This window comes from Dama dama, unplaced genomic scaffold (assembly GCF_033118175.1).
Source record: "Dama dama isolate Ldn47 unplaced genomic scaffold, ASM3311817v1 ptg000036l, whole genome shotgun sequence".
In the NCBI taxonomy this organism is placed as follows: Eukaryota; Metazoa; Chordata; class Mammalia; order Artiodactyla; family Cervidae; genus Dama; species Dama dama.
In genome coordinates, this window is record NW_026870878.1 from 97,225 (window position 1) to 240,657 (window position 143,433).

Sequence of the window (143,433 nt, forward strand, 5' to 3'; positions counted from 1 at the left end):
TAAAGAGCATGAAAAGGTGTGAAAAATACGAAGAGCATGATATGGTGTGAAAAAGATGAAGAGCATGAAACGGTGTGAAAATATGAGGAGCATGAAACGATGTGAAAATATGAGGAGCATAGAACGGAGTGAAAAATATGAAGAGCATGAAAAGGTGTGAAAAATATGAAGAGCATGAAACTGTGTGAAAAATATGAAAAGCATGAAACTGTGTGAAAAATATGAAAAGCATGAAAACGTGTGAAAAATATGAAGAGCATGAAAAGGTGTGAAAAATCTGAAGAGCATGAAACGGTGTGAAATATATGAAGAACATGAAAAGGTGTGAAATATATGAAGAGCATGAAAAGGTGTTAAAAAAATTACCAAGAGCATGAAAATGTCTGAAAAATACAAAGAGCATGAAAATGTGTGAAAAATACGAAGAGCATGAAAATGTGTGAAAATGTGAGGAGCATGAAAAGGTGTGAAAAATAGTAGGAGCATGAAAAGGTCTGAAAAATACGAGGAGCATGAAAAGGTGTGAAAAATACGAGGAGCATGAAAAGGTCTGAAAAATACGAGGAGCATGAAAAGGTGTGAAAAATACGAGTAGCATAAAAAGGTGTGAAAAATAGTAGGAGCATGAAAAGGTCTGAAAATATGGGGAGCATGAAAAGTTCTGAAAAATACGAGTAGCATGAAAAGGTGTGAAAAATACATAGAGCATGAAAAGGTGTGAAAAATACAAGGATCATGAAAAGCTCTGTAAAATACTAGAAGCATGAAAAGGTGTGAAAAATACGAGGAGCATATAAAGGTCTGAAAAATATGAGGAGCATGAAAAGGTCTAAAAAATGTGAGGAGCATGAAACGGTGTGAAAATACGAAGACGTTTAAAACGTGTCAAAAATATGAGGACCATGAAAAGATGTGAAAAATATGAGGAGCATGAAATGCTATGAAAAAAATGAGGAGCATGAAAATATGTAAAAAATATGAAGAGCATGAAAAGTTGTGAAATATGAGGAGCATGAAAAGGTGTGAAAAATACGAGGAGCATGAAAAGGTGTGAAAAATACGAGGAACATGAAAAGGTCTGAAAAATACGAGGACCATGAAAGGTATGAAAAATACGGGGAGCATGAATCGTTCTGTAAAATACGAGGACCATGAAAGGTATGAAAAATACGGGGAGCATGAAAAGGTCTGAAAAATACGAGGAGCATGAAAAGGTGTGAAAAATACGAGAAGCATGAATTGTTGTGAAAATCACGAGGACCAAGAAAGGTATGAAAAATACGGGGAGCATGAAAAGGTCTGAAAAATACGAGGAGCATGAAAAGGTCTGAAAAATACGAGGAGCATGAAAAGGTATCAAAAATATGAGGAGCATGAAAAGGTATCAAAAATACGAGGAGCATGAAAAGGTCTGGAAAATACGAGGAGCATGAAAATATCTGAAAAATATGAGGAGCATGAAACAGTATGGAAACATGAAGAGCATGAAACGGTGTGAAAAATATGAAGAGCATGAAAAGGTGTGAAAAATATGAGGAGGATGAAACGGTGTGAAAAAAACGAAGAGCATGAAAAGGTGTGAAATATACAAAGATCGTGAAAAGGTGTGAAAAATACGAAGAGCATGAAATGGTTTGAAAAATATGAAGAGCATGAAACGGGGTGAAAATATGAGGATCATAAAATGATCTGAAAATATGAGGAGCATAGAACAGAGTGAAAAATATGAAGAGCATGAAAACGTGTGAGAAATATGAAGAGCATGAAAAGGTGTGAAAAATATGAAGAGCATGAAACTGTGTGAAAAATATGAAGAGCATGAAACGGTGTGAAAAATATGAAAAGCATGAAAACGTGTGAAAAATATGAAGAGCATGAAAAGGTGTGAAAAATCTGAAGAGCATGAAACGGTGTGAAAAATATGAAGAGCATGAAACTGTGTGAAAAATACGAAGAGCAAGAAAAGGTTTGAAAAATTACCAAGAGCATGAAAATGTCTGAAAAATACAAAGAGCATGAAAATGTGTGAAAAATACAAAGAGCATGAAACGGTGTGAAAATATGAGGAGCATGAAAATGTCTGAAAAATACGAGGAGCATGAAAAGGTGTGAAAAATTACCAAGAGCATGAAAATGTCTGAAAAATACAAAGAGCATGAAAATGTGTGAAAAATACAAAGAGCATGAAACGGTGTGAAAATATGAGGAGCATGAAAAGGTCTGAAAATATGAGGAGCATAGAACGGAGTGAAAAATATGAAGAGCAAGAAAAGGTGTGAAAATTATGAAGAGCATGAAACTGTATGAAAAATATGAAAAGCATGAAAAAGTGTGAAAAATATGAAGAGCATGAAAAGGTGTGAAAATATGAAGAGCATGAAACTGTATGAAAAATATGAAAAGCATGAAAAAGTGTGAAAAATATGAAGAGCATGAAAAGGTGTGAAAACATGAAGAGCATGAAACTGTGTGAAAAATATGAAGAACATGAAACGGTGTGAAAAAAACGAAGAGCATGAAAAGGTGTGAAATATACAAAGATCATGAAAAGGTGTGAAAAATAAGAAGAGCATGAAATGGTGTGAAAAATATGAAGAGTATGAGGTAGTGTGAAAATATGAAGAGCATGAAGCAGTGTGAAAATATGACGAGCATAGAACGGAGTGAAAAATACGAAGAGCATGAAATGGTGTGAAAAATACGAAGAGCATAAAAAGTTGTGAAATATACGAGGAGCATGAAAAGGTCTGAAAAATACGAGGAGCATGAAAAGGTCTGAAAAATACAACGAGCATGAAAAGTTCTGAAAAGCACGAGGAGCATGAAAAGGTCTGAAAAATACGTGGAGCATGAAAAGGTGTGAACAAAATGAAGAGCACGTAAAGGTGTGAAAAATCAAAGAGCTTGAAAAGGTGTGAAAACACGAAGAGCATGAAACGGTGTGAAAAATATGAGAAGCATGAAAACGACTGAAAAATATGAAGAGCAATAAAAGATGTGAAAAACATGATGAGCATGAAAAGGTGTGAATAATATGAGAAGCATGATAAGGTGTGAAACATACGAAGTGCATGAAAAGTTGTAAAATATATAAAGAGCATGAAAAGGTGTGAAGAATACAAAGAGCATGATATGGTGTGAAAAAGATGAAGAGCATGAAACGGTGTGAAAATATGAGGAGCATGAAACGATGTGAAAATATGAGGAGCATAGAACGGAGTGAAAAATATGAAGAGCATGAAAAGGTGTGAAAAATATGAAGACCATGAAACTGTGTGAAAAATATGAAAAGCATGAAAAAGTGTGAAAAATATGAAGAGCATGAAAAGGTGTGAAAATATGAAGAGCATGAAACTGTATGAAAAATATGAAAAGCATGAAAAAGTGTGAAAAATATGAAGAGCATGAAAAGGTGTGAAAATATGAAGAGCATGAAACTGTATGAAAAATATGAAAAGCATGAAAAAGTGTGAAAAATATGAAGAGCATGAAAAGGTGTGAAAATATGAAGAGCATGAAACTGTGTGAAAAATATGAAGAACAGGAAACGGTGTGAAAAAAAAGAAGAGCATGAAAAGGTGTGAAATATACAAAGATCATGAAAAGGTGTGAAAAATACGAAGAGCATGAAATGGTTTGAAAAATATGAAGAGCATGAAACGGGGTGAAAATATGAGGATCATAAAATGGTCTGAAAATATGAGGAGCATAGAATGGAGTGAAAAATATGAAGAGCATGAAAAGGTGTGAAAATTATGAAGAGCATGAAACTGTGTGAAAAATATGAAAAGCATGAAAAAGTGTGAAAAATATGAAGAGCATGAAAAGGTGTGAATAATATGAAGAGCATGAAACTGTGTGAAAAATATGAGGAACATGAAAAGGTGTGAAATATACGAAGAGCATTTACAGGTGTGAAAAATTACGAAAAGCATGAAAAGGTGTGAAAAATTACCAAGGGCATGAAAATGTCTGAAAAATACAAAGAAAATGAAAATGTGTGAAAAATAGGAGGAGCATGAAACGGTGTAAAAATATGAAGAGCATGAAACGTGTGAAAAATATGAGGAGCATGAAACGGTGTAAAAATGAATACCATGAAAAGGTGTGAAAAATATGAAGAGCATGAAACGGTGTGAAAAATTTGAAGAGCATGAAAAGATGTGAAAAATATGAAGAGCATGAAATAGTGTGAAAAATATGAAGAGCATGAAAAGGTGTGAAAATATGAAGAGCATGAAACTGTGTGAAAAATATGAAGAACATGAAACGGTGTGAAAAAAACGAAGAGCATGAAAAGGTGTGAAATATACAAAGATCATGAAAAGGTGTGAAAAATACGAAGAGCATGAAATGGTTTGAAAAATATGAAGAGCATGAAAAGGGGTGAAAATATGAAAAGCATGAAAAATTGTGAAAAATATGAAGAGCATGAAACTGTGTCAAAAATATGAAAAGCATGAAACGGTGTGAAAAATATGAAAAGCATGAAACTGTGTGAAAAATATGAAGAGCATGAAATGGTGTGAAAAATATGAAAAGCATGAAAACGTGTGAAAAATATGAAGAGCATGAAAAGGTGTGAAAAATCTGAAGAGCATGAAACGGTGTGAAAAATATGAAGAGCATGAAAAGGTGTGAAAATTATGAAGAGCATGAAACTGTGTGAAAAATATGAAAAGCATGAAAAAGTGTGAAAAATATGAAGAGCATGAAACTGTGTAAAAAATATGAAGAGCATGAAAAGGTGTGCAAAATAGGAAGAGCATGAAACTGTGTGAAAAATATGAAAAGCATGAAACGGTGTGAAAAATATGAAAAGCATGAAAACGTGTGAAAAATATGAAGAGCATGAAAAGGTGTGAAAAATCTGAAGAGCATGAAACGGTGTGAAAAATATGAAGAGCATGAAAAGGTGTGAAAAATACGAAGAGCAAGAAAAGGTGTGAAATATATGAAGAGCATGAAAAGGTGTGAAAAATTACGAAAAGCATGAAAAGGTGTGAAAAATTACCAAGAGCATGAAAATGTCTGAAAAATACAAAGAGCATGAAAATGTGTGAAAAATACAAAGAGCATGAAACGGTGTGAAAATATGAGGAGCATGAAAAGGTCTGAAAATATGAGGAGCATAGAACGGAGTGAAAAATATGAAGAGCAAGAAAAGGTGTGAAAATTATGAAGAGCATGAAACTGTATGAAAAATATGAAAAGCATGAAAAAGTGTGAAAAATATGAAGAGCATGAAAAGGTGTGAAAATATGAAGAGCATGAAACTGTGTGAAAAATATGAAGAGCATGAAAAGGTGTGAAAAAAAAGAAGAGCATGAAAAGGTGTGAAATATACAAAGATCATGAAAAGGTGTGAAAAATACGAAGAGCATGAAATGGTTTGAAAAATATGAAGAGCATGAAACGGGGTGAAAATATGAGGATCATAAAATGGTCTGAAAATATGAGGAGCATAGAATGGAGTGAAAAATATGAAGAGCATGAAAAGGTGTGAAAATTATGAAGAGCATGAAACTGTGTGAAAAATATGAAAAGCATGAAAAAGTGTGAAAAATATGAAGAGCATGAAAAGGTGTGAATAATATGAAGAGCATGAAACTGTGTGAAAAATATGAGGAACATGAAAAGGTGTGAAATATACGAAGAGCATTTACAGGTGTGAAAAATTACGAAAAGCATGAAAAGGTGTGAAAAATTACCAAGGGCATGAAAATGTCTGAAAAATACAAAGAAAATGAAAATGTGTGAAAAATAGGAGGAGCATGAAACGGTGTAAAAATATGAAGAGCATGAAACGTGTGAAAAATATGAGGAGCATGAAACGGTGTAAAAATGAATACCATGAAAAGGTGTGAAAAATATGAAGAGCATGAAACGGTGTGAAAAATTTGAAGAGCATGAAAAGATGTGAAAAATATGAAGAGCATGAAAAAGTGTGAAAAATATGAAGAGCATGAAAAGGTGTGAAAATATGAAGAGCATGAAACTGTGTGAAAAATATGAAAAGCATGAAAAAGTGTGAAAAATATGAAGAGCATGAAACTGTGTAAAAAATATGAAGAGCATGAAACGGTGTGAAAAATATGAAAAGCATGAAAACGTGTGAAAAATTTGAAGAGCATGAAAAGATGTGAAAAATATGAAGAGCATGAAAAAGTGTGAAAAATATGAAAAGCATGAAACTGTGTGAAAAATATGAAGAGCATGAAACGGTGTGAAAAATATGAAAAGCATGAAAACGTGTGAAAAATATGAAGAGCATGAAAAGGTGTGAAAAATCTGAAGAGCATGAAACGGTGTGAAAAATATGAAGAGCATGAAAAGGTGTGAAAATTATGAAGAGCATGAAACTGTGTGAAAAATATGAAAAGCATGAAAAAGTGTGAAAAATATGAAGAGCATGAAACTGTGTAAAAAATATGAAGAGCATGAAAAGGTGTGCAAAATAGGAAGAGCATGAAACTGTGTGAAAAATATGAAAAGCATGAAACGGTGTGAAAAATATGAAAAGCATGAAAACGTGTGAAAAATATGAAGAGCATGAAAAGGTGTGAAAAATCTGAAGAGCATGAAACGGTGTGAAAAATATGAAGAGCATGAAAAGGTGTGAAAAATACGAAGAGCAAGAAAAGGTGTGAAATATATGAAGAGCATGAAAAGGTGTGAAAAATTACGAAAAGCATGAAAAGGTGTGAAAAATTACCAAGAGCATGAAAATGTCTGAAAAATACAAAGAGCATGAAAATGTGTGAAAAATACAAAGAGCATGAAATGGTGTGAAAATATGAGGAGCATGAAAAGGTCTGAAAATACGAGGAGCATAGAACGGAGTGAAAAATACGAAGAGCAAGAAAATGTGTGAAAATTATGAAGAGCATGAAACTGTATGAAAAATATGAAAAGCATGAAAAAGTGTGAAAAATATGAAGAGCATGAAAAGGTGTAAAATATACAAAGATCATGAAAAGGTGTGAAAAAAAGAAGAGCATGAAATGGTGTGAAAAATATGAAGAGTATGAGGCAGTGTGACAATATGAAGAGCATGAAGCGGTTTAAAAATATGAGGAGCATAGAACGGAGTGAAAAATACGAAGAGCATGAAATGGTGTGAAAAATATGAAAAGCATGAAAAGTTGTGAAATATACGAGGAGCATGAAAAGGTCTGAAAAATACGAGGAGCATGAAAAGGTCTATAAAATATGAGGAGCATGTAAAGGTCAGAAAAATACGAGGAGCATGAAAAGGTGTGAAACATACTAGGAGCATGAAAAGGTGTGAAATATATGATGAGCATGAAAAAGTGTAAAAAACATGAAGAGCATGAAAATGTGTGAAAGACATGAAGAGCATGAAAATGTATGAAAAATTCGAAGCATGAAAAGGTTTGAAAAACACGAAGAGCATGAAAAGATGGGAAAAATACGAGGAGCATGAAAAGATGTGAAAAATCCGAGGAGCACGAAAAGGTCTGAAATATAGGAGGACCATGAAAAGTTCTAAAAAATACGAGTAGCATGACACGGTGTGAAAAATACGAGAAGCATGAAAAGGTCTGAAAAATACGAGGAGCATGTAAAGGTCTGAAAAATACAACGAGCATGAAAAGTTCTGAAAAGCACGAGGAGCATGAAAAGGTCTGAAAAATACGTGGAGCATGAAAAGGTGTGAACAAAATGAAGAGCACGTAAAGGTGTGAAAAATCAAAGAGCTTGAAAAGGTGTGAAAACACGAAGAGCATGAAACGGTGTGAAAAATATGAGGAGCATGAAAAGGTCTGAAAAATATGAAGAGCAATAAAAGATGTGAAAAATATGATGAGCATGAAAAGGTGTGAATAATATGAGAAGCATGATAAGGTGTGAAACATACGAAGTGCATGAAAACTTGTAAAATATATAAAGAGCATGAAAAGGTGTGAAAAATACGAAGAGCATGATATGGTGTGAAAAAGATGAAGAGCATGAAACGGTGTGAAAATATGAGGAGCATGAAACGATGTGAAAATATGAGGAGCATAGAACGGAGTGAAAAATATGAAGAGCATGAAAAGGTGTGAAAAATATGAAGAGCATGAAACTGTGTGAAAAATATGAAAAGCATGAAACTGTGTGAAAAATATGAAAAGCATGAAAACGTGTGAAAAATATGAAGAGCATGAAAAGGTGTGAAAAATCTGAAGAGCATGAAACTGTGTGAAAAATATGAAGAGCATGAAAAGGTGTGAAAAATACGAAGAGCATGAAAAGGTGTGAAATATATGAAGAGCATGAAAAGGTGTGAAAAAATTACCAAGAGCATGAAAATGTCTGAAAAATACAAAGAGCATGAAAATGTGTGAAAATGTGAGGACCATGAAAAGGTGTGAAAAATAGTAGGAGCATGAAAATGTCTGAAAAATTCGAGGAGCATGAAAAGGTGTGAAAATTACGAGGAGCATGAAAAGGTCTGAAAAATACAAGGAGCATGAAAATGTCTGAAAAATACGAGGAGCATGAAAAGGTGTGAAAAATACGAGTAGCATAAAAAGGTGTGAAAAATAGTAGGTGCATGAAAAGGTCTGAAAATATGGGGAGCATGAAAAGTTCTGAAAAATACGAGTAGCATGAAAAGGTGTGAAAAATACAAAGAGCATGAAAAGGTGTGAAAAATACAAGGATCATGAAAAGCTCTGTAAAATACTAGAAGCATGAAAAGGTGTGAAAAATACGAGGAGCATATAAAGGTCTGAAAAATATGAGGAGCATGAAAAGGTCTAAAAAATGTGAGGAGCATGAAACGGTGTGAAAATATGAAGACGTTTAAAACGTGTCAAAAATATGAGGACCATGAAAAGATGTGAAAAATATGAGGAGCATGAAATGCTATGAAAAAAATGAGGAGCATGAAAATATGTAAAAAATATGAAGAGCATGAAAAGTTGTGAAATATGAGGAGCATGAAAAGGTGTGAAAAATACGAGGAGCATGAAAAGGTGTGAAAAATACGAGGAGCATGAAAAGGTCTGAAAAATACGAGGACCATGAAAGGTATGAAAAATACGGGGAGCATGAATCGTTCTGTAAAATACTTGGACCATGAAAGGTATGAAAAATACGGGGAGCATGAAAAGGTCTGAAAAATACGAGGAGCATGAAAAGGTGTGAAATATATGAGAAGCATGAATTGTTCTGAAAAACACGAGGACCAAGAAAGGTATGAAAAATACGGGGAGCATGAAAAGGTCTGAAAAATACGAGGAGCATGAAAAGGTCTGAAAAATACGAGGAGCATGAAAAGGTATCAAAAATATGAGGAGCATGAAAAGGTATCAAAAATACGAGGAGCATGAAAAGGTCTGGAAAATACGAGGAGCATGAAAATATCTGAAAAATATGAGGAGCATGAAACAGTATGGAAACATGAAGAGCATGAAACGGTGTGAAAAATATGAAGAGCATGAAAAGGTGTGAAAAATATGAGGAGGATGAAACGGTGTGAAAAAAACGAAGAGCATGAAAAGGTGTGAAATATACAAAGATCATGAAAAGGTGTGAAAAATACGAAGAGCATGAAATGGTTTGAAAAATATGAAGAGCATGAAACGGGGTGAAAATATGAGGATCATAAAATGGTCTGAAAATATGAGGAGCATAGAACGGAGTGAAAAATATGAAGAGCATGAAAAGGTGTGAAAATTATGAAGAGCATGAAACTGTGTGAAAAATATGAAAAGCATGAAAAAGTGTGAAAAATATGAAGAGCATGAAACTGTGTGAAAAATATGAAAAGCATGAAACTGTGTGAAAAATATGAAAAGCATGAAAACGTGTGAAAAATATGAAGAGCATGAAAAGGTGTGAAAAATATGAAGAGCATGAAACCGTGTGAAAAATATGAAGAGCATGAAACGGTGTGAAAAATATGAAAAGCATGAAAACGTGTGAAAAATATGAAGAGCATGAAAAGGTGTGAAAAATCTGAAGAGCATGAAACGGTGTGAAAAATATGAAAAGCATGAAAACGTGTGAAAAATATGAAGAGCATGAAAAGGTGTGAAAAATCTGAAGAGCATGAAAAGGTGTGAAAAATACGAAGAGCAAGAAAAGGTGTGAAAAATTACCAAGAGCATGAAAATGTCTGAAAAATACAAAGAGCATGAAAATGTGTGAAAAATACAAAGAGCATGAAATGGTGTGAAAATATGAGGAGCATGAAAAGGTCTGAAAATATGAGGAGCATAGAACGGAGTGAAAAATATGAAGAGCAAGAAAAGGTGTGAAAATTATGAAGAGCATGAAACTATGAAAAATATGAAAAGCATGAAAAAGTGTGAAAAATATGAAGAGCATGAAAAGGTGTGAAAATATGAAGAGCATGAAACTGTATGAAAAATATGAAAAGCATGAAAAAGTGTGAAAAATATGAAGAGCATGAAAAGGTGTAAAAATATGAAGAGCATGAAACTGTGTGAAATATATGAAGAACATGAAATGGTGTGAAAAAAACGAAGAGCATGAAAAGGTGTGAAATCTACAAAGATCATGAAAAGGTGTGAAAAATACGAAGAGCATGAAATGGTTTGAAAAATATGAAGAGCATGAAACGGGGTGAAAATATGAGGATCATAAAATGGTCTGAAAATATGAGGAGCATAGAACGGAGTGAAAAATATGAAGAGCATGAAAAGGTGTGAAAATTATGAAGAGCATGAAACTGTGTGAAAAATATGAAAAGCATGAAAAAGTGTGAAAAATATGAAGAGCATGAAAAGGTGTGAATAATATGAAGAGCATGAAACTGTGTGAAAAATATGAGGAACATGAAAAGGTGTGAAAATATGAAGAGCATGAAACTGTATGAAAAATATGAAAAGCATGAAAAAGTGTGAAAAATATGAAGAGCATGAAAAGGTGTAAAAATATGAAGAGCATGAAACTGTGTGAAAAATATGAAGAACATGAAATGGTGTGAAAAAAACGAAGAGCATGAAAAGGTGTGAAATCTACAAAGATCATGAAAAGGTGTGAAAAATACGAAGAGCATGAAATGGTTTGAAAAATATGAAGAGCATGAAACGGGGTGAAAATATGAGGATCATAAAATGGTCTGAAAATATGAGGAGCATAGAACGGAGTGAAAAATATGAAGAGCATGAAAAGGTGTGAAAATTATGAAGAGCATGAAACTGTGTGAAAAATATGAAAAGCATGAAAAAGTGTGAAAAATATGAAGAGCATGAAAAGGTGTGAATAATATGAAGAGCATGAAACTGTGTGAAAAATATGAGGAACATGAAAAGGTGTGAAATATACGAAGAGCATTTACAGGTGTGAAAAATTACGAAAAGCATGAAAAGGTGTGAAAAATTACCAAGAGCATGAAAATGTCTGAAAAATACAAAGAACATGAAAATGTGTGAAAAATAGGAGGAGCATGAAACGGTGTAAAAATATGAAGAGCATGAAACGTGTGAAAAATATGAGGAGCATGAAATGGTGTAAAAATGAAGACCATGAAAAGGTGTGAAAAATATGAAGAGCATGAAACGGTGTGAAAAATATGAAGAGCATGAAAAGATGTGAAAAATATGAAGAGCATGAAACGGTTTGAAAAGTATGAAGAGCTTGAAAAATTGTGAAAAATACGAAGAGCATGACTGGTGTGAAATATATGAAGACCATGAAAAGGTGTGGAAAATTATGAAAAGAATGAAAAGTTGTGAAAAATACAAAGAGCATGAAAAGGTTTGAAAAATACGAAGTGCATGAAAAGGTGTGAAAAATATGCAGAGCATGAAACGGTGTGAAAAATGCGAAAGCATGAAATGTTTTGAAAAATACGAAGAGCATGAAAAGGTCTGAAAAATACAAGGAGCATGAAAAGGTGTGAAAAATACAAGGAGCATGAAAAGGTGTGAAAAATACGAGGAGCATGACAACGTCTAAAAAATATGAGGAGCATGAAAGGTGTGAAAAATACGAGGAGCCAGAAAAGGTCTGAAAAATATGAGGAGCATGAAAAGTTCTGAAAAACACGAGGAGCATGAACAGTGTGAATAATATGAGGAGCATGATAAGGTGTGAAACATACGAAGTGCATGAAAAGGTGTGAAATATACAAAGAGCATGAAAAGGTGTGAAAAATATGAAGAGCATGAAATGGTGTGAAAAATATGAAGATATGAAACGGTGTGAAAATATGAGGAGCATGAAACGGTGTGAAAATATGAGGAGCATAGAACGGAGTGAAAAATACGAAGAGCATGAAATGGTGTGAAAAATATGAAGAGCATGAAAAGTTGTGAAATATACAGGAGCACGAAAAGGTCTGAAAAATACGAGGAGCATGTAAAGGTCTATAAAATATGAGGAGCATGTAAAGGTCAGAAAAATACGAGGAGCATGAAAAGGTGTGAAACATACTAGGAGCATGAAAAGGTGTGAAATATATGAGGAGCATGAAAAAGTGTAAAAAACACGAAGAGCATGAAAATGTGTGAAAGACATGAAGAGCATGAAAATGTATGAAAAATTCGAAGCATGAAAAGGTTTGAAAAACACGAAGAGCATGAAAAGATGGGAAAAATACGAGGAGCATGAAAAGGTCTGTAAAATACGAGAAGCATGAAAAGATGTGAAAAATCCGAGGAGCACGAAAAGGTCTGAAATATAGGAGGACCATGAAAAGTTCTAAAAAATACGAGTAGCTTGACACGGTGTGAAAAATACGAGAAACATGAAAAGTTCTGAAAAGCACGAGGATCATGAAAAGGTCTGAAAAATACAACGAGCATGAAAAGTTCTGAAAAGCACGAGGAGCATGAAAAGGTCTGAAAAATACGTGGAGCATGAAAAGGTGTGAACAAAATGAAGAGCACGTAAAGGTGTGAAAAATCAAAGAGCTTGAAAAGGTGTGAAAACACGAAGAGCATGAAACGGTGTGAAAAATATGAGGAGCATGAAAAGGTCTGAAAAATATGAAGAGCAATAAAAGATGTGAAAAATATGATGAGCATGAAAAGGTGTGAATAATATGAGAAGCATGATAAGGTGTGAAACATACGAAGTGCATGAAAACTTGTAAAATATATAAAGAGCATGAAAAGGTGTGAAAAATACGAAGAGCATGATATGGTGTGAAAAAGATGAAGAGCATGAAACGGTGTGAAAATATGAGGAGCATGAAACGATGTGAAAATATGAGGAGCATAGAACGGAGTGAAAAATATGAAGAGCAGAAAAGGTGCGAAACATATGAAGAGCATGAAACTGTGTGAAAAATATGAAAAGCATGAAACTGTGTGAAAAATATGAAAAGCATGAAAACGTGGGAAAAATATGAAGAGCATGAAAAGGTGTGAAAAATATGAAGAGCATGAAACGGTGTGAAAAATATGAAGAGCATGAAACGGTCTGTAAAATATGAAGAGCATGAAAACATGTGAAAAATACGCGGAGCATGAAAAGGTTTGAAAAATACGAGGAGCATGAAGAGGAGTGAAAAATACGAAGAGCATGAAAAGGTCTGAAAAATAGGAGGAGCATGAATAGGTCTGAAAATACGAAGAGCATGAAGAGAATGAAAAGTTCTGAAAAATATGAAGAGCATGAAAAGTTGTTTAAAATATGAAGAGCAAGAAAAGGTTTAAAAAATATGAAGAACATGAAAAGGTGTGAAAAATTTGAAAAGCATGACAAGGTGTGAAAAATATGAAGAGCATCAAACGTTGTGAAAAATAAGAAGAGCAAGAAAAGGTTTAAAAAATAAGAAGAGCATGAGAAGTTGTGTAAAATATGAAGAGCATGTAAACGTGGGAAAAATATGTGGATCATGAAAAGGTCTGAAAAATACGAGGAGCATGAAGAGGAGTGAAAAATACGAAGAGCATGAAAAGGTCTGAAAAATAGGAGGAGCATGAATAGGTCTGAAAATACGAAGAGCATGAAGAGAATGAAAAGTTCTGAAATATATGAAGAGCATGAAAAGTTGTGTAAAATATGAGGAGCAAGAAAAGGTTTAAAAAATACGAAGAGCGTGAAAAGGTGTGAAAAATTTGAAAAGCATGACAAGGTGTGAAAAATATGAAGAGCATCAAACGGTGTGAAAAATAAGAAGAGCAAGAAAAGGTTTAAAAAATAAGAAGAGCATGAGAAGTTGTGTAAAATATGAAGAGCATGTAAACGTGTGAAAAATATGTGGAGCATGAAAAGGTCTGAAAAATATGAAGAGCATGAAAAGCTGTGAAAAATCTGAGGAGCATGAAACGGTGTGACAATATGAAGCTCATGAAAAGATGTGAAAAATATGAGGAGCATGAAATGGTGTGAAAAATAAGAAGAGCATGAAAAGCTGTAAAAAATATGAAGAGCATGAAAAGGTGTGAAAAATATGAAGAGCATGAAAAGGTGTGAAAAATACAAAGAGCATGAAAAGGTGGGAAAAATACGAAGAGCATGAAACAGTGTGAAAAATGCAAAGAGCATGAAATGGTGTGAAAAATACGAAGAGCATGAAAAGTTCTGAAAAATAGGAGGAGCATGAAAAGGTCTGAAAAATATCAAGAGATTGAAAAGGTCTGAAAAATATGAAAGGCATGAAAAGTTGTGAAAAATTGAAGAGCATGAAAAGGTCTGAAAAATATCAAGAACATGAAAACTTCTGAAAAATATCAAGAGCATGAAAAGGTATGAAAAATATGAAGAGCATGAAAAGTTCTGAAAATACGAAGAGCATGAAGAGCATGAAAATTTCTGAAAAATATGAAGAGCTGAAAAGGTGTGAAAAATATAATGAGCATGAAAAGTTGTGAATAATATGAGGAGTATGAAAGTTGTGAACAATATGAGGAGGATGAGAAGTTGTGAAAAATACGAGGAGCGTGAAAAGTTCAGAAAAATACGAGGAGCATGCAAAGGTCTGAAAAATACGAGGAGCATGAAAAGGTCTGAAAAATACAAAGAGCATGAAAAGGTCTGAAAAATACAAAGAGCATGAAACGGAAAAATGAGAAGAGGATGAAAAGGTGTGAAAAATATGAAAAGGTGTGAAAAATTTCGAAGAGCCTGAAGAGGTGTGAAAAATACGAAGAGCATGAAAAGTTGTGAAAAATACGAAGTGCTTGAAAAGGTGTGAAACATACGAAGAGCCTGAAATGGTGTGAAAAATGTGCAGAGCATGAAAGGTTGTGAAAACTACGAAGAGCTTGAAAAGGTCTGAAAAATATCAAGAGCTTGAAAAGTTCTGAAGTATATGAACAGCATGAAAAGGTGTGAAAAATACCAGGAGCATGAAAAGCTGTGAAAAATACGAAGAGCAAGAAAAATTCTGAAAAATACGAAGAGCATGTAAAGGTCTGAAAACTATGAAGAGCATGAAAAGTTGTGAACAATATGACGTTCATGAAATGGTGTGAAAAATATGAAGAGCATGAAACGGTGTGTAAAATATGAAGAGCATGAAAAGGTTTGAAAAACACCAGGAGCATGAAAAGCTGTGATTTACGAGCAGAATGAAAAGTTCTGAAAAATAGGAGGAGCATGAAAAGGTGTGAAAAATGCGAGGAGCATGAAAAGGTCTGAAAAATACCAGGAGCATAAAAAGTTGTGAATAATATGAGGAGTATGAAAAGGTGTGAACAATATGAGGAGCATGGGAAGTTGTGAAAAACACAAGGAGCGTGAAAAGGTCTGAAAAATACGAGGAGCATGCAAAGGTCTGAAAAATACGAGGAGCTTGCAAAGGTCTGAAAAATACGAGAAGCATGAAAAGGTCTAAAATATACGAGGAGCATGAAAAGGTGTGAATAATACAAAAAGCACGAAAAGTTGTGAAAAATACGAAGAGCATGAAAAGGTGTGAAAAATTACGAAGTGCATGAAAAGTTGTGAAAAATTACGAGGAACATGAAAAGCTGTGAAAAATACAAAGAGCATGAAAAGGTGAAAACTACAAAGAGCATGAAAAGGTGTGATAAATATGAAGAGCATTAAACGGTGTGAAAAATACAAAGTGCATGAAACGCTGTGAAAAATAGGAAGAGCTTGAAAAGTTCTGAAAAATATGAAGAGCATGAAAAGGTGTGAAAAATCCCAGGAGCATGAAAAGCTGTGAACAATACGAAGAGCATGAAAAATTCTGAAACATACGAAGAGCATGTAAAGGTTTGAAAACTATGAAGAGCATGAAAAGTTGTGAACAATATGAGGTTCATGAAATGGTGTGAAAAATATGAAGAGCATGAAACGGTGTGTAAAATATGAAGAGCATGAAACGGTGTGAAAAATACCAGGAGCATGAAAAGCTGTGATTTACAAGGACAATGAAAAGTTCTGAAAAATAGGAGGAGCATGAAAAGGTCTGAAAAATACCAGAAGCATAAAAAGTTGTGAATAATATGAGGAGTATGAAAAGGTGTGAACAATATGAGGAGCATGAGAAGTTGTGAAAAACACGAGGAGCGTGAAAAGTTCTGAAAAATACGAGGAGCATGCCAAGGTCTGAAAAATACGAGGAGCTTGCAAAGGTCTGAAAAATACGAGTAGCATGAAAAGGTCTAAAATATACGAGGAGCATGAAAAGGTGTGAATAATACGAGGAGCATGAAAAGGTCTAAAATATACAAGGAGCATGAAAAGGTGTGAATAATAGGAAAAGCATGAAAAGGTGTGAAATATAGGAAGAGCATGAAAAGGTGTGAAAAATTACAAAGTGCATGAAAATTTGTGAAAAATTACGAAGACCATGAAAAGATGTGAAAAATAAAAAGAGCATGAAAAGGTGTGAAAAATACAAAGAGCATGAAAAGGTGTGAAAAATATGAAGAGCATTAAACGGTGTGAAAAATACGAAGTGCATGAAACGCTGTGAAAAATACGAAGCATCAGAATGTCTGAAAAATACGAAGAGCATGAAATAGTGTGAGAAATACGAAGAGCATGAAAAGTTCTGAAAAATACGAAGAACATGAAAAGATGGGACAAATACGATGAGGATGAAAAGATGTAAAAAATATGAAGAGCACAACAGGGTGTGAAAAATACGAAGAGCCTGAAAAGGGGTGAAAAATTTCAAAGAGCCTGAAAAGGTGTGAAAAATACGAAGAGCATGAAAATTTGTGAAAAATACGAAGTGCATGAAAAGGTGTGAAACATACGAAGAGCCTGAAACGGTGTGTAAAATATGAGGAGCATGAAAAGGTGTGAATAATATAAGGTTAATGAAATGGAGTGAAAAATATGAAGAGCATGAAACGGTGTGTAAAATATGAAGAGCATGAAAAGGTGTGAAAAATACGCAGAGCATGAGAAGTTGTGAAAAATAGGAGGAGCATGAATAGGTCTGAAAATACGAAGAGCATGAAGAGAATGAAAAGTTCTGAAAAATATGAAGAGCATGAAAAGTTGTGAAAAATATGAAGAGCATGAAAATGTGTGAATATTATGACGAGCATGAAAAGGTGTGAACAATATGAGGAGCATGAGAAGTTGTGAAAAATACGAGGAGAATGAAAAGGTCTGAAAAATACGAGGAACATGAAAAGGTCTGAAAAACACAAGGAGCATGAAAAGGTCTGAAAAATACGGGGAGCCTGAAAAGTTGTGAACAATATGAACAGCATGAAACGGTGTGAAAAATATGAAGAGCATGAAAAGGTGTGAAATATACAAAGAGCATGAAAAGGTGTGAAATATACGAAGAGCATGAAAAAGTGTCAAAAATACGAAGAGCATGAAACAGTGTGAAAAATATGAAGAGCATGAAATGGTGTGAAAAATATGAAGAGCATGAAAAGGTGTGAAAAATATGAAGAGCATGAAACGGTGTGAAAAATATGAAGAGCATGAAAAGGTGTGAAACATACGAAGTGCATGAAAAGGTGTGAAATATACGAAGAGCATTAAAATGTGTGAAAAATACAAAGAGCATGAAAAAGTGTGAAAAGTACAAACGCATCAAACGGTGTGAAAAATATGAAGAGCATGAAACGTTGTGAAAAATCACGAAAAGCATGAAAAGTTGTGAAAAATTCAGAGAGCATTAAAAGATGTGAAAAATTACCAAGAACATGAAAAAGTCTGAAAAATACAAAGAGCTTTCTGAAAAATATGAGGAGCATGAAACGTGTGAAAAATATGAGGAGCATGAAACTATCTGAAAATATGAAGAGCATTAAACGGTGTGAAAAATACGAGGAGCATGGAAAGGTCTGAAAAATACAAGGGTCGTGAAAAGGTGTGAAAAATACGAGGAGCATGGAAATGTGTGAAAAATACGAGGAGCATGAAAAGGTCTGAAAAATACGAGGAGCCTGAAAAGGTCTCAAAACTATTAAGAGCATGAAAAGGTCTGAAAAATACGAAGAGCATGAAAATGTGTGAAAAATATGAGGAGCATGAAAAGTGTTGAAAAATACGAGGAGCATGAAAATGTGTGAAAAATACAGGGAGCATGCAAAGGCCTGAAAAATACGAAGAGCGTGAAAAGGTGTGAAAAATATGAGGAGGATGAAAAGGTCTGGAAAATACGAGGAGCATGCCAAGGTCTGAAAATTATGAGGAGCATGAAAAGGTCTGAAAAATACGAGGACCATGAAAAGGTCTGAAAAATATGAGGAGCATGAAACAGTGTGAGAATATGAAGAGCATGAAACGGTATGAAAAGTATGAAGAGCAGGAAAAGGTGTGAAAAATATGAAGAGCATGAAACGGTGTGAAAAATATGAGGAGCAAGAAAAGGTGTCAAAAATATGAGGAGCATGTAAAGGTGTGAAAAATATGAAGAGCATGAAAAGTTCTGAAAAATATGAGGAGCAAGAAATGGTGTCAAAAATATGAGGAGCATGTAAAGGTGTGAAAAATTTGAAGAGCATGAAACTATGATAAATATGAGGAGCATGTAATGGTGTGAACATATGAAGAGCATGAAACAGTGTGAAATATATGAAGAGCATGAAAAGAAGTGAAAAATATGAAGATTATGAAACAGTGTGAAAAATATGAATAGCATGAAAAGGTGTGAAAAATATGAAGTGCATGAAACGGTGTGAAAAATGTGAAGAGCATGAAAAGTTCTGAAAAATATGGAGATCACGAAAAGTTCTGATAAATACGAAAAGCATGAAACGGTGTGAAAAATAAGAAGGTCATGAAAACATCTGATAAATACGAAGAGCATGAAATGGTGTGAAAAATACAAAGAGCATGAAAAGATCTGAAAAATACGAAGAGAATGATAAAACCTGAAAAATACGAAGAGCATGAAAAGGTGTAAAAAATTTGAAAAGCATGACAAGGTGTGAAAAATATGAAGAGCATGAAACGGTGTGTAAAATATGAAGAGCAAGAAAAGGTTTAAAAAATATGAAGAGCATGAAAAGTTGTGTAAAATATGAGGAGCAAGAAAAGGTTTAAAAAATACAAAGAGCATGAAAAGGTGTGAAAAATTTGAGAAGCATGACAAGGTGTGAAAAATATGAAGAGCATGAAACGGTGTGAAAAATAAGAAGAGCAAGAAAAGGTTTAAAAAATAAGAAGAGCATGAGAAGTTGTGTAAAATATGAAGAGCATGTAAACGTGTGAAAAATATGTGGAGCATGAAAAGGTCTGAAAAATATGAAGAGCATGAAAAGGTGTGAAAAATCTGAGGAGTATGAAACGGTGTGACAACATGAAGCTCATGAAAAGATGTGAAATATATGAGGAGCATGAAATGGTGTGAAAAATAAGAAGAGCATGAAAAGCTGTAAAAAATATGAAGAGCATGAAAAGGTCTGAAAAATACGAAGAGCATGAAAAGGTCTGAAAAATATCAAGAGATTGAAAAGGTCTGAAAAATATGAAAGGAATGAAAAGTTGTGAAAAATTGAAGAGCATGAAAAGGTCTGAAAAATATCAAGAACATGAAAACTTCTGAAAAATATCAAGAGCATGGAAAGGTGTGAAAAATACGAAGAGCCTGAAAAGTTCTGAAAAATACGAAGAGCATGAAAAGGTCTGAAAAATACGAAGAGCATGAAGAGCATGAAAATTTCTGAAAAATATGAAGAGCTGAAAAGGTGTGAAAAATATAATGAGCATGAAAAGTTGTGAATAATATGAGGAGTATGAAAGTTGTGAACAATATGAGGAGCATGAGAAGTTGTGAAAAATACGAGGAGCGTGAAAAGTTCAGAAAAATATGAGGAACATGCAAAGGTCTGAAAAATATGAGGAGCATGAAAAGGTCTGAAAAATACAAAGAGCATGAAAAGGTCTGAAAAATACATTGAGCATGAAACGGTGTGAAAAATGAGAAGAGGATGAAAATGTGTGAAAAATATGAAAAGCATGAAAAAGTGTGAAAAATGTCGAAGAGCCTGAAGAGGTGTGAAAAATACGAAGAGCATGAAAAGTTGTGAAAAACACGAAGTGCATGAAAAGGTGTGAAACATACGAAGAGCCTGCAACGGTGTGAAAAATGTGCAGAGCATGAAAGGTTATGAAAACTACGAAGAGCTTGAAAAGGTCTGAAAAATATCAAGACCTTGAAAAGTTCTGAAGTATATGAAGAGCATGAAAAGGTGTGAAAAATACCAGGAGCATGAAAAGCTGTGAAAAATACGAAGAGCATGTAAAGGTCTGAAAACTATGAGGAGCATGAAAAGTTGTGAACAATATGAGGTTCATGAAATGGTGTGAAAAATATGAAGAGCATGAAACGGTGTGTAAAGTATGAAAAGCATGAAAAGGTGTGAAAAATACCAGGAGCATGAAAAGCTGTGATTTACGAGGAGAATGAAAAGTTCTGAAAAATAGGAGGAGCATGAGAAGGTGTGAAAAATGCGAGGAGCATGAAAAGGTCTGAAAAATACCAGGAGCATAAAAAGTTGTGAATAATATGAGGAGTATGAAAAGGTGTGAACAATATGAGGAGCATGGGAAGTTGTGAAAAACACAAGGAGCGTGAAAAGGTCTGAAAAATACGAGGAGCATGCAAAGGTCTGAAAAATACGAGGAGCTTGCAAAGGTCTGAAAAATACGAGTAGCATGAAAAGGTCTAAAATATACGAGGAGCATGAAAAGGTGTGAATAATACGAGGAGCATGAAAAGGTCTAAAATATACAAGGAGCATGAAAAGGTGTGAATAATACAAAAAGCACGAAAAGTTGTGAAAAATACGAAGAGCATGAAAAGGTGTGAAAAATTACGAAGTGCATGAAAAGTTGTGAAAAATTACGAGGAACATGAAAAGCTGTGAAAAATACAAAGAGCATGAAAAGGTGAAAACTACAAAGAGCATGAAAAGGTGTGATAAATATGAAGAGCATTAAACGGTGTGAAAAATACAAAGTGCATGAAACGCTGTGAAAAATAGGAAGAGCTTGAAAAGTTCTGAAAAATATGAAGAGCATGAAAAGGTGTGAAAAATCCCAGGAGCATGAAAAGCTGTGAACAATACGAAGAGCATGAAAAATTCTGAAACATACGAAGAGCATGTAAAGGTTTGAAAACTACGAAGACCATGAAAAGATGTGAAAAATACAAAGAGCATGAAAAGCTGTGAAAAATATGAAGAGCATGAAAAGGTGTGAAAAATATGAAGAGCATTAAACGGTGTGAAAAATACCAGGAGCATGAAAAGCTGTGAACAATACGAAGAGCATGAAAAATTCTGAAACATACGAAGAGCATGCAAAGGTTTGAAAACTATGAAGAGCATGAAAAGTTGTGAACAATATGAGGTTCATGAAATGGTGTGAAAAATATGAAGAGCATGAAACGGTGTGTAAATATGAAGAGCATGAAAAGGTGTGAAAAATACCAGGAGCATAAAAAGCTGTGATTTACGAGCAGAATGAAAAGTTCTGAAAAATAGGAGGAGCATGAAAAGGTCTGAAAAATACCAGGAGCATAAAAAGGTGTGGATAATATGAGGAGTATGAAAAGGTGTGAACAATGTGAGGAGCATGAGAAGCTGTGAAAAACATGAGGAGCGTGAAAAGTTCTGAAAAATACGAGGAGCATGCAAAGGTCTGAAAAATACGAGGAGCTTGCAAAGGTCTGAAAAATACGAGTAGCATGAAAAGGTGTGAAATATACGAAGAGCATGAAAAGGTGTGAAAAATTACGAAGTGCAGGAAAAGTTGTAAAAAATTACGAAGACCATGAAAAGATGTGAAAAATAAAAAGAGCAAGAAAAGGTGTGAAAAATACGAAGAGCATGAAAAGGTGTGAAAAATATGAACAGCATTAAACGGTGTGAAAAATACGAGGAGCATGAAAGGTCTGAAAAATACAAGGAGCATAAAAAGGTGTGAAAAATACGAGGAGTATGAAAAGGTGTCAAAAACACGAAGAGCATGAACAGGTGTGAAATATTACAAAGAGCATGAAAAGGTGTGAAAAATATGAGGAGCATAAAATGGTCTGAAAAATACGAAGAGCATGAAAAGGTCTGAAAAATATCAAGAACTTGAAAAGGTCTGAAATATACGAAGAGCATGAAAATGTGTGAACAGTATGAAGAGCATGAAAATTTCTGAAAAATACGAGTAGCATGAAGAGTTCTGAAAAATACAAAGAGCATGAATAGGTCTGAAATATCAGAGGAGCATGAAGAGGTCTGAAAAATACTAAGAGCATGAGGAGGTCTAAAAAATACGAGGAGCATGAAAAGATCTGAAAAATAAGAAGAGCATGAAAAGGTCAGAAAAATACGAGGAGCATGAAACAGTCTGAAAACTATGAAGAGCATGAAAAGGTCTGAAAAATTTTAAGAGCATGAAAAGATCTGAAAAATATGAAGTGATTGAAAAAGTGTGAAAAATATGAAGAGCATGAAATGCTGTGAAATATATGAAGAGCATGAAAAGGTGTGAAAATTATGAGGAGCATGAAACGGTGTGAACAATATGAGGAGCATGAAATGGTGTGAACAATACGAGGAGCAGGAAAAGTTGTGAACAATACGAAGAGCATGAAAAGGTCTGAAAAATATAAGGAGCATGAAAAGGTCTGAAAAATAAGAAGAGCATGATAAGGTGTGAAACATATGAAGAGCATGAAAAGGTCTGAAAAATATGAAGAGCGTGAAGAGCGACGTCAGGACTTGTGCCTAGATGCGAGCGACACCTCGGGACTCTCCTCGAGGCTTGGCAGGGCAATTGGGATGCCTCTCCAGCTGAAGGGGGAGACCAGGGGTCCCGTTCCACTTGCCACAGGAAACCTGGGACTACTATCCATATTAAAGAGGTGTCAGGCATTGTCTCCTTTTGAAGCACTGACGTCCGCGTACCTCTGGAGTTTTCAAAGGATGTGAGGCCTCCTGTCGCGATGAGGCGGGGAACTAGGTCTTTCTCTGTGGCCTCCAGAGGGGATTCAGACATCCCTTCGTCATGGGAGATGCAAGAAGAGCCTGCATTCAAATCACTGCAGGGATATCCGGCCTTACTTCGAGTCAGAGCATCTCGGTGTTCATTCCACTTGAGGCCACAAACTCAGGGTCCCTCTCACATACCTGTAGCTGAGAGAAGCTTCCTCTTGAGGTGCTTGTGGAAAGTTGGTATTCCTCTTGAGTCAAAGCCAGGGACTAAGCTCTCATCTCGAGTTGATTTGGGGTCCACGGAGCCCTTTCGAGTTGCCACAGTGACCTCAGGATTGCTCGAGACTTGAGATAGTGATCTTGGGTTTTCTCTGGAGTGCCATCAAGGAAATCAAGGCTCCTTTCATGTTTGATGTGGAATACGGAATTGCTCTGCACGCAGTGCAGGGGAATCGGGCCTCATCACGCGGCGAGGGGGAAGTATCATGGTTTTTCTCAAGTTGCGGCCGTAACCTGGGGTATATTCTCGAGTTACGACGGGGAGGGCCCTTAGAGACACGTGTTTGTTCAGCGACGTCAGGACTCCTCCCTAGGTGCGAGGGACACCTCGGGATTCTCCTTGAGTCTTGGCATGGCAATTGGGACGCGTCTCCACATGAGGCGGGAGATTCAGGGTCCCTTTCACGTGCCACAGGGATCGTGGGACTCCTATCCATTTTCAAGAGGAGTCAGGCATCGTCTCCTTTGGAAGCATTGATCTCCACGGACCTTTCGAGTTTTCAAAGGATGTGAGGCCTCCGGTCGCGATGAGGCGGAGAACTAGGTCATTCTCTTTGGCCTCCACAGGGGATTCAGACATCCCTTCCTCTTGGGAGATGCAAGACGAGCCTGCATTCAATTCACTGCAGGGATATCCGGGCTTACTTCGAGTCAGAGCATCTCGGTGTCCATTCCATTTGAGGCCACAAACTCAGGGGCCCTCTCACATACCTGTAGCTGAGAGAAGCCTCCTCTTGAGGTGCTTGTGGAAAGTTGGTATTCCTCTGGAGTCGAAGCCAGGGACTAAGCTCTCATCTCGAGTTGATTTGCGGTCCACGGAGCCCTTTCGTGTTGCTACAGTGACCTCAGGATCCCTCTAGACTTGAGACAGTGATCTTGGGTTTTCTCTGGAGTGCCATCAAGGAAATCAAGGCTCCATTCATTTTTGATGTGGAATACGGAATGGCTCTGCACGCAGGGCAGGGGAATCGTGCCTCTTCTCGTGGCGAGGGGTAAGTCTCATGGTTTTTCTCGAGTTGCAGCCGGAACCTGGGGTATATTCTCGAGTTACGACGGGGAGGGCCCTTCCAGACACGTGTTTGTTCAGCGACGTCAGGACTCCTGCCTAGGTGCGAGGGACACCTCGGGATTCTCCTCGAGTCTTGGCATGGCAATTGGGACGCGTCTCCACATGAGGCGGGAGATTCAGGGTCCCTTTCCACGTGCCACAGGGATCGTGGGACTCCTATCCATTTTCAAGAGGAGTCAGGCATCGTCTCCTTTGGAAGCATTGATCTCCGCGGACCTCTCGAGTTTTCAAAGGATGTGAGGCCTCTGGTCGCGATGAGGCGGAGAACTAGGTCTTTATCTGTGGTTTCCACAGGGGATTCAGACATCCCTTCGTCTTGGGAGATGCAAGACAAGCCTGCATTCAATTCAATGCAGTGATATCCGGCCTAACTTCGAGTCAGAGCATCTCGGTGTTCATTCCACTTGAGGCCACAAACTCAGGGTCCCTCTCACATACCTGTAGCTGAGAGAAGCCTCCTCTTGAGGTGCTTGTGGAAAGTTGGTATTCCTCTTGAGTCGAAGCCAGGGACTAAGCTCTCATCACGAGTTGATTTGGGGTCCACGGAGCCCTTTCATGTTGCTCCAGTGACCTCAGGATCCCTCTAGACTTGAGACAGTGATCTTGGGTTTTCTCTGGAGTGCCATCAAGGAAATCAAGGCTCCTTTCACGTTTGATGTGGAACACGGAATTGCTCCGCATGCAGTGCAAGGGAATCGGGCCTAATCCAGCGGCGAGGGGGAAGTCTCATGGTTTTTCTCGAGTTGCGGCCGGAACCTGGGGTATATTCTCGAGTTACGACGGGGAGGGCCCTTCCAGACACGTGTTTGTTCAGCGATGTCAGGACTCCTGCCTAGGTGCGAGGGACACCTCGGGATTCTCCTCCAGTCTTGGCATGGCAATTGGGACGCATCTCCACGTGAGGCGGGAGACCCAGGGTCCCTTTCCACGTGCCACAGGGATCCTGGGACTCCTATCCATTTTCAAGAGGAGTCAGGCATCGTCTCCTTTGGAAGCATTGATCTCCGCATACCTCTCGAATTTTCAAAGGATGTGAGGCCTCCGGTCGCGATGAGGCGGAGGACTAGGACTTTCTCTGTGGTCTCCACAGGGGATTCAGACATCCCTTCGTCTTGGGAGATGCAAGACGAGCCTGCATTCAATTCACTGCAGGGATATCCGGACTTACTTCAAGTCAGAGCATCTCGGTGTCCATTCCACTTGAGGCCACAAACTCAGGGTCCCTCTCACATACCTGTAGCTGAGAGAAGCCTCCTCTTGAGGTGCTTGTGGAAAGTTGGTATTCCTCTTGAGTCGAAGCCAGGGACTAAGCTCTCATCTCGAGTTGATTTGGGGTCCACGGAGCCCTTTCGTGTTGCTCCAGTGACCTCAGGATCCCTCTAGACTTGAGACAGTGATCTTGGGTTTTCTCTGGAGTGCCATCAAGGAAATCAAGGCTCCTGTCACGTTTGATGTGGAACACGGAATTGCTCTGCACGCAGTGCAGGGGAATCGGGCCTCATCTCGCGGCGAGGGGGAAGTCTCATGGTTTTTCTCGAGTTGCGGCCGGAACCTGGGGTATATTCTCGAGTTACGACGGGGAGGGCCCTTCCAGACACGTGTTTGTTCAGCGACGTCAGGACTCCTAACTAGGTGCGAGGGACACCTCGGGATTCTCCTTGAGTCTTGGCATGGCAATTTGGACGCGTCTCCACGTGTGGCGGGAGACCCATGGTCCCTTTCCACGTGCCACAGGGATCCTGGGACTCCTATCCATTTTCAAGAGGAGTCAGGCATCGTCTCCTTTGGAAGCATTGATCTCCGCGGACCTCTCGAGTTTTCAAAGGATGTGAGGCCTCCGGTCGCAATGAGTCGGAGAACTGGGTCTTTCTCTGTGGTCTCCACAGGGGATTAAGACATCCCTTCATCTTGGGAGATGCAAGATGAGCCTGCATTCAATTCACTGCAGGGATATCCGGCCTTACTTCGAGTCAGAGGGTCTCGGTGTCCATTCCACTTGAGGCAACAAACTCAGGGTCCCTCTCACGTACCTGTAGCTGAGAGAAGCCTCCTCTTGAGGTGCTTGTGGAAAGTTGGTATTCCTCTTGAGTCGAAGCCAGGGACTAAGCTCTCATCTCGAGTTGATTTGGGGTCCACAGAGCCCTTTCGTGTTGCTCCAGTGACCTCAGGATCCCTCTAGACTTGAGACAGTGATCTTGGGTTTTCTCTGGAGTGCCATCAAGGAAATCAAGGCTCCTTTCACGTTTGATGTGGAACACGGAATTGCTCTGCACGCAGTGCAGGGGAATCGGGCCTCAACCAGCGGCGAGGGGGAAGTCTCATGGTTTTTCTCGAGTTGCGGCCGGAACCTGGGGTATATTCTCGAGCTACGACGGGGAGGGCCCTTCCAGACACGTGTTTGTTCAGCGACGTCAGAAATCCTGCCTAGGTGCGAGGGACACCTCGGGATTCTCCTCGAGTCTTGGCATGGCAATTGGGATGCGTCTCCACGTGAGGCGGGAGACCCAGGGTCCCTTTCCACGGGCCACAGGGATCCTGGGACTCCTATCCATTTTCAAGAGGAGTCAGGCATCGTCTCCTTTGGAAGCATTGATCTCCGCAGACCTCTCGAGTTTTCAAAGAATGTGAGGCCTCCGGTCGCGATGAGGTGGAGGACTAGGACTTTCTCTGTGGTCTCCACAGCGGATTCAGACATCCCTTCGTCTTGGGAGATGCAAGACGAGCCTGCATTCAATTCACTGCAGGGATATCCGGCCTTACGTCGAGTCAGAGCATCTCGGTGTCCATTCCACTTGAGGCCACAAACTCAGGGTCCCTCTCACATACCTGTAGCTGAGAGAAGCCTCCTCTTGAGGTGCTTGTGGAAAGTTGGTATTCCTCTTGAGTCGAAGCCAGGGACTAAGCTCTCATCTCGAGTTGATTTGGGGTCCACGGAGCACTTTCGTGTTGCTCCAGTGACCTCAGGATCCCTCTAGACTTGAGACAGTGATCTTGGGTTTTCTCTGGAGTGCCATCAAGGAAATAAAGGCTCCTTTCACGTTTGATGTGGAACACGGAATTGCTCTGCACGCAGTGCAGGGGAATCGGGCCTAATCCAGCGGCGAGGGGGAAGTCTCATGGTTTTTCTCGAGTTGCGGCCGGAACCTGGGGTATATTCTCGAGTTACGACGGGGAGGGCCCTTCCAGACACGTGTTTGTTCAGCGACGTCAGGAATCCGGCCTAGGTGCGAGGGACACCTCGGGATTCTCCTCGAGTCTTGGCATGGCAATGGGGACGCAACTCCACGTGAGGCGGGAGACCTAGGGTCCCTTTCCACGTGCCACAGGGATCCTGGGACTCCTATCCATTTTCAAGCGGAGTCAGGCATCGTCTCCTTTGGAAGCATTGATCTCCGCGGACCTCTTCGAGTTTTCAAAGGATGTGAGGCCTCCGGTCGCGATGAGGTGGAGAACTAGGTCTTTCTCTGTGGTCTCCACAGGGGATTAAGACATCCCTTCGTCTTGGGAGATGCAAAACGAGCCTGCATTCAATTCACTGCAGGGATATCCGGCCTTACTTCGAGTCAGAGCATCTCGGTGTCCATTCCACTTGAAGCAACAAACTCAGGGGCCCTCTCACATACCTGTAGCTGAGAGAAGCCTCCTCTTGAGGTGCTTGGGGAAAGTTGGTATTCCTCTTGAGTCGAAGACAGGGACTAAGCTCTCATCTCGAGTTGATTTGGGGACCACGGAGCCCTTTTGTGTTGCTCCAGTGACCTCAGGATCCCTCTAGACTTGAGACAGTGATCTTGGTTTTCTCTGGAGTGCCATCAAGGAAATCAAGGCTCCTTTCACGTTTGATGTGGAACACGGAATTGCTCTGCACGCAGTGCAGGGGAATCGGGCCTAATCCAGCGGCGAGGGGGAAGTCTCATGGTTTTTCTCGAGTTGCGGTGGGAACCTGGGGTATATTCTCGAGTTACGACGGGAAGGGCCCTTCCAGACACGTGTTTGTTCAGCGACGTCAGGAATCCGGCCTAGATGCGAGGGACACCTCGGGATTCTCCTCGAGTCTTGGCATGGCAATGGGGTAGCGTCTCCACGTGAGGCGGGAGACCCAGGGTCCCTTTCCACGTGCCACAGGGATCCTGGGACTCCTATCCAATTTCAAGAGGAGTCAGGCATCGTCTCCTTTGGAAGCATTGATCTCTCCGGACCTCTCGAGTTTTCAAAGGATGTGAGGCCTCCCGTCGCGATGATGTGGAGAACTCGGTATTTCTCTGTGGTCTCCACAGGGGATTAAGACATCCCTTCGTCTTGGGAGATGCAAGACGAGCCTGCATTCAATTCACTGCAGGGATATCCGGCCTTACTTCGAGTCAGAGCATCCCGGTGTCAATTCCACTTGAGGCCACAAACTCAGGGGCCCTCTCACATACCTGTAGCTGAGAGAAGCCTCCTCTTGAGGTGCTTGTGGAAAGTTGGTATTCCTCTTGAGTCGAAGCCAGGGACTAAGCTCTCATCTCGAGTTGATTTGGGGTCCACGGAGCCCTTTTGTGTTGCTCCTGTGACTCAGGATCTCTCTAGACTTGAGACAGTGATCTTGGGTTTTCTCTGGAGTGCCATCAAGTAAATCAAGGCTCCTTTCACGTTTGATGTGGAACACGGAATTGCTCTGCACGCAGTGCAGGGGAATCGGGCCTCATCTCGCGGCGAGGGGGAAGTCTCATGGTTTTTCTCGAGTTGCGGCCGGAACCTGGGGTATATTCTCGAGTTACGACGGGGAGGGCCCTTCCAGACACGTGTTTGTTCAGCGAAGGCAGGGCTCCTGCCTAGGTGCGAGGGACACCACGGGATTCTCCTTGATTCTTGGCATGGCAATTTGGACGCATCTCCACGTGAGGCGGGAGACCCAGGGTCCCTTTCCACGTGCCACAGGGATCCTGGTACTCCTATCCATTTTCAAGAGGAGTCAGGCATCATCTCCTTTGGAAGCATTGATCTCCGCGGACCTCTTGAGTTTTCAAAGGATGTGAGGCCTCCGGTCGCAATGAGGCGGAGAACTCGGTCTTTCTCTGTGGTCTCCACAGGGGATTAAGACATCCCTTCGTCTTGGGAGATGCAAGACGAGCCTGCATTCAATTCACTGCAGGGATATCCGGCCTTACTTCGAGTCAGAGCATCTCGGTGTCCATTCCACTTGAAGCAACAAACTCAGGGGCCCTCTCACATACCTGGAGCTGAGAGAAGCCTCCTCTTGAGGTGCTTGGGGAAAGTTGGTATTCCTCTTGAGTCGAAGACAGGGACTAAGCTCTCATCTCGTGTTGATTTGGGGTCCACGGAGCCCTTTCGTGTTGCTCCAGTGACCTCAGGATCCCTCTAGACTTGAGACAGTGATCTTGGGTTTTCTCTGGAGTGCCATCAAGGAAATCAAGGCTCCTTTCACGTTTGATGTGGAACAGGGAATTGCTCTGCACGCAGTGCAGGGAATCGGGCCTAATCCAGCGGCGAGGGGGAAGTCTCATGGTTTTTCTCGAGTTGCGGCGGGAACCTGGGGTATATTCTCGAGTTACGACGGGAAGGGCACTTCCAGACACGTGTTTGTTCAGCGACGTCAGGAATCCGGCCTAGATGCGAGGGACACCTCGGGATTCTCCTCGAGTCTTGGCATGGCAATGGGGTAGCGTCTCCTCGTGAGGCGGGAGACCCAGGGTCCCTTTCCACGTGCCACAGGGATCCTGGGACTCCTATCCATTTTCAAGAGGAGTCAGGCATCGTCTCCTTTGGAAGCATTGATCTCTCCGGACCTCTCGAGTTTTCAAAGGATGTGAGGCCTCCGGTCGCGATGATGTGGAGAACTCGGTATTTCTCTGTGGTCTCCACAGGGGATTAAGACATCCCTTCGTCTTGGGAGATGCAAGACGAGCCTGCATTCAATTCACTGCAGGGATATCCGGCCTTACTTCGAGTCAGAGCATCTCGGTGTCCATTCCACTTGAGGCCACAAACTCAGGGGCCCTCTCACATACCTGTAGCTGAGAGAAGCCTCCTCTTGAGGTGCTTGTGGAAAGTTGGTATTCCTCTTGAGTCGAAGCCAGGGACTAAGCTCTCATCTCGAGTTGATTTGGGGTCCACGGAGCTCTTTTGTGTTGCTCCTGAGACCTCAGGATCTCTCTAGACTTGAGACAGTGATCTTGGGTTTTCTCTGGAGTGCCATCAAGGAAATCAAGGCTCCTTTCACGTTTGATGTGGAACACGGAATTGCTCTGCACGCAGTGCAGGGGAATCGGGCCTCATCCAGCGGCGAGGGGGAAGTCTCATGGTTTTTCTCGAGTTGCGGCCGGAACCTGGTGTATATTCTCGAGTTACGACGGGGAGGGCCCTTCCAGACACGTGTTTGTTCAGCGACGGCAGGGCTCCTGCCCAGGTGCGAGGGACACCACCGGATTCTCCTTGAGTCTTGGCATGGCAATTTGGACGCGTCTCCACGTGAGGCGGGAGACCCAGGGTCCCTTTCCACGTGCCACAGGGATCCTGGTACTCCTATCCATTTTCAAGAGGAGTCAGGCATCATCTCCTTTGGAAGCATTGATCTCCGCGGACCTCTCGAGTTTTCAAAGGATGTGAGGCCTCCGGTCGCGATGAGGCGGAGAACTCGGTTTTTCTCTGTGGTCTCCACAGGGGATTAAGACATCCCTTCGTCTTGGGAGATGCAAAACGAGCCTGCATTCAATTCACTGCAGGGATATCCGGCCTTACTTCGAGTCAGAGCATCTCGGTGTCCATTCCACTTGAAGCAACAAACTCAGGGGCCCTCTCACATACCTGTAGCTGAGAGAAGCCTCCTCTTGAGGTGCTTGGGGAAAGTTGGTATTCCTCTTGAGTCGAAGACAGGGACTAAGCTCTCATCTCGTGTTGATTTGGGGTCCACGGAGCACTTTCGTGTTGCTCCAGTGACCTCAGGATCCCTCTAGACTTGAGACAGTGATCTTGGGTTTTCTCTGGAGTGCCATCAAGGAAATCAAGGCTCCTTTCACGTTTGATGTGGAACAGGGAATTGCTCTGCACGCAGTGCAGGGGAATCGGGCCTAATCCAGCGGCGAGGGGGAAGTCTCATGGTTTTTCTCGAGTTGCGGCGGGAACCTGGGGTATATTCTCGAGTTACAACGGGAAGGGCCCTTCCAGACACGTGTTTGTTCAGCGACGTCAGGAATCCGGCCTAGATGCGAGGGACACCTCGGGATTCTCCTCGAGTCTTGGCATGGCAATGGGGTAGCGTCTCCACGTGAGGCGGGAGACCCAGGGTCCCTTTCCACGTGCCACAGGGATCCTGGGACTCCTATCCATTTTCAAGAGGAGTCAAGCATCGTCTCCTTTGGAAGCATTGATCTCTCCGGACCTCTCAAGTTTTCAAAGGATGTGAGGCCTCCGGTCGCGATGATGTGGAGAACTCGGTATTTCTCTGTGGTCTCCACAGGGGATTAAGACATCCCTTCGTATTGGGAGATGCAAGACGAGCCTGCATTCAATTCACTGCAGGGATATCCGGCCTTACTTCGAGTCAGAGCATCTCGGTGTCCATTCCACTTGAGGCCACAAACTCAGGGGCCCTCTCACATACCTGTAGCTGAGAGAAGCCTCCTCTTGAGGTACTTGTGGAAAGTTGGTATTCCTCTTAAGTTGAAGCCAGGGACTAAGCTCTCATCTCGAGTTGATTTGGGGTCCACGGAGCTCTTTTGTGTTGCTCCTGTGACCTCAGGATCTCTCTAGACTTGAGACAGTGATCTTGGGTTTTCTCTGGAGTGCCATCAAGGAAATCAAGGCTCCTTTCACGTTTGATGTGGAACACGGAATTGCTCTGCACGCAGTGCAGGGGAATCGGGCCTCATCTCGCGGCGAGGGGGAAGTCTCATGGTTTTTCTCGAGATGCGGCCGGAACCTGGGGTATATTCTCGAGTTACGACGGGGAGGGCCCTTCCAGACACGTGTTTGTTCAGCGACGGCAGGGCTCCTGCCTAGGTGCGAGGGACACCTCGGGATTCTCCTCGAGTCTTGGCATGGCAATTGGGACGCATCTCCACGTGAGGCGGGAGACCCAGGGAACCTTTCCACGTGCCACAGGGATCCTGGTACTCCTATCCATTTTCAAGAGGAGTCAGGCATCATCTCCTTTGGAAGCATTGATCTCCGCGGACCTCTCGATTTTTCAAAGGATGTGAGGCCTCCGGTCGCGATGAGGCGGAGAACTCGGTCTTTCTCTGTGGTCTCCACAGGGGATTAAGACATCCCTTCGTCTTGGGAGATGCAAGACGAGCCTGCATTCAATTCACTGCAGGGATATCCGGCCTTACTTCGAGTCAGAGCATCTCGGTGTCCATTCCACTTGAAGCAACAAACTCAGGGGCCCTCTCACATACCTGTAGCTGAGAGAAGCCTCCTCTTGAGGTGCTTGGGGAAAGTTGGTATTCCTCTTGAGTCGACGACAGGGACTAAGCTCTCATCTCGAGTTGATTTGGGGTCCACGGAGCCCTTTCGTGTTGCTCCAGTGACCTCAGGATCCCTCTAGACTTGAGACAGTGATCTTGGGTTTTCTCTGGAGTGCCATCAAGGAAATCAAGGGTCCTTTCACGTTTGATGTGGAACAGGGAATTGCTCTGCACGCAGTGCAGGGGAATCGGGCCTAATCCAGCGGCGAGGGGGAAGTCTCATGGTTTTTCTCGAGTTGCGGCGGGAACCTGGGGTATATTCTCGAGTTACGACGGGAAGGACCCTTCCAGACACGTGTTTGTTCAGCGATGTCAGGAATCCGGCCTATATGCGAGGGACACCTCGGGATTCTCCTCGAGTCTTGGCATGGCAATGGGGTAGCGTCTCCACGTGAGGCGGGAGACCCAGGGTCCCTTTCCACGTGCCACAGGGATCCTGGGACTCCTATCCATTTTCAAGAGGAGTCAGGCATCGTCTCCTTTGGAAGCATTGATCTCTCCGGACCTCTCGAGTTTTCAAAGGATGTGAGGCCTCCGGTCGCGATGAGGCGGAGAAATCGGTATTTCTCTGTGGTCTCCACAGGGGATTAAGACATCCCTTCGTCTTGGGAGATGCAAGACGAGCCTGCATTCAATTCACTGCAGGGATATCCGGCCTTACGTCGAGTCAGAGCATCTCGGTGTCCATTCCACTTGAGGCCACAAACTCAGGGTCCCTCTCACATACCTGTAGCTGAGAGAAGCCTCCTCTTGAGGTGCTTGTGGAAAGTTGGTATTCCTCTTGAGTCGAAGCCAGGGACTAAGCTCTCATCTCGAGTTGATTTGGGGTCCACGGAGCACTTTCGTGTTGCTCCAGTGACCTCAGGATCCCTCTAGACTTGAGACAGTGATCTTGGGTTTTCTCTGGAGTGCCATCAAGGAAATAAAGGCTCCTTTCACGTTTGATGTGGAACACGGAATTTCTCTGCACGCAGTGCAGGGGAATCGGGCCTAATCCAGCGGCGAGGGGGAAGTCTCATGGTTTTTCTCGAGTTGCGGCTGGAACCTGGGGTATATTCTCGAGTAACGACGGGGAGGGCCCTTCCAGACACGTGTTTGTTCAGCGACGTCAGGAATCCGGCCTAGATGCAAGGGACACCTCGGGATTCTCCTCGAGTCTTGGCATGGCAATGGGGACGCAACTCCACGTGAGGCGGGAGACCAAGGGTCCCTTTCCACGTGCCACAGGGATCCTGGGACTCCTATCCATTTTCAAGCGGAGTCAGGCATCGTCTCCTTTGGAAGCATTGATCTCCGCGGACCTCTCGAGTTTTCAAAGGATGTGAGGCCTCCGGTCGCGATGAGGTGGAGAACTCGGTCTTTCTCTGTGGTCTCCACAGGGGATTCAGACATCCCTTCGTCTTGGGAGATGCAAAACGAGCCTGCATTCAATTCACTGCAGGGATATCCGGCCTTACTTCGAGTCAGAGCATCTCGGTGTCCATTCCACTTGAAGCAACAAACTCAGGGGCCCTCTCACATACCTGTAGCTGAGAGAAGCCTCCTCTTGAGGTGCTTGGGGAAAGTTGGTATTCCTCTTGAGTCGAAGACAGGGACTAAGCTCTCATCTCGAGTTGATTTGGGGTCCACGGAGCCCTTTCGTGCTGCTCCAGTGACCTCAGGATCCCTCTAGACTTGAGACAGTGATCTTGGGTTTTCTCTGGAGTGCCATCAAGGAAATCAAGGCTCCTTTCACGTTTGATGTGGAACACGGAATTGCTCTGCACGCAGTGCAGGGGAATCGGGCCTAATCCAGCGGCGAGGGGGAAGTCTCATGGTTTTTCTCGAGTTGCGGCGGGAACCTGGGGTATATTCTCGAGTTACGACGGGAAGGGCCCTTCCAGACACGTGTTTGTTCAGCGACGTCAGGAATCCGGCCTAGATGCGAGGGACACCTCGGGATTCTCCTCGAGTCTTGGCATGGCAATGGAGTAGCGTCTCCACGTGAGGCGGGAGACCCAGGGTCCCTTTCCACGTGCCACAGGGATCCTGGGACTCCTATCCAATTTCAAGAGGAGTCAGGCATCGTCTCCTTTGGAAGCATTGATCTCTCCGGACCTCTCGAGTTTTCAAAGGATGTGAGGCCTCCCGTCGCGATGATGAGGAGAACTCGGTATTTCTCTGTGGTCTCCACAGGGGATTAAGATATCCCTTCGTCTTGGGAGATGCAAGACGAGCCTGCATTCAATTCACTGCAGGGATATCCGGCCTTACTTCGAGTCAGAGCATCTCGGTGTCAATTCCACTTGAGGCCACAAACTCAGGGTCCCTCTCACATACCTGTAGCTGAGAGAAGCCTCCTCTTGAGGTGCTTGTGGAAAGTTGGTATTCCTCTTGAGTCGAAGCCAGGGACTAAGCTCTCATCTCGAGTTGATTTGGGGTCCACGGAGCCCTTTTGTGTTGCTCCTGTGACTCAGGATCTCTCTAGACTTGAGACAGTGATCTTGGGTTTTCTCTGGAGTGCCATCAAGTAAATCAAGGCTCCTTTCACGTTTGATGTGGAACACGGAATTGCTCTGCACGCAGTGCAGGGGAATCGGGCCTCATCTCGCGGCGAGGGGGAAGTCTCATGGTTTTTCTCGAGTTGCGGCCGGAACCTGGGGTATATTCTCGAGTTACGACGGGGAGGGCCCTTCCAGACACGTGTTTGTTCAGCGACGGCAGGGCTCCTGCCCAGGTGCGAGGGACACCACGGGATTCTCCTTGAGTCTTGGCATGGCAATTTGGACGCGTCTCCACGTGAGGCGGGAGACCCAGTGTCCCTTTCCACGTGCCACAGGGATCCTGGTACTCCTATCCATTTTCAAGAGGAGTCAGGCATCATCTCCTTTGGAAGCATTGATCTCCGCGGACCTCTCGAGTTTTCAAAGGATGTGAGGCCTCCGGTCGCGATGAGGCGGAGAACTCGGTTTTTCTCTGTGGTCTCCACAGGGGATTAAGACATCCCTTCGTCTTGGGAGATGCAAAACGAGCCTGCATTCAATTCACTGCAGGGATATCCGGCCTTACTTCGAGTCAGAGCATCTCGGTGTCCATTCCACTTGAAGCAACAAACTCAGGGGCCCTCTCACATACCTGTAGCTGAGAGAAGCCTCCTCTTGAGGTGCTTGGGGAAAGTTGGTATTCCTCTTGAGTCGAAGACAGGGACTAAGCTCTCATCTCGTGTTGATTTGGGGTCCACGGAGCCCTTTCGTGTTGCTCCAGTGACCTCAGGATCCCTCTAGACTTGAGACAGTGATCTTGGGTTTTCTCTGGAGTGCCATCAAGGAAATCAAGGCTCCTTTCACGTTTGATGTGGAACAGGGAATTGCTCTGCACGCAGTGCAGGGGAATCGGGCCTAATCCAGCGGCGAGGGGGGAAGTCTCATGGTTTTTCTCGAGTTGTGGCGGGAACCTGGGGTATATTCTCGAGTTACGACGGGAAGGGCCCTTCCAGACACGTGTTTGTTCAGCGACGTCAGGAATCCGGCCTAGATGCGAGGGACACCTCGGGATTCTCCTCGAGTCTTGGCATGGCAATGGGGTAGCGTCTCCACGTGAGGCGGGAGACCCAGGGTCCCTTTCCACGTGCCACAGGGATCCTGGGACTCCTATCCATTTTCAAGAGGAGTCAGGCATCGTCTCCTTTGGAAGCATTGATCTCTCCGGACCTCTCGAGTTTTCAAAGGATGTGAGGCCTCCGGTCCTGATGATGTGGAGAACTCGGTATTTCTCTGTGGTCTCCACAGGGGATTAAGACATCCCTTCGTCTTGGGAGATGCAAGACGAGCCTGCATTCAATTCACTGCAGGGATATCCGGCCTGACTTCGAGTCAGAGCATCTCGTTGTCCATTCCACTTGAGGCCACAAACTCAGGGGCCCTCTCACATACCTGTAGCTGAGAGAAGCCTCCTCTTGAGGTGCTTGTGGAAAGTTGGTATTCCTCTTGAGTCGAAGCCAGGGACTAAGCTCTCATCTCGAGTTGATTTGGGGTCCACGGAGCTCTTTTGTGTTGCTCCTGTGACCTCAGGATCTCTCTAGACTTGAGACAGTGATCTTGGGTTTTCTCTGGAGTGCCATCAAGGAAATCAAGGCTCCTTTCACGTTTGATGTGGAACACGGAATTGCTCTGCACGCAGTGCAGGGGAATCGGGCCTCATCCAGCGGCGAGGGGGAAGTCTCATGGTTTTTCTCGAGTTGCGGCCGGAACCTGGTGTATATTCTCGAGTTACGACGGGGAGGGCCCTTCCAGACACGTGTTTGTTCAGCGACGGCAGGGCTCCTGCCCAGGTGCGAGGGACACCACGGGATTCTCCTTGAGTCTTGGCATGGCAATTTGGACGCGTCTCCACGTGAGGCGGGAGACCCAGGGTCCCTTTCCACGTGCCACAGGGATCCTGGTACTCCTATCCATTTTCAAGAGGAGTCAGGCATCATCTCCTTTGGAAGCATTGATCTCCGCGGACCTCTCGAGTTTTCAAAGGATGTGAGGCCTCCGGTCGCGATGAGGCGGAGAACTCGGTCTTTCTCTGTGGTCTCCACAGGGGATTCAGACATCCCTTCGTCTTGGGAGATGCAAAACGAGCCTGCATTCAATTCACTGCAGGGATATCCGGCCTTACTTCGAGTCAGAGCATCTCGGTGTCCATTCCACTTGAAGCAACAAACTCAGGGGCCCTCTCACATACCTGTAGCTGAGAGAAGCCTCCTCTTGAGGTGCTTGGGGAAAGTTGGTATTCCTCTTGAGTCGAAGACAGGGACTAAGCTCTCATCTCGAGTTGATTTGGGGTCCACGGAGCACTTTCGTGTTGCTCCAGTGACCTCAGGATCCCTCTAGACTTGAGACAGTGATCTTGGGTTTTCTCTGGAGTGCCATCAAGGAAATCAAGGCTCCTTTCACGTTTGATGTGGAACAGGGAATTTCTCTGCACGCAGTGCAGGGGAATCGGGCCTAATCCAGCGGCGAGGGGGAAGTCTCATGGTTTTTCTCGAGTTGCGGCCGGAACCTGGGGTATATTCTCGAGTTACGACGGGGAGGGCCCTTCCAGACACGTGTTTGTTCAGCGACGTCAGGAATCCGGCCTAGGTGCGAGGGACACCTCGGGATTCTCCTCGAGTCTTGGCATGGCAATGGGGACGCAACTCCACGTGAGGCGGGAGACCCAGGGTCCCTTTCCACGTGCCACAGGGATCCTGGGACTCCTATCCATTTTCAAGCGGAGTCAGGCATCGTCTCCTTTGGAAGCATTGATCTCCGCGGACCTCTCGAGTTTTCAAAGGATGTGAGGCCTCCGGTCGCGATGAGGTGGAGAACTAGGTCTTTCTCTGTGGTCTCCACAGGGGATTAAGACATCCCTTCGTCTTGGGAGATGCAAAACGAGCCTGCATTCAATTCACTGCAGGGATATCCGGCCTTACTTCGAGTCAGAGCATCTCGGTGTCCATTCCACTTGAAGCAACAAACTCAGGGGCCCTCTCACATACCTGTAGCTGAGAGAAGCCTCCACTTGAGGTGCTTGGGGAAAGTTGGTATTCCTCTTGAGTCGAAGACAGGGACTAAGCTCTCATCTCGAGTTGATTTGGGGACCACGGAGCCCTTTCGTGTTGCTCCAGTGACCTCAGGATCCCTCTAGACTTGAGACAGTGATCTTGGGTTTTCTCTGGAGTGCCATCAAGTAAATCAAGGCTCCTTTCACGTTTGATGTGGAACACGGAATTGCTCTGCACGCAGTGCAGGGGAATCGGGCCTCATCTCGCGGCGAGGGGGAAGTCTCATGGTTTTTCTCGAGTTGCGGCCGGAACCTGGGGTATATTCTCGAGTTACGACGGGGAGGGCCCTTCCAGACACGTGTTTGTTCAGCGACGGCAGGGCTCCTGCCCAGGTGCGAGGGACACCACGGGATTCTCCTTGAGTCTTGGCATGGCAATTTGGACGCGTCTCCACGTGAGGCGGGAGACCCAGTGTCCCTTTCCACGTGCCACAGGGATCCTGGTACTCCTATCCATTTTCAAGAGGAGTCAGGCATCATCTCCTTTGGAAGCATTGATCTCCGCGGACCTCTCGAGTTTTCAAAGGATGTGAGGCCTCCGGTCGCGATGAGGCGGAGAACTCGGTTTTTCTCTGTGGTCTCCACAGGGGATTAAGACATCCCTTCGTCTTGGGAGATGCAAAACGAGCCTGCATTCAATTCACTGCAGGGATATCCGGCCTTACTTCGAGTCAGAGCATCTCGGTGTCCATTCCACTTGAAGCAACAAACTCAGGGGCCCTCTCACATACCTGTAGCTGAGAGAAGCCTCCTCTTGAGGTGCTTGGGGAAAGTTGGTATTCCTCTTGAGTCGAAGACAGGGACTAAGCTCTCATCTCGTGTTGATTTGGGGTCCACGGAGCCCTTTCGTGTTGCTCCAGTGACCTCAGGATCCCTCTAGACTTGAGACAGTGATCTTGGGTTTTCTCTGGAGTGCCATCAAGGAAATCAAGGCTCCTTTCACGTTTGATGTGGAACAGGGAATTGCTCTGCACGCAGTGCAGGGGAATCGGGCCTAATCCAGCGGCGAGGGGGGAAGTCTCATGGTTTTTCTCGAGTTGTGGCGGGAACCTGGGGTATATTCTCGAGTTACGACGGGAAGGGCCCTTCCAGACACGTGTTTGTTCAGCGACGTCAGGAATCCGGCCTAGATGCGAGGGACACCTCGGGATTCTCCTCGAGTCTTGGCATGGCAATGGGGTAGCGTCTCCACGTGAGGCGGGAGACCCAGGGTCCCTTTCCACGTGCCACAGGGATCCTGGGACTCCTATCCATTTTCAAGAGGAGTCAGGCATCGTCTCCTTTGGAAGCATTGATCTCTCCGGACCTCTCGAGTTTTCAAAGGATGTGAGGCCTCCGGTCCTGATGATGTGGAGAACTCGGTATTTCTCTGTGGTCTCCACAGGGGATTAAGACATCCCTTCGTCTTGGGAGATGCAAGACGAGCCTGCATTCAATTCACTGCAGGGATATCCGGCCTGACTTCGAGTCAGAGCATCTCGTTGTCCATTCCACTTGAGGCCACAAACTCAGGGGCCCTCTCACATACCTGTAGCTGAGAGAAGCCTCCTCTTGAGGTGCTTGTGGAAAGTTGGTATTCCTCTTGAGTCGAAGCCAGGGACTAAGCTCTCATCTCGAGTTGATTTGGGGTCCACGGAGCTCTTTTGTGTTGCTCCTGTGACCTCAGGATCTCTCTAGACTTGAGACAGTGATCTTGGGTTTTCTCTGGAGTGCCATCAAGGAAATCAAGGCTCCTTTCACGTTTGATGTGGAACACGGAATTGCTCTGCACGCAGTGCAGGGGAATCGGGCCTCATCCAGCGGCGAGGGGGAAGTCTCATGGTTTTTCTCGAGTTGCGGCCGGAACCTGGTGTATATTCTCGAGTTACGACGGGGAGGGCCCTTCCAGACACGTGTTTGTTCAGCGACGGCAGGGCTCCTGCCCAGGTGCGAGGGACACCACGGGATTCTCCTTGAGTCTTGGCATGGCAATTTGGACGCGTCTCCACGTGAGGCGGGAGACCCAGGGTCCCTTTCCACGTGCCACAGGGATCCTGGTACTCCTATCCATTTTCAAGAGGAGTCAGGCATCATCTCCTTTGGAAGCATTGATCTCCGCGGACCTCTCGAGTTTTCAAAGGATGTGAGGCCTCCGGTCGCGATGAGGCGGAGAACTCGGTCTTTCTCTGTGGTCTCCACAGGGGATTCAGACATCCCTTCGTCTTGGGAGATGCAAAACGAGCCTGCATTCAATTCACTGCAGGGATATCCGGCCTTACTTCGAGTCAGAGCATCTCGGTGTCCATTCCACTTGAAGCAACAAACTCAGGGGCCCTCTCACATACCTGTAGCTGAGAGAAGCCTCCTCTTGAGGTGCTTGGGGAAAGTTGGTATTCCTCTTGAGTCGAAGACAGGGACTAAGCTCTCATCTCGAGTTGATTTGGGGTCCACGGAGCACTTTCGTGTTGCTCCAGTGACCTCAGGATCCCTCTAGACTTGAGACAGTGATCTTGGGTTTTCTCTGGAGTGCCATCAAGGAAATCAAGGCTCCTTTCACGTTTGATGTGGAACAGGGAATTTCTCTGCACGCAGTGCAGGGGAATCGGGCCTAATCCAGCGGCGAGGGGGAAGTCTCATGGTTTTTCTCGAGTTGCGGCCGGAACCTGGGGTATATTCTCGAGTTACGACGGGGAGGGCCCTTCCAGACACGTGTTTGTTCAGCGACGTCAGGAATCCGGCCTAGGTGCGAGGGACACCTCGGGATTCTCCTCGAGTCTTGGCATGGCAATGGGGACGCAACTCCACGTGAGGCGGGAGACCCAGGGTCCCTTTCCACGTGCCACAGGGATCCTGGGACTCCTATCCATTTTCAAGCGGAGTCAGGCATCGTCTCCTTTGGAAGCATTGATCTCCGCGGACCTCTCGAGTTTTCAAAGGATGTGAGGCCTCCGGTCGCGATGAGGTGGAGAACTAGGTCTTTCTCTGTGGTCTCCACAGGGGATTAAGACATCCCTTCGTCTTGGGAGATGCAAAACGAGCCTGCATTCAATTCACTGCAGGGATATCTGGCCTTACTTCGAGTCAGAGCATCTCGGTGTCCATTCCACTTGAAGCAACAAACTCAGGGGCCCTCTCACATACCTGTAGCTGAGAGAAGCCTCCTCTTGAGGTGCTTGGGGAAAGTTGGTATTCCTCTTGAGTCGAAGACAGGGACTAAGCTCTCATCTCGAGTTGATTTGGGGACCACGGAGCCCTTTCGTGTTGCTCCAGTGACCTCAGGATCCCTCTAGACTTGAGACAGTGATCTTGGGTTTTCTCTGGAGTGCCATCAAGGAAATCAAGGCTCCTTTCACGTTTGATGTGGAACACGGAATTGCTCTGCACGCAGTGCAGGGGAATCGGGCCTAATCCAGCGGCGAGGGGGAAGTCTCATGGTTTTTCTCGAGTTGCGGTGGGAACCTGGGGTATATTCTCGAGTTACGACGGGAAGGGCCCTTCCAGACACGTGTTTGTTCAGCGACGTCAGGAATCCGGCCTAGATGCGAGGGACACCTCGGGATTCTCCTCGAGTCTTGGCATGGCAATGGGGTAGCGTCTCCACGTGAGGCGGGAGACCCAGGGTCCCTTTCCACGTGCCACAGGGATCCTGGGACTCCTATCCATTTTCAAGAGGAGTCAGGCATCGTCTCCTTTGGAAGCATTGATCTCCGTGGACCTCTCGAGTTTTCAAAGATGTGAGGCCTTCGGTCGCGATGAGCCGGAGAATTAGGTCTTTCTCTGTGGTCTCCACAGGGGATTCAGACATCCCTTCGTCTTGGGAGATGCAAGACGAGCCTGCATTCAATTCACTGCAGGGATATCTGGCCTTACTTCGAGTCAGACCATCTCGGTGTCCATTCCACTTGAGGCCAGCAACTCAGGGTCCCTCTCACATACCTGTAGCTGAGAGAAGCCTCCTCTTGAGGTGCTTGGGGAAAGTTGGTATTCCTCTTGAGTCGAAGCCAGGGACTAAGCTCTCATCTCGAGTTGATTTGGGGTCCATGGAGCCCTTTCGTGTTGCTCCAGTGACCTCAGGATCCCTCTAGACTTGAGACAGTGAACTTGGGTTTTCTCTGGAGTGCCATCAAGGAAATCAAGGCTCCTTTCACGTTTGATGTGGAACACGGAATTGCTCTGCATGCAGTGCAGGGGAATCGGACCTCATGTCGCGGCGAGGGGGAAGTCTCATAGTTTTTCTCGAGTTGCGGCCGGAACCTGGGGTATATTCTCGAGTTACGATGGGGAGGGCCCTTCCAGACACGTGTTTGTTCAGCGACTCCAGGACTCCTGCCTAGGTGCGAGGGACACCTCGGAATTCTCCTCGAGTCTTGGCATGGCAATTGGGGGGCGTCTCCACATGAGGCGGGAGACCCAGGGTCCCTTTCCACGTGCCACAGGGATCCTGGGACTCCTATCCATTTTCAAGAGGCGTCAGGAATCGTCTCCTTTGGAAGCATTGATCTCCGGGGACCTCTCGAGTTTTCAAAGGATGTGAGGCTTCCGGTCGCGATGACGCGGAGGACTAGGTCTTTCTCTGTGGTCTCCACAGGGGATTCAGACATCCCTTCCTCTTAGGAGATGCAAGACAAGCCTGCATTCAATTCACTGCAAGGATATCCGGCCTTACCTAGAGTCAGACCATCTCGGTGTCCATTCCACTTGAGGCCACAAACTCAGTGTCCCTCTCACATACCTGTAGCTGAGAGAAGCCTCCTCTTGAGGTGCTTGTGGAAAGTTGGTATTCCTCTTGAGTCGAAGCCAAGGACTAAGCTCTCATCTCGAGTTGATTTGGGGTCCACGGAGCACTTTCGTGTTGCTCCAGTGACCTCAGGATCCCTCTAGACTTGAGACAGTGAACTTGGGTTTTCTCTGGAGTGCCATCAAGGAAATCAAGGCTCCTTTCACGTTTGATGTGGAACACGGAATGGCTCTGCATGCAGTGCAGGGGAATCGGGCCTCATGTCCCGGCGAGGGGGAAGTCTCATAGTTTTTCTCGAGTTGCGGTCGGAACCTGATGTATATTCTCGAGTTATGATGGGGAGGGCCCTTCCAGACACGTGTTTGTTCAGCGACGCCAGGACTCCTGCCTAGGTGGGAGGGACACCTCGGAATTCTCCTCGAGTCTTGGCTTGGCAATTGGGACGCGTCTCCACGTGAGGCGGGAGACTAGGGAACATTTCCACGTGCCACATTGATCCTGGGACTCCTATCCATTTTCAAGAGGAGTCAGGCATTGTCTCTTTGGAAGCATTGATCTCCGCGGACCTCTCGAGTTTTCAAAGGATGTGAGGCCTACGGTCGCGATGAGGCAGAGGACTAGGACTTTCTCTGTGGTCTCCACAGGGGATTCAGACATCCCTTCGTCTTGGGAGATGAAAGACGAGCCTGCATTCAATTCACTGAAGGGATATCCGGCCTTACTTCGAGTCAGAGCATCTCGGTGTCCATTCCACTTGAGGCCACAAACTCAGGGTCCCTCTCACATACATGTAGCTGAGAGAAGCCTCCTCTTGAAGTGCTTGTGGAAAGTTGGTATTCCTCTTGAGTCGAAGCCAGGGAGTAAGCTCTCATCACGAGTTGATTTGGAGTCCACCGAGACCTTTTATGTTGATCCAGTGACCTCAGGATCCCTCTAGACTTGAGACAGTGATCTTGGGTTTTCTCTGGAGTGCCATCAAGGAAATCAAGGCTCCGTTTACGTTTGATGTGGAACACGGAATTGCTCTGCACGCAGTGCAGGGGAATCAGGCCTCATCTCGCGGCTAGGGGGAAGTCTCATGGTTTTTCTCGAGTTGTGGCCGGAACCTGGGGTATATTCTCGAGTTACGACGGGGAGGGCCCTTCCAGACACGGGTTTGTTCAGCAACATCAGGACTCCTGCCTAGGTGTGAGGGACACCTCCGGATTCTCCTCGAGTCTTGGCATGGCAATTGGGACGCGTCTCCACATGAGGCGGGAGACCCAGTGTCAATTTCCACGTGCCACAGTGATCCTGGGACTCCTATCTATTTTCAAGATGAGTCAGGCATCGTCTCCTTTGGAAGCATTGATCTCCGCGGACCTCTCGAGTTTTCAAAGGATGTGAGGCCTCCGGTCGCGATGAGGCGGAGAACTAGGTGTTTCTCTGTGGTCTCTACAGGGGATTCAGACATCCCTTCGTCTTGGGAGATGCAAGACGAGCCTGCATTCAATTCACTGCAGGGATATCCGGCCTTACTTCCAGTCAGAGCATCTCGGTGTCCATTCCACTTGAGGCCACAAACTCAGGGTCCCTCTCACATACCTGTAGCTGAGAGAAGCCTCCTCTTGAGGGGCTTGTGGAAAGTTCGTATTCCTCTTGAGTCGAAGCCAGGGACTAATCTCTCATCATGAGTTGATTTGGGGTCCACGGAGCACTTTGGTGTTGCTCCAGTGACCTCAGGATCCCTCTAGACTTGAGACAGTGATCTTGGGTATTCTCTGGAGTGCCATCATGGAAATCAAGGCTCCTTTCACGTTTAATGTGGTACACGGAATTGCTCTGCACGCAGTGCAGGGGAATCGGGCCTCATCTCGCGTCGAGGGGGAAGTCTCATGGTTTTTCTCGAGTTGTGGCCGGAACCGGGGTATATTCTCGAGTTACAACGGGAAGGGCCCTTCCAGACACGTGTTTGTTCAGCGACGTCAGGACTCTTGCCTAGGTGTGAGGGACACCTCCGGATTCTCCTCGAGTCTTGGCATGGCAATTGGGACGCGTCTCCATGTGAGGCGGGAGACCCAGTGTCCCTTTCGATGTGCCACAGGGATCCTGGGACTCCTATCCATTTTCAAGAGGAGTCAGGCATCGTCTCCTATGGAAGCATTGATCTCCGCGGACCTCTCGAGTTTTCAAAGGATGTGAGGCCTCTGGTCGCGAGAAGGCGGAGAACTAGGTCTTTCTCTGTGGTCTCCACAGGGGATTCAGACATCCCTTCGTCTTGGGAGATGCAAGACGAGCCTGCATTCAATTCACTGCAGGGATATCCAGCCTTACTTCGAGTCAGAGCATCTCGGTGTCCATTTCAATTGAGGCCCATTTCAGGGTCCCTCTCACATAACTGTAGCTGAGAGAAGCCTCCTCTTGAGGTTCTTGTGGAAAGTTGGTATTCCTCTTGAGTCGAAGCCAGGGACTAAGCTCTCATCTCGAGTTGATTTGGGGTCCACGGAGCCCTTTCGTGTTGCTCCAGTGACCTCAGGATCCCTCTAGACTTGAGACAGTGATCTTGGGTTTTCTCTGGAGTGCCATCAAGGAAATCAAGGCTCCTTTCACGTTTGATGTGGAACAGGGAATTGCTCTGCACGCAGTGCAGGGGAATCGGGCCTAATCCAGCGGCGAGGGGGAAGTCTCATGGTTTTTCTCGAGTTGCGGCGGGAACCTGGTGTATATTCTCGAGTTACGACGGGAAGGGCCCTTCCAGACACGTGTTTGTTCAGCGACGTCAGGAATCCGGCCTAGATGCGAGGGACACCTCGGGATTCTCCTCGAGTCTTGGCATGGCAATGGGGTAGCGTCTCCACGTGAGGCGGGAGACCGAGAGTCCCTTTCCACGTGCCACAGGGATCCTGGGACTCCTATCCATTTTCAAGAGGAGTCAGGCATCGTCTCCTTTGGAAGCATTGATCTCTCCGGACCTCTCGAGTTTTCAAAGGATGTGAGGCCTCCGGTCGCGATGATGTGGAGAACTCGGTATTTCTCTGTGGTCTCCACAGGGGATTAAGACATCCCTTCGTCTTGGGAGATGCAAGACGAGCCTGCATTCAATTCACTGCAGGGATATCCGGCCTTACTTCGAGTCAGAGCATCTCGGTGTCCATTCCACTTGAGGCCACAAACTCAGGGGCCCTCTCACATACCTGTAGCTGAGAGAAGCCTCCTCTTGAGGTGCTTGTGGAAAGTTGGTATTCCTCTTGAGTCGAAGCCAGGGACTAAGCTCTCATCTCGAGTTGATTTGGGGTCCACGGTGCCTTTTCGTGTTGCTACATTGACCTCAGGATCCCTCTAGACTTGAGACAGTGATCTTGGGTTTTCTCTGGAGTGCCATCAAGGAAATCAAGGCTCCTTTCACGTTTGATGTGGAACAAGGAATTGCTCTGCACGCAGTGCAGGGGAATCGGGCCTCATCTGGCGGCGAGGGGGAAGTCTCATGGTTTTTCTCGAGTTGCGGCCGGAACCTGGGGTATATTCTCGAATTATGACGGGGAGGGTCCTTCCAGACACGTGTTTGTTCAGCGACGTCAGGACTCCTGCCTAGGTGCGAGGGACACCTCGGGATTCTCCTCGAGTCTTGGCATGGCAATTGGGACGCGTCTTCACGTGAAGCGGGAGACCCAGGGTCCCCGTCCATGTGGACAGGGATCCTGGGACTCCTATCCATTTTGAAGAGGAGTCAAGCATCGTCTCCTTTGGAAGTATTGATCTCCGCAGACCTCTCGAGTTTTCAAAGGATGTGAGGCCTCCGGTCGCGATGAGGCGGAGGACTAGGTCTTTCTCTGTGGCCTCCACAGGGGATTCAGACATCCCTTCGTCTTGGGAGATGCAAGACGAGCCTGCATTCAATTCACTACAGGGATATCCGGCCTTATTTCGAGTCAGAGCATCTCGGTGTCCATTACACTTGAGGCCACAAACTCAGGGTCCCTCTCACATACCTGTAGCTGAGAGAAGCCTCCTCTTGAGGTGCTTGTGGAAAGTTGGTATTCCTCTTGAGTCGAAGCCAAGGACTAAGCTCTCATCTCGAGTTGATTTGGGGTCCATGGAGGCCTTTCGTGTTGCTCCAGTGACATCAGGATCCCTCTAGACTTGAGACAGTGATCTTGGGTTTTCTCTGGAGTGCCATCAAGGAAATCAAGGCTCCTTTCACGTTTGATGTGGAACACGGAATTGCTCTGCACGCAGTGCAGGGGAATCGGGCCTCATCTTGCGGCGAGGGGGAAGTCCTATGGTTTTTCTCGAGTTGCGGACGGAACCTGGGGTATATTCTCGAGTTACGACGGGGAGGGCCGTTCCAGACACGTGTTTGTTCAGCGACGTCTGGACTCCTGCCTAGGTGCGAGGGACACCTCGGGATTCTCCTCGAGTCTTGGCATGGCAATTGGGACGCGTCTTCACGTGAAGCGGGAGACCCAGGGTCCCCGTTCATGTGGACAGGGATCCTGGGACTCCTATCCATTTTCAAGAGGAGTCAAGCATCGTCTCCTTTGGAAGCATTGATCTCCGCAGACCTCTCGAGTTTTCAAAGGATGTGAGGCCTCCGGTCGCGATGAGGCAAAGGACTAGGTCTTTCTCTGTGGCCTCCACAGGGGATTCAGACATCCCTTCGTCTTGGGCGATGCAAGACGAGCCTGCATTCAATTCACTACAGGGATATCCGGCCTTACTTCGAGTTAGAGCATCTCGGTGTCCATTCCACTTGAGGCCACAAATTCAGGGTCCCTCTCACATACCTGTAGCTGAGAGAAGCCTCCTCTTGAGGTGCTTGTGGAAAGTTGGTAGTCCTCTTGAGTCGAAGCCAGGGACTAAGCTCTCATCTCGAGTTGATTTGGGGTCCACGGAGCCCTTTCGTGTTGCACCAGTGACCTCAGGATCCCTCTAGACTTGAGACAGTGATCTTGGGTTTTCTCTGGAGTACCATCAAGGAAATCAAGGCTCTTTTCACGTTTGATGTGGAACACGGAATTGCTCCGCACGCAGTGCAGGGGAATCGGGCCTCATCTCGCGGCGAGGGGGAAGTCTCATGGTTTTTCTCGAGTTGCGGCCGGAACTTGGGGTATATTCTCGACTTACGACGGGGAGGGCCCTTCCAGACACGTGTTTGTTCAGCGACGTCAGGACTCCTACCTAGTTGCGAGGGACACCTCCTGATGCTCCTCGAGTCTTGGCATGGCAATGGGGACGCGTCTCCACGTGAGGTGGGAGACCCAGGGTCCCTTTCCACGTGCCACAGGGATCCTGGGACTCCTATCCATTTTCAAGAGGAGTCAGGCATCGTCTCCTTTGGAAGCATTGATCTCCGCGGACCTCTCGAGTTTTCAAAGGATGTGAGGCCTCCGGTCGCGATGAGGCGGAGAATTAGGTCTTTCTCTGTGGTGTCCACAGGGGATTAAGACATCCCTTCGTTTTGGGAGATGCAAGACGAGCCTGCATTCAATTCACTGCAGGGATATACGGCCTTACTTCGAGTCAGACCATTTCGGTGTCCATTCCACTTGAGGCCAGCAACTCAGGGTCCCTCTCACATACCTGTAGCTGAGAGATGCCTCCTCTTGAGGTGCTTGTGGAAAGTTGGTATTCCTCTTGAGTCGAAGCCAGGGACTAAGCTCTCATCTCGAGTTGATTTGGGGTCCACGGTGCCTTTTCGTGTTGCTACATTGACCTCAGGATCCCTCTAGACTTGAGACAGTGATCTTGGGTTTTCTCTGGAGTGCCATCAAGGAAATCAAGGCTCCTTTCACGTTTGATGTGGAACACGGAATTGCTCTGCACGCAGTGCAGGGGAATCGGGCCTCATCTGGCGGCGAGGGGGAAGTCTCATGGTTTTTCTCGAGTTGCGGCCGGAACCTGGGGTATATTCTCGAATTATGACGGGGAGGGTCCTTCCAGACACGTGTTTGCTCAGCGACGTCAGGACTCCTGCCTAGGTGCGAGGGACACCTCGGGATTCTCCTCGAGTCTTGGCATGGCAATTGGGACGCGTCTTCACGTGAAGCGGGAGACCCAGGGTCCCCGTCCATGTGGACAGGGATCCTGGGACTCCTATCCATTTTGAAGAGGAGTCAAGCATCGTCTCCTTTGGAAGTATTGATCTCCGCAGACCTCTCGAGTTTTCAAAGGATGTGAGGCCTCCGGTCGCGATGAGGCGGAGGACTAGGTGTTTCTCTGTGGCCTCCACAGGGGATTCAGACATCCCTTCGTCTTGGGAGATGCAAGACGAGCCTGCATTCAATTCACTACAGGGATATCCGGCCTTATTTCGAGTCAGAGCATCTCGGTGTCCATTACACTTGAGGCCACAAACTCAGGGTCCCTCTCACATACCTGTAGCTGAGAGAAGCCTCCTCTTGAGGTGCTTGTGGAAAGTTGGTATTCCTCTTGAGTCGAAGCCAAGGACTAAGCTCTCATCTCGAGTTGATTTGGGGGTCCATGGAGGCCTTTCGTGTTGCTCCAGTGACATCAGGATCCCTCTAGACTTGAGACAGTGATCTTGGGTTTTCTCTGGAGTGCCATCAAGGAAATCAAGGCTCCTTTCACGTTTGATGTGGAACACGGAATTGCTCTGCACGCAGTGCAGGGGAATCGGGCCTCATCTCGCGGCGAGGGGGAAGTCCTATGGTTTTTCTCGAGTTGCGGACGGAACCTGGGGTATATTCTCGAGTTACGACGGGGAGGGCCGTTCCAGACACGTGTTTGTTCAGCGACGTCTGGACTCCTGCCTAGGTGCGAGGGACACCTCGGGATTCTCCTCGAGTCTTGGCATGGCAATTGGGACGCGTCTCCACGTGAGGCGGGAGAACCAGTGTACTTTTCCACGTGCCACAGGGATCCTGGGACTCCTATCCATTTTCAAGAGGCGTCAGGAATCGTCTCCTTTGGAAGCATTGATCTCCGGGGACCTCTCGAGTTTTCAAAGGATGTGAGGCTTCCGGTCGCGATGACGCGGAGGACTAGGTCTTTCTCTGTGGTCTCCACAGGGGATTCAGACATCCCTTCGTCTTAGGAGATGCAAGACAAGCCTGCATTCAATTCACTGCAAGGATATCCGGCCTTACCTAGAGTCAGACCATCTCGGTGTCCATTCCACTTGAGGCCACAAACTCAGTGTCCCTCTCACATACCTGTAGCTGAGAGAAGCCTCCTCTTGAGGTGCTTGTGGAAAGTTGGTATTCCTCTTGAGTCGAAGCCAAGGACTAAGCTCTCATCTCGAGTTGATTTGGGGTCCACGGAGCCCTTTCGTGTTGCTCCAGTGACCTCAGGATCCCTCTAGACTTGAGACAGTGAACTTGGGTTTTCTCTGGAGTGCCATCAAGGAAATCAAGGCTCCTTTCACGTTTGATGTGGAACACGGAATGGCTCTGCATGCAGTGCAGGGGAATCGGGCCTCATGTCCCGGCGAGGGGGAAGTCTCATAGTTTTTCTCGAGTTGCGGTCGGAACCTGATGTATATTCTCGAGTTATGATGGGGAGGGCCCTTCCAGACACGTGTTTGTTCAGCGACGCCAGGACTCCTGCCTAGGTGGGAGGAACACCTCGGAATTCTCCTCGAGTCTTGGCTTGGCAATTGGGACGCGTCTCCACGTGAGGCGGGAGACTAGGGAACATTTCCACGTGCCACATTGATCCTGGGACTCCTATCCATTTTCAAGAGGAGTCAGGCATTGTCTCTTTGGAAGCATTGATCTCCGCGGACCTCTCGAGTTTTCAAAGGATGTGAGGCCTACGGTCGCGATGAGGCAGAGGACTAGGACTTTCTCTGTGGTCTCCACAGGGGATTCAGACATCCCTTCGTCTTGGGAGATGAAAGACGAGCCTGCATTCAATTCACTGAAGGGATATCCGGCCTTACTTCGAGTCAGAGCATCTCGGTGTCCATTCCACTTGAGGCCACAAACTCAGGGTCCCTCTCACATACATGTAGCTGAGAGAAGCCTCCTCTTGAAGTGCTTGTGGAAAGTTGGTATTCCTCTTGAGTCGAAGCCCGGGAGTAAGCTCTCATCACGAGTTGATTTGGAGTCCACCGAGACCTTTTATGTTGATCCAGTGACCTCAGGATCCCTCTAGACTTGAGACAGTGATCTTGGGTTTTCTCTGGAGTGCCATCAAGGAAATCAAGGCTCCGTTTACGTTTGATGTGGAACACGGAATTGCTCTGCACGCAGTGCAGGGGAATCGGGCCTCATCTCGCGGCTAGGGGGAAGTCTCATGGTTTTTCTCGAGTTGTGGCCGGAACCTGGGGTATATTCTCGAGTTACGACGGGGAGGGCCCTTCCAGACACGGGTTTGTTCAGCGACATCAGGACTCCTGCCTAGGTGTGAGGGACACCTCCGGATTCTCCTCGAGTCTTGGCATGGCAATTGGGACGCGTCTCCACATGAGGCGGGAGACCCAGTGTCAATTTCCACGTGCCACAGTGATCCTGGGACTCCTATCTATTTTCAAGAGGAGTCAGGCATCGTCTCCTTTGGAAGCATTGATCTCCGCGGACCTCTCGAGTTTTCAAAGGATGTGAGGCCTCCGGTCGCGATGAGGCGGAGAACTAGGTGTTTCTCTGTGGTCTCTACAGGGGATTCAGACATCCCTTCGTCTTGGGAGATGCAAGACGAGCCTGCATTCAATTCACTGCAGGGATATCCGGCCTTACTTCCAGTCAGAGCATCTCGGTGTCCATTCCACTTGAGGCCACAAACTCAGGGTCCCTCTCACATACCTGTAGCTGAGAGAAGCCTCCTCTTGAGGGGCTTGTGGAAAGTTCGTATTCCTCTTGAGTCGAAGCCAGGGACTAATCTCTCATCATGAGTTGATTTGGGGTCCACGGAGCACTTTGGTGTTGCTCCAGTGACCTCAGGATCCCTCTAGACTTGAGACAGTGATCTTGGGTATTCTCTGGAGTGCCATCATGGAAATCAAGGCTCCTTTCACGTTTAATGTGGTACACGGAATTGCTCTGCACGCAGTGCAGGGGAATCGGGCCTCATCTCGCGTCGAGGGGGAAGTCTCATGGTTTTTCTCGAGTTGTGGCCGGAACCGGGGTATATTCTCGAGTTACAACGGGAAGGGCCCTTCCAGACACGTGTTTGTTCAGCGACGTCAGGACTCTTGCCTAGGTGTGAGGGACACCTCCGGATTCTCCTCGAGTCTTGGCATGGCAATTGGGACGCGTCTCCATGTGAGGCGGGAGACCCAGTGTCCCTTTCGATGTGCCACAGGGATCCTGGGACTCCTATCCATTTTCAAGAGGAGTCAGGCATCGTCTCCTATGGAAGCATTGATCTCCGCGGACCTCTCGAGTTTTCAAAGGATGTGAGGCCTCTGGTCGCGAGAAGGCGGAGAACTAGGTCTTTCTCTGTGGTCTCCACAGGGGATTCAGACATCCCTTCGTCTTGGGAGATGCAAGACGAGCCTGCATTCAATTCACTGCAGGGATATCCAGCCTTACTTCGAGTCAGAGCATCTCGGTGTCCATTTCAATTGAGGCCCATTTCAGGGTCCCTCTCACATAACTGTAGCTGAGAGAAGCCTCCTCTTGAGGTTCTTGTGGAAAGTTGGTATTCCTCTTGAGTCGAAGCCAGGGACTAAGCTCTCATCTCGAGTTGATTTGGGGTCCACGGAGCCCTTTCGTGTTGCTCCAGTGACCTCAGGATCCCTCTAGACTTGAGACAGTGATCTTGGGTTTTCTCTGGAGTGCCATCAAGGAAATCAAGGCTCCTTTCACGTTTGATGTGGAACAGGGAATTGCTCTGCACGCAGTGCAGGGGAATCGGGCCTAATCCAGCGGCGAGGGGGAAGTCTCATGGTTTTTCTCGAGTTGCGGCGGGAACCTGGTGTATATTCTCGAGTTACGACGGGAAGGGCCCTTCCAGACACGTGTTTGTTCAGCGACGTCAGGAATCCGGCCTAGATGCGAGGGACACCTCGGGATTCTCCTCGAGTCTTGGCATGGCAATGGGGTAGCGTCTCCACGTGAGGCGGGAGACCGAGAGTCCCTTTCCACGTGCCACAGGGATCCTGGGACTCCTATCCATTTTCAAGAGGAGTCAGGCATCGTCTCCTTTGGAAGCATTGATCTCTCCGGACCTCTCGAGTTTTCAAAGGATGTGAGGCCTCCGGTCGCGATGATGTGGAGAACTCGGTATTTCTCTGTGGTCTCCACAGGGGATTAAGACATCCCTTCGTCTTGGGAGATGCAAGACGAGCCTGCATTCAATTCACTGCAGGGATATCCGGCCTTACTTCGAGTCAGAGCATCTCGGTGTCCATTCCACTTGAGGCCACAAACTCAGGGGCCCTCTCACATACCTGTAGCTGAGAGAAGCCTCCTCTTGAGGTGCTTGTGGAAAGTTGGTATTCCTCTTGAGTCGAAGCCAGGGACTAAGCTCTCATCTCGAGTTGATTTGGGGTCCACGGTGCCTTTTCGTGTTGCTACATTGACCTCAGGATCCCTCTAGACTTGAGACAGTGATCTTGGGTATTCTCTGGAGTGCCATCAAGGAAATCAAGGCTCCTTTCACGTTTGATGTGGAACAAGGAATTGCTCTGCACGCAGTGCAGGGGAATCGGGCCTCATCTGGCGGCGAGGGGGAAGTCTCATGGTTTTTCTCGAGTTGCGGCCGGAACCTGGGGTATATTCTCGAATTATGACGGGGAGGGTCCTTCCAGACACGTGTTTGTTCAGCGACGTCAGGACTCCTGCCTAGGTGCGAGGGACACCTCGGGATTCTCCTCGAGTCTTGGCATGGCAATTGGGACGCGTCTTCACGTGAAGCGGGAGACCCAGGGTCCCCGTCCATGTGGACAGGGATCCTGGGACTCCTATCCATTTTGAAGAGGAGTCAAGCATCGTCTCCTTTGGAAGTATTGATCTCCGCAGACCTCTCGAGTTTTCAAAGGATGTGAGGCCTCCGGTCGCGATGAGGCGGAGGACTAGGTCTTTCTCTGTGGCCTCCACAGGGGATTCAGACATCCCTTCGTCTTGGGAGATGCAAGACGAGCCTGCATTCAATTCACTACAGGGATATCCGGCCTTATTTCGAGTCAGAGCATCTCGGTGTCCATTACACTTGAGGCCACAAACTCAGGGTCCCTCTCACATACCTGTAGCTGAGAGAAGCCTCCTCTTGAGGTGCTTGTGGAAAGTTGGTATTCCTCTTGAGTCGAAGCCAAGGACTAAGCTCTCATCTCGAGTTGATTTGGGGTCCATGGAGGCCTTTCGTGTTGCTCCAGTGACATCAGGATCCCTCTAGACTTGAGACAGTGATCTTGGGTTTTCTCTGGAGTGCCATCAAGGAAATCAAGGCTCCTTTCACGTTTGATGTGGAACACGGAATTGCTCTGCACGCAGTGCAGGGGAATCGGGCCTCATCTTGCGGCGAGGGGGAAGTCCTATGGTTTTTCTCGAGTTGCGGACGGAACCTGGGGTATATTCTCGAGTTACGACGGGGAGGGCCGTTCCAGACACGTGTTTGTTCAGCGACGTCTGGACTCCTGCCTAGGTGCGAGGGACACCTCGGGATTCTCCTCGAGTCTTGGCATGGCAATTGGGACGCGTCTTCACGTGAAGCGGGAGACCCAGGGTCCCCGTTCATGTGGACAGGGATCCTGGGACTCCTATCCATTTTCAAGAGGAGTCAAGCATCGTCTCCTTTGGAAGCATTGATCTCCGCAGACCTCTCGAGTTTTCAAAGGATGTGAGGCCTCCGGTCGCGATGAGGCAAAGGACTAGGTCTTTCTCTGTGGCCTCCACAGGGGATTCAGACATCCCTTCGTCTTGGGCGATGCAAGACGAGCCTGCATTCAATTCACTACAGGGATATCCGGCCTTACTTCGAGTTAGAGCATCTCGGTGTCCATTCCACTTGAGGCCACAAATTCAGGGTCCCTCTCACATACCTGTAGCTGAGAGAAGCCTCCTCTTGAGGTGCTTGTGGAAAGTTGGTAGTCCTCTTGAGTCGAAGCCAGGGACTAAGCTCTCATCTCGAGTTGATTTGGGGTCCACGGAGCCCTTTCGTGTTGCACCAGTGACCTCAGGATCCCTCTAGACTTGAGACAGTGATCTTGGGTTTTCTCTGGAGTACCATCAAGGAAATCAAGGCTCTTTTCACGTTTGATGTGGAACACGGAATTGCTCCGCACGCAGTGCAGGGGAATCGGGCCTCATCTCGCGGCGAGGGGGAAGTCTCATGGTTTTTCTCGAGTTGCGGCCGGAACTTGGGGTATATTCTCGACTTACGACGGGGAGGGCCCTTCCAGACACGTGTTTGTTCAGCGACGTCAGGACTCCTACCTAGTTGCGAGGGACACCTCCTGATGCTCCTCGAGTCTTGGCATGGCAATGGGGACGCGTCTCCACGTGAGGTGGGAGACCCAGGGTCCCTTTCCACGTGCCACAGGGATCCTGGGACTCCTATCCATTTTCAAGAGGAGTCAGGCATCGTCTCCTTTGGAAGCATTGATCTCCGCGGACCTCTCGAGTTTTCAAAGGATGTGAGGCCTCCGGTCGCGATGAGGCGGAGAATTAGGTCTTTCTCTGTGGTGTCCACAGGGGATTAAGACATCCCTTCGTTTTGGGAGATGCAAGACGAGCCTGCATTCAATTCACTGCAGGGATATACGGCCTTACTTCGAGTCAGACCATTTCGGTGTCCATTCCACTTGAGGCCAGCAACTCAGGGTCCCTCTCACATACCTGTAGCTGAGAGATGCCTCCTCTTGAGGTGCTTGTGGAAAGTTGGTATTCCTCTTGAGTCGAAGCCAGGGACTAAGCTCTCATCTCGAGTTGATTTGGGGTCCACGGTGCCTTTTCGTGTTGCTACATTGACCTCAGGATCCCTCTAGACTTGAGACAGTGATCTTGGGTTTTCTCTGGAGTGCCATCAAGGAAATCAAGGCTCCTTTCACGTTTGATGTGGAACACGGAATTGCTCTGCACGCAGTGCAGGGGAATCGGGCCTCATCTGGCGGCGAGGGGGAAGTCTCATGGTTTTTCTCGAGTTGCGGCCGGAACCTGGGGTATATTCTCGAATTATGACGGGGAGGGTCCTTCCAGACACGTGTTTGCTCAGCGACGTCAGGACTCCTGCCTAGGTGCGAGGGACACCTCGGGATTCTCCTCGAGTCTTGGCATGGCAATTGGGACGCGTCTTCACGTGAAGCGGGAGACCCAGGGTCCCCGTCCATGTGGACAGGGATCCTGGGACTCCTATCCATTTTGAAGAGGAGTCAAGCATCGTCTCCTTTGGAAGTATTGATCTCCGCAGACCTCTCGAGTTTTCAAAGGATGTGAGGCCTCCGGTCGCGATGAGGCGGAGGACTAGGTGTTTCTCTGTGGCCTCCACAGGGGATTCAGACATCCCTTCGTCTTGGGAGATGCAAGACGAGCCTGCATTCAATTCACTACAGGGATATCCGGCCTTATTTCGAGTCAGAGCATCTCGGTGTCCATTACACTTGAGGCCACAAACTCAGGGTCCCTCTCACATACCTGTAGCTGAGAGAAGCCTCCTCTTGAGGTGCTTGTGGAAAGTTGGTATTCCTCTTGAGTCGAAGCCAAGGACTAAGCTCTCATCTCGAGTTGATTTGGGGGTCCATGGAGGCCTTTCGTGTTGCTCCAGTGACATCAGGATCCCTCTAGACTTGAGACAGTGATCTTGGGTTTTCTCTGGAGTGCCATCAAGGAAATCAAGGCTCCTTTCACGTTTGATGTGGAACACGGAATTGCTCTGCACGCAGTGCAGGGGAATCGGGCCTCATCTCGCGGCGAGGGGGAAGTCCTATGGTTTTTCTCGAGTTGCGGACGGAACCTGGGGTATATTCTCGAGTTACGACGGGGAGGGCCGTTCCAGACACGTGTTTGTTCAGCGACGTCTGGACTCCTGCCTAGGTGCGAGGGACACCTCGGGATTCTCCTCGAGTCTTGGCATGGCAATTGGGACGCGTCTCCACGTGAGGCGGGAGAACCAGTGTACTTTTCCACGTGCCACAGGGATCCTGGGACTCCTATCCATTTTCAAGAGGCGTCAGGAATCGTCTCCTTTGGAAGCATTGATCTCCGGGGACCTCTCGAGTTTTCAAAGGATGTGAGGCTTCCGGTCGCGATGACGCGGAGGACTAGGTCTTTCTCTGTGGTCTCCACAGGGGATTCAGACATCCCTTCGTCTTAGGAGATGCAAGACAAGCCTGCATTCAATTCACTGCAAGGATATCCGGCCTTACCTAGAGTCAGACCATCTCGGTGTCCATTCCACTTGAGGCCACAAACTCAGTGTCCCTCTCACATACCTGTAGCTGAGAGAAGCCTCCTCTTGAGGTGCTTGTGGAAAGTTGGTATTCCTCTTGAGTCGAAGCCAAGGACTAAGCTCTCATCTCGAGTTGATTTGGGGTCCACGGAGCCCTTTCGTGTTGCTCCAGTGACCTCAGGATCCCTCTAGACTTGAGACAGTGAACTTGGGTTTTCTCTGGAGTGCCATCAAGGAAATCAAGGCTCCTTTCACGTTTGATGTGGAACACGGAATGGCTCTGCATGCAGTGCAGGGGAATCGGGCCTCATGTCCCGGCGAGGGGGAAGTCTCATAGTTTTTCTCGAGTTGCGGTCGGAACCTGATGTATATTCTCGAGTTATGATGGGGAGGGCCCTTCCAGACACGTGTTTGTTCAGCGACGCCAGGACTCCTGCCTAGGTGGGAGGAACACCTCGGAATTCTCCTCGAGTCTTGGCTTGGCAATTGGGACGCGTCTCCACGTGAGGCGGGAGACTAGGGAACATTTCCACGTGCCACATTGATCCTGGGACTCCTATCCATTTTCAAGAGGAGTCAGGCATTGTCTCTTTGGAAGCATTGATCTCCGCGGACCTCTCGAGTTTTCAAAGGATGTGAGGCCTACGGTCGCGATGAGGCAGAGGACTAGGACTTTCTCTGTGGTCTCCACAGGGGATTCAGACATCCCTTCGTCTTGGGAGATGAAAGACGAGCCTGCATTCAATTCACTGAAGGGATATCCGGCCTTACTTCGAGTCAGAGCATCTCGGTGTCCATTCCACTTGAGGCCACAAACTCAGGGTCCCTCTCACATACATGTAGCTGAGAGAAGCCTCCTCTTGAAGTGCTTGTGGAAAGTTGGTATTCCTCTTGAGTCGAAGCCCGGGAGTAAGCTCTCATCACGAGTTGATTTGGAGTCCACCGAGACCTTTTATGTTGATCCAGTGACCTCAGGATCCCTCTAGACTTGAGACAGTGATCTTGGGTTTTCTCTGGAGTGCCATCAAGGAAATCAAGGCTCCGTTTACGTTTGATGTGGAACACGGAATTGCTCTGCACGCAGTGCAGGGGAATCGGGCCTCATCTCGCGGCTAGGGGGAAGTCTCATGGTTTTTCTCGAGTTGTGGCCGGAACCTGGGGTATATTCTCGAGTTACGACGGGGAGGGCCCTTCCAGACACGGGTTTGTTCAGCGACATCAGGACTCCTGCCTAGGTGTGAGGGACACCTCCGGATTCTCCTCGAGTCTTGGCATGGCAATTGGGACGCGTCTCCACATGAGGCGGGAGACCCAGTGTCAATTTCCACGTGCCACAGTGATCCTGGGACTCCTATCTATTTTCAAGAGGAGTCAGGCATCGTCTCCTTTGGAAGCATTGATCTCCGCGGACCTCTCGAGTTTTCAAAGGATGTGAGGCCTCCGGTCGCGATGAGGCGGAGAACTAGGTGTTTCTCTGTGGTCTCTACAGGGGATTCAGACATCCCTTCGTCTTGGGAGATGCAAGACGAGCCTGCATTCAATTCACTGCAGGGATATCCGGCCTTACTTCCAGTCAGAGCATCTCGGTGTCCATTCCACTTGAGGCCACAAACTCAGGGTCCCTCTCACATACCTGTAGCTGAGAGAAGCCTCCTCTTGAGGGGCTTGTGGAAAGTTCATATTCCTCTTGAGTCGAAGCCAGGGACTAATCTCTCATCATGAGTTGATTTGGGGTCCACGGAGCACTTTGGTGTTGCTCCAGTGACCTCAGGATCCCTCTAGACTTGAGACAGTGATCTTGGGTATTCTCTGGAGTGCCATCATGGAAATCAAGGCTCCTTTCACGTTTAATGTGGTACACGGAATTGCTCTGCACGCAGTGCAGGGGAATCGGGCCTCATCTCGCGTCGAGGGGGAAGTCTCATGGTTTTTCTCGAGTTGTGGCCGGAACCTGGGGTATATTCTCGAGTTACAACGGGAAGGGCCCTTCCAGACACGTGTTTGTTCAGCGACGTCAGGACTCCTGCCTAGGTGTGAGGGACACCTCCGGATTCTCCTCGAGTCTTGGCATGGCAATTGGGACGCGTCTCCACGTGAGGCGGGAGACCCAGTGTCCCTTTCGATGTGCCACAGGGATCCTGGGACTCCTATCCATTTTCAAGAGGAGTCAGGCATCGTGTCCTATGGAAGCATTGATCTCCGCGGACCTCTCGAGTTTTCAAAGGATGTGAGGCCTCTGGTCGCGAGAAGGCGGAGAACTAGGTCTTTCTCTGTGGTCTCCACAGGGGATTCAGACATCCCTTCGTCTTGGGAGATGCAAGACGAGCCTGCATTCAATTCACTGCAGGGATATCCAGCCTTACTTCGAGTCAGAGCATCTCGGTGTCCATTTCAATTGAGGCCCATTTCAGGGTCCCTCTCACATAACTGTAGCTGAGAGAAGCCTCCTCTTGAGGTTCTTGTGGAAAGTTGGTATTCCTCTTGAGTCGAAGCCAGGGACTAGGCTCTCATCTCGAGTTGATTTGGGGTCCACGGAGCCCTTTCGTGTTGCTCCAGTGACCTCAGGATCCCTCTAGACTAGAGACAGTGATCTTGGGTTTTCTCTGGAGTGCCATCAAGGAAATCAATGCTCCTTTCACTTTTGATGTGGAATACGGAATTGCTCTGCACGCAGGGCAGGGGAATCGGGCCTCATCTCGCGTCGAGGGGGAAGTCTCATGGTTTTTCTCGAGTTGTGGCCGGAACCTGGGGTATATTCTCGAGTTACGACGGGGAGGGCCCTTCCAGACACGTGTTTGTTCAGCGACGTCAAGACTCCTGCCTAGGTGTGAGGGACACCTCCGGATTCTCCTCGAGTCTTGGCTTGGCAATGGGGATGCGTCTCCACGTGAGGCGGGAGACCCAGGGTCCCTTTCCACGTGCCACAGGGATCCTGGGACTCCTATCCATTTTCAAGAGGAGTCAGGCATCGTCTCCTTTGGAAGCATTGATCTCCGCGGACCTCTCGAGTTTTCAAAGGATGTGAGGCCTCCGGTCGCGATGAAGCGGAGAACTCGGTCTTTCTCTGGGGTCTCCACAGGGGATTCAGACATCCCTTCTTCTTGGGAGATGCAAGACTAGCCTGCATTCAATTCACTGCAGGGATATCCGGCCTTACTTCGAGTCAGAGCATCTCGGTGTCCATTCCAATTGAGGCCACAAACTCAGGGTCCCTCTCACATACCTGTAGCTGAGAGAAGCCTCCTCTTGAGGTGCTTGTGGAAAGTTGGTATTCCTCTTGAGTCGAAGCCAGGGACTAAGCTCTCATCTCGAGTTGATTTGGGGTCCACGGAGCCCTTTCGTGTTGCTCCAGTGACCTCAGGATCCCTCTAGACTTGAGACAGTGATCTTGGGTTTTCTCTGGAGTGCCATCAAGGAAATCAAGGCTCCTTTCACGTTTGATGTGGAACACGGAATTGCTCTGCACGCAGTGCAGGGGAATCGGGCCTCATCCAGCGGCGAGGGGGAAGTTTCATGGTTTTTCTCGAGTTGCGGCGGGAACCTGGTGTATATTCTCGAGTTACGACGGGGAGGGCCCTTCCAGACACGTGTTTGTTCAGCGACGTCAGGAATCCTGCCTAGGTGCGAGGGACACCTCGGGATTCTCCTCGAGTCTTGGCATGGCAATGGGGACGCGACTCCACGTGAGGCGGGAGACCCAGGGTCCCTTTCCACGTGCCACAGGGATCCTGGTACTCCTATCCATTTTCAAGAGGAGTCAGACATCGTCTCCTTTGGAAGCATTGATCTCCGCGGACCTCTCGAGTTTTCAAAGGATGTGAGGCCTCCGATCGCGATGAGGCGGAGAACTCGGTCTTTCTCTGTAGTCTCCACAGGGGATTAAGACATCCCTTCGTCTTGGGAGATGCAAGACGAGCCTGCATTCAATTCACTGCAGGGATATCCGGCCTTACTTCGAGTCAGAGCCTCTCGGTGTCCATTCCACTTGAGGCCACAAATTCAGGGTCCCTCTCACATACCTGTAGCTGAGAGAAGCCTCCTCTTGAGGTGCTTGGGGAAAGTAGGTATTCCTCTTGAGTCGAAGCCAGGGACTAACCTCTCATCTCGAGTTGATTTGGGGTCCACGGAGCCCTTTCGTGTTGCTCCAGTGACCTCAGGATCCCTCTAGACTTGAGACAGTGATCTTGGGTTTTCTCTGGAGTGCCATCAAGGAAATCAAGGCTCCTTTCACGTTTGATGTGGAACAGGGAATTGCTCTGCACGCAGTGCAGGGGAATCGGGGCTCATCCAGCGGCGAGGGGGAAGTCTCATGGTTTTTCTCTAGTTGCGGCCGGAACCTGGGGTATATTCTCGAGTTACGACGGGGAGGGCCCTTCCAGACACGTGTTTGTTCAGCGACGGCAGGGCTCCTGCCTAGGTGCGAGGGACACCACGGGATTCTCCTTGAGTCTTGGCATGGCAATTTGGACTCGTCTCCACGTGAGGCGGGAGACCCAGGGTCCCTTTCTACGTGCCACAGGGATCCTGGTACTCCTATCCATTTTCAAGAGGAGTCAGGCATCATCTCCTTTGGAAGCATTGATCTCCGCGGACCTCTCGAATTTTCAAAGGATGTGAGGCCTCCGGTCGCGATGAGGTGGAGAACTCGGTCTTTCTCTGTGGTCTTCACAGGGGATTAAGACATCCCTTCATCTTGGGAGATGCAAAACGAGCCTGCATTCAATTCACTGCAGGGATATCCGGCCTTACTTCGAGTCAGAGCATCTCGGTGTCCATTCCACTTGAAGCAACAAACTCAGGGGCCCTCTCACATACCTGTAGGTGAGAGAAGCCTCCTCTTGAGGTGCTTGGGGAAAGTTGGTATTCCTCTTGAGTCGAAGACAGGGACTAAGCTCTCATCTCGAGTTGATTTGGGGTCCACGGAGACCTTTCGTGTTTCTCCAGTGACCTCAGGATCCCTCTAGACTTGAGACAGTGATCTTGGGTTTTCTCTGGAGTGCCATCAAGGAAATCAAGGCTCCTTTCACGTTTGATGTTGAACAGGGAATTGCTCTGCACGCAGTGCAGGGGAATCGGGCCTAATCCAGCGGCGAGGGGGAAGTCTCATGGTTTTTCTCGAGTTGCGGCGGGAACCTGGTGTATATTCTCGAGTTACGACGGGAAGGGCCCTTCCAGACACGTGTTTGTTCAGCGACGTCAGGAATCCGGCCTAGATGCGAGGGACACCTCGGGATTCTCCTCGAGTCTTGGCATGGCAATGGGGTAGCGTCTCCACGTGAGGCGGGAGACCGAGAGTCCCTTTCCACGTGCCACAGGGATCCTGGGACTCCTATCCATTTTCAAGAGGAGTCAGGCATCGTCTCCTTTGGAAGCATTGATCTCTCCGGACCTCTCGAGTTTTCAAAGGATGTGAGGCCTCCGGTCGCGATGATGTGGAGAACTCGGTATTTCTCTGTGGTCTCCACAGGGGATTAAGACATCCCTTCGTCTTGGGAGATGCAAGACGAGCCTGCATTCAATTCACTGCAGGGATATCCGGCCTTACTTCGAGTCAGAGCATCTCGGTGTCCATTCCACTTGAGGCCACAAACTCAGGGGCCCTCTCACATACCTGTAGCTGAGAGAAGCCTCCTCTTGAGGTGCTTGTGGAAAGTTGGTATTCCTCTTGAGTCGAAGCCAGGGACTAAGCTCTCATCTCGAGTTGATTTAGGGTCCACGGAGCCCTTTTGTGTTGCTCCTGTGACCTCAGGATCTCTCTAGACTTGAGACAGTGATCTTGGGTTTTCTCTGGAGTGCCATCAAGGAAATCAAGGCTCCTTTCACGTTTGATGTGGAACACGGAATTGCTCTGCACGCAGTGCAGGGGAATCGGGCCTCATCTCGCGGCGAGGGGGAAGTCTCATGGTTTTTCTCGAGTTGCGGCCGGAACCTGGGGTATATTCTCGAGTTACGACGGTGAGGGCCCTTCCAGACACGTGTTTGTTCAGCGACGGCAGGGCTCCTGCCTAGGTGCGAGGGACACCACGGAATTCTCCTTGAGTCTTGGCATGGCAATTTGGGCGCATCTCCACGTGAGGCGGGAGACCCAGTGTCCCTTTCCACGTGCCACAGGGATCCTGGGACTCCTATCCATTTTCAAGAGGAGTCAGGCATCATCTCCTTTGGAAGCATTGATCTCCGCGGACCTCTCGAGTTTTCAAAGGATGTGAGGCCTCCGGTCGCGATGAGGCGGAGAACTCGGTCTTTCTCTGTGGTCTCCACAGGGGATTAAGACATCCCTTCGTCTTGGGAGATGCAAGACGAGCCTGCATTCAATTCACTGCAGGGATATCCGGCCTTACTTCGAGTCAGAGCATCTCGGTGTCCATTCCACTTGAGGCCACAAACTCAGGGTCCCTCTCACATACCTGTAGCTGAGAGAAGCCTCCTCTTGAGGTGCTTGGGGAAAGTTGGTATTCCTCTTGAGTCGAAGACAGGGACTAAGCTCTCATCTCGAGTTGATTTGGGGTCCACGGAGCCCTTTCGTGTTGCTCCAGTGACCTCAGGATCCCTCTAGACTTGAGACAGTGATCTTGGGTTTTCTCTGGAGTGCCATTAAGGAAATCAAGGCTCCTTTCACGTTTGATGTGGAACAGGGAATTGCTCTGCACGCAGTGCAGGGGAATCGGGCCTAATCCAGCGGCGAGGGGGAAGTCTCATGGTTTTTCTCGAGTTGCGGCGGGAACCTGGGGTATATTCTCGAGTTACGACGGGTAGGGACCTTCCAGACACGTGTTTGTTCAGCGACGTCAGGAATCCGGCCTAGATGCGAGGGACACCTCGGGATTCTCCTCGAGTCTTGGCATGGCAATGGGGTAGCGTCTCCACGTGAGGCGGGAGACCCAGGGTCCCTTTCCACGTGCCACAGGGATCCTGGGACTCCTATCCATTTTCAAGAGGAGTCAGGCATCGATTCCTTTGGAAGCATTGATCTCTCCGGACCTCTCGAGTTTTCAAAGGATGTGAGGCCTCCGGTCGTGATGATGTGGAGAACTCGGTATTTCTCTGTGGTCTCCACAGGGGATTAAGACATCCCTTCGTCTTGGGAGATGCAAGACGAGCCTGCATTCAATTCACTGCAGGGATATCCGGCCTTACTTCGAGTCAGAGCATCTCGGTGTCCATTCCACTTGAGGCCACAAACTCAGGGGCCCTCTCACATACCTGTAGCTGAGAGAAGCCTCCTCTTGAGGTGCTTGTGGAAAGTTGGTATTCCTCTTGAGTCGAAGCCAGGGACTAAGCTCTCATCTCGAGTTGATTTGGGGTCCACGGAGCCCTTTTGTGGTGCTCCTGTGACCTCAGGATCTCTCTAGACTTGAGACAGTGATCTTGGGTTTTCTCTGGCGTGCCATCAAGGAAATCAAGGCTCCTTTCACGTTTGATGTGGAACACGGAATTGCTCTGCACGCAGTGCAGGGGAATCGGGCCTCATCTCGCGGCGAGGGGGAAGTCTCATGGTTTTTCTCGAGTTGCGGCCGGAACCTGGGGTATATTCTCGAGTTACGACGGGGATGGCCCTTCCAGACACGTGTTTGTTCAGCGACGGCAGGGCTCCTGCCTAGGTGCGAGGGACACCACGGGATTCTCCTTGAGTCTTGGCATGGCAATTTGGGCACATCTCCACGTGAGGCGGGAGACCCAGGGTCCCTTTCCACGTGCCACAGGGATCCTGGTACTCCTATCCATTTTCAAGAGGAGTCAGGCATCATCTCCTTTGGAAGCATTGATCTCCGCGGACCTCTCGAGTTTTCAAAGGATGTGAGGCCTCCGGTCGCGATGAGGTGGAGAACTCGGTCTTTCTCTGTGGTCTCCACAGGGGATTAAGACATCCCTTCGTCTTGGGAGATGCAAGACGAGCCTGCATTCAATTCACTGCAGGGATATCCGGCCTTACTTCGAGTCAGAGCATCTCGGTGTCCATTCCACTTGAGGCCACAAACTCAGGGTCCCTCTCACATACCTGTAGCTGAGAGAAGCCTCCTCTTGAGGTGCTTGTGGAAAGTTGGTATTCCTCTTGAGTCGAAGCCAGGGTCTAAGCTCTCATCTCGAGTTGATTTGGGGTCCACGGAGCCCTTTTGTGTTGCTCCTGTGACCTCAGGATCACTCTAGACTTGAGACAGTGATCTTGGGTTTTCTCTGGAGTGCCATCAAGGAAATCAAGGCTCCTTTCACGTTTGATGTGGAACACGGAATTGCTCTGCACGCAGTGCAGGGGAATCGGGCCTCATCTCGGGGCGAGGGGGAAGTCGCATGGTTTTTCTCTAGTTGCGGCCGGAACCTGGGGTATATTCTCGAGTTACGACGGGAAGGGCCCTTCCAGACACGTGTTTGTTCAGCGACGTCAGGAATCCCGCCTAGATGCGAGGGACACCTCAGGATTCTCCTCGAGTCTTGGCATGGCAATGGGGAAGCGTCTCCACGTGAGGCGGGAGACCCAGTGTCCCTTTCCACGTGCCACAGGGATCCTGGGACTCCTATCCATTTTCAAGAGGAGTCAGGCATCGATTCCTTTGGAAGCATTGATCTCTCCGGACCTCTCGAGTTTTCAAAGGATGTGAGGCCTCCGGTCGCGATGATGTGGAGAACTCGGTATTTCTCTGTGGTCTCCACAGGGGATTAAGACATCCCTTCGTCTTGGGAGATGCAAGACGAGCCTGCATTCAATTCACTGCAGGGATATCCGGCCTTACTTCGAGTCAGAGCATCTCGGTGTCCATTCCACTTGAGGCCACAAACTCAGGGTCCCTCTCACATACCTGTAGCTGAGAGAAGCCTCCTCTTGAGGTGCTTGTGGAAAGTTGGTATTCCTCTTGAGTCGAAGCCAGGGACTAAGCTCTCATCTCGAGTTGATTTGGGGTCCACGGAGCCCTTTTGTGGTGCTCCTGTGACCTCAGGATCTCTCTAGACTTGAGACAGTGATCTTGGGTTTTCTCTGGAGTGCCATCAAGGAAATCAAGGCTCCTTTCACGTTTGATGTGGAACACGGAATTGCTCTGCACGCAGTGCAGGGGAATCGGGCCTCATCTCGCGGCGAGGGGGAAGTCTCATGGTTTTTCTCGAGTTGCGGCCGGAACCTGGGGTATATTCTCGAGTTACGACGGGGATGGCCCTTCCAGACACGTGTTTGTTCAGCGACGGCAGGGCTCCTGCCTAGGTGCGAGGGACACCACGGGATTCTCCTTGAGTCTTGGCATGGCAATTTGGGCGCATCTCCACGTGAGGCGGGAGACCCAGGGTCCCTTTCCACGTGCCACAGGGATCCTGGTACTCCTATCCATTTTCAAGAGGAGTCAGGCATCATCTCCATTGGAAGCATTGATCTCCGCGGACCTCTCGAGTTTTCAAAGGATGTGAGGCCTCCGGTCGCGATGAGGCGGAGAACTCGGTCTTTCTCTGTGGTCTCCACAGGGGATTAAGACATCCCTTCGTCTTGGGAGATGCAAGACGAGCCTGCATTCAATTCACTGCAGGGATATCCGGCCTTACTTCGAGTCAGAGCATCTCGGTGTCCATTCCACTTGAGGCCACAAACTCAGGGTCCCTCTCACATACCTGTAGCTGAGAGAAGCCTCCTCTTGAGGTGCTTGTGGAAAGTTGGTATTCCTCTTGAGTCGAAGCCAGGGTCTAAGCTCTCATCTCGAGTTGATTTGGGGTCCACGGAGCCCTTTTGTGTTGCTCCTGTGACCTCAGGATCTCTCTAGACTTGAGACAGTGATCTTGGGTTTTCTCTGGAGTGCCATCAAGGAAATCAAGGCTGCTTTCACGTTTGATGTGGAACACGGAATTGCTCTGCACGCAGTGCAGGGGAATCGGGCCTCATCTCGGGGCGAGGGGGAAGTCGCATGGTTTTTCTCTAGTTGCGGCCGGAACCTGGGGTATATTCTCGAGTTACGACGGGAAGGGCCCTTCCAGACACGTGTTTGTTCAGCGACGTCAGGAATCCCGCCTAGATGCGAGGGACACCTCAGGATTCTCCTCGAGTCTTGGCATGGCAATGGGGAAGCGTCTCCACGTGAGGCGGGAGACCCAGTGTCCCTTTCCACGTGCCACAGGGATCCTGGGACTCCTATCCATTTTCAAGAGGAGTCAGGCATCGTCTCCTTTGGAAGCATTGATCTCTCCGGACCTCTCGAGTTTTCAAAGGATGTGAGGCCACTGGTCGCGATGATGTGGAGAACTCGGTCTTTCTCTGTGGTCTCCACAGGGGATTCAGACATCCTTTCGTCTTGGGAGATGCAAGACGAGCCTGCATTCAATTCACTGCAGGGATATCCGGCCTTACTTCTAGTCAGAGCATCTCGGTGTCCATTCCACTTGAGGCCACAAACTTAGGTGCCCTTTCACATACCTGTAGCTGAGAGAAGCCTCCTCTTGAGGTGCTTGTGGAAAGATGGTATTCCTCTTGAGTCGAAGCCAGGGAATAAGCTCTCATCTCGAGTTGATTTGGGGTCCACGGAGCCCTTTCGTGTTGCTCCAGTGACCTCAGGATCCCTCTAGACTTGTGACAGTGATCTTGGGTTTTCTCTGGAGTGCCATCAAGGAAATCAAGGCTCCTTTCACGTTTGATGTGGAACACGGAATTGCTCTGCACGCAGTGCAGGGGAATCGGGCCTCATCCAGCGGCGAGGGGGAAGTCTTATGGTTTTTCTCCAGTTGCAGCCGGAACCTGGGGTATATTCTCGAGTTACGACGGGGAGGGGCCTTCCAGACACGTGTTTGTTCAGCGACGTCAGGACTCCTGCCTAGGTGCGAGGGACACCTCGGGATTCTCCTCGAGTCTTGGCATGGCAATTGGGATGCGTCTCCACGTGAGGCGGGAGACCCAGGGTCCCTTTCCACGTGCCACAGGGATCCTGGGACTCCTATTCATTTTCAAGAGGAGTCAGGCATCGTCTCCTTTGGAAGCATTGATCTCCGCGGACCTCTCGAGTTTTCAAAGGATGTGAGGCCTCCGGTCGCGATGAGGCAGAGAACTCGGTCTTTCTCTGTGGTCTCCACAGGGGATTAAGACATCCCTTCGTCTTGGGAGATGCAAGACGAGCCTGCATTCAATTCACTGCAGGGATATCCAGCCTTACTTCGAGTCAGAGCATCTCGGTGTCCGTTCCACTTGAGGCCACAAACTCAGGGTCCCTCTCACATACCTGTAGCTGAGAGAAGCCTCCTCTTGAGGTGCTTGTGGAAAGTTGGTATTCCTCTTGAGTCGAAGCCAGGGACTAAGCTCTCATCTCGAGTTGATTTGGGGTCCACGGAGCCCTTTTTTGTTGCTCCTGTGACCTCAGGATCTCTCTAGACTTGAGACAGTGATCTTGGGTTTTCTCTGGAGTGCCATCAAGGAAATCAAGGCTCCTTTCACGTTTGATGTGGAACTCGGAATTGCTCTGCACGCAGTGCAGGGGAATCGGGCCTCATCTCGCGGCGAGGGGGAAGTCTCATGGTTTTTCTCGCGTTGCGGCCGGAACCTGGGGTATATTCTCGAGTTACGACGGGGAGGGCCCTTCCAGACACGTGTTTGTTCAGCGACGTCAGCACTCCTGCCTAGGTGCGAGGGACACCTCGGGATTCTCCTTGAGACTTGGCATGGCAATTTGGACGCGTCTCCACGTGAGGCGGGAGACCCAGGGTCCCTTTCCACGTGCCACAGGGATCCTGGGACTCCTATCCATTTTCAAGAGGAGTCAGGCATCGTCTCCTTTGGAAGCATTGATCTCCGCGGACCTCTCGAGTTTTCAAAGGATGTGAGGCCTCCGGTCGCGATGAGGCGGAGAACTCTGTCTTTCTCTGTGGTCTCCACAGGGGATTCAGACATCCCTTCGTCTTGGGAGATGCAAGACGAGCCTGCATTCAATTCACTGCAGGGATATCCGGCCTTACTTCGAGTCAGAGCATCTCGGTGTCCATTCCAGTTGAGGCAACAAACTCAGGGGCACTCTCACATACCTGTAGCTGAGAGAAGCCTCCTCTTGAGATGCTTGTGAAAAGTTGGTATTCCTCTTGAGTCGAAGCCAGGGACTAAGCTCTCATCTCGAGTTGATTTGGGGTCCACGGAGAAATTTCATGTTGCTCCAGTGACCTCAGGATCCCTCTAGAATTGAGACAGTGATCTTGGGTTTTCTCTGGAGTGCCATCAAGGAAATCAAGGCTCCTTTCACCTTGGATGTGGAACACGGAATTGCTCTGCATGCAGTGCAGGGGAATCGGGCCTCTTCTCGCGGCGAGTGGGAAGTCACATGGTTTTTCTCGAGTTGCGGCCGGAACCCGGGTTATATTCTTGAGTTACGACTGGAAGGGCCCTTCCAGACACGTGTTTGTTCAGCTACGTCTGGAATCCTGCCTAGGTGCGAGGGACACCTCGGGATTCTCCTCGAGTATTGGCATGGCAATTGGGACGCCTCTCCAGGTGAGGCGGGAGATGCAGGGTCCCTTTCCACGTGCCACAGGAATCCTGGGACTCCTATCCATTTTCAAGAGGAGTCAGGCATCGTCTCCTTTGGAAGCATTGATCTCCGCAGACCTCTCGAGTTTTCAAAGGATGTGCGGCCTCCGGTCGCGATGAGGCGGAGGACTGGGTCTTTCTCTGTCGTCTCCACATGGGATTCAGACATCCCTTCGTCTTGGGAGATGCAAGACGACCCTGCATTCAATTCACTGCAGAGATATCCGGCCTTACTTCGAATCAGAGCATCTCGGTGTCCATTCCACTTGAGGCAACAAACTCAGGGTCCCTCTCACATACCTGTAGCTGAGAGAAGCCTCCTCTTGAGGTGCTTGTGAAAAGTTGGTATTCCTCTTGAGTCGAAGCCAGGGACTAAGCTCTCATCTCGAGTTGATTTGGGGTAAACGGAGCCCTTTCGAGTTGCTCCAGTCACCTCAGGATCCCTCTAGACTTGAGACAGTGATCTTGGGTTTTCTCTGGAGTGCCATCAAGGAAATCAAGGCTCCTTGCACGTTTGATGTGGAACACGGAATTGCTCTGCATGCAGTGCAGGGGAATCGGGCCTCATCCAGCGGCGAGGGGGAAGTCTCATGGTTTTTCTCGAGTTGCGGCCTGAACCTAGGGTATATTCTCGAGTTACGACGGGGAGGGCCCTTCCAGACACGTGTTTGTTCAGCGACGTCAGGACTCCTGCCTAGGTGCGTGGGACACCTCGGGATTCTCCTCGAGTCTTGGCATGGCAATTGGGACGCGTCTTCACGGGAGGCGGGAGACCCAGTGTCCCTTTCCACGTGCCACAGGTATCCTGGGACTCCTATCCATTTTCAAGAGGAGTCAGGCATCGTCTCCTTTGGAAGCATTGATCTCCGCGGACCTCTCGAGTTTTCAAAGGATGTGAGGCCTCCAGTCAGGATGAGGCGGAGGACTAGGTCTTTCTCTGTGGTCTCCACAGGGGATTCAGACATCCCTTCGTCTTGGGAGATGCAAGACGAGCCTGCATTCAATTCACTGCAGGGATATCTGGCCTTACTTCGAGTCAGAGCATCTCGGTGTCCATTCCACTTGAGGCCACAAACTCAGGGGCCCTCTTACATACCTGTAGCTGAGAGAAGCCTCCTCTTGAGGTGCTTGTGGAAAGTTGGTATTCCTCTTGAGTCGAAGCCAGGGACTAAGCTCTCATCTCGAGTTGATTTGGGGTCCACGGAGCCCTTTCGTGTTGCTACAGTGACCTCAGGATCCCTCTAGACTTGAGACAGTGATCTTGGGTTTTCTCTGGAGTGCCATCAAGGAAATCAAGGCTCCTTTCACGTTTGATGTGGAACACGGAATTGCTCTGCACGCAGTGCTAGGGTATCGGGCCTCATCTCGCGGCGAGGGGGAAGTCTCATGGTTTTTCTCGAGTTGCGGCCGGACCCTGGGGCATATTCTCGAGTTACTACGGGGAGGGCCCCTCCATACCCGTGTTTGTTCAGCGACGTCAGGACTCCTGCCTAAGTGCGAGGGACACCTCGGGATTCTCCTCGAATCTTGGCATGGCAATTGGGACGCATCTCCACGTGAGGCGGGAGACCCAGGGTCCCTTTCCACGTGCCACAGGGATCGGGGGACTCCTATCCATTTTCAAGAGGAGTCAGGCATCGTCTCCTTTATAAGCATTGATCTCTACAGACCTCTCGAGTTTTCAAAGGATGTGAGGCCTCCGGTCACGATGAGGCGGAGACCTAGACTTTCTCTGTGGTCTCCACAGGGGATTCAGACATCCCTTCGTCTTGGGAGATCCAAGACTAACCTGCATTCAATTCACTGCAGGGATATCCGGCCTTACTTCGAGTCAGAGCATCTCGGTGTCCATTGCACTTGAGGCCACAAACTCAGGGTCCCTCTCACAAACCTGTAGCTGAGAGAACCCTCCTCTTGAGGTGCTTGTGGAAAGTTGGTATTCCTCTTGAGTCGAAGCCAGGGACTAAGCTCTCATCTCGAGTTGAATTGGGGTCCACGGAGCCCTTTCGTGTTGCTCCAGTGACCTCAGGATCCCTCTAGACTTGAGACAGTGATTTTGGGTTTTCTCTGGAGTGCCATCAAGGAAATCAAGGCTCCTTTCACGTTTGATGTGGAACACGGAATTGCTCTGCACGCAGTGCAGAGGAATAGGGCCTCAACTCGCGGCGAGGGGGAAATCTCATGGTTTTTCTCGACTTGCGGCCGGAACCTGGGGTATATTCTCGAGTTACGACGGGGAGGGCCCTTCCAGACACGGGTTTGTTCAGCGACTTCAGGACTCCTGCCTAGGTGCGAGGGACACCTCGGGATTCTCCTCGAGTCTTGGCATGGCAATTGGGACGCGTCTCCACGTGAGGCGGGAGACCCAGGGTCCCTTTCCACGTGCCACAGGGATCCTGGGACTCCTATCCATTTTCAAGAGATGTCATGCTTTGTCTCCTTTGGAATCATTTTTCTCCGCGAACCTCTCGAGTTTTCAAAGGATGTGAGGCCTCCGGTCGCGATGAGGCGGAGAACTCGGTCTTTCTCTGTCGTTTCCACCGGGGGTTCAGACATCCCTTCGTCTTGCGAGATGCAAGACGAGCCTGCATTCAATTCACTGCAGGGATATCCGGCCTTACTTCGAGTCAGAGCATCTTGGTGTCCATTCCACTTGAGGCCACAAACTCAGGGGCCCTCTCACATACCTGTAGCTGAGAGAAGCCTCCTCTTGAGGTGCTCTTGGAAAGTTGGTATTCCTCTTGAGTCGAAGGCAGGGACTAAGCTCTCATCTCGAGTTTATTTGAGGTCCATGGAGCCCTTTCGAGTTGCTCCAGTGACCTCAGGATTCCTCTACACTTGAGACAGTGATCTTGGGTTTTCTCTGGAGTGCCATCAAGGAAATCAAGGCTCCTTTCAAGTTTGATGTGGAACACGGAATTGCTCTGCACGCAGTGCAGGGGAATCGTGCCTCATCTCGCGGCAAGGAGGATGTCTCAAGGTTTTTCTCAAGTTTTGGCCGGAACCTGGGGTATATTCTAGAGTTACGACGGGGCGGGCCTTTGCAGACACGTGTTTGTTCAGCGACGTCAGGACTCCTGCCTAGGTGCGAGGGACACCTCGGGATTCTCCTCGAGTCTTGGCATGGCAATTGGGACGCGTCTCCACGTGAGGCGGAAGACCCAGGGTCACTTTCCACGTGCCACAGGGATCCTGGTACTCCTATCCATTTTCAAGAGGAGTCAGGCATCGTCTCCTTTGAAAGCATTGATCTCCGCACACCTCTCGAGTTTTCAAAGAATGTGAGGGCTCCGGTCGCGATGAGGCGGAGGACGAGGACTTTCTCTGTGGTCTCCACAGGGGATTCAGACATCCCTTCGTCTTGGGAGATGCAAGACGAGCCTGCATTCAATTCACTGCAGGAATATTCGGCCTTACGTCGACTCAGAGCATCTCGGTGTCCATTCCACCTGAGGCCACTAACTCAGGGTCCCTCTCACATACCTGTAGCTGAGAGAATCCTCCTCTTTATGTGCTTGTGGAAAGTTGGTATTCCTCTTGAGTAGAAGACAGGGACTAATCTCTCATCACGAGTTGATTTGGGGTCCACGGAGCACTTTGGTGTTGCTCCAGTGACCTCAGGATCCTCTAGACTTGAGACAGTGATCTTGGGTATTCTCTGGAGTGCCATCAAGGAAATCAAGGCTCCTTTCACGTTTGATGTGGAACACGGAATTGCTCTGCACGCAGTGCAGGGTAATCGGGCCTCATCTCGCAGAAAGGGGAAATCTAATGGTTTTTCTCGAATTGCGCCGGAACCTGGGGTATATTCTCGAGTTACGACGGGGAGGGCCCTTCCAGACACGTGTTTGTTCAGCGAGGTCAGGACTCCTGCCTAGGAGCGAAGGATACCTCGGGATTCTCCTCGAGTCTTGGCATGGCAATTGGGACGCGTCTCCACGTGAGGGGGGAGACCCAGGGTCCCTTTCCACGTGCCACAGGTATCCTGGGACTCCTATCCATTTTCCAGAGGAGTCAGGCATCGTCTCCTTTGGAAGCATTGATCTCCGCGGACCGCTCGAGTTTTCAAAGGATGTGAGGCCTCCGCTCGCGATGAGGCGGAGGACTAGGACTTTCTCTGTTGTCTCCACAGGGGATTCAGACATCCCTTCGTCTTGGGAGATGCAAGACGAGCCTGCATTCAATTCACTGCAGGGATATCTGGCCTTACTTCGAGTCAGAGCATCTCGGTGTCCATTCCACTTGAGGCCACAAAATCAGGGTCCCTCTCACATACCTGTAGCTGAGAGAAGCCTCCTCTTGAGGTGCTTGGGGAATGTTGGTATTCCTCTTGAGTCGAAGCCAGGGACTAAGCTCTCATCTCGAGTTGATTTGGGGTCCACGGAGCCCTTTCGTGTTGCTCCAGTGACCTCAGGATCCCTCTAGACTAGAGACAGTGATCTTGGGTTTTCTCTGGAGTGCCATCAAGGAAATCAAGGCTCCTTTCACTTTTGATGTGGAATACGGAATTGCTCTGCACGCAGGGCAGCGGAATCGGGCCTCATCTCGCGGCGAGGGGGAAGTCTCATGGTTTTTCTCGAGTTGCGGCCAGAACCTGGGGTATATTCTCGAGTTACGACGGGGAGGGCCCATCCAGACACGTGTTTGTTCAGCGACGTCAGGACTCCTGCCTAGGTGCGAGGGACACCTCGGGATTCTCCTCGAGTCTTGGCATGGCAATTGGGACGCGTCTCCACGTGAGGCGGGAGACCCAGTGTTACTTTCCACGTGCCACAGTGATCCTGGGACTCCTATCCATTTTCAAGAGGAGTCAGGCATCGTCTCCTTTGGAAGCATTGATCTCTGCAGACCTCTCGAGTTTTCAAAGGATGTGAGGCCTCCGGTCACGATGAGGAGGAGGACTAGGTCTTTATCTGTGGTCTCCACAGGGGATTCAGACATCCCTTCGTCTTGGGAGATGAAAGACGAGCCTGCATTCAATTCACTGCAGGGATATCCGGCCTTATTTTGAGTCAGAGCATCTCGGTGTCCATTGCACTTGAGGCCACAAACTCAGGGTTCCCCTCACATACCTGTAGCTGAGAGAAGCCTCCTCTTGAGGTGCTTGTGGAAAGTTGGTATTCCTCTTGAGTCTAAGCCAGGGACTAAGCTCACATCTCGAGTTGATTTGGGGTCCACGGAGCCCTTTCGTTTTGCTCCAGTGACCACAGGATCCCTCTATACTTGAGACAGTTATCTTGGGTTTTCTCTGGAGTGCCATAAAGGAAATCAAAGCTCCTTTAACGTTTGATGTGGAACACGGAATTGCTCTGCATGCAGTGCAGGGGAATCGGGCCTCAACTCGCCGAGAGGGGGAAATCTCATGGTTTTTCTCGAGTTGCGGCCCGAACCTGGGGTATATTCTCGAGTTACGACGGGGAGAGCCCTTCCAGACACGTGTTTGTTCAGCGACGTCAGGACTCCTGCCTAGGTGCGAGGGACACCTCGGGATTTTACTCGAGTCTTGGCATGGCAATTGGGATGCGTCTCCACGTGAGGCGGGAGACCCAGGGTCCCTTTACACGTGCCACAGGGATCCTGGGACTCCTATCCATTTTCAAGAGGAGTCAGGCATCGTCTCCTTTGAAAGCATTGATCTCCGCAGACCTCTCGAGTTTTCAAAGAATGTGAGACCTCCGGTCGCGATGAGGCGGAGGACGAGGACTTTCTCTGTGGTCTCCATATGGAATTCAGACATCCCTTCGTCTTGGGAGATGCAAGACGAGCCTGCATTCAATTCACTGCAGGGATATCCGGCCTTATTTTGAGTCAGAGCATCTCGGTGTCCATTGCACTTGAGACCACAAACTCAGGGTTCCTCTCACATACCTGTAGCTGAGAGAAGCCTCCTCTTGAGGTGCTTGTGGAATGTTAGTATTCCTCTTGAGTCGATGCCAGGGTCTAATCTCTCATCACGAGTTGATTTGTGTCCACGGAGCACTTTGGTGTTGCTCCAGTGACCTCAGGATCCCTCTAGACTTGAGACAGTTATCTTGGGTATTCTCTGGAGTGCCATCATGGAAATCAAGGCTCCTTTCACGTTTGATGTGGAACACGGAATTGCTCTGCACGCAGTGCAGGGGAATCGGGCCTCATCTCGCGGCGAGGGGGAAGTCTCATGGTTTTTCTCTAGTTGTGGCCGGAACCTGGGGTATATTCTCGAGTTACGATGGGGAGGGCCCTTCCAGACACGTGTTTGTTCAGCGACGTCAGGACTCCTGCCTAGGTGTGAGGGACACCTCCGGATTCTTCTCGAGTCTTGGCATGGCAATTAGGACACGTCTCCACGTGAGGCGGGAGACCCAGTGTCCTTTCGATGTGCCACAGGGATCCTGGGACTCCTATCCATTTTCAAGAGGAGTCAGGCATCGTCTCCTTTAGAAGCATTGATCTCCACAGACCTCTCGAGTTTTCAAATGATGTGAGGCCTCCGGTCGCGATGAGGCGGAGGACTAGGTCTTTCTCTGTGGTCTCCACAGGGGATTCAGACATCCCTTCGTCTTGGGAGATGCAAGACGAGCCTGCATTCAATTCACTGCAGGGATATACGGCCTTATTTTGAGTCAGAGCATATCGGTGTCCATTGCACTTGAGGCCACAAACTCAGGGTTCCTCTCACATACCTGTAGCTGAGAGAAGCCTCCTCTTGAGGTGCTTGTGGAAAGTTGGTATTCCTCTTGAGTCTAAGCCAGGGACTAAGCTCTCATCTCGATTTGATTTGGGGTCCACAGAGCCCTTTCGTGTTGCTCCAGTGACAACAGGATCCCTCTATACTTGAGACAGTGATCTTGGGTATTCTCTGGAGTGCCATCAAGGAAATCAAAGCTCCTTTCACGTTTGATGTGGAACACGGAATTGCTCTGCATGCAGTGCAGGGGAATCGGGCCTCAACTCGCGGAGAGGGGGAAATCTCATGGTTTTTCTTGAGTTGCGGCCCGAACCTGGGGTATATTCTCGAGTTACGACGGGGAGCGCCCTTCCAGACACGTGTTTGATCAGCGACGTCAGAACTCTTGCCTAGGTGCGAGGGACACCTCGGGATTCTCCTCGAGTCTTGGCATGGCAATTGGGACGCGTCTCCACGTGAGGCGGGAGACCCAGGGTCCCTTTCCACGTGCCATAGGGATCCTGGGACTCCTATCCATTTTCAAGAGGAGTCAGGCATCGTCTCCTTTGAAAGCATTGATTTCCGCGGACCTCTCGAGTTTTCAAAGGATGTGAGTCCTCCGGTCGCGTTGAGGCGGAGGACTAGGTCTTTCTCTGTGGTCTCCACAGGGGATTCAGACATCCCTTCGTCTTGGGAGATGCAAGACGAGCCTGCATTCAATTCACTACAGGGATATTCGGCCTTACTTCGAGTCAGAGCATCTCGGTGTCCATTCCACTTGAGGCCACAAACTCAGGGGCCCTCTCACATACCTGTAGCTGAGAGAAGCCTCCTCTTGAGGTGCTTGTGGAAAGTTGGTATTCCTCTTGAGTCGAAGCCAGGGACTAACCTCTCATCTCGAGTTGATTTGGGGTCCACGGAGCCCTTTCGTGTTGCTCCAGTGACCTCAGGATCCCTCTAGACTTGAGACAGTGATCTTGAGTTTTCTCTGGAGTGCCATCAAGGAAATCAAGGCTCCTTTCAAGTTTGATGTGGAACACGGAATTGCTCTGCACGCAGTGCAGGGGAATCGGGCCTCATCTCGCGTCGAGGGGGAAGTCTCATCGTTTTTCTCGAGTTTTGGCCGGAACCTGGGGTATATTCTCGAGTTACAACGGGGAGGGCCCTTCCAGACACGTGTTTGTTCAGCGACGTCAGGACTCCTGCCTAGGTGTGAGGGACACCTCCGGATTCTCCTCGAGTCTTGGCATGGCAATTGGGACGCGTCTCCACGTGAGGCGGGAGACCCAGTGTCCCTTTCAATGTGCCACAGGGATCCTGGGATCCTATCCATTTTCAAGAGGAGTCAGGCATCGTCTCCTTTGGACGCATTGATCTCTCCGGACCTCTCGAGTTTTCAAAGGATGTGAGGCATCCGGTCGCGATGATGTGGAGAACTCGGCATTTCTCTGTGGTCTCCACAGGGGATTAAGATATCCCTTCGTCTTGGGAGATGCAAGACGAGCCTGCATTCAATTCACTGCAGGGATATCCGGCCTTACTTCGAGTCAGAGCATCTCGGTGTCCATTCCACTTGAGGCCACAAACTCAGGGGCCCTCTCACATACCTGTAGCTGAGAGAAGCCTCCTCTTGAGGTGCTTGTGGAAAGTTGGTATTCCTCTTGAGTCGAAGACAGGGACTAAGCTCTCATCTCGAGTTGATTTGGGGTCCACGGAGAAATTTCATGTTGCTCCAGTGACCTCAGGATCCCTCTAGACTTGAGACAGTGATCTTGGGTTTTCTCTGGAGTGCCATCAAGGAAATCAAGGCTCCTTTCACGTTTGATGTGGAACACGGAATTGCTCTGCACGCAGTGCAGGGGAATTGGGCCTCATCTCGGGGCGAGGGGGAAGTCGCATGGTTTTTCTCTAGTTGCGGCCGGAACCTGGGGTATATTCTCGAGTTACGACGGGGAGGGGCCTTCCAGACACGTGTTTGTTCAGCAACGTCAGGACTCCTGCCTAGGTGCGAGGGACACCTTGGGATTCTCCTCGAGTCTTGGCATGGCAATTGGGACGCGTCTCCACGTGAGGCGGGAGACACAGGGTCCCTTTCCACGTGCCACAGGGATCCTGGGACTCCTATCCATTTTCAAGAGGAGTCAGGCATCGTCTCCTTTGGAAGCATTGATCTCTCCGGACCTCTCGAGTTTTCAAAGGATGTGAGGCCTCCGGTCGCGATGAGGCGGAGAACTCGGTCTTTCTCTGTGGTCTCCACAGGGGATTAAGACATCCCTTCGTCTTGGGAGATGCAAGACGAGCCTGCATTCAATTCACTGCAGGGATATCCGGCCTTACTTCGAGTCAGAGCATCTCGGTGTCCATTCCACTTGAGGCCACAAACTCAGGGGCCCTCTCACATACCTGTAGCTGAGAGAAGCCTCCTCTTGAGGTGCTTGTGGAAAGTTGGTATTCCTCTTGAGTCGAAGCCAGGGACTAAGCTCTCGTCTCGAGTTGATTTGGGGTCCACGGAGCCCTTTTGTGTTGCTCCTGTGACCTCAGGATCTCTCTAGACTTGAGACAGTGATCTTGGGTTTTCTCTGGAGTGCCATCAAGGAAATCAAGGCTTCTTTCACGTTTGATGTGGAACACGGAATTGCTCTGCACCCAGTGCAGGGGAATCGGGCCTCATCTCGCGGCGAGGGGGAAGTCTCATGGTTTTTCTCGAGTTGCGGCCGGAACCTGGGGTATATTCTCGAGTTACGACGGGGAGGGCCCTTCCAGACACGTGTTTGTTCAGCGACGGCAGGGCTCCTGCCTAGGTGCGAGGGACACCACGGGATTCTCCTTGAGTCTTGGCATGGCAATTTGGACGTGTCTCCACGTGAGGCGGGAGACCAAGGGTCCCTTTCCACGTGCCACAGGGATCCTGGTACTCCTATCCATTTTCAAGAGGAGTCAGGCATCATCTCCTTTGGAAGCATTGATCTCCGCGGACCTCTCGAGTTTTCAAAGGATGTGAGGCCTCCGGTCGCGATGAGGCGGAGAACTCGGTCTTTCTCTGTGGTCTCCACAGGGGATTAAGACATCCCTTCGTCTTGGGAGATGCAAGACGAGCCTGCATTCAATTCACTGCAGGGATATCCCGCCTTACTTCGAGTCAGAGCATCTCGGTGTCCATTCCACTTGAAGCAACAAACTCAGGGGCCCTCTCACATACCTGTAGCTGAGAGAAGCCTCCTCTTGAGGTGCTTGGTGAAAGTTGGTATTCCTCTTGAGTCGAAGACAGGGACTAAGCTCTCATCTCGAGTTGATTTGGGGTCCACAGAGCCCTTTCGTGTTGCTCCAGTGACCTCAAGATCCCTCTAGACTTGAGACAGTGATCTTGGGTTTTCTCTGGAGTGCCATCAAGGAAATCAAGGCTCCTTTCACGTTTGATGTGGAAGAGGGAATTGCTCTGCACGCAGTGCAGGGGAATCGAGCCTAATCCAGCGGCGAGGGGGAAGTCTCATGGTTTTTCTCGAGTTGCGGCGGGAACCTGGGGTATATTCTCGAGTTACGACGGGAAGGGCCCTTCCAGACACGTGTTTGTTCAGCGACGTCAGGAATCCCGCCTAGATGCGAGGGACACCTCAGGATTCTCCTCGAGTCTTGGCATGGCTTGGGGAAGCGTCTCCACGTGAGGCGGGAGACCCAGTGTCCCTTTCCACGTGCCACAGGGATCCTGGGACTCCTATCCATTTTCAAGAGGAGTCAGGCATCGTCTCCTTTGGAAGCATTGATCTCTCCGGACCTCTCGAGTTTTCAAAGGATGTGAGGCCACTGGTCGCGATGATGTGGAGAACTCGGTCTTTCTCTGTGGTCTCCACAGGGGATTCAGACATCCCTTCGTCTTGGGAGATGCAAGACGAGCCTGCATTCAATTCACTGCAGGGATATCCGGCCTTACTTCTAGTCAGAGCATCTCGGTGTCCATTCCACTTGAGACCACAAACTTAGGTGCCCTTTCACATACCTGTAGCTGAGAGAAGCCTCCTCTTGAGGTGCTTGTGGAAAGATGGTATTCCTCTTGAGTCGAAGCCAGGGAATAAGCTCTCATCTCGAGTTGATTTGGGGTCCACGGAGCCCTTTCGTGTTGCTCCAGTGACCTCAGGATCCCTCTAGACTTGAGACAGTGATCTTGGGTTTTCTCTGGAGTGCCATCAAGGAAATCAAGGCTCCTTTCACGTTTGATGTGGAACACGGAATTGCTCTGCACGCAGTGCAGGGGAATCGGGCCTCATCCAGCGGCGAGGGGGAAGTCTTTTGGTTTTTCTCGAGTTGCAGCCGGAACCTTGGGTATATTCTCGAGTTACGACGGGGAGGGGCCTTCCAGACACGTGTTTGTTCAGCGACGTCAGGACTCCTGCCTAGGTGCGAAGGACACCTCGGGATTCTCCTCGAGTCTTGGCATGGCAATTGGGACGCGTCTCCACGTGAGGCGGGAGACCCAGGGTCCCTTTCCACGTGCCACAGGGATCCTGGGACTCCTATTCATTTTCAAGAGGAGTCAGGCATCGTCTCCTTTGGAAGCATTGATCTCCGCGGACCTCTCGAGTTTTCAAAGGATGTGAGGCCTCCGGTCGCGATGAGGCAGAGAACTCGGTCTTTCTCTGTGGTCTCCACAGGGGATTAAGACATCCCTTCGTCTTGGGAGATGCAAGACGAGCCTGCATTCAATTCACTGCAGGGATATCCAGCCTTACTTCGAGTCAGAGCATCTCGGTGTCCGTTCCACTTGAGGCCACAAACTCAGGGTCCCTCTCACATACCTGTAGCTGAGAGAAGCCTCCTCTTGAGGTGCTTGTGGAAAGTTGGTATTCCTCTTGAGTCGAAGCCAGGGACTAAGCTCTCATCTCGAGTTGATTTGGGGTCCACGGAGCCCTTTTTTGTTGCTCCTGTGACCTCAGGATCTCTCTAGACTTGAGACAGTGATCTTGGGTTTTCTCTGGAGTGCCATCAAGGAAATCAAGGCTCCTTTCACGTTTGATGTGGAACACGGAATTGCTCTGCACGCAGTGCAGGGGAATCGGGCCTCATCTCGCGGCGAGGGGGAAGTCTCATGGTTTTTCTCGAGTTGCGGCCGGAACCTGGGGTATATTCTCGAGTTACGACGGGGAGGGCCCTTCCAGACACGTGTTTGTTCAGCGACGTCAGCACTCCTGCCTAGGTGCGAGGGACACCTCGGGATTCTCCTTGAGACTTGGCATGGCAATTTGGACGCGTCTCCACGTGAGGCGGGAGACCCAGGGTCCCTTTCCACGTGCCACAGGGATCCTGGGACTCCTATTCATTTTCAAGAGGAGTCAGGCATCGTCTCCTTTGGAAGCATTGATCTCCGCGGACCTCTCGAGTTTTCAAAGGATGTGAGGCCTCCGGTCGCGATGAGGCGGAGAACTCTGTCTTTCTCTGTGGTCTCCACAGGGGATTCAGACATCCCTTCGTTTTGGGAGATGCAAGACGAGCCTGCATTCAATTCACTGCAGGGATATCCGGCCTTACTTCGAGTCAGAGCATCTCGGTGTCCATTCCAGTTGAGGCAACAAACTCAGGGGCACTCTCACATACCTGTAGCTGAGAGAAGCCTCCTCTTGAGGTGCTTGTGAAAAGTTGGTATTCCTCTTGAGTCGACGCCAGGGACTAAGCTCTCATCTCGAGTTGATTTGGGGTCCACGGAGAAATTTCATGTTGCTCCATTGACCTCAGGATCCCTCTAGAATTGAGACAGTGATCTTGGGTTTTCTCTGGAGTGCCATCAAGGAAATCAAGGCTCCTTTCACCTTGGATGTGGAACACGGAATTGCTCTGCATGCAGTGCAGGGGAATCGGGCCTCTTCTCGCGGCGAGTGGGAAGTCACATGGTTTTTCTCGAGTTGCGGCCGGAACCCGGGTTATATTCTCGAGTTACGACTGGAAGGGCCCTTCCAGACACGTGTTTGGTCAGCGACTCCAGGACTCCTGCCTAGGTGCGAGGGACACCTCGGAATTCTCCTCGAGTCTTGGCATGGCAATTGGGGGGCGTCTCCACATGAGGCGGGAGACCCAGGGTCCCTTTCCACGTGCCACAGGGATCCTGGGACTCCTATCCATTTTCAAGAGGCGTCAGGAATCGTCTCCTTTGGAAGCATTGATCTCCGGGGACCTCTCGAGTTTTCAAAGGATGTGAGGCTTCCGGTCGCGATGACGCGGAGGACTAGGTCTTTCTCTGTGGTCTCCACAGGGGATTCAGACATCCCTTCCTCTTAGGAGATGCAAGACAAGCCTGCATTCAATTCACTGCAAGGATATCCGGCCTTACCTAGAGTCAGACCATCTCGGTGTCCATTCCACTTGAGGCCACAAACTCAGTGTCCCTCTCACATACCTGTAGCTGAGAGAAGCCTCCTCTTGAGGTGCTTGTGGAAAGTTGGTATTCCTCTTGAGTCGAAGCCAAGGACTAAGCTCTCATCTCGAGTTGATTTGGGGTCCACGGAGCCCTTTCGTGTTGCTCCAGTGACCTCAGGATCCCTCTAGACTTGAGACAGTGAACTTGGGTTTTCTCTGGAGTGCCATCAAGGAAATCAAGGCTCCTTTCACGTTTGATGTGGAACACGGAATGGCTCTGCATGCAGTGCAGGGGAATCGGGCCTCATGTCCCGGCGAGGGGGAAGTCTCATAGTTTTTCTCGAGTTGCGGTCGGAACCTGATGTATATTCTCGAGTTATGATGGGGAGGGCCCTTCCAGACACGTGTTTGTTCAGCGACGCCAGGACTCCTGCCTAGGTGGGAGGGACACCTCGGAATTCTCCTCGAGTCTTGGCTTGGCAATTGGGACGCGTCTCCACGTGAGGCGGGAGACTAGGGAACATTTCCACGTGCCACATTGATCCTGGGACTCCTATCCATTTTCAAGAGGAGTCAGGCATTGTCTCTTTGGAAGCATTGATCTCCGCGGACCTCTCGAGTTTTCAAAGGATGTGAGGCCTACGGTCGCGATGAGGCAGAGGACTAGGACTTTCTCTGTGGTCTCCACAGGGGATTCAGACATCCCTTCGTCTTGGGAGATGAAAGACGAGCCTGCATTCAATTCACTGAAGGGATATCCGGCCTTACTTCGAGTCAGAGCATCTCGGTGTCCATTCCACTTGAGGCCACAAACTCAGGGTCCCTCTCACATACATGTAGCTGAGAGAAGCCTCCTCTTGAAGTGCTTGTGGAAAGTTGGTATTCCTCTTGAGTCGAAGCCAGGGAGTAAGCTCTCATCACGAGTTGATTTGGAGTCCACCGAGACCTTTTATGTTGATCCAGTGACCTCAGGATCCCTCTAGACTTGAGACAGTGATCTTGGGTTTTCTCTGGAGTGCCATCAAGGAAATCAAGGCTCCGTTTACGTTTGATGTGGAACACGGAATTGCTCTGCACGCAGTGCAGGGGAATCGGGCCTCATCTCGCGGCTAGGGGGAAGTCTCATGGTTTTTCTCGAGTTGTGGCCGGAACCTGGGGTATATTCTCGAGTTACGACGGGGAGGGCCCTTCCAGACACGGGTTTGTTCAGCAACATCAGGACTCCTGCCTAGGTGTGAGGGACACCTCCGGATTCTCCTCGAGTCTTGGCATGGCAATTGGGACGCGTCTCCACATGAGGCGGGAGACCCAGTGTCAATTTCCACGTGCCACAGTGATCCTGGGACTCCTATCTATTTTCAAGATGAGTCAGGCATCGTCTCCTTTGGAAGCATTGATCTCCGCGGACCTCTCGAGTTTTCAAAGGATGTGAGGCCTCCGGTCGCGATGAGGCGGAGAACTAGGTGTTTCTCTGTGGTCTCTACAGGGGATTCAGACATCCCTTCGTCTTGGGAGATGCAAGACGAGCCTGCATTCAATTCACTGCAGGGATATCCGGCCTTACTTCCAGTCAGAGCATCTCGGTGTCCATTCCACTTGAGGCCACAAACTCAGGGTCCCTCTCACATACCTGTAGCTGAGAGAAGCCTCCTCTTGAGGGGCTTGTGGAAAGTTCGTATTCCTCTTGAGTCGAAGCCAGGGACTAATCTCTCATCATGAGTTGATTTGGGGTCCACGGAGCACTTTGGTGTTGCTCCAGTGACCTCAGGATCCCTCTAGACTTGAGACAGTGATCTTGGGTATTCTCTGGAGTGCCATCATGGAAATCAAGGCTCCTTTCACGTTTAATGTGGTACACGGAATTGCTCTGCACGCAGTGCAGGGGAATCGGGCCTCATCTCGCGTCGAGGGGGAAGTCTCATGGTTTTTCTCGAGTTGTGGCCGGAACCGGGGTATATTCTCGAGTTACAACGGGAAGGGCCCTTCCAGACACGTGTTTGTTCAGCGACGTCAGGACTCCTGCCTAGGTGTGAGGGACACCTCCGGATTCTCCTCGAGTCTTGGCATGGCAATTGGGACGCGTCTCCACGTGAGGCGGGAGACCCAGTGTCCCTTTCGATGTGCCACAGGGATCCTGGGACTCCTATCCATTTTCAAGAGGAGTCAGGCATCGTCTCCTATGGAAGCATTGATCTCCGCGGACCTCTCGAGTTTTCAAAGGATGTGAGGCCTCTGGTCGCGAGAAGGCGGAGAACTAGGTCTTTCTCTGTGGTCTCCACAGGGGATTCAGACATCCCTTCGTCTTGGGAGATGCAAGACGAGCCTGCATTCAATTCACTGCAGGGATATCCAGCCTTACTTCGAGTCAGAGCATCTCGGTGTCCATTTCAATTGAGGCCCATTTCAGGGTCCCTCTCACATAACTGTAGCTGAGAGAACCCTCCTCTTGAGGTGCTTGTGGAAAGTTGGTATTCCTCTTGAGTCGAAGCCAGGGACTAAGCTCTCATCTCGAGTTGAATTGGGGTCCACGGAGCCCTTTCGTGTTGCTCCAGTGACCTCAGGATCCCTCTAGACTTGAGACAGTGATTTTGGGTTTTCTCTGGAGTGCCATCAAGGAAATCAAGGCTCCTTTCACGTTTGATGTGGAACACGGAATTGCTCTGCACGCAGTGCAGAGGAATAGGGCCTCAACTCGCGGCGAGGGGGAAATCTCATGGTTTTTCTCGACTTGCGGCCGGAACCTGGGGTATATTCTCGAGTTACGACGGGGAGGGCCCTTCCAGACACGGGTTTGTTCAGCGACTTCAGGACTCCTGCCTAGGTGCGAGGGACACCTCGGGATTCTCCTCGAGTCTTGGCATGGCAATTGGGACGCGTCTCCACGTGAGGCGGGAGACCCAGGGTCCCTTTCCACGTGCCACAGGGATCCTGGGACTCCTATCCATTTTCAAGAGATGTCATGCTTTGTCTCCTTTGGAATCATTTTTCTCCGCGAACCTCTCGAGTTTTCAAAGGATGTGAGGCCTCCGGTCGCGATGAGGCGGAGAACTCGGTCTTTCTCTGTCGTTTCCACCGGGGGTTCAGACATCCCTTCGTCTTGCGAGATGCAAGACGAGCCTGCATTCAATTCACTGCAGGGATATCCGGCCTTACTTCGAGTCAGAGCATCTTGGTGTCCATTCCACTTGAGGCCACAAACTCAGGGGCCCTCTCACATACCTGTAGCTGAGAGAAGCCTCCTCTTGAGGTGCTCTTGGAAAGTTGGTATTCCTCTTGAGTCGAAGGCAGGGACTAAGCTCTCATCTCGAGTTTATTTGAGGTCCATGGAGCCCTTTCGAGTTGCTCCAGTGACCTCAGGATTCCTCTACACTTGAGACAGTGATCTTGGGTTTTCTCTGGAGTGCCATCAAGGAAATCAAGGCTCCTTTCAAGTTTGATGTGGAACACGGAATTGCTCTGCACGCAGTGCAGGGGAATCGTGCCTCATCTCGCGGCAAGGAGGATGTCTCAAGGTTTTTCTCAAGTTTTGGCCGGAACCTGGGGTATATTCTAGAGTTACGACGGGGCGGGCCTTTGCAGACACGTGTTTGTTCAGCGACGTCAGGACTCCTGCCTAGGTGCGAGGGACACCTCGGGATTCTCCTCGAGTCTTGGCATGGCAATTGGGACGCGTCTCCACGTGAGGCGGAAGACCCAGGGTCACTTTCCACGTGCCACAGGGATCCTGGTACTCCTATCCATTTTCAAGAGGAGTCAGGCATCGTCTCCTTTGAAAGCATTGATCTCCGCACACCTCTCGAGTTTTCAAAGAATGTGAGGGCTCCGGTCGCGATGAGGCGGAGGACGAGGACTTTCTCTGTGGTCTCCACAGGGGATTCAGACATCCCTTCGTCTTGGGAGATGCAAGACGAGCCTGCATTCAATTCACTGCAGGAATATTCGGCCTTACGTCGACTCAGAGCATCTCGGTGTCCATTCCACCTGAGGCCACTAACTCAGGGTCCCTCTCACATACCTGTAGCTGAGAGAATCCTCCTCTTTATGTGCTTGTGGAAAGTTGGTATTCCTCTTGAGTAGAAGACAGGGACTAATCTCTCATCACGAGTTGATTTGGGGTCCACGGAGCACTTTGGTGTTGCTCCAGTGACCTCAGGATCCTCTAGACTTGAGACAGTGATCTTGGGTATTCTCTGGAGTGCCATCAAGGAAATCAAGGCTCCTTTCACGTTTGATGTGGAACACGGAATTGCTCTGCACGCAGTGCAGGGTAATCGGGCCTCATCTCGCAGAAAGGGGAAATCTAATGGTTTTTCTCGAATTGCGCCGGAACCTGGGGTATATTCTCGAGTTACGACGGGGAGGGCCCTTCCAGACACGTGTTTGTTCAGCGAGGTCAGGACTCCTGCCTAGGAGCGAAGGATACCTCGGGATTCTCCTCGAGTCTTGGCATGGCAATTGGGACGCGTCTCCACGTGAGGGGGGAGACCCAGGGTCCCTTTCCACGTGCCACAGGTATCCTGGGACTCCTATCCATTTTCCAGAGGAGTCAGGCATCGTCTCCTTTGGAAGCATTGATCTCCGCGGACCGCTCGAGTTTTCAAAGGATGTGAGGCCTCCGCTCGCGATGAGGCGGAGGACTAGGACTTTCTCTGTTGTCTCCACAGGGGATTCAGACATCCCTTCGTCTTGGGAGATGCAAGACGAGCCTGCATTCAATTCACTGCAGGGATATCTGGCCTTACTTCGAGTCAGAGCATCTCGGTGTCCATTCCACTTGAGGCCACAAAATCAGGGTCCCTCTCACATACCTGTAGCTGAGAGAAGCCTCCTCTTGAGGTGCTTGGGGAATGTTGGTATTCCTCTTGAGTCGAAGCCAGGGACTAAGCTCTCATCTCGAGTTGATTTGGGGTCCACGGAGCCCTTTCGTGTTGCTCCAGTGACCTCAGGATCCCTCTAGACTAGAGACAGTGATCTTGGGTTTTCTCTGGAGTGCCATCAAGGAAATCAAGGCTCCTTTCACTTTTGATGTGGAATACGGAATTGCTCTGCACGCAGGGCAGCGGAATCGGGCCTCATCTCGCGGCGAGGGGGAAGTCTCATGGTTTTTCTCGAGTTGCGGCCAGAACCTGGGGTATATTCTCGAGTTACGACGGGGAGGGCCCATCCAGACACGTGTTTGTTCAGCGACGTCAGGACTCCTGCCTAGGTGCGAGGGACACCTCGGGATTCTCCTCGAGTCTTGGCATGGCAATTGGGACGCGTCTCCACGTGAGGCGGGAGACCCAGTGTTACTTTCCACGTGCCACAGTGATCCTGGGACTCCTATCCATTTTCAAGAGGAGTCAGGCATCGTCTCCTTTGGAAGCATTGATCTCTGCAGACCTCTCGAGTTTTCAAAGGATGTGAGGCCTCCGGTCACGATGAGGAGGAGGACTAGGTCTTTATCTGTGGTCTCCACAGGGGATTCAGACATCCCTTCGTCTTGGGAGATGAAAGACGAGCCTGCATTCAATTCACTGCAGGGATATCCGGCCTTATTTTGAGTCAGAGCATCTCGGTGTCCATTGCACTTGAGGCCACAAACTCAGGGTTCCCCTCACATACCTGTAGCTGAGAGAAGCCTCCTCTTGAGGTGCTTGTGGAAAGTTGGTATTCCTCTTGAGTCTAAGCCAGGGACTAAGCTCACATCTCGAGTTGATTTGGGGTCCACGGAGCCCTTTCGTTTTGCTCCAGTGACCACAGGATCCCTCTATACTTGAGACAGTTATCTTGGGTTTTCTCTGGAGTGCCATAAAGGAAATCAAAGCTCCTTTAACGTTTGATGTGGAACACGGAATTGCTCTGCATGCAGTGCAGGGGAATCGGGCCTCAACTCGCCGAGAGGGGGAAATCTCATGGTTTTTCTCGAGTTGCGGCCCGAACCTGGGGTATATTCTCGAGTTACGACGGGGAGAGCCCTTCCAGACACGTGTTTGTTCAGCGACGTCAGGACTCCTGCCTAGGTGCGAGGGACACCTCGGGATTTTACTCGAGTCTTGGCATGGCAATTGGGATGCGTCTCCACGTGAGGCGGGAGACCCAGGGTCCCTTTACACGTGCCACAGGGATCCTGGGACTCCTATCCATTTTCAAGAGGAGTCAGGCATCGTCTCCTTTGAAAGCATTGATCTCCGCAGACCTCTCGAGTTTTCAAAGAATGTGAGACCTCCGGTCGCGATGAGGCGGAGGACGAGGACTTTCTCTGTGGTCTCCATATGGAATTCAGACATCCCTTCGTCTTGGGAGATGCAAGACGAGCCTGCATTCAATTCACTGCAGGGATATCCGGCCTTATTTTGAGTCAGAGCATCTCGGTGTCCATTGCACTTGAGACCACAAACTCAGGGTTCCTCTCACATACCTGTAGCTGAGAGAAGCCTCCTCTTGAGGTGCTTGTGGAATGTTAGTATTCCTCTTGAGTCGATGCCAGGGTCTAATCTCTCATCACGAGTTGATTTGTGTCCACGGAGCACTTTGGTGTTGCTCCAGTGACCTCAGGATCCCTCTAGACTTGAGACAGTTATCTTGGGTATTCTCTGGAGTGCCATCATGGAAATCAAGGCTCCTTTCACGTTTGATGTGGAACACGGAATTGCTCTGCACGCAGTGCAGGGGAATCGGGCCTCATCTCGCGGCGAGGGGGAAGTCTCATGGTTTTTCTCTAGTTGTGGCCGGAACCTGGGGTATATTCTCGAGTTACGATGGGGAGGGCCCTTCCAGACACGTGTTTGTTCAGCGACGTCAGGACTCCTGCCTAGGTGTGAGGGACACCTCCGGATTCTTCTCGAGTCTTGGCATGGCAATTAGGACACGTCTCCACGTGAGGCGGGAGACCCAGTGTCCTTTCGATGTGCCACAGGGATCCTGGGACTCCTATCCATTTTCAAGAGGAGTCAGGCATCGTCTCCTTTAGAAGCATTGATCTCCACAGACCTCTCGAGTTTTCAAATGATGTGAGGCCTCCGGTCGCGATGAGGCGGAGGACTAGGTCTTTCTCTGTGGTCTCCACAGGGGATTCAGACATCCCTTCGTCTTGGGAGATGCAAGACGAGCCTGCATTCAATTCACTGCAGGGATATACGGCCTTATTTTGAGTCAGAGCATATCGGTGTCCATTGCACTTGAGGCCACAAACTCAGGGTTCCTCTCACATACCTGTAGCTGAGAGAAGCCTCCTCTTGAGGTGCTTGTGGAAAGTTGGTATTCCTCTTGAGTCTAAGCCAGGGACTAAGCTCTCATCTCGATTTGATTTGGGGTCCACAGAGCCCTTTCGTGTTGCTCCAGTGACAACAGGATCCCTCTATACTTGAGACAGTGATCTTGGGTATTCTCTGGAGTGCCATCAAGGAAATCAAGGCTCCTTTCACGTTTGATGTGGAACACGGAATTGCTCTGCACGCAGTGCAGGGGAATTGGGCCTCATCTCGGGGCGAGGGGGAAGTCGCATGGTTTTTCTCTAGTTGCGGCCGGAACCTGGGGTATATTCTCGAGTTACGACGGGGAGGGGCCTTCCAGACACGTGTTTGTTCAGCAACGTCAGGACTCCTGCCTAGGTGCGAGGGACACCTTGGGATTCTCCTCGAGTCTTGGCATGGCAATTGGGACGCGTCTCCACGTGAGGCGGGAGACACAGGGTCCCTTTCCACGTGCCACAGGGATCCTGGGACTCCTATCCATTTTCAAGAGGAGTCAGGCATCGTCTCCTTTGGAAGCATTGATCTCTCCGGACCTCTCGAGTTTTCAAAGGATGTGAGGCCTCCGGTCGCGATGAGGCGGAGAACTCGGTCTTTCTCTGTGGTCTCCACAGGGGATTAAGACATCCCTTCGTCTTGGGAGATGCAAGACGAGCCTGCATTCAATTCACTGCAGGGATATCCGGCCTTACTTCGAGTCAGAGCATCTCGGTGTCCATTCCACTTGAGGCCACAAACTCAGGGGCCCTCTCACATACCTGTAGCTGAGAGAAGCCTCCTCTTGAGGTGCTTGTGGAAAGTTGGTATTCCTCTTGAGTCGAAGCCAGGGACTAAGCTCTCGTCTCGAGTTGATTTGGGGTCCACGGAGCCCTTTTGTGTTGCTCCTGTGACCTCAGGATCTCTCTAGACTTGAGACAGTGATCTTGGGTTTTCTCTGGAGTGCCATCAAGGAAATCAAGGCTTCTTTCACGTTTGATGTGGAACACGGAATTGCTCTGCACCCAGTGCAGGGGAATCGGGCCTCATCTCGCGGCGAGGGGGAAGTCTCATGGTTTTTCTCGAGTTGCGGCCGGAACCTGGGGTATATTCTCGAGTTACGACGGGGAGGGCCCTTCCAGACACGTGTTTGTTCAGCGACGGCAGGGCTCCTGCCTAGGTGCGAGGGACACCACGGGATTCTCCTTGAGTCTTGGCATGGCAATTTGGACGTGTCTCCACGTGAGGCGGGAGACCAAGGGTCCCTTTCCACGTGCCACAGGGATCCTGGTACTCCTATCCATTTTCAAGAGGAGTCAGGCATCATCTCCTTTGGAAGCATTGATCTCCGCGGACCTCTCGAGTTTTCAAAGGATGTGAGGCCTCCGGTCGCGATGAGGCGGAGAACTCGGTCTTTCTCTGTGGTCTCCACAGGGGATTAAGACATCCCTTCGTCTTGGGAGATGCAAGACGAGCCTGCATTCAATTCACTGCAGGGATATCCCGCCTTACTTCGAGTCAGAGCATCTCGGTGTCCATTCCACTTGAAGCAACAAACTCAGGGGCCCTCTCACATACCTGTAGCTGAGAGAAGCCTCCTCTTGAGGTGCTTGGTGAAAGTTGGTATTCCTCTTGAGTCGAAGACAGGGACTAAGCTCTCATCTCGAGTTGATTTGGGGTCCACAGAGCCCTTTCGTGTTGCTCCAGTGACCTCAAGATCCCTCTAGACTTGAGACAGTGATCTTGGGTTTTCTCTGGAGTGCCATCAAGGAAATCAAGGCTCCTTTCACGTTTGATGTGGAAGAGGGAATTGCTCTGCACGCAGTGCAGGGGAATCGAGCCTAATCCAGCGGCGAGGGGGAAGTCTCATGGTTTTTCTCGAGTTGCGGCGGGAACCTGGGGTATATTCTCGAGTTACGACGGGAAGGGCCCTTCCAGACACGTGTTTGTTCAGCGACGTCAGGAATCCCGCCTAGATGCGAGGGACACCTCAGGATTCTCCTCGAGTCTTGGCATGGCTTGGGGAAGCGTCTCCACGTGAGGCGGGAGACCCAGTGTCCCTTTCCACGTGCCACAGGGATCCTGGGACTCCTATCCATTTTCAAGAGGAGTCAGGCATCGTCTCCTTTGGAAGCATTGATCTCTCCGGACCTCTCGAGTTTTCAAAGGATGTGAGGCCACTGGTCGCGATGATGTGGAGAACTCGGTCTTTCTCTGTGGTCTCCACAGGGGATTCAGACATCCCTTCGTCTTGGGAGATGCAAGACGAGCCTGCATTCAATTCACTGCAGGGATATCCGGCCTTACTTCTAGTCAGAGCATCTCGGTGTCCATTCCACTTGAGACCACAAACTTAGGTGCCCTTTCACATACCTGTAGCTGAGAGAAGCCTCCTCTTGAGGTGCTTGTGGAAAGATGGTATTCCTCTTGAGTCGAAGCCAGGGAATAAGCTCTCATCTCGAGTTGATTTGGGGTCCACGGAGCCCTTTCGTGTTGCTCCAGTGACCTCAGGATCCCTCTAGACTTGAGACAGTGATCTTGGGTTTTCTCTGGAGTGCCATCAAGGAAATCAAGGCTCCTTTCACGTTTGATGTGGAACACGGAATTGCTCTGCACGCAGTGCAGGGGAATCGGGCCTCATCCAGCGGCGAGGGGGAAGTCTTTTGGTTTTTCTCGAGTTGCAGCCGGAACCTTGGGTATATTCTCGAGTTACGACGGGGAGGGGCCTTCCAGACACGTGTTTGTTCAGCGACGTCAGGACTCCTGCCTAGGTGCGAAGGACACCTCGGGATTCTCCTCGAGTCTTGGCATGGCAATTGGGACGCGTCTCCACGTGAGGCGGGAGACCCAGGGTCCCTTTCCACGTGCCACAGGGATCCTGGGACTCCTATTCATTTTCAAGAGGAGTCAGGCATCGTCTCCTTTGGAAGCATTGATCTCCGCGGACCTCTCGAGTTTTCAAAGGATGTGAGGCCTCCGGTCGCGATGAGGCAGAGAACTCGGTCTTTCTCTGTGGTCTCCACAGGGGATTAAGACATCCCTTCGTCTTGGGAGATGCAAGACGAGCCTGCATTCAATTCACTGCAGGGATATCCAGCCTTACTTCGAGTCAGAGCATCTCGGTGTCCGTTCCACTTGAGGCCACAAACTCAGGGTCCCTCTCACATACCTGTAGCTGAGAGAAGCCTCCTCTTGAGGTGCTTGTGGAAAGTTGGTATTCCTCTTGAGTCGAAGCCAGGGACTAAGCTCTCATCTCGAGTTGATTTGGGGTCCACGGAGCCCTTTTTTGTTGCTCCTGTGACCTCAGGATCTCTCTAGACTTGAGACAGTGATCTTGGGTTTTCTCTGGAGTGCCATCAAGGAAATCAAGGCTCCTTTCACGTTTGATGTGGAACACGGAATTGCTCTGCACGCAGTGCAGGGGAATCGGGCCTCATCTCGCGGCGAGGGGGAAGTCTCATGGTTTTTCTCGAGTTGCGGCCGGAACCTGGGGTATATTCTCGAGTTACGACGGGGAGGGCCCTTCCAGACACGTGTTTGTTCAGCGACGTCAGCACTCCTGCCTAGGTGCGAGGGACACCTCGGGATTCTCCTTGAGACTTGGCATGGCAATTTGGACGCGTCTCCACGTGAGGCGGGAGACCCAGGGTCCCTTTCCACGTGCCACAGGGATCCTGGGACTCCTATTCATTTTCAAGAGGAGTCAGGCATCGTCTCCTTTGGAAGCATTGATCTCCGCGGACCTCTCGAGTTTTCAAAGGATGTGAGGCCTCCGGTCGCGATGAGGCGGAGAACTCTGTCTTTCTCTGTGGTCTCCACAGGGGATTCAGACATCCCTTCGTTTTGGGAGATGCAAGACGAGCCTGCATTCAATTCACTGCAGGGATATCCGGCCTTACTTCGAGTCAGAGCATCTCGGTGTCCATTCCAGTTGAGGCAACAAACTCAGGGGCACTCTCACATACCTGTAGCTGAGAGAAGCCTCCTCTTGAGGTGCTTGTGAAAAGTTGGTATTCCTCTTGAGTCGACGCCAGGGACTAAGCTCTCATCTCGAGTTGATTTGGGGTCCACGGAGAAATTTCATGTTGCTCCATTGACCTCAGGATCCCTCTAGAATTGAGACAGTGATCTTGGGTTTTCTCTGGAGTGCCATCAAGGAAATCAAGGCTCCTTTCACCTTGGATGTGGAACACGGAATTGCTCTGCATGCAGTGCAGGGGAATCGGGCCTCTTCTCGCGGCGAGTGGGAAGTCACATGGTTTTTCTCGAGTTGCGGCCGGAACCCGGGTTATATTCTCGAGTTACGACTGGAAGGGCCCTTCCAGACACGTGTTTGGTCAGCGACTCCAGGACTCCTGCCTAGGTGCGAGGGACACCTCGGAATTCTCCTCGAGTCTTGGCATGGCAATTGGGGGGCGTCTCCACATGAGGCGGGAGACCCAGGGTCCCTTTCCACGTGCCACAGGGATCCTGGGACTCCTATCCATTTTCAAGAGGCGTCAGGAATCGTCTCCTTTGGAAGCATTGATCTCCGGGGACCTCTCGAGTTTTCAAAGGATGTGAGGCTTCCGGTCGCGATGACGCGGAGGACTAGGTCTTTCTCTGTGGTCTCCACAGGGGATTCAGACATCCCTTCCTCTTAGGAGATGCAAGACAAGCCTGCATTCAATTCACTGCAAGGATATCCGGCCTTACCTAGAGTCAGACCATCTCGGTGTCCATTCCACTTGAGGCCACAAACTCAGTGTCCCTCTCACATACCTGTAGCTGAGAGAAGCCTCCTCTTGAGGTGCTTGTGGAAAGTTGGTATTCCTCTTGAGTCGAAGCCAAGGACTAAGCTCTCATCTCGAGTTGATTTGGGGTCCACGGAGCCCTTTCGTGTTGCTCCAGTGACCTCAGGATCCCTCTAGACTTGAGACAGTGAACTTGGGTTTTCTCTGGAGTGCCATCAAGGAAATCAAGGCTCCTTTCACGTTTGATGTGGAACACGGAATGGCTCTGCATGCAGTGCAGGGGAATCGGGCCTCATGTCCCGGCGAGGGGGAAGTCTCATAGTTTTTCTCGAGTTGCGGTCGGAACCTGATGTATATTCTCGAGTTATGATGGGGAGGGCCCTTCCAGACACGTGTTTGTTCAGCGACGCCAGGACTCCTGCCTAGGTGGGAGGGACACCTCGGAATTCTCCTCGAGTCTTGGCTTGGCAATTGGGACGCGTCTCCACGTGAGGCGGGAGACTAGGGAACATTTCCACGTGCCACATTGATCCTGGGACTCCTATCCATTTTCAAGAGGAGTCAGGCATTGTCTCTTTGGAAGCATTGATCTCCGCGGACCTCTCGAGTTTTCAAAGGATGTGAGGCCTACGGTCGCGATGAGGCAGAGGACTAGGACTTTCTCTGTGGTCTCCACAGGGGATTCAGACATCCCTTCGTCTTGGGAGATGAAAGACGAGCCTGCATTCAATTCACTGAAGGGATATCCGGCCTTACTTCGAGTCAGAGCATCTCGGTGTCCATTCCACTTGAGGCCACAAACTCAGGGTCCCTCTCACATACATGTAGCTGAGAGAAGCCTCCTCTTGAAGTGCTTGTGGAAAGTTGGTATTCCTCTTGAGTCGAAGCCAGGGAGTAAGCTCTCATCACGAGTTGATTTGGAGTCCACCGAGACCTTTTATGTTGATCCAGTGACCTCAGGATCCCTCTAGACTTGAGACAGTGATCTTGGGTTTTCTCTGGAGTGCCATCAAGGAAATCAAGGCTCCGTTTACGTTTGATGTGGAACACGGAATTGCTCTGCACGCAGTGCAGGGGAATCGGGCCTCATCTCGCGGCTAGGGGGAAGTCTCATGGTTTTTCTCGAGTTGTGGCCGGAACCTGGGGTATATTCTCGAGTTACGACGGGGAGGGCCCTTCCAGACACGGGTTTGTTCAGCAACATCAGGACTCCTGCCTAGGTGTGAGGGACACCTCCGGATTCTCCTCGAGTCTTGGCATGGCAATTGGGACGCGTCTCCACATGAGGCGGGAGACCCAGTGTCAATTTCCACGTGCCACAGTGATCCTGGGACTCCTATCTATTTTCAAGATGAGTCAGGCATCGTCTCCTTTGGAAGCATTGATCTCCGCGGACCTCTCGAGTTTTCAAAGGATGTGAGGCCTCCGGTCGCGATGAGGCGGAGAACTAGGTGTTTCTCTGTGGTCTCTACAGGGGATTCAGACATCCCTTCGTCTTGGGAGATGCAAGACGAGCCTGCATTCAATTCACTGCAGGGATATCCGGCCTTACTTCCAGTCAGAGCATCTCGGTGTCCATTCCACTTGAGGCCACAAACTCAGGGTCCCTCTCACATACCTGTAGCTGAGAGAAGCCTCCTCTTGAGGGGCTTGTGGAAAGTTCGTATTCCTCTTGAGTCGAAGCCAGGGACTAATCTCTCATCATGAGTTGATTTGGGGTCCACGGAGCACTTTGGTGTTGCTCCAGTGACCTCAGGATCCCTCTAGACTTGAGACAGTGATCTTGGGTATTCTCTGGAGTGCCATCATGGAAATCAAGGCTCCTTTCACGTTTAATGTGGTACACGGAATTGCTCTGCACGCAGTGCAGGGGAATCGGGCCTCATCTCGCGTCGAGGGGGAAGTCTCATGGTTTTTCTCGAGTTGTGGCCGGAACCGGGGTATATTCTCGAGTTACAACGGGAAGGGCCCTTCCAGACACGTGTTTGTTCAGCGACGTCAGGACTCCTGCCTAGGTGTGAGGGACACCTCCGGATTCTCCTCGAGTCTTGGCATGGCAATTGGGACGCGTCTCCACGTGAGGCGGGAGACCCAGTGTCCCTTTCGATGTGCCACAGGGATCCTGGGACTCCTATCCATTTTCAAGAGGAGTCAGGCATCGTCTCCTATGGAAGCATTGATCTCCGCGGACCTCTCGAGTTTTCAAAGGATGTGAGGCCTCTGGTCGCGAGAAGGCGGAGAACTAGGTCTTTCTCTGTGGTCTCCACAGGGGATTCAGACATCCCTTCGTCTTGGGAGATGCAAGACGAGCCTGCATTCAATTCACTGCAGGGATATCCAGCCTTACTTCGAGTCAGAGCATCTCGGTGTCCATTTCAATTGAGGCCCATTTCAGGGTCCCTCTCACATAACTGTAGCTGAGAGAAGCCTCCTCTTGAGGTTCTTGTGGAAAGTTGGTATTCCTCTTGAGTCGAAGCCAGGGACTAAGCTCTCATCTCGAGTTGATTTGGGGTCCACGGAGCCCTTTCGTGTTGCTCCAGTGACCTCAGGATCCCTCTAGACTTGAGACAGTGATCTTGGGTTTTCTCTGGAGTGCCATCAAGGAAATCAAGGCTCCTTTCACGTTTGATGTTGAACAGGGAATTGCTCTGCACGCAGTGCAGGGGAATCGGGCCTAATCCAGCGGCGAGGGGGAAGTCTCATGGTTTTTCTCGAGTTGCGGCGGGAACCTGGTGTATATTCTCGAGTTACGACGGGAAGGGCCCTTCCAGACACGTGTTTGTTCAGCGACGTCAGGAATCCGGCCTAGATGCGAGGGACACCTCGGGATTCTCCTCGAGTCTTGGCATGGCAATGGGGTAGCGTCTCCACGTGAGGCGGGAGACCGAGAGTCCCTTTCCACGTGCCACAGGGATCCTGGGACTCCTATCCATTTTCAAGAGGAGTCAGGCATCGTCTCCTTTGGAAGCATTGATCTCTCCGGACCTCTCGAGTTTTCAAAGGATGTGAGGCCTCCGGTCGCGATGATGTGGAGAACTCGGTATTTCTCTGTGGTCTCCACAGGGGATTAAGACATCCCTTCGTCTTGGGAGATGCAAGACGAGCCTGCATTCAATTCACTGCAGGGATATCCGGCCTTACTTCGAGTCAGAGCATCTCGGTGTCCATTCCACTTGAGGCCACAAACTCAGGGGCCCTCTCACATACCTGTAGCTGAGAGAAGCCTCCTCTTGAGGTGCTTGTGGAAAGTTGGTATTCCTCTTGAGTCGAAGCCAGGGACTAAGCTCTCATCTCGAGTTGATTTGGGGTCCACGGAGCCCTTTTGTGTTGCTCCTGTGACCTCAGGATCTCTCTAGACTTGAGACAGTGATCTTGGGTTTTCTCTGGAGTGCCATCAAGGAAATCAAGGCTCCTTTCACGTTTGATGTGGAACACGGAATTGCTCTGCACGCAGTGCAGGGGAATCGGGCCTCATCTCGCGGCGAGGGGGAAGTCTCATGGTTTTTCTCGAGTTGCGGCCGGAACCTGGGGTATATTCTCGAGTTACGACGGGGAGGGCCCTTCCAGACACGTGTTTGTTCAGCGACGGCAGGGCTCCTGCCTAGGTGCGAGGGACACCACGGGATTCTCCTTGAGTCTTGGCATGGCAATTTGGGCGCATCTCCACGTGAGGCGGGAGACCCAGTGTCCCTTTCCACGTGCCACAGGGATCCTGGGACTCCTATCCATTTTCAAGAGGAGTCAGGCATCATCTCCTTTGGAAGCATTGATCTCCGCGGACCTCTCGAGTTTTCAAAGGATGTGAGGCCTCCGGTCGCGATGAGGCGGAGAACTCGGTCTTTCTCTGTGGTCTCCACAGGGGATTAAGACATCCCTTCGTCTTGGGAGATGCAAGACGAGCCTGCATTCAATTCACTGCAGGGATATCCGGCCTTACTTCGAGTCAGAGCATCTCGGTGTCCATTCCACTTGAGGCCACAAACTCAGGGTCCCTCTCACATACCTGTAGCTGAGAGAAGCCTCCTCTTGAGGTGCTTGTGGAAAGTTGGTATTCCTCTTGAGTCGAAGCCAGGGACTAACCTCTCATCTCGAGTAGATTTGGGGTCCACGGAGCCCTTTCGTGTTGCTACATTGACCTCAGGATCCCTCTAGACTTGAGACAGTGATCTTGGGTTTTCTCTGGAGTGCCATCAAGGAAATCAAGGCTCCTTTCACGTTTGATGTGGAACACGGAATTGCTCTGCACGCAGTGCAGGGGAATCGGGCCTCATCTGGCGGCGAGGGGGAAGTCTCATGGTTTTTCTCGAGTTGCGGCCGGAACCTGGGGTATATTCTCGAATTACGACGGGGAGGGTCCTTCCAGACACGTGTTTGCTCAGCGACGTCAGGACTCCTGCCTAGGTGCGAGGGACACCTCGGGATTCTCCTCGAGTCTTGGCATGGCAATTGGGACGCGTCTTCACGTGAAGCGGGAGACCCAGGGTCCCCGTTCATGTGGACAGGGATCCTGGGACTCCTATCCATTTTCAAGAGGAGTCAAGCATCGTCTCCTTTGGAAGCATTGATCTCCGCAGACCTCTCGAGTTTTCAAAGGATGTGAGGCCTCCGGTCGCGATGAGGCAAAGGACTAGGTCTTTCTCTGTGGCCTCCACAGGGGATTCAGACATCCCTTCGTCTTGGGCGATGCAAGACGAGCCTGCATTCAATTCACTACAGGGATATCCGGCCTTACTTCGAGTTAGAGCATCTCGGTGTCCATTCCACTTGAGGCCACAAATTCAGGGTCCCTCTCACATACCTGTAGCTGAGAGAAGCCTCCTCTTGAGGTGCTTGTGGAAAGTTGGTAGTCCTCTTGAGTCGAAGCCAGGGACTAAGCTCTCATCTCGAGTTGATTTGGGGTCCACGGAGCCCTTTCGTGTTGCACCAGTGACCTCAGGATCCCTCTAGACTTGAGACAGTGATCTTGGGTTTTCTCTGGAGTACCATCAAGGAAATCAAGGCTCTTTTCACGTTTGATGTGGAACACGGAATTGCTCCGCACGCAGTGCAGGGGAATCGGGCCTCATCTTGCGGCGAGGGGGAAGTCTCATGGTTTTTCTCGAGTTGCGGCCGGAACTTGGGGTATATTCTCGACTTACGACGGGGAGGGCCCTTCCAGACACGTGTTTGTTCAGCGACGTCAGGACTCCTACCTAGTTGCGAGGGACACCTCCTGATGCTCCTCGAGTCTTGGCATGGCAATGGGGACGCGTCTCCACGTGAGGTGGGAGACCCAGGGTCCCTTTCCACGTGCCACAGGGATCCTGGGACTCCTATCCATTTTCAAGAGGAGTCAGGCATCGTCTCCTTTGGAAGCATTGATCTCCGCGGACCTCTCGAGTTTTCAAAGGATGTGAGGCCTCCGGTCGCGATGAGGCGGAGAATTAGGTCTTTCTCTGTGGTGTCCACAGGGGATTAAGACATCCCTTCGTCTTGGGAGATGCAAGACGAGCCTGCATTCAATTCACTGCAGGGATATCCGGCCTTACTTCGAGTCAGACCATTTCGGTGTCCATTCCACTTGAGGCCAGCAACTCAGGGTCCCTCTCACATACCTGTAGCTGAGAGATGCCTCCTCTTGAGGTGCTTGTGGAAAGTTGGTATTCCTCTTGAGTCGAAGCCAGGGACTAAGCTCTCATCTCGAGTTGATTTGGGGTCCACGGTGCCTTTTCGTGTTGCTACATTGACCTCAGGATCCCTCTAGACTTGAGACAGTGATCTTGGGTTTTCTCTGGAGTGCCATCAAGGAAATCAAGGCTCCTTTCACGTTTGATGTGGAACACGGAATTGCTCTGCACGCAGTGCAGGGGAATCAGGCCTCATCTGGCGGCGAGGGGGAAGTCTCATGGTTTTTCTCGAGTTGCGGCCGGAACCTGGGGTATATTCTCGAATTATGACGGGGAGGGTCCTTCCAGACACGTGTTTGTTCAGCGACGTCAGGACTCCTGCCTAGGTGCGAGGGACACCTCGGGATTCTCCTCGAGTCTTGGCATGGCAATTGGGACGCGTCTTCACGTGAAGCGGGAGACCCAGGGTCCCCGTCCATGTGGACAGGGATCCTGGGACTCCTATCCATTTTGAAGAGGAGTCAAGCATCGTCTCCTTTGGAAGTATTGATCTCCGCAGACCTCTCGAGTTTTCAAAGGATGTGAGGCCTCCGGTCGCGATGAGGCGGAGGACTAGGTCTTTCTCTGTGGCCTCCACAGGGGATTCAGACATCCCTTCGTCTTGGGAGATGCAAGACGAGCCTGCATTCAATTCACTACAGGGATATCCGGCCTTATTTCGAGTCAGAGCATCTCGGTGTCCATTACACTTGAGGCCACAAACTCAGGGTCCCTCTCACATACCTGTAGCTGAGAGAAGCCTCCTCTTGAGGTGCTTGTGGAAAGTTGGTATTCCTCTTGAGTCGAAGCCAAGGACTAAGCTCTCATCTCGAGTTGATTTGGGGTCCATGGAGGCCTTTCGTGTTGCTCCAGTGACATCAGGATCCCTCTAGACTTGAGACAGTGATCTTGGGTTTTCTCTGGAGTGCCATCAAGGAAATCAAGGCTCCTTTCACGTTTGATGTGGAACACGGAATTGCTCTGCACGCAGTGCAGGGGAATCGGGCCTCATCTTGCGGCGAGGGGGAAGTCCTATGGTTTTTCTCGAGTTGCGGACGGAACCTGGGGTATATTCTCGAGTTACGACGGGGAGGGCCGTTCCAGACACGTGTTTGTTCAGCGACGTCTGGACTCCTGCCTAGGTGCGAGGGACACCTCGGGATTCTCCTCGAGTCTTGGCATGGCAATTGGGACGCGTCTTCACGTGAAGCGGGAGACCCAGGGTCCCCGTTCATGTGGACAGGGATCCTGGGACTCCTATCCATTTTCAAGAGGAGTCAAGCATCGTCTCCTTTGGAAGCATTGATCTCCGCAGACCTCTCGAGTTTTCAAAGGATGTGAGGCCTCCGGTCGCGATGAGGCAAAGGACTAGGTCTTTCTCTGTGGCCTCCACAGGGGATTCAGACATCCCTTCGTCTTGGGCGATGCAAGACGAGCCTGCATTCAATTCACTACAGGGATATCCGGCCTTACTTCGAGTTAGAGCATCTCGGTGTCCATTCCACTTGAGGCCACAAATTCAGGGTCCCTCTCACATACCTGTAGCTGAGAGAAGCCTCCTCTTGAGGTGCTTGTGGAAAGTTGGTAGTCCTCTTGAGTCGAAGCCAGGGACTAAGCTCTCATCTCGAGTTGATTTGGGGTCCACGGAGCCCTTTCGTGTTGCACCAGTGACCTCAGGATCCCTCTAGACTTGAGACAGTGATCTTGGGTTTTCTCTGGAGTACCATCAAGGAAATCAAGGCTCTTTTCACGTTTGATGTGGAACACGGAATTGCTCCGCACGCAGTGCAGGGGAATCGGGCCTCATCTCGCGGCGAGGGGGAAGTCTCATGGTTTTTCTCGAGTTGCGGCCGGAACTTGGGGTATATTCTCGACTTACGACGGGGAGGGCCCTTCCAGACACGTGTTTGTTCAGCGACGTCAGGACTCCTACCTAGTTGCGAGGGACACCTCCTGATGCTCCTCGAGTCTTGGCATGGCAATGGGGACGCGTCTCCACGTGAGGTGGGAGACCCAGGGTCCCTTTCCACGTGCCACAGGGATCCTGGGACTCCTATCCATTTTCAAGAGGAGTCAGGCATCGTCTCCTTTGGAAGCATTGATCTCCGCGGACCTCTCGAGTTTTCAAAGGATGTGAGGCCTCCGGTCGCGATGAGGCGGAGAATTAGGTCTTTCTCTGTGGTGTCCACAGGGGATTAAGACATCCCTTCGTCTTGGGAGATGCAAGACGAGCCTGCATTCAATTCACTGCAGGGATATCCGGCCTTACTTCGAGTCAGACCATTTCGGTGTCCATTCCACTTGAGGCCAGCAACTCAGGGTCCCTCTCACATACCTGTAGCTGAGAGATGCCTCCTCTTGAGGTGCTTGTGGAAAGTTGGTATTCCTCTTGAGTCGAAGCCAGGGACTAAGCTCTCATCTCGAGTTGATTTGGGGTCCACGGTGCCTTTTCGTGTTGCTACATTGACCTCAGGATCCCTCTAGACTTGAGACAGTGATCTTGGGTTTTCTCTGGAGTGCCATCAAGGAAATCAAGGCTCCTTTCACGTTTGATGTGGAACACGGAATTGCTCTGCACGCAGTGCAGGGGAATCGGGCCTCATCTGGCGGCGAGGGGGAAGTCTCATGGTTTTTCTCGAGTTGCGGCCGGAACCTGGGGTATATTCTCGAATTATGACGGGGAGGGTCCTTCCAGACACGTGTTTGCTCAGCGACGTCAGGACTCCTGCCTAGGTGCGAGGGACACCTCGGGATTCTCCTCGAGTCTTGGCATGGCAATTGGGACGCGTCTTCACGTGAAGCGGGAGACCCAGGGTCCCCGTCCATGTGGACAGGGATCCTGGGACTCCTATCCATTTTGAAGAGGAGTCAAGCATCGTCTCCTTTGGAAGTATTGATCTCCGCAGACCTCTCGAGTTTTCAAAGGATGTGAGGCCTCCGGTCGCGATGAGGCGGAGGACTAGGTGTTTCTCTGTGGCCTCCACAGGGGATTCAGACATCCCTTCGTCTTGGGAGATGCAAGACGAGCCTGCATTCAATTCACTACAGGGATATCCGGCCTTATTTCGAGTCAGAGCATCTCGGTGTCCATTACACTTGAGGCCACAAACTCAGGGTCCCTCTCACATACCTGTAGCTGAGAGAAGCCTCCTCTTGAGGTGCTTGTGGAAAGTTGGTATTCCTCTTGAGTCGAAGCCAAGGACTAAGCTCTCATCTCGAGTTGATTTGGGGGTCCATGGAGGCCTTTCGTGTTGCTCCAGTGACATCAGGATCCCTCTAGACTTGAGACAGTGATCTTGGGTTTTCTCTGGAGTGCCATCAAGGAAATCAAGGCTCCTTTCACGTTTGATGTGGAACACGGAATTGCTCTGCACGCAGTGCAGGGGAATCGGGCCTCATCTCGCGGCGAGGGGGAAGTCCTATGGTTTTTCTCGAGTTGCGGACGGAACCTGGGGTATATTCTCGAGTTACGACGGGGAGGGCCGTTCCAGACACGTGTTTGTTCAGCGACGTCTGGACTCCTGCCTAGGTGCGAGGGACACCTCGGGATTCTCCTCGAGTCTTGGCATGGCAATTGGAACGCGTCTCCACGTGAGGCGGGAGAACCAGTGTACTTTTCCACGTGCCACAGGGATCCTGGGACTCCTATCCATTTTCAAGAGGCGTCAGGAATCGTCCCCTTTGGAAGCATTGATCTCCGGGGACCTCTCGAGTTTTCAAAGGATGTGAGGCTTCCGGTCGCGATGACGCGGAGGACTAGGTCTTTCTCTGTGGTCTCCACAGGGGATTCAGACATCCCTTCGTCTTAGGAGATGCAAGACAAGCCTGCATTCAATTCACTGCAAGGATATCCGGCCTTACCTAGAGTCAGACCATCTCGGTGTCCATTCCACTTGAGGCCACAAACTCAGTGTCCCTCTCACATACCTGTAGCTGAGAGAAGCCTCCTCTTGAGGTGCTTGTGGAAAGTTGGTATTCCTCTTGAGTCGAAGCCAAGGACTAAGCTCTCATCTCGAGTTGATTTGGGGTCCACGGAGCCCTTTCGTGTTGCTCCAGTGACCTCAGGATCCCTCTAGACTTGAGACAGTGAACTTGGGTTTTCTCTGGAGTGCCATCAAGGAAATCAAGGCTCCTTTCACGTTTGATGTGGAACACGGAATTGCTCTGCATGCAGTGCAGGGGAATCGGGCCTCATGTCCCGGCGAGGGGGAAGTCTCATAGTTTTTCTCGAGTTGCGGTCGGAACCTGATGTATATTCTCGAGTTATGATGGGGAGGGCCCTTCCAGACACGTGTTTGTTCAGCGACGCCAGGACTCCTGCCTAGGTGGGAGGGACACCTCGGAATTCTCCTCGAGTCTTGGCTTGGCAATTGGGACGCGTCTCCACGTGAGGCGGGAGACTAGGGAACATTTCCACGTGCCACATTGATCCTGGGACTCCTATCCATTTTCAAGAGGAGTCAGGCATTGTCTCTTTGGAAGCATTGATCTCCGCGGACCTCTCGAGTTTTCAAAGGATGTGAGGCCTACGGTCGCGATGAGGCAGAGGACTAGGACTTTCTCTGTGGTCTCCACAGGGGATTCAGACATCCCTTCGTCTTGGGAGATGAAAGACGAGCCTGCATTCAATTCACTGAAGGGATATCCGGCCTTACTTCGAGTCAGAGCATCTCGGTGTCCATTCCACTTGAGGCCACAAACTCAGGGTCCCTCTCACATACATGTAGCTGAGAGAAGCCTCCTCTTGAAGTGCTTGTGGAAAGTTGGTATTCCTCTTGAGTCGAAGCCCGGGAGTAAGCTCTCATCACGAGTTGATTTGGAGTCCACCGAGACCTTTTATGTTGATCCAGTGACCTCAGGATCCCTCTAGACTTGAGACAGTGATCTTGGGTTTTCTCTGGAGTGCCATCAAGGAAATCAAGGCTCCGTTTACGTTTGATGTGGAACACGGAATTTCTCTGCACGCAGTGCAGGGGAATCGGGCCTCATCTCGCGGCTAGGGGGAAGTCTCATGGTTTTTCTCGAGTTGTGGCCGGAACCTGGGGTATATTCTCGAGTTACGACGGGGAGGGCCCTTCCAGACACGGGTTTGTTCAGCGACATCAGGACTCCTGCCTAGGTGTGAGGGACACCTCCGGATTCTCCTCGAGTCTTGGCATGGCAATTGGGACGCGTCTCCACATGAGGCGGGAGACCCAGTGTCAATTTCCACGTGCCACAGTGATCCTGGGACTCCTATCTATTTTCAAGAGGAGTCAGGCATCGTCTCCTTTGGAAGCATTGATCTCCGCGGACCTCTCGAGTTTTCAAAGGATGTGAGGCCTCCGGTCGCGATGAGGCGGAGAACTAGGTGTTTCTCTGTGGTCTCTACAGGGGATTCAGACATCCCTTCGTCTTGGGAGATGCAAGACGAGCCTGCATTCAATTCACTGCAGGGATATCCGGCCTTACTTCCAGTCAGAGCATCTCGGTGTCCATTCCACTTGAGGCCACAAACTCAGGGTCCCTCTCACATACCTGTAGCTGAGAGAAGCCTCCTCTTGAGGGGCTTGTGGAAAGTTCATATTCCTCTTGAGTCGAAGCCAGGGACTAATCTCTCATCATGAGTTGATTTGGGGTCCACGGAGCACTTTGGTGTTGCTCCAGTGACCTCAGGATCCCTCTAGACTTGAGACAGTGATCTTGGGTATTCTCTGGAGTGCCATCATGGAAATCAAGGCTCCTTTCACGTTTAATGTGGTACAGGGAATTGCTCTGCACGCAGTGCAGGGGAATCGGGCCTCATCTCGCGTCGAGGGGGAAGTCTCATGGTTTTTCTCGAGTTGTGGCCGGAACCTGGGGTATATTCTCGAGTTACAACGGGAAGGGCCCTTCCAGACACGTGTTTGTTCAGCGACGTCAGGACTCCTGCCTAGGTGTGAGGGACACCTCCGGATTCTCCTCGAGTCTTGGCATGGCAATTGGGACGCGTCTCCACGTGAGGCGGGAGACCCAGTGTCCCTTTCGATGTGCCACAGGGATCCTGGGACTCCTATCCATTTTCAAGAGGAGTCAGGCATCGTCTCCTATGGAAGCATTGATCTCCGCGGACCTCTCGAGTTTTCAAAGGATGTGAGGCCTCTGGTCGCGAGAAGGCGGAGAACTAGGTCTTTCTCTGTGGTCTCCACAGGGGATTCAGACATCCCTTCGTCTTGGGAGATGCAAGACGAGCCTGCATTCAATTCACTGCAGGGATATCCAGCCTTACTTCGAGTCAGAGCATCTCGGTGTCCATTTCAATTGAGGCCCATTTCAGGGTCCCTCTCACATAACTGTAGCTGAGAGAAGCCTCCTCTTGAGGTTCTTGTGGAAAGTTGGTATTCCTCTTGAGTCGAAGCCAGGGACTAGGCTCTCATCTCGAGTTGATTTGGGGTCCACGGAGCCCTTTCGTGTTGCTCCAGTGACCTCAGGATCCCTCTAGACTTGAGACAGTGATCTTGGGTTTTCTCTGGAGTGCCATCAAGGAAATCAAGGCTCCTTTCACGTTTGATGTGGAACACGGAATTGCTCTGCACGCAGTGCAGGGGAATCGGGCCTCATCCAGCGGCGAGGGGGAAGTTTCATGGTTTTTCTCGAGTTGCGGCGGGAACCTGGTGTATATTCTCGAGTTACGACGGGGAGGGCCCTTCCAGACACGTGTTTGTTCAGCGACGTCAGGAATCCTGCCTAGGTGCGAGGGACACCTCGGGATTCTCCTCGAGTCTTGGCATGGCAATGGGGACGCGACTCCACGTGAGGCGGGAGACCCAGGGTCCCTTTCCACGTGCCACAGGGATCCTGGTACTCCTATCCATTTTCAAGAGGAGTCAGACATCGTCTCCTTTGGAAGCATTGATCTCCGCGGACCTCTCGAGTTTTCAAAGGATGTGAGGCCTCCGATCGCGATGAGGCGGAGAACTCGGTCTTTCTCTGTAGTCTCCACAGGGGATTAAGACATCCCTTCGTCTTGGGAGATGCAAGACGAGCCTGCATTCAATTCACTGCAGGGATATCCGGCCTTACTTCGAGTCAGAGCCTCTCGGTGTCCATTCCACTTGAGGCAACAAACTCAGGGTCCCTCTCACATACCTGTAGCTGAGAGAAGCCTCCTCTTGAGGTGCTTGGGGAAAGTAGGTATTCCTCTTGAGTCGAAGCCAGGGACTAACCTCTCATCTCGAGTTGATTTGGGGTCCACGGAGCCCTTTCGTGTTGCTCCAGTGACCTCAGGATCCCTCTAGACTTGAGACAGTGATCTTGGGTTTTCTCTGGAGTGCCATCAAGGAAATCAAGGCTCCTTTCACGTTTGATGTGGAACAGGGAATTGCTCTGCACGCAGTGCAGGGGAATCGGGGCTCATCCAGCGGCGAGGGGGAAGTCTCATGGTTTTTCTCTAGTTGCGGCCGGAACCTGGGGTATATTCTCGAGTTACGACGGGGAGGGCCCTTCCAGACACGTGTTTGTTCAGCGACGGCAGGGCTCCTGCCTAGGTGCGAGGGACACCACGGGATTCTCCTTGAGTCTTGGCATGGCAATTTGGACTCGTCTCCACGTGAGGCGGGAGACCCAGGGTCCCTTTCTACGTGCCACAGGGATCCTGGTACTCCTATCCATTTTCAAGAGGAGTCAGGCATCATCTCCTTTGGAAGCATTGATCTCCGCGGACCTCTCGAATTTTCAAAGGATGTGAGGCCTCCGGTCGCGATGAGGTGGAGAACTCGGTCTTTCTCTGTGGTCTTCACAGGGGATTAAGACATCCCTTCATCTTGGGAGATGCAAAACGAGCCTGCATTCAATTCACTGCAGGGATATCCGGCCTTACTTCGAGTCAGAGCATCTCGGTGTCCATTCCACTTGAAGCAACAAACTCAGGGGCCCTCTCACATACCTGTAGGTGAGAGAAGCCTCCTCTTGAGGTGCTTGGGAAAAGTTGGTATTCCTCTTGAGTCGAAGACAGGGACTAAGCTCTCATCTCGAGTTGATTTGGGGTCCACGGAGCCCTTTCGTGTTTCTCCAGTGACCTCAGGATCCCTCTAGACTTGAGACAGTGATCTTGGGTTTTCTCTGGAGTGCCATCAAGGAAATCAAGGCTCCTTTCACGTTTGATGTTGAACAGGGAATTGCTCTGCACGCAGTGCAGGGGAATCGGGCCTAATCCAGCGGCGAGGGGGAAGTCTCATGGTTTTTCTCGAGTTGCGGCGGGAACCTGGTGTATATTCTCGAGTTACGACGGGAAGGGCCCTTCCAGACACGTGTTTGTTCAGCGACGTCAGGAATCCGGCCTAGATGCGAGGGACACCTCGGGATTCTCCTCGAGTCTTGGCATGGCAATGGGGTAGCGTCTCCACGTGAGGCGGGAGACCGAGAGTCCCTTTCCACGTGCCACAGGGATCCTGGGACTCCTATCCATTTTCAAGAGGAGTCAGGCATCGTCTCCTTTGGAAGCATTGATCTCTCCGGACCTCTCGAGTTTTCAAAGGATGTGAGGCCTCCGGTCGCGATGATGTGGAGAACTCGGTATTTCTCTGTGGTCTCCACAGGGGATTAAGACATCCCTTCGTCTTGGGAGATGCAAGACGAGCCTGCATTCAATTCACTGCAGGGATATCCGGCCTTACTTCGAGTCAGAGCATCTCGGTGTCCATTCCACTTGAGGCCACAAACTCAGGGGCCCTCTCACATACCTGTAGCTGAGAGAAGCCTCCTCTTGAGGTGCTTGTGGAAAGTTGGTATTCCTCTTGAGTCGAAGCCAGGGACTAAGCTCTCATCTCGAGTTGATTTAGGGTCCACGGAGCCCTTTTGTGTTGCTCCTGTGACCTCAGGATCTCTCTAGACTTGAGACAGTGATCTTGGGTTTTCTCTGGAGTGCCATCAAGGAAATCAAGGCTCCTTTCACGTTTGATGTGGAACACGGAATTGCTCTGCACGCAGTGCAGGGGAATCGGGCCTCATCTCGCGGCGAGGGGGAAGTCTCATGGTTTTTCTCGAGTTGCGGCCGGAACCTGGGGTATATTCTCGAGTTACGACGGTGAGGGCCCTTCCAGACACGTGTTTGTTCAGCGACGGCAGGGCTCCTGCCTAGGTGCGAGGGACACCACGGAATTCTCCTTGAGTCTTGGCATGGCAATTTGGGCGCATCTCCACGTGAGGCGGGAGACCCAGTGTCCCTTTCCATGTGCCACAGGGATCCTGGGACTCCTATCCATTTTCAAGAGGAGTCAGGCATCATCTCCTTTGGAAGCATTGATCTCCGCGGACCTCTCGAGTTTTCAAAGGATGTGAGGCCTCCGGTCGCGATGAGGCGGAGAACTCGGTCTTTCTCTGTGGTCTCCACAGGGGATTAAGACATCCCTTCGTCTTGGGAGATGCAAGACGAGCCTGCATTCAATTCACTGCAGGGATATCCGGCCTTACTTCGAGTCAGAGCATCTCGGTGTCCATTCCACTTGAGGCCACAAACTCAGGGTCCCTCTCACATACCTGTAGCTGAGAGAAGCCTCCTCTTGAGGTGCTTGGGGAAAGTTGGTATTCCTCTTGAGTCGAAGACAGGGACTAAGCTCTCATCTCGAGTTGATTTGGGGTCCACGGAGCCCTTTCGTGTTGCTCCAGTGACCTCAGGATCCCTCTAGACTTGAGACAGTGATCTTGGGTTTTCTCTGGAGTGCCATTAAGGAAATCAAGGCTCCTTTCACGTTTGATGTGGAACAGGGAATTGCTCTGCACGCAGTGCAGGGGAATCGGGCCTAATCCAGCGGCGAGGGGGAAGTCTCATGGTTTTTCTCGAGTTGCGGCGGGAACCTGGGGTATATTCTCGAGTTACGACGGGTAGGGACCTTCCAGACACGTGTTTGTTCAGCGACGTCAGGAATCCGGCCTAGATGCGAGGGACACCTCGGGATTCTCCTCGAGTCTTGGCATGGCAATGGGGTAGCGTCTCCACGTGAGGCGGGAGACCCAGGGTCCCTTTCCACGTGCCACAGGGATCCTGGGACTCCTATCCATTTTCAAGAGGAGTCAGGCATCGATTCCTTTGGAAGCATTGATCTCTCCGGACCTCTCGAGTTTTCAAAGGATGTGAGGCCTCCGGTCGTGATGATGTGGAGAACTCGGTATTTCTCTGTGGTCTCCACAGGGGATTAAGACATCCCTTCGTCTTGGGAGATGCAAGACGAGCCTGCATTCAATTCACTGCAGGGATATCCGGCCTTACTTCGAGTCAGAGCATCTCGGTGTCCATTCCACTTGAGGCCACAAACTCAGGGGCCCTCTCACATACCTGTAGCTGAGAGAAGCCTCCTCTTGAGGTGCTTGTGGAAAGTTGGTATTCCTCTTGAGTCGAAGCCAGGGACTAAGCTCTCATCTCGAGTTGATTTGGGGTCCACGGAGCCCTTTTGTGGTGCTCCTATGACCTCAGGATCTCTCTAGACTTGAGACAGTGATCTTGGGTTTTCTCTGGAGTGCCATCAAGGAAATCAAGGCTCCTTTCACGTTTGATGTGGAACACGGAATTGCTCTGCACGCAGTGCAGGGGAATCGGGCCTCATCTCGCGGCGAGGGGGAAGTCTCATGGTTTTTCTCGAGTTGCGGCCGGAACCTGGGGTATATTCTCGAGTTACGACGGGGATGGCCCTTCCAGACACGTGTTTGTTCAGCGACGGCAGGGCTCCTGCCTAGGTGCGAGGGACACCACGGGATTCTCCTTGAGTCTTGGCATGGCAATTTGGGTACATCTCCACGTGAGGCGGGAGACCCAGGGTCCCTTTCCACGTGCCACAGGGATCCTGGTACTCCTATCCATTTTCAAGAGGAGTCAGGCATCATCTCCTTTGGAAGCATTGATCTCCGCGGACCTCTCGAGTTTTCAAAGGATGTGAGGCCTCCGGTCGCGATGAGGTGGAGAACTCGGTCTTTCTCTGTGGTCTCCACAGGGGATTAAGACATCCCTTCGTCTTGGGAGATGCAAGACGAGCCTGCATTCAATTCACTGCAGGGATATCCGGCCTTACTTCGAGTCAGAGCATCTCGGTGTCCATTCCACTTGAGGCCACAAACTCAGGGTCCCTCTCACATACCTGTAGCTGAGAGAAGCCTCCTCTTGAGGTGCTTGTGGAAAGTTGGTATTCCTCTTGAGTCGAAGCCAGGGTCTAAGCTCTCATCTCGAGTTGATTTGGGGTCCACGGAGCCCTTTTGTGTTGCTCCTGTGACCTCAGGATCTCTCTAGACTTGAGACAGTGATCTTGGGTTTTCTCTGGAGTGCCATCAAGGAAATCAAGGCTCCTTTCACGTTTGATGTGGAACACGGAATTGCTCTGCACGCAGTGCAGGGGAATCGGGCCTCATCTCGGGGCGAGGGGGAAGTCGCATGGTTTTTCTCTAGTTGCGGCCGGAACCTGGGGTATATTCTCGAGTTACGACGGGAAGGGCCCTTCCAGACACGTGTTTGTTCAGCGACGTCAGGAATCCCGCCTAGATGCGAGGGACACCTCAGGATTCTCCTCGAGTCTTGGCATGGCAATGGGGAAGCGTCTCCACGTGAGGCGGGAGACCCAGTGTCCCTTTCCACGTGCCACAGGGATCCTGGGACTCCTATCCATTTTCAAGAGGAGTCAGGCATCGATTCCTTTGGAAGCATTGATCTCTCCGGACCTCTCGAGTTTTCAAAGGATGTGAGGCCTCCGGTCGCGATGATGTGGAGAACTCGGTATTTCTCTGTGGTCTCCACAGGGGATTAAGACATCCCTTCGTCTTGGGAGATGCAAGACGAGCCTGCATTCAATTCACTGCAGGGATATCCGGCCTTACTTCGAGTCAGAGCATCTCGGTGTCCATTCCACTTGAGGCCACAAACTCAGGGTCCCTCTCACATACCTGTAGCTGAGAGAAGCCTCCTCTTGAGGTTCTTGTGGAAAGTTGGTATTCCTCTTGAGTCTAAGCCAGGGACTAAGTTCTCATCTCGAGTTGATTTGGGGTCCACGGAGCCCTTTTGTGGTGCTCCTGTGACCTCAGGATCTCTCTAGACTTGAGACAGTGATCTTGGGTTTTCTCTGGAGTGCCATCAAGGAAATCAAGGCTCCTTTCACGTTTGATGTGGAACACGGAATTGCTCTGCACGCAGTGCAGGGGAATCGGGCCTCATCTCGCGGCGAGGGGGAAGTCTCATGGTTTTTCTCGAGTTGCGGCCGGAACCTGGGGTATATTCTCGAGTTACGACGGGGATGGCCCTTCCAGACACGTGTTTGTTCAGCGACGGCAGGGCTCCTGCCTAGGTGCGAGGGACACCACGGGATTCTCCTTGAGTCTTGGCATGGCAATTTGGGCGCATCTCCACGTGAGGCGGGAGACCCAGGGTCCCTTTCCACGTGCCACAGGGATCCTGGTACTCCTATCCATTTTCAAGAGGAGTCAGGCATCATCTCCATTGGAAGCATTGATCTCCGCGGACCTCTCGAGTTTTCAAAGGATGTGAGGCCTCCGGTCGCGATGAGGCGGAGAACTCGGTCTTTCTCTGTGGTCTCCACAGGGGATTAAGACATCCCTTCGTCTTGGGAGATGCAAGACGAGCCTGCATTCAATTCACTGCAGGGATATCCGGCCTTACTTCGAGTCAGAGCATCTCGGTGTCCATTCCACTTGAGGCCACAAACTCAGGGTCCCTCTCACATACCTGTAGCTGAGAGAAGCCTCCTCTTGAGGTGCTTGTGGAAAGTTGGTATTCCTCTTGAGTCGAAGCCAGGGTCTAAGCTCTCATCTCGAGTTGATTTGGGGTCCACGGAGCCCTTTTGTGTTGCTCCTGTGACCTCAGGATCTCTCTAGACTTGAGACAGTGATCTTGGGTTTTCTCTGGAGTGCCATCAAGGAAATCAAGGCTGCTTTCACGTTTGATGTGGAACACGGAATTGCTCTGCACGCAGTGCAGGGGAATCGGGCCTCATCTCGGGGCGAGGGGGAAGTCTTATGGTTTTTCTCCAGTTGCAGCCGGAACCTGGGGTATATTCTCGAGTTACGACGGGAAGGGCCCTTCCAGACACGTGTTTGTTCAGCGACGTCAGGAATCCCGCCTAGATGCGAGGGACACCTCAGGATTCTCCTCGAGTCTTGGCATGGCAATGGGGAAGCGTCTCCACGTGAGGCGGGAGACCCAGTGTCCCTTTCCACGTGCCACAGGGATCCTGGGACTCCTATCCATTTTCAAGAGGAGTCAGGCATCGTCTCCTTTGGAAGCATTGATCTCTCCGGACCTCTCGAGTTTTCAAAGGATGTGAGGCCACTGGTCGCGATGATGTGGAGAACTCGGTCTTTCTCTGTGGTCTCCACAGGGGATTCAGACATCCTTTCGTCTTGGGAGATGCAAGACGAGCCTGCATTCAATTCACTGCAGGGATATCCGGCCTTACTTCTAGTCAGAGCATCTCGGTGTCCATTCCACTTGAGGCCACAAACTTAGGTGCCCTTTCACATACCTGTAGCTGAGAGAAGCCTCCTCTTGAGGTGCTTGTGGAAAGATGGTATTCCTCTTGAGTCGAAGCCAGGGAATAAGCTCTCATCTCGAGTTGATTTGGGGTCCACGGAGCCCTTTCGTGTTGCTCCAGTGACCTCAGGATCCCTCTAGACTTGTGACAGTGATCTTGGGTTTTCTCTGGAGTGCCATCAAGGAAATCAAGGCTCCTTTCACGTTTGATGTGGAACACGGAATTGCTCTGCACGCAGTGCAGGGGAATCGGGCCTCATCCAGCGGCGAGGGGGAAGTCTTATGGTTTTTCTCCAGTTGCAGCCGGAACCTGGGGTATATTCTCGAGTTACGACGGGGAGGGGCCTTCCAGACACGTGTTTGTTCAGTGACGTCAGGACTCCTGCCTAGGTGCGAGGGACACCTCGGGATTCTCCTCGAGTCTTGGCATGGCAATTGGGACGCGTCTCCACGTGAGGCGGGAGACCCAGGGTCCCTTTCCACGTGCCACACGGATCCTGGGACTCCTATTCATTTTCAAGAGGAGTCAGGCATCGTCTCCTTTGGAAGCATTGATCTCCGCGGACCTCTCGAGTTTTCAAAGGATGTGAGGCCTCCGGTCGCGATGAGGCAGAGAACTCGGTCTTTCTCTGTGGTCTCCACAGGGGATTAAGACATCCCTTCGTCTTGGGAGATGCAAGACGAGCCTGCATTCAATTCACTGCAGGGATATCCAGCCTTACTTCGAGTCAGAGCATCTCGGTGTCCGTTCCACTTGAGGCCACAAACTCAGGGTCCCTCTCACATACCTGTAGCTGAGAGAAGCCTCCTCTTGAGGTGCTTGTGGAAAGTTGGTATTCCTCTTGAGTCGAAGCCAGGGACTAAGCTCTCATCTCGAGTTGATTTGGGGTCCACGGAGCCCTTTTTTGTTGCTCCTGTGACCTCAGGATCTCTCTAGACTTGAGACAGTGATCTTGGGTTTTCTCTGGAGTGCCATCAAGGAAATCACGGCTCCTTTCACGTTTGATGTGGAACACGGAATTGCTCTGCACGCAGTGCAGGGGAATCGGGCCTCATCTCGCGGCGAGGGGGAAGTCTCATGGTTTTTCTCGAGTTGCGGCCGGAACCTGGGGTATATTCTCGAGTTACGACGGGGAGGGCCCTTCCAGACACGTGTTTGTTCAGCGACGTCAGCACTCCTGCCTAGGTGCGAGGGACACCTCGGGATTCTCCTTGAGACTTGGCATGGCAATTTGGACGCGTCTCCACGTGAGGCGGGAGACCCAGGGTCCCTTTCCACGTGCCACAGGGATCCTGGGACTCCTATCCATTTTCAAGAGGAGTCAGGCATCGTCTCCTTTGGAAGCATTGATCTCCGCGGACCTCTCGAGTTTTCAAAGGATGTGAGGCCTCCGGTCGCGATGAGGCGGAGAACTCTGTCTTTCTCTGTGGTCTCCACAGGGGATTCAGACATCCCTTCGTCTTGGGAGATGCAAGACGAGCCTGCATTCAATTCACTGCAGGGATATCCGGCCTTACTTCGAGTCAGAGCATCTCGGTGTCCATTCCAGTTGAGGCAACAAACTCAGGGGCACTCTCACATACCTGTAGCTGAGAGAAGCCTCCTCTTGAGATGCTTGTGAAAAGTTGGTATTCCTCTTGAGTCGAAGCCAGGGTCTAAGCTCTCATCTCGAGATGATTTGGGGTCCACGGAGAAATTTCATGTTGCTCCAGTGACCTCAGGATCCCTCTAGAATTGAGACAGTGATCTTGGGTTTTCTCTGGAGTGCCATCAAGGAAATCAAGGCTCCTTTCACCTTGGATGTGGAACACGGAATTGCTCTGCATGCAGTGCAGGGGAATCGGGCCTCTTCTCGCGGCGAGTGGGAAGTCACATGGTTTTTCTCGAGTTGCGGCCGGAACCCGGGTTATATTCTTGAGTTACGACTGGAAGGGCCCTTCCAGACACGTGTTTGTTCAGCTACGTCTGGAATCCTGCCTAGGTGCGAGGGACACCTCGGGATTCTCCTCGAGTATTGGCATGGCAATTGGGACGCCTCTCCAGGTGAGGCGGGAGATGCAGGGTCCCTTTCCACGTGCCACAGGAATCCTGGGACTCCTATCCATTTTCAAGAGGAGTCAGGCATCGTCTCCTTTGGAAGCATTGATCTCCGCAGACCTCTCGAGTTTTCAAAGGATGTGCGGCCTCCGGTCGCGATGAGGCGGAGGACTGGGTCTTTCTCTGTCGTCTCCACATGGGATTCAGACATCCCTTCGTCTTGGGAGATGCAAGACGACCCTGCATTCAATTCACTGCAGAGATATCCGGCCTTACTTCGAATCAGAGCATCTCGGTGTCCATTCCACTTGAGGCAACAAACTCAGGGTCCCTCTCACATACCTGTAGCTGAGAGAAGCCTCCTCTTGAGGTGCTTGTGAAAAGTTGGTATTCCTCTTGAGTCGAAGCCAGGGACTAAGCTCTCATCTCGAGTTGATTTGGGGTAAACGGAGCCCTTTCGAGTTGCTCCAGTCACCTCAGGATCCCTCTAGACTTGAGACAGTGATCTTGGGTTTTCTCGGGAGTGCCATCAAGGAAATCAAGGCTCCTTGCACGTTTGATGTGGAACACGGAATTGCTCTGCATGCAGTGCAGGGGAATCGGGCCTCATCCAGCGGCGAGGGGGAAGTCTCATGGTTTTTCTCGAGTTGCGGCCTGAACCTAGGGTATATTCTCGAGTTACGACGGGGAGGGCCCTTCCAGACACGTGTTTGTTCAGCGACGTCAGGACTCCTGCCTAGGTGCGTGGGACACCTCGGGATTCTCCTCGAGTCTTGGCATGGCAATTGGGACGCGTCTTCACGGGAGGCGGGAGACCCAGTGTCCCTTTCCACGTGCCACAGGTATCCTGGGACTCCTATCCATTTTCAAGAGGAGTCAGGCATCGTCTCCTTTGGAAGCATTGATCTCCGCGGACCTCTCGAGTTTTCAAAGGATGTGAGGCCTCCAGTCAGGATGAGGCGGAGGACTAGGTCTTTCTCTGTGGTCTCCACAGGGGATTCAGACATCCCTTCGTCTTGGGAGATGCAAGACGAGCCTGCATTCAATTCACTGCAGGGATATCTGGCCTTACTTCGAGTCAGAGCATCTCGGTGTCCATTCCACTTGAGGCCACAAACTCAGGGGCCCTCTTACATACCTGTAGCTGAGAGAAGCCTCCTCTTGAGGTGCTTGTGGAAAGTTGGTATTCCTCTTGAGTCGAAGCCAGGGACTAAGCTCTCATCTCGAGTTGATTTGGGGTCCACGGAGCCCTTTCGTGTTGCTACAGTGACCTCAGGATCCCTCTAGACTTGAGACAGTGACCTTGGGTTTTCTCTGGAGTGCCATCAAGGAAATCAAGGCTCCTTTCACGTTTGATGTGGAACACGGAATTGCTCTGCACGCAGTGCTAGGGTATCGGGCCTCATCTCGCGGCGAGGGGGAAGTCTCATGGTTTTTCTCGAGTTGCGGCCGGACCCTGGGGCATATTCTCGAGTTACTACGGGGAGGGCCCCTCCATACCCGTGTTTGTTCAGCGACGTCAGGACTCCTGCCTAAGTGCGAGGGACACCTCGGGATTCTCCTCGAATCTTGGCATGGCAATTGGGACGCATCTCCACGTGAGGCGGGAGACCCAGGGTCCCTTTCCACGTGCCACAGGGATCGGGGGACTCCTATCCATTTTCAAGAGGAGTCAGGCATCGTCTCCTTTATAAGCATTGATCTCTACAGACCTCTCGAGTTTTCAAAGGATGTGAGGCCTCCGGTCACGATGAGGCGGAGACCTAGACTTTCTCTGTGGTCTCCACAGGGGATTCAGACATCCCTTCGTCTTGGGAGATCCAAGACTAACCTGCATTCAATTCACTGCAGGGATATCCGGCCTTACTTCGAGTCAGAGCATCTCGGTGTCCATTGCACTTGAGGCCACAAACTCAGGGTCCCTCTCACAAACCTGTAGCTGAGAGAACCCTCCTCTTGAGGTGCTTGTGGAAAGTTGGTATTCCTCTTGAGTCGAAGCCAGGGACTAAGCTCTCATCTCGAGTTGAATTGGGGTCCACGGAGCCCTTTCGTGTTGCTCCAGTGACCTCAGGATCCCTCTAGACTTGAGACAGTGATTTTGGGTTTTCTCTGGAGTGCCATCAAGGAAATCAAGGCTCCTTTCACGTTTGATGTGGAACACGGAATTGCTCTGCACGCAGTGCAGAGGAATAGGGCCTCAACTCGCGGCGAGGGGGAAATCTCATGGTTTTTCTCGACTTGCGGCCGGAACCTGGGGTATATTCTCGAGTTACGACGGGGAGGGCCCTTCCAGACACGGGTTTGTTCAGCGACTTCAGGACTCCTGCCTAGGTGCGAGGGACACCTCGGGATTCTCCTCGAGTCTTGGCATGGCAATTGGGACGCGTCTCCACGTGAGGCGGGAGACCCAGGGTCCCTTTCCACGTGCCACAGGGATCCTGGAACTCCTATCCATTTTCAAGAGGTGTCATGCTTTGTCTCCTTTGGAATCATTTTTCTCCGCGAACCTCTCGAGTTTTCAAAGGATGTGAGGCCTCCGGTCGCGATGAGGCGGAGAACTCGGTCTTTCTCTGTCGTTTCCACCGGGGGTTCAGACATCCCTTCGTCTTGCGAGATGCAAGACGAGCCTGCATTCAATTCACTGCAGGGATATCCGGCCTTACTTCGAGTCAGAGCATCTTGGTGTCCATTCCACTTGAGGCCACAAACTCAGGGGCCCTCTCACATACCTGTAGCTGAGAGAAGCCTCCTCTTGAGGTGCTCGTGGAAAGTTGGTATTCCTCTTGAGTCGAAGGCAGGGACTAAGCTCTCATCTCGAGTTTATTTGAGGTCCATGGAGCCCTTTCGAGTTGCTCCAGTGACCTCAGGATCCCTCTACACTTGAGACAGTGATCTTGGGTTTTCTCTGGAGTGCCATCAAGGAAATCAAGGCTCCTTTCAAGTTTGATGTGGAACACGGAATTGCTCTGCACGCAGTGCAGGGGAATCGTGCCTCATCTCGCGGCAAGGAGGATGTCTCAAGGTTTTTCTCAAGTTTTGGCCGGAACCTGGGGTATATTCTAGAGTTACGACGGGGCGGGCCTTTGCAGACACGTGTTTGTTCAGCGACGTCAGGACTCCTGCCTAGGTGCGAGGGACACCTCAGGATTCTCCTCGAGTCTTGGCATGGCAATTGGGACGCGTCTCCACGTGAGGCGGAAGACCCAGGGTCACTTTCCACGTGCCACAGGGATCCTGGTACTCCTATCCATTTTCAAGAGGAGTCAGGCATCGTCTCCTTTGAAAGCATTGATCTCCGCACACCTCTCGAGTTTTCAAAGAATGTGAGGGCTCCGGTCGCGATGAGGCGGAGGACGAGGACTTTCTCTGTGGTCTCCACAGGGGATTCAGACATCCCTTCGTCTTGGGAGATGCAAGACGAGCCTGCATTCAATTCACTGCAGGAATATTCGGCCTTACGTCGAGTCAGAGCATCTCGGTGTCCATTCCACCTGAGGCCACTAACTCAGGGTCCCTCTCACATACCTGTAGCTGAGAGAATCCTCCTCTTTATGTGCTTGTGGAAAGTTGGTATTCCTCTTGAGTAGAAGACAGGGACTAATCTCTCATCACGAGTTGATTTGGGGTCCACGGAGCACTTTGGTGTTGCTCCAGTGACCTCAGGATCCCTCTAGACTTGAGACAGTGATCTTGGGTATTCTCTGGAGTGCCATCAAGGAAATCAAGGCTCCTTTCACGTTTGATGTGGAACACGGAATTGCTCTGCACGCAGTGCAGGGTAATCGGGCCTCATCTCGCAGAAAGGGGAAATCTAATGGTTTTTCTCGAGTTGCGCCGGAACCTGGGGTATATTCTCGAGTTACGACGGGGAGGGCCCTTCCAGACACGTGTTTGTTCAGCGAGGTCAGGACTCCTGCCTAGGAGCGAAGGATACCTCGGGATTCTCCTCGAGTCTTGGCATGGCAATTGGGACGCGTCTCCACGTGAGGGGGGAGACCCAGGGTCCCTTTCCACGTGCCACAGGTATCCTGGGACTCCTATCCATTTTCCAGAGGAGTCAGGCATCGTCTCCTTTGGAAGCATTGATCTCCGCGGACCGCTCGAGTTTTCAAAGGATGTGAGGCCTCCGCTCGCGATGAGGCGGAGGACTAGGACTTTCTCTGTTGTCTCCACAGGGGATTCAGACATCCCTTCGTCTTGGGAGATGCAAGACGAGCCTGCATTCAATTCACTGCAGGGATATCTGGCCTTACTTCGAGTCAGAGCATCTCGGTGTCCATTCCACTTGAGGCCACAAAATCAGGGTCCCTCTCACATACCTGTAGCTGAGAGAAGCCTCCTCTTGAGGTGCTTGGGGAATGTTGGTATTCCTCTTGAGTCGAAGCCAGGGACTAAGCTCTCATCTCGAGTTGATTTGGGGTCCACGGAGCCCTTTCGTGTTGCTCCAGTGACCTCAGGATCCCTCTAGACTAGAGACAGTGATCTTGGGTTTTCTCTGGAGTGCCATCAAGGAAATCAAGGCTCCTTTCACTTTTGATGTGGAATACGGAATTGCTCTGCACGCAGGGCAGCGGAATCGGGCCTCATCTCGCGGCGAGGGGGAAGTCTCATGGTTTTTCTCGAGTTGCGGCCAGAACCTGGGGTATATTCTCGAGTTACGACGGGGAGGGCCCATCCAGACACGTGTTTGTTCAGCGACGTCAGGACTCCTGCCTAGGTGCGAGGGACACCTCGGGATTCTCCTCGAGTCTTGGCATGGCAATTGGGACGCGTCTCCACGTGAGGCGGGAGACCCAGTGTTACTTTCCACGTGCCACAGTGATCCTGGGACTCCTATCCATTTTCAAGAGGAGTCAGGCATCGTCTCCTTTGGAAGCATTGATCTCTGCAGACCTCTCGAGTTTTCAAAGGATGTGAGGCCTCCGGTCACGATGAGGAGGAGGACTAGGTCTTTATCTGTGGTCTCCACAGGGGATTCAGACATCCCTTCGTCTTGGGAGATGAAAGACGAGCCTGCATTCAATTCACTGCAGGGATATCCGGCCTTATTTTGAGTCAGAGCATCTCGGTGTCCATTGCACTTGAGGCCACAAACTCAGGGTTCCCCTCACATACCTGTAGCTGAGAGAAGCCTCCTCTTGAGGTGCTTGTGGAAAGTTGGTATTCCTCTTGAGTCTAAGCCAGGGACTAAGCTCACATCTCGAGTTGATTTGGTGTCCACGGAGCCCTTTCGTTTTGCTCCAGTGACCACAGGATCCCTCTATACTTGAGACAGTTATCTTGGGTTTTCTCTGGAGTGCCATAAAGGAAATCAAAGCTCCTTTAACGTTTGATGTGGAACACGGAATTGCTCTGCATGCAGTGCAGGGGAATCGGGCCTCAACTCGCCGAGAGGGGGAAATCTCATGGTTTTTCTCGAGTTGCGGCCCGAACCTGGGGTATATTCTCGAGTTACGACGGGGAGAGCCCTTCCAGACACGTGTTTGTTCAGCGACGTCAGGACTCCTGCCTAGGTGCGAGGGACACCTCGGGATTTTCCTCGAGTCTTGGCATGGCAATTGGGATGCGTCTCCACGTGAGGCGGGAGACCCAGGGTCCCTTTACACGTGCCACAGGGATCCTGGGACTCCTATCCATTTTCAAGAGGAGTCAGGCATCGTCTCCTTTGAAAGCATTGATCTCCGCAGACCTCTCGAGTTTTCAAAGAATGTGAGACCTCCGGTCGCGATGAGGCGGAGGACGAGGACTTTCTCTGTGGTCTCCATATGGAATTCAGACATCCCTTCGTCTTGGGAGATGCAAGACGAGCCTGCATTCAATTCACTGCAGGGATATCCGGCCTTATTTTGAGTCAGAGCATCTCGGTGTCCATTGCACTTGAGACCACAAACTCAGGGTTCCTCTCACATACCTGTAGCTGAGAGAAGCCTCCTCTTGAGGTGCTTGTGGAATGTTAGTATTCCTCTTGAGTCGATGCCAGGGTCTAATCTCTCATCACGAGTTGATTTGTGTCCACGGAGCACTTTGGTGTTGCTCCAGTGACCTCAGGATCCCTCTAGACTTGAGACAGTGATCTTGGGTATTCTCTGGAGTGCCATCATGGAAATCAAGGCTCCTTTCACGTTTGATGTGGAACACGGAATTGCTCTGCACGCAGTGCAGGGGAATCGGGCCTCATCTCGCGGCGAGGGGGAAGTCTCATGGTTTTTCTCTAGTTGTGGCCGGAACCTGGGGTATATTCTCGAGTTACGATGGGGAGGGCCCTTCCAGACACGTGTTTGTTCAGCGACGTCAGGACTCCTGCCTAGGTGTGAGGGACACCTCCGGATTCTTCTCGAGTCTTGGCATGGCAATTAGGACGCGTCTCCACGTGAGGCGGGAGACCCAGTGTCCTTTCGATGTGCCACAGGGATCCTGGGACTCCTATCCATTTTCAAGAGGAGTCAGGCATCGTCTCCTTTAGAAGCATTGATCTCCACAGACCTCTCGAGTTTTCAAATGATGTGAGGCCTCCGGTCGCGATGAGGCGGAGGACTAGGTCTTTCTCTGTGGTCTCCACAGGGGATTCAGACATCCCTTCGTCTTGGGAGATGCAAGACGAGCCTGCATTCAATTCACTGCAGGGATATACGGCCTTATTTTGAGTCAGAGCATATCGGTGTCCATTGCACTTGAGGCCACAAACTCAGGGTTCCTCTCACATACCTGTAGCTGAGAGAAGCCTCCTCTTGAGGTGCTTGTGGAAAGTTGGTATTCCTCTTGAGTCTAAGCCAGGGACTAAGCTCTCATCTCGATTTGATTTGGGGTCCACAGAGCCCTTTCGTGTTGCTCCAGTGACAACAGGATCCCTCTATACTTGAGACAGTGATCTTGGGTATTCTCTGGAGTGCCATCAAGGAAATCAAAGCTCCTTTCACGTTTGATGTGGAACACGGAATTGCTCTGCATGCAGTGCAGGGGAATCGGGCCTCAACTCGCGGAGAGGGGGAAATCTCATGGTTTTTCTTGAGTTGCGGCCCGAACCTGGGGTATATTCTCGAGTTACGACGGGGAGCGCCCTTCCAGACACGTGTTTGATCAGCGACGTCAGAACTCTTGCCTAGGTGCGAGGGACACCTCGGGATTCTCCTCGAGTCTTGGCATGGCAATTGGGACGCGTCTCCACGTGAGGCGGGAGACCCAGGGTCCCTTTCCACGTGCCATAGGGATCCTGGGACTCCTATCCATTTTCAAGAGGAGTCAGGCATCGTCTCCTTTGAAAGCATTGATTTCCGCGGACCTCTCGAGTTTTCAAAGGATGTGAGTCCTCCGGTCGCGTTGAGGCGGAGGACTAGGTCTTTCTCTGTGGTCTCCACAGGGGATTCAGACATCCCTTCGTCTTGGGAGATGCAAGACGAGCCTGCATTCAATTCACTACAGGGATATCCGGCCTTACTTCGAGTCAGAGCATCTCGGTGTCCATTCCACTTGAGGCCACAAACTCAGGGGCCCTCTCACATACCTGTAGCTGAGAGAAGCCTCCTCTTGAGGTGCTTGTGGAAAGTTGGTATTCCTCTTGAGTCGAAGCCAGGGACTAACCTCTCATCTCGAGTTGATTTGGGGTCCACGGAGCCCTTTCGTGTTGCTCCAGTGACCTCAGGATCCCTCTAGACTTGAGACAGTGATCTTGAGTTTTCTCTGGAGTGCCATCAAGGAAATCAAGGCTCCTTTCAAGTTTGATGTGGAACACGGAATTGCTCTGCACGCAGTGCAGGGGAATCGGGCCTCATCTCGCGTCGAGGGGGAAGTCTCATCGTTTTTCTCGAGTTTTGGCCGGAAACTGGGGTATATTCTCGAGTTACAACGGGGAGGGCCCTTCCAGACACGTGTTTGTTCAGCGACGTCAGGACTCCTGCCTAGGTGTGAGGGACACCTCCGGATTCTCCTCGAGTCTTGGCATGGCAATTGGGACGCGTCTCCACGTGAGGCGGGAGACCCAGTGTCCCTTTCGATGTGCCACAGGGATCCTGGGATCCTATCCATTTTCAAGAGGAGTCAGGCATCGTCTCCTTTGGAAGCATTGATCTCTCCGGACCTCTCGAGTTTTCAAAGGATGTGAGGCATCCGGTCGCGATGATGTGGAGAACTCGGCATTTCTCTGAGGTCTCCACAGGGGATTAAGATATCCCTTCGTCTTGGGAGATGCAAGACGAGCCTGCATTCAATTCACTGCAGGGATATCCGGCCTTACTTCGAGTCAGAGCATCTCGGTGTCCATTCCACTTGAGGCCACAAACTCAGGGGCCCTCTCACATACCTGTAGCTGAGAGAAGCCTCCTCTTGAGGTGCTTGTGGAAAGTTGGTATTCCTCTTGAGTCGAAGACAGGGACTAAGCTCTCATCTCGAGTTGATTTGGGGTCCACGGAGCCCTTTCGTGTTGCTCCAGTGACCTCAGGATCCCTCTAGACTTGAGACAGTGATCTTGGGTTTTCTCTGGAGTGCCATCAAGGAAATCAAGGCTCCTTTCACGTTTGATGTGGAACACGGAATTGCTCTGCACGCAGTGCAGGGGAATCGGGCCTCATCTCGGGGCGAGGGGGAAGTCGCATGGTTTTTCTCTAGTTGCGGCCGGAAACTGGGGTATATTCTCGAGTTACGACGGGGAGGGGCCTTCCAGACACGTGTTTGTTCAGCAACGTCAGGACTCCTGCCTAGGTGCGAGGGACACCTTGGGATTCTCCTCGAGTCTTGGCATGGCAATTGGGACGCGTCTCCACGTGAGGCGGGAGACCCAGGGTCCCTTTCCACGTGCCACAGGGATCCTGGGACTCCTATCCATTTTCAAGAGGAGTCAGGCATCGTCTCCTTTGGAAGCATTGATCTCTCCGGACCTCTCGAGTTTTCAAAGGATGTGAGGCCTCCGGTCGCGATGAGGCGGAGAACTCGGTCTTTCTCTGTGGTCTCCACAGGGGATTAAGACATCCCTTCGTCTTGGGAGATGCAAGACGAGCCTGCATTCAATTCACTGCAGGGATATCCGGCCTTACTTCGAGTCAGAGCATCTCGGTGTCCATTCCACTTGAGGCCACAAACTCAGGGGCCCTCTCACATACCTGTAGCTGAGAGAAGCCTCCTCTTGAGGTGCTTGTGGAAAGTTGGTATTCCTCTTGAGTCGAAGCCAGGGACTAAGCTCTCGTCTCGAGTTGATTTGGGGTCCACGGAGCCCTTTTGTGTTGCTCCTGTGACCTCAGGATCTCTCTAGACTTGAGACAGTGATCTTGGGTTTTCTCTGGAGTGCCATCAAGGAAATCAAGGCTTCTTTCACGTTTGATGTGGAACACGGAATTGCTCTGCACCCAGTGCAGGGGAATCGGGCCTCATCTCGCGGCGAGGGGGAAGTCTCATGGTTTTTCTCGAGTTGCGGCCGGAACCTGGGGTATATTCTCGAGTTACGACGGGGAGGGCCCTTCCAGACACGTGTTTGTTCAGCGACGGCAGGGCTCCTGCCTAGGTGCGAGGGACACCATGGGATTCTCCTTGAGTCTTGGCATGGCAATTTGGACGTGTCTCCACGTGAGGCGGGAGACCAAGGGTCCCTTTCCACGTGCCACAGGGATCCTGGTACTCCTATCCATTTTCAAGAGGAGTCAGGCATCATCTCCTTTGGAAGCATTGATCTCCGCGGACCTCTCGAGTTTTCAAAGGATGTGAGGCCTCCGGTCGCGATGAGGCGGAGAACTCGGTCTTTCTCTGTGGTCTCCACAGGGGATTAAGACATCCCTTCGTCTTGGGAGATGCAAGACGAGCCTGCATTCAATTCACTGCAGGGATATCCCGCCTTACTTCGAGTCAGAGCATCTCGGTGTCCATTCCACTTGAAGCAACAAACTCTGGGGCCCTCTCACATACCTGTAGCTGAGAGAAGCCTCCTCTTGAGGTGCTTGGGGAAAGTTGGTATTCCTCTTGAGTCGAAGACAGGGACTAAGCTCTCATCTCGAGTTGATTTGGGGTCCACAGAGCCCTTTCGTGTTGCTCCAGTGACCTCAAGATCCCTCTAGACTTGAGACAGTGATCTTGGGTTTTCTCTGGAGTGCCATTAAGGAAATCAAGGCTCCTTTCACGTTTGATGTGGAAGAGGGAATTGCTCTGCACGCAGTGCAGGGGAATCGAGCCTAATCCAGCGGCGAGGGGGAAGTCTCATGGTTTTTCTCGAGTTGCGGCGGGAACCTGGGGTATATTCTCGAGTTACGACGGGAAGGGCCCTTCCAGACACGTGTTTGTTCAGCGACGTCAGGAATCCCGCCTAGATGCGAGGGACACCTCAGGATTCTCCTCGAGTCTTGGCATGGCTTGGGGAAGCGTCTCCACGTGAGGCGGGAGACCCAGTGTCCCTTTCCACGTGCCACAGGGATCCTGGGACTCCTATCCATTTTCAAGAGGAGTCAGGCATCGTCTCCTTTGGAAGCATTGATCTCTCCGGACCTCTCGAGTTTTCAAAGGATGTGAGGCCACTGGTCGCGATGATGTGGAGAACTCGGTCTTTCTCTGTGGTCTCCACAGGGGATTCAGACATCCCTTCGTCTTGGGAGATGCAAGACGAGCCTGCATTCAATTCACTGCAGGGATATCCGGCCTTACTTCTAGTCAGAGCATCTCGGTGTCCATTCCACTTGAGGCCACAAACTTAGGTGCCCTTTCACATACCTGTAGCTGAGAGAAGCCTCCTCTTGAGGTGCTTGTGGAAAGATGGTATTCCTCTTGAGTCGAAGCCAGGGAATAAGCTCTCATCTCGAGTTGATTTGGGGTCCACGGAGCCCTTTCGTGTTGCTCCAGTGACCTCAGGATCCCTCTAGACTTGAGACAGTGATCTTGGGTTTTCTCTGGAGTGCCATCAAGGAAATCAAGGCTCCTTTCACGTTTGATGTGGAACACGGAATTGCTCTGCACGCAGTGCAGGGGAATCGGGCCTCATCCAGCGGCGAGGGGGAAGTCTTTTGGTTTTTCTCGAGTTGCAGCCGGAACCTTGGGTATATTCTCGAGTTACGACGGGGAGGGGCCTTCCAGACACGTGTTTGTTCAGCGACGTCAGGACTCCTGCCTAGGTGCGAAGGACACCTCGGGATTCTCCTCGAGTCTTGGCATGGCAATTGGGACGCGTCTCCACGTGAGGCGGGAGACCCAGGGTCCCTTTCCACGTGCCACAGGGATCCTGGGACTCCTATTCATTTTCAAGAGGAGTCAGGCATCGTCTCCTTTGGAAGCATTGATCTCCGCGGACCTCTCGAGTTTTCAAAGGATGTGAGGCCTCCGGTCGCGATGAGGCAGAGAACTCGGTCTTTCTCTGTGGTCTCCACAGGGGATTAAGACATCCCTTCGTCTTGGGAGATGCAAGACGAGCCTGCATTCAATTCACTGCAGGGATATCCAGCCTTACTTCGAGTCAGAGCATCTCGGTGTCCGTTCCACTTGAGGCCACAAACTCAGGGTCCCTCTCACATACCTGTAGCTGAGAGAAGCCTCCTCTTGAGGTGCTTGTGGAAAGTTGGTATTCCTCTTGAGTCGAAGCCAGGGACTAAGCTCTCATCTCGAGTTGATTTGGGGTCCACGGAGCCCTTTTTTGTTGCTCCTGTGACCTCAGGATCTCTCTAGACTTGAGACAGTGATCTTGGGTTTTCTCTGGAGTGCCATCAAGGAAATCAAGGCTCCTTTCACGTTTGATTTGGAACACGGAATTGCTCTGCACGCAGTGCAGGGGAATCGGGCCTCATCGCGCGGCGAGGGGGAAGTCTCATGGTTTTTCTCGAGTTGCGGCCGGAACCTGGGGTATATTCTCGAGTTACGACGGGGAGGGCCCTTCCAGACACGTGTTTGTTCAGCGACGTCAGCACTCCTGCCTAGGTGCGAGGGACACTTCGGGATTCTCCTTGAGACTTGGCATGGCAATTTGGACGCGTCTCCACGTGAGGCGGGAGACCCAGGGTCCCTTTCCACGTGCCACAGGGATCCTGGGACTCCTATTCATTTTCAAGAGGAGTCAGGCATCGTCTCCTTTGGAAGCATTGATCTCCGCGGACCTCTCGAGTTTTCAAAGGATGTGAGGCCTCCGGTCGCGATGAGGCGGAGAACTCTGTCTTTCTCTGTGGTCTCCACAGGGGATTCAGACATCCCTTCGTTTTGGGAGATGCAAGACGAGCCTGCATTCAATTCACTGCAGGGATATCCGGCCTTACTTCGAGTCAGAGCATCTCGGTGTCCATTCCAGTTGAGGCAACAAACTCAGGGGCACTCTCACATACCTGTAGCTGAGAGAAGCCTCCTCTTGAGGTGCTTGTGAAAAGTTGGTATTCCTCTTGAGTCGACGCCAGGGACTAAGCTCTCATCTCGAGTTGATTTGGGGTCCACGGAGAAATTTCATGTTGCTCCAGTGACCTCAGGATCCCTCTAGAATTGAGACAGTGATCTTGGGTTTTCTCTGGAGTGCCATCAAGGAAATCAAGGCTCCTTTCACCTTGGATGTGGAACACGGAATTGCTCTGCATGCAGTGCAGGGGAATCGGGCCTCTTCTCGCGGCGAGTGGGAAGTCACATGGTTTTTCTCGAGTTGCGGCCGGAACCCGGGTTATATTCTCGAGTTACGACTGGAAGGGCCCTTCCAGACACGTGTTTGTTCAGCTACGTCTGGAATCCTGCCTAGGTGCGAGGGACACCTCGGGATTCTCCTCGAGTATTGGCATGGCAATTGGGACGCCTCTCCAGGTTAGGCGGGAGATGCAGGGTCCCTTTCCACGTGCCACAGGAATCCTGGGACTCCTATCCATTTTCAAGAGGAGTCAGGCATCGTCTCCTTTGGAAGCATTGATCTCCGCAGACCTCTCGAGTTTTCAAAGGATGTGCGGCCTCCGGTCGCGATGAGGCGGAGGACTGGGTCTTTCTCTGTCGTCTCCACATGGGATTCAGACATCCCTTCGTCTTGGGAGATGCAAGACGACCCTGCATTCAATTCACTGCAGAGATATCCGGCCTTACTTCGAATCAGAGCATCTCGGTGTCCATTCCACTTGAGGCAACAAACTCAGGGTCCCTCTCACATACCTGTAGCTGAGAGAAGCCTCCTCTTGAGGTGCTTGTGAAAAGTTGGTATTCCTCTTGAGTCGAAGCCAGGGACTAAGCTCTCATCTCGAGTTGATTTGGGGTAAACGGAGCCCTTTCGAGTTGCTCCAGTCACCTCAGGATCCCTCTAGACTTGAGACAGTGATCTTGGGTTTTCTCTGGAGTGCCATCAAGGAAATCAAGGCTCCTTTCACGTTTGATGTGGAACACGGAATTGCTCTGCATGCAGTGCAGGGGAATCGGGCCTCATCCAGCGGCGAGGGGGAAGTCTCATGGTTTTTCTCGAGTTGCGGCCTGAACCTAGGGTATATTCTCGAGTTACGACGGGGAGGGCCCTTCCAGACACGTGTTTGTTCAGCGACGTCAGGACTCCTGCCTAGGTGCGTGGGACACCTCGGGATTCTCCTCGAGTCTTGGCATGGCAATTGGGACGCGTCTTCACGGGAGGCGGGAGACCCAGTGTCCCTTTCCACGTGCCACAGGTATCCTGGGACTCCTATCCATTTTCAAGAGGAGTCAGACATCGTCTCCTTTGGAAGCATTGATGTCCGCGGACCTCTCGAGTTTTCAAAGGATGTGAGGCCTCCGGTCACGATGAGGCGGAGACCTAGACTTTCTCTGTGGTCTCCACAGGGGATTCAGACATCCCTTCGTCTTGGGAGATCCAAGACTAACCTGCATTCAATTCACTGCAGGGATATCCGGCCTTACTTCGAGTCAGAGCATCTCGGTGTCCATTGCACTTGAGGCCACAAACTCAGGGTCCCTCGCACAAACCTGTAGCTGAGAGAACCCTCCTCTTGAGGTGCTTGTGGAAAGTTGGTATTCCTCTTGAGTCGAAGCCAGGGACTAAGCTCTCATCTCGAGTTGAATTGGGGTCCACGGAGCCCTTTCGTGTTGCTCCAGTGACCTCAGGATCCCTCTAGACTTGAGACAGTGATTTTGGGTTTTCTCTGGAGTGCCATCAAGGAAATCAAGGCTCCTTTCACGTTTGATGTGGAACACGGAATTGCTCTGCACGCAGTGCAAAGGAATAGGGCCTCAACTCGCGGCGAGGGGGAAATCTCATGGTTTTTCTCGAGTTGCGGCCCGAACCTGGGGTATATTCTCGAGTTACGACGGGGAGAGCCCTTCCAGACACGTGTTTGTTCAGCGACGTCAGGACTCCTGCCTAGGTGCGAGGGACACCTCGGGATTTTCCTAGAGTCTTGGCATGGCAATTGGGATGCGTCTCCACGTGAGGCGGGAGACCCAGGGTCCCTTTCCACGTGCCACAGGGATCCTGGGACTCCTATCCATTTTCAAGAGGAGTCAGGCATCGTCTCCTTTGAAAGCATTGATCTCCGCAGACCTCTCGAGTTTTCAAAGAATGTGAGACCTCCGGTCGCGATGAGGCGGAGGACGAGGACTTTCTCTGTGGTCTCCATATGTAATTCAGACATCCCTTCGTCTTGGGAGATGCAAGACGAGCCTGCATTCAATTCACTGCAGGGATATCCGGCCTTATTTTGAGTCAGAGCATCTCGGTGTCCATTGCACTTGAGGCCACAAACTCAGGGTTCCTCTCACATACCTGTAGCTGAGAGAAGCCTCCTCTTGAGGTGCTTGTGGAATGTTAGTATTCCTCTTGAGTCGATGCCAGGGTCTAATCTCTCATCACGAGTTGATTTGTGTCCACGGAGCACTTTGGTGTTGCTCCAGTGACCTCAGGATCCCTCTAGACTTGAGACAGTGATCTTGGGTATTCTCTGGAGTGCCATCATGGAAATCAAGGCTCCTTTCACGTTTGATGTGGAACACGGAATTGCTCTGCACGCAGTGCAGGGGAATCGGGCCTCATCTCGCGGCGAGGGGGAAGTCTCATGGTTTTTCTCTAGTTGTGGCCGGAACCTGGGGTATATTCTCGAGTTACGATGGGGAGGGCCCTTCCAGACACGTGTTTGTTCAGCGACGTCAGGACTCCTGCCTAGGTGTGAGGGACACCTCCGGATTCTTCTCGAGTCTTGGCATGGCAATAAGGACGCGTCTCCACGTGAGGCGGGAGACCCAGTGTCCTTTCGATGTGCCACAGGGATCCTGGGACTCCTATCCATTTTCAAGAGGAGTCAGGCATCGTCTCCTTTAGAAGCATTGGTCTCCACAGACCTCTCGAGTTTTCAAATGATGTGAGGCCTCCGGTCGCGATGAGGCGGAGGACTAGGTCTTTCTCTGTGGTCTCCACAGGGGATTCAGACATCCCTTCGTCTTGGGAGATGCAAGACGAGCCTGCATTCAATTCACTGCAGGGATATACGGCCTTATTTTGAGTCAGAGCATATCGGTGTCCATTGCACTTGAGGCCACAAACTCAGGGTTCCTCTCACATACCTGTAGCTGAGAGAAGCCTCCTCTTGAGGTGCTTGTGGAAAGTTGGTATTCCTCTTGAGTCTAAGCCAGGGACTAAGCTCTCATCTCGATTTGATTTGGGGTCCACAGAGCCCTTTCGTGTTGCTCCAGTGACAACAGGATCCCTCTATACTTGAGACAGTGATCTTGGGTATTCTCTGGAGTGCCATCAAGGAAATCAAAGCTCCTTTCACGTTTGATGTGGAACACGGAATTGCTCTGCATGCAGTGCAGGGGAATCGGGCCTCAACTCGCGGAGAGGGGGAAATCTCATGGTTTTTCTTGAGTTGCGGCCCGAACCTGGGGTATATTCTCGAGTTACGACGGGGAGCGCCCTTCCAGACACGTGTTTGTTCAGCGACGTCAGAACTCTTGCCTAGGTGCGAGGGACACCTCGGGATTCTCCTCGAGTCTTGGCATGGCAATTGGGACGCGTCTCCACGTGAGGCGGGAGACCCAGGGTCCCTTTCCACGTGCCATAGGGATCCTGGGACTCCTATCCATTTTCAAGAGGAGTCAGGCATCGTCTCCTTTGAAAGCATTGATTTCCGCGGACCTCTCGAGTTTTCAAAGGATGTGAGGCCTCCGGTCGCGTTGAGGCGGAGGACTAGGTCTTTCTCTGTGGTCTCCACAGGGGATTCAGACATCCCTTCGTCTTGGGAGATGCAAGACGAGCCTGCATTCAATTCACTACAGGGATATCCGGCCTTACTTCGAGTCAGAGCATCTCGGTGTCCATTCCACTTGAGGCCACAAACTCAGGGGCCCTCTCACATACCTGTAGCTGAGAGAAGCCTCCTCTTGAGGTGCTTGTGGAAAGTTGGTATTCCTCTTGAGTCGAAGCCAGGGACTAACCTCTCATCTCGAGTTGATTTGGGGTCCACGGAGCCCTTTCGTGTTGCTCCAGTGACCTCAGGATCCCTCTAGACTTGAGACAGTGATCTTGAGTTTTCTCTGGAGTGCCATCAAGGAAATCAAGGCTCCTTTCAAGTTTGATGTGGAACACGGAATTGCTCTGCACGCAGTGCAGGGGAATCGGGCCTCATCTCGCGTCGAGGGGGAAGTCTCATCGTTTTTCTCGAGTTTTGGCCGGAACCTGGGGTATATTCTCGAGTTACAACGGGGAGGGCCCTTCAAGACACGTGTTTGTTCAGCGACGTCAGGACTCCTGCCTAGGTGTGAGGGACACCTCGGGATTCTCCTCGAGTCTTGGCATGGCAATTGGGACGCGTCTCCACGTGAGGCGGGAGACCCAGTGTCCCTTTCGATGTGCCACAGGGATCCTGGGACTCCTATCCATTTTCAAGAGGAGTCAGTCATCGTCTCCTTTGGAAGCATTGATCTCCGCGGACCTCTCGAGTTTTCAAAGGATTTGAGGTCTCTGGTCGCGAGGAGGCGGAGAACTAGGTCTTTCTCTGTGGTCTCCACAGGGGATTCAGACATCCCTTCATCTTGGGAGATGCAAGACGAGCCTGCATTCAATTCACTGCAGGGATATCCAGCCTTACTTCGAGTCAGAGCATCTCGGTGTCCATTTCAATTGAGGCCCATTTCAGGGTCCCTCTCACATACCTGTAGCTGAGAGAAGCCTCCTCTTGAAGTGCTTGTGGAAAGTTGGTATTCCTCTTGAGTCGAAGCCAGGGACTAAGCTATCATCTCGAGTTGATTTATGGTCCACAGAGCCTTTTCGTGTTGCTCCAGTGACCTCAGGATCCCTCTAGACTTGAGACAGTGATCTTGGGTTTTCTCTGGAGTGCAATCAAGGAAATCAAGGCTCCTTTCACGTTTGATGTGGAACACGGAATTGCTCTGCACGCAGTGCAGGGGAATCGGGCCTCATCTCGCGGTAAAGGGGAAATCTCATGGTTTTTCTCAAGTTGCGGCCGGAAACTGGGGTATATTCTCGAGTTACGACGGGGAGGGCCCTTCCAGACACGTGTTTGTTCAGCGACGTCAGGACTCCTGCCTAGGTCCGAGGGACACCTCGGGATTCTCCTCGAGTCTTGGCATGGCAATTGGCACGCGTCTCCACGTGAGGCGGGAGACCCAGGGTCCCTTTCCAAGTGCCACAGGGATCCTGGGACTCCTATCCATTTTCAAGAGGAGTCAGGCATCGTCTCCTTTGGAAGCATTGATCTCCGCGGACCTCTCGAGTTTTCAAAGGATGTGAGGCCTCTGGTCGCGAGGAGGCGGAGAACTAGGTCTTTCTCTGTGGTCTCCACAGGGGATTCAGACATCCCTTCGTCTTGGGAGATGTAAGACGAGCCTGCATTCAATTCACTGCAGGGGTATCCAGCCTTACTTCGAGTCAGAGCATCTCGGTGTCCATTTCAATTGAGGCCACAACTCAGGGTCCCTCTCACATACCTGTAGCTGAGAGAAGCCTCCTCTTGAGGGGCTTGTGGAGAGTCCGCATTCCTCTTGAGTCGAAGCCAGGGACTAAGCTCTCATCTCGAGTTGATTTGGGGTCCACGGAGCACTTTCGTGTTGCTCCAGTGACCTCAGGATCCCTCTAGACTTGAGACAGTGATCTTGGGTTTTCTCTGGAGTGCCATCAAGGAAATCAAGGCTCCGTTTAAGTTTGATGTGGAACACGGAATTGCTCTGCACGCAGTGCAGGGGAATCGGGCCTCATCTCGCGGCTAGGGGGAAGTCTCATGGTTTTTCTCGAGTTGTGGCCGGAACCTGGGGTATATTCTCGAGTTACGACGGGGAGGGCCCATCCAGACACGTGTTTGTTCAGCGACGTCAGGACTCCTGCCTAGGTGCGAGGGACACCTCGGGATTTTCTTCGAGTCTTGGCATGGCAATTGGGACGCGTCTCCACGTGAGGCGGGAGACCCAGTGTCCCTTTCCATGTGCCACAGGGATCCTGGGACTCCTATCCATTTTCAAGAGGAGTCAGGCATTGTCTCCTTTGGAAGCATTGATCTCCGCGGACCTCTCGAGTTTTCAAAGGATGTGAGGTCTCTGGTCGCGATGAGGCGGAGAACTAGGGCTTTCTCTGTGGTCTCCACAGGGGATTCAGACATCCCTTCGTCTTGGGACATGCAAGACGAGCCTGCATTCAATTCACTGCAGGGATATCCAGCCTTACTTCGAGTCAGAGCATCTCGGTGTCCATTTCAATTGAGGCCCATTTCAGGGTCCCTCTCACATACCTGTAGCTGAGAGAAGCCTCCTCTTGAAGTGCTTGTGGAAAGTTGGTATTCCTCTTGAGTCGAAGCCAGGGACTAAGCTATCATCTCGAGTTGATTTATGGTCCACGGAGCCTTTTCGTGTTGCTCCAGTGACCTCAGGATCCCTCTAGACTTGAGACAGTGATCTTGGGTTTTCTCTGGAGTGCCATGAAGGAAATCAAGGCTCCTTTCATGTTTGATGTGGAACACGGAATTGCTCTGCACGCAGTGCAGGGGAATCGGGCCTCATCTCGCGGTAAAGGGGAAATCTCATGGTTTTTCTCGAGTTGCGGCCGGAAACTGGGGTATATTCTCGAGTTACGACGGGGAGGGCCCTTCCAGACACGTGTTTGTTCAGCGACGTCAGGACTCCTGCCTAGGTGCGAGGGACACCTCGGGATTCTCCTCGAGTCTTGGCATGGCAATTGGCACGCGTCTCCACGTGAGGCGGGAGACCCAGTGTCCCTTTCCACGTGCCACAGGGATCCTGGGACTCCTATCCATTTTCAAGAGGAGTCAGGCATCGTCTCCTTTGGAAGCATTGATCTCCACAGACCTCTCGAGTTTTCAAAGGATGTGAGGCCTCCGGTCGCGATGAGGCGGAGGACTAGGTCATTCTCTGTGGTCTCCACAGGGGATTCAGACATCCCTTCGTCTTGGGAGATGCAAGACGAGCCTGCATTCAATTCACTGCAGGGATGTACGGCCTTACTTCGAGTCAGAGCATCTCGGTGTCCATTCCACTTGAGGCCACAAACTCAGGGTCCCTCTCACATACCTGTAGCTGAGAGAAGCCTCCTCTTGAGGTTCTTGTGGAAAGTTTGTATTCCTCTTGAGTCGAAGCCAGGGAATAAGCTCTCATCTCGAGTTGATTTGGGGTCCACGGAGCCCTTTCGTGTTGCTCCAGTGACCTCAGGATCCCTCTAGACTAGAGACAGTGATCTTGGGTTTTCTCTGGAGTGCCATCAAGGAAATCAAGGCTCCGTTCACTTTTGATGTGGAATACGGAATTGCTCTGCACGCAGGGAAGGGGAATCGGGCCTCATCTCGCGGCGAGGGGGAAGTCTCATGGTTTTTCTCGAGTTGCGGCCGGAACCTGGGGTATATTCTCGAGTTACGACGGGGAGGGCCCTGACAGACACGTGTTTGTTCAGCGACGTCAGGACTCCTGCCTAGGTCCGAGGGACACCTCGGGATTCTCCTCGAGTCTTGGCATGGCAATTGGCACGCGTCTCCACGTGAGGCGGGAGACCCAGGGTCCCTTTCCACCTGCCACAGGGATCCTGGGACTCCTATCCGTTTTCAAGAGGAGTCAGGCATCGTCTCCTTTGGAAGCATTGATCTCCGCGGACCTCTCGAGTTTTCAAAGGATGTGAGGCCTCCGGTCGTGTTGAGGCGGAGGACTAGGTCTTTCTCTGTGGTCTCTACAGGGGATTCAGACATCCCTTCGTCTTGGGAGATGCAAGACGAGCCTGCATTCAATTCACTGCAGGGATATCCGGCCTTACTTCCAGTCAGAGCATCTCGGTGTCCATTCCATTTGAGGCCACAAACTCAGGGGCCCTCTTACATAACTGTAGCTGAGATAAGCCTCCTCTTGAGGGGCTTGTGGAAAGTTCGTATTCCTCTTGAGTCGAAGCCAGGGACTAAGCTCTCATCTCGAGTTGATTTGGGGTCCACGGAGCCCTTTCGTGTTGCTCCAGTGACCTCAGGATCCCTCTACACTTGAGACAGTGATCTTGGGTTTTCTCTGGAGTACCATCAAGGAAATCAAGGCTCCTTTCAAGTTTGATGTGGAACACGGAATTGCTCTGCACGCAGTGCAGGGGAATCGGGCCTCATCTCGCGGCAACGAGGATGTCTCAAAGTTTTTCTCAAGTTGCGGCCGGAACCTGGGGTATATTCTCGAGTTACGACGGGGAGGGCCTTTGCAGACACGTGTTTGTTCAACGACGTCAGGACACTTGCCTAGGTGCGAGGGACAACTCGGGATTCTCCTCGAGTCTTGGCATGGCACTTGGGACGCGTCTCCACGTGAGGCGGGAGACCCAGGGTCCCTTTCCACGTGCCACAGGGATCCTGGGACTCCTATCCATTTTCAAGAGGAGTCAGGCATCGTCTCCTTTGAAAGCATTGATCTCCGCAGACCTCTCGAGTTTTCAAAGAATGTGAGGCCTCCGGTCGCGATGAGGCGGAGGACGAGGACTTTCTCTGTGGTCTCCACAGGGGATTCAGATATCCCTTCGTCTTGGGAGATGCAAGAGGAGCCTGCATTCAATTCACTGCAGGGATATCTGGCCTTACTTCGAGTCAGAGCATCTCGGTGTGCATTCCACTTGAGGCCACAAATTCAGGGTCCCTCTCACATACCTGTAGCTGAGAGAAGCCTTCTCTTGAGGTGCTTGTGGAAAGTTAGTATTCCTCTTGAGTCGAAGCCAGGTACTAATCTCTCATCACGAGTTAATTTGGGGTCCACGGAGCACTTTGGTGTTGATCCAGTGACCTCAGGATCCCTCTAGACTTGAGACAGTGATCTTGGGTATTCTCTGGAGTGCCATCATGGAAATCAAGGCTCCTTTCACGTTTAATGTGGAACACGGAATTGCTCTGCACACATTGCAGGGGAATCGGGCCTCATCTCGCGTCGAGGGGGAAGTCTCATGGTTTTTCTCGAGTTTTGGCCGGAACCTGGGGTATATTCTCGAGTTAAAACGGGGAGGGCCCTTCCAGACACGTGTTTGTTCAGCGACGTCAGGACTCCTGCCTAGGTGTGAGGGACACCTCCGGATTCTCCTCGAGTCTTGGCATGGCAATTGGGACGCGTCTCCACGTGAGGCGGGAGACCCAGTGTCCCTTTCGATGTGCCACAGGGATCCTGGGACTCCTATCCATTTTCAAGAGGAGTCAGGCATCGTCTCCTTTGGAAGCATTGATCTCCGCGGACCTCTCGAGTTTTCAAAGGATGTGAGGCCTCTGGTCGCGAGGAGGCGGAGAACTAGGTCTTTCTCTGTGGTCTCCACAGGGGATTCAGACATCCCTTCGTCTTGGGAGATGCAAGACGAGCCTGCATTCAATTCACTGCAGGGGTATCCAGCCTTACTTCGAGTCAGAGCATCTCGGTGTCCATTTCAATTGAGGCCACAACTCAGGGTCCCTCTCACATACCTGTAGCTGAGAGAAGCCTCCTCTTGAGGTGTTTGTGGAAAGTTGGTATTCCTCTTGAGTCGAAGCCAGGGACTAAGCTATCATCTCGAGTTGATTTGGGGTCCACGGAGACTTTTCGCGTTGCTCCAGTGACCTCAGGATCCCTCTAGACTTGAGACAGTGATCTTGGGTTTTCTCTGGAGTGCCATCAAGGAAATCAAGGCTCCTTTCACGTTTGATGTGGAACACGGTATTGCTCTGCACGCAGTGCAGGGGAATCGGGCCTCATCTCGCGGTGAAGGGGAAATCTCATGGTTTTTCTCGAGTTGCGGCCGGAACCTGGGGTATATTCTCGAGTTACGACAGGGAGGGCCCTTCCAGACACGTGTTTTTTCAGCGACGTCAGGACTCCTGCCTAGGTGCGAGGGACACCTCGGGATTCTCCTCGAGTCTTGGCATGGCAATTGGGAATCGTCTCCACCTGAGGCGGGTGACCTAGGGTCCCTTTCCACGTGCCACAGGGATCCTGGGACTCCTATCCATTTTCAAGAGGAGTCAGGCATCTTCTCCTTTGGAAGCACTGATCTCCGCGGACCTCTCGAATTTTCAAAGGATGTGAGGCCTCCGGTCGCGATGGGGCGGAGAACTAGGTCTTTCTCTGTGGTCTCCACAGGGGATTCAGACAACCCTTCGTCTTGGGAGATGCAAGACGAGCCTGCATTCAATTCACTGCAGGGATATCCCGTCCTACTTCGAGTCAGAGCATCTCGGTGTCCATTCCACTTGAGGCCACAAACTCAGGGTCCCTCTCACATACCTGTAGCTGAGAGAAGCCTCCTCTTGAGGGGCTTGTGGAAAGTTCGCATTCCTCTTGAGTCAAAGCCAGGGACTAAGCTCTCATCTCGAGTTGATTTGGGGTCCACGGAGCACTTTCGTGTTGCTCCAGTGACCTCAGGATCCCTCTAGACTTGACATAGTGATCTTGGGTTTTCTCTGGAGTGCCATCAAGGAAATCAAGGCTCCGTTTACGATTGATGTGGAACACGGAATTGCTCTGCACGCAGTGCAGGGGAATCGGGTCTCATCTCGCGGCTAGGGGGAAGTCTCATGGTTTTTCTCGAGTTGTGGCCGGAACCTGGGGTATATTCTCGAGTTACGACGGGGAGGGCCCATCCAGACACGTGTTTGTTCAGCGACGTCAGGACTCCTGCCTAGGTGCGAGGGACACCTCGGGATTCTCCTCGAGTCTTGGCATGGCAATTGGGACGCGTCTCCATGTGAGGCGGGAGACCCAGGGTCCCTTTCCACGTGCCATAGAGATCCTGGGACTCCTATCCATTTTCAAGAGGAGTCAGGCATCGTCTCCTTTGGAAGCATTGATCTCTGCAGACCTCTCGAGTTTTCTAAAGATGTGAGGCCTCCGGTCACGATGAGGAAGAGGACTAGGTCTTTCTCTGTGGTCTCCACAGGGGATTCAGATATCCCTTCGTCTTGGGAGATGCAAGACGAGCCTGCATTCAATTCACTGTAGGGATATCCGGCCTTATTTTGAGTCAGAGCATATCGGTGTCCATTGCACTTGTGGCCACAAACTCAGGGGCCCACTCACATACCTGTAGCTGAGAGAAGCCTCCTCTTGATGTGCTTGTGGAAAGTTGGTATTCCTCTTGAGTCTAAGCCAGGGACTAAGCTCTCATCGCGAGTTGATTTGGGGTCCACGGAGCCCTTTCGTGTTGCTCCAGTGACCACAGGATCCCTCTATACTTGAGACAGTGATCTTGGGTTTTCTCTGGAGTGCCATCAAGGAAATCAAAGCTCCTTTCACGTTTGATGTGGAACATGGAATTGCTCTGCATACAGTGCAGGGGAATCGGGCCTCAACTCGCGGAGAGGGGGAAATCTCATGGTTTTTCTTGAGATGCGGCCCGAACCTGTGGTATATTCGCGAGTTACCACGGGGAGCGCCCTTCCAGACACGTGTTTGTTCAGAGACGTCAGGACTCATGCCTAGGTGCGAGGGACACCTCGGGATTCTCGTCGAGTCTTGGCATGGAAATTGGGACGCGTCTCCACGTGAGGCGGGAGACCCAGGGTCCCTTTCCACGTGCCACAGTGATCCTGGGACACCTATCCATTTTCAAGAGGAGTCAGGCATCGTCTCCTTTGGAAGCATTGATCTCCGCGGACCTCTCGAGTTTTCAAAGGATGTGAGGTCTCCGCTCGCGATGAGGCGGAGAATTAGGTCTTTCTCTGTGGTCTCCACAGGGGATTCAGACAACCCTTCGTCTTGGGAGATGCAAGACGAGCCTGCATTCAATTCACTGCAGGGATATCCGGCCTTACTTCGAGTCAGAGCATCTCTGTGTCCATTCCACTTGAGGCCACAAACTCAGGGTCCCTCTCACATACCTGTAGCTGAGAGAAGCCTCTTCTTGAAGTGCTTGTGGAAAGCTGGTATTCCTCTTGAGTAGAAGCCAGGGACTAATCTCTCATCACGAGTTGATTTGGTGTCCACGGAGCACTTTGGTGTTGCTCCAGTGACCTCAGGATCCCTCTAGACTTGAGACAGTGATCTTGGGTATTCTCTGGAGTGCCATCAAGGAAATCAAGGCTCCTTTCACTTTTGATGTGGAACACGGAATTGCTCTGCATGCAGTGCAGGGGAATCGGGCCTCATCTCGCGGCTAGGGGGAAGTCTCATGGTTTTTCTCGAGTTGCGGCCGGAACCTGGGGTATATTCTCGAGTTACGACGGGGAGGGCCCTTCCAGACACGTGTTTGTTCAGCGACGTCAGGACTCCTGCCTAGGCGCGAGGGACACCTCCGGATTCTCGTCGAGTCTTGGCATGGCAATTGGGACGCGTCTCCACGTGAGGCGGGAGACCCAGGGTCCCTTTCAATGTGCCACAGGGATCCTGGCACTCCTATCCATTTTCAAGAGGAGTCAGGCATCGTCTCCTTTGGAAGCATTGATCTCCGCGGACCTCTCGAGTTTTCAAAGGATGTGAGGTCTCTGGTCGCGAGGAGGCGGAGAACTAGGTCTTTCTCTGTGGTCTCCACAGGGGATTCAGACATCCCTTCGTCTTGGGAGATGCAAGACGAGCCTGCATTCAATTCACTGAAGGGATATCCGGCCTTACTTCGAGTCAGAGCATCTCGGTGTCCATTCCAATTGAGGCCACAAACTCACGGTCTCTCTCACATACATGTAGCTGAGAGAAACCTCCTCTTGAGGGGCTTGTGGAAAGTTCGCATTCGTCTTGAGTCGAAGCCAGGGAGTAAGCTCTCATCTCGAGTTGATTTGGGGTCCACGGAGCACTTTCGTGTTGCTCCAGTGACCTCAGGATCCCTCTAGACTTGAGACAGTGATCTTGGGTTTTCTCTGGAGTGCCATCAAGGAAATCAAGGCTCCGTTTACGTTTGATGTGGAACACGGAATTGCTCTGCATGCAGTGCAGGGGAATCGGGCCTCATCTCGCGGCTAGGGGGAAGTCTCATGGTTTTTCTCGAGTTGTGGCCGGAACCTGGGGTATATTCTCAAGTTACGACGGGGAGGGCCCTTCCAGACACGTGTTTGTTCAGCTACGTCAGGACTCCTGCCTAGGTGCGAGGGACACCTCGGGATTCTCCTCGAGTCTTGGCATGGCAATTGGGACGCGTCTCCATGTGAGGCGGGAGACCCAGGGTCCCTTTCCACGTGCCACAGAGATCCTGGGACTCCTATCCATTTTCAAGAGGAGTCAGGCATTGTCCCCTTTGGAAGCATTGATCTCTGCAGACCTCTCGAGTTTTCAAAGAATGTGAGGCCTCTGGTCGCGATGAGGCGGAGGACTATGACTTTCTCTGTGGTCTCCACAGTGGATTCAGACATCCCTTCGTCTTGGGAGATGCAAGACGAGCCTGCATTCAATTCACTGCAGGGATATCCGGCCTTAGTTCGAGTCAGACCATCACGGTGTCCATTCCACTTGAGGCCAGCAACTCAGGGTCCCTCTCACATACCTGTAGCTGAGAGAAGCCTCCTCTTGAGGTGCTTGTGGAAAGTTGGTATTCCTCTTGAGTCGAAGCCAGGGACTAAGCTCTCATCTCGAGTTGATTTGGGGTCCACGGAGCCCTTTCGTGTTGCTCCAGTGACCTCAGGATCCCTCTAGACTTGAGACAGTGAACTTGGGTTTTCTCTGGAGTGCCATCAAGGAAATCAAGGCTCCTTTCACGTTTGATGTGGAACACGGAATTGCTCTGCATGCAGTGCAGGGGAATCGGACCTCATGTCGCGGCGAGGGGAAAGTCTCATGGTTTTTCTCGAGTTGAGGCCGGAACATGGGGTATATTCTCGACTTACGCCGGGGAGGGCCCTTCCAGACACGTGTTTGTTCAGCGACGCCAGGACTCCTGCCTAGGTGCGAGGGACACCTCGGAATTCTCCTCGAGTCTTGGCATGGCAATTGGGAAGCGTCTCCACATGAGGCTTGAGACCCAGGGTCCCTTTCCACGTGCCACAGGGATCCTGGGACTCCTATCCATTTTCAAGAAGAGTCAGGCATCGTCTCCTTTGGAAGCATTGATCTCCGCAGACCTCTCGAGTTTTCAAAGGATGTGAGTCCTCCCGTCGCGATGAGGCGGAGGACTAGGTCTTTCTCTGTGGTCTCCACAGGGGAGTCAGACATCCCTTCGTCTTTTGAGATGAAAGACGAGCCTGCATTCAATTCACTGCAGGGATATCCGGCCTTACTTCGAGTCAGAGCATCTCGGTGTCCATTCCACTTGAGGCCACAAATTCAGGGTCCCTCTCACATACCTGTAGCTGAGAGAAGCCTCCTCTTGAGGTGCTTGTGGAAAGTTGGTAGTCCTCTTGAGTCGAAGCCAGGGACTAAGCTCTCATCTCGAGTTGATTTGGGGTCCACGGAGCCCTTTCGTGTTGCACCAGTGACCTCAGGATCCCTCTAGACTCGAGACAGTGATCTTGGGTTTTCTCTGGAGTGCCATCAAGGAAATCAAGGCTCTTTTCACGTTTGAAGTGGAACACGGAATTGCTCCGCACGCAGTGCAGGGGAATCGGGCCTCATCTCGCGGCGAGGGGGAAGTCTCATGGTTTTTCTCGAGTTGCGGCCGGAACTTGGGGAATATTCTCGAACTACGGCGGGGAGGGCCCTTCCAGACACGTGTTTGTTCAGCGACGTCAGGACTCCTACCTAGGTGCGAGGGACACCTCCTGATGCTCCTCGAGTCTTGGCATGGCAATGGGGACGCGTCTCCACGTGAGGCGGGAGACCCAGGGTCCCTTTCCACGTGCCACAGGGATCCTGGGACTCCTATCCATTTTCAAGAGGAGTCAGGCATCGTCTCCTTTGGAAGCATTGATCTCCGCGGACCTCTCGAGTTTTCAAAGGATGTAAGGCCTCCGGTCGCGATG